At 38.3% G+C, this 134,510-nt stretch overlaps 10 protein-coding genes and 1 long non-coding RNA gene across 14 annotated transcripts; 5 read left to right on the forward strand and 6 right to left on the reverse strand.

The window, feature by feature from the left end:
* Positions 1–19,496: 19,496 nt before the first annotated feature.
* Positions 19,497–21,954, forward strand: LOC121764756 (pectin acetylesterase 8-like). Its single transcript, XM_042160776.1, has 13 exons — positions 19,497–19,732; positions 19,823–19,931; positions 20,014–20,096; positions 20,174–20,300; positions 20,376–20,455; positions 20,530–20,616; positions 20,693–20,817; positions 20,898–20,958; positions 21,064–21,117; positions 21,200–21,277; positions 21,373–21,478; positions 21,568–21,713; positions 21,812–21,954. The coding sequence occupies exons 2-13, from the start codon at positions 19,823–19,825 to the stop codon at positions 21,923–21,925; spliced, it is 1,170 nt and encodes a 389-aa protein (XP_042016710.1). The 5' UTR covers positions 19,497–19,732; the 3' UTR covers positions 21,926–21,954.
* Positions 21,955–40,501: 18,547 nt separating this feature from the next.
* Positions 40,502–41,850, reverse strand: LOC121766060 (transcription factor TCP20-like). The gene has a single exon (XM_042162393.1). It carries the CDS (start codon positions 41,610–41,612, stop codon positions 40,737–40,739), a length of 876 nt encoding a protein of 291 aa, XP_042018327.1. The 5' UTR covers positions 41,613–41,850; the 3' UTR covers positions 40,502–40,736.
* Positions 41,851–45,682: 3,832 nt separating this feature from the next.
* LOC121765829 (probable metal-nicotianamine transporter YSL6) lies at positions 45,683–49,534 on the reverse strand. Its single transcript, XM_042162081.1, has 7 exons — positions 49,053–49,534; positions 48,675–48,847; positions 48,323–48,420; positions 48,098–48,235; positions 47,753–47,942; positions 47,411–47,534; positions 45,683–46,986 (listed from the first exon to the last, which is right to left on the reverse strand). Exons 1-7 carry the CDS (start codon positions 49,405–49,407, stop codon positions 46,052–46,054), a joined length of 2,013 nt encoding a protein of 670 aa, XP_042018015.1. The 5' UTR covers positions 49,408–49,534; the 3' UTR covers positions 45,683–46,051.
* Positions 49,535–51,108: 1,574 nt separating this feature from the next.
* Positions 51,109–60,263, reverse strand: LOC121765185. Of its 3 annotated transcripts, none has more exons than XR_006042751.1 (5): positions 59,934–60,263; positions 59,739–59,800; positions 59,177–59,286; positions 54,531–54,744; positions 51,109–51,693 (listed from the first exon to the last, which is right to left on the reverse strand). It is a non-coding gene; the product is annotated as an uncharacterized LOC121765185 (long non-coding RNA). The 3 variants fall into 3 exon arrangements; XR_006042750.1 differs by lacking the exon at positions 51,109–51,693 and adding an exon at positions 57,986–58,106 and having other exon boundaries at positions 54,474–54,744; XR_006042749.1 differs by lacking the exon at positions 51,109–51,693 and having other exon boundaries at positions 54,474–54,744.
* Positions 54,753–58,975, forward strand: LOC121765184 (protein LAZY 1-like). Of its 2 annotated transcripts, XM_042161238.1 has the most exons (5): positions 54,753–55,831; positions 55,920–55,986; positions 56,344–57,080; positions 58,321–58,540; positions 58,639–58,975. In XM_042161238.1, exons 1-5 carry the CDS (start codon positions 55,826–55,828, stop codon positions 58,656–58,658), a joined length of 1,050 nt encoding a protein of 349 aa, XP_042017172.1. In that variant the 5' UTR covers positions 54,753–55,825; the 3' UTR covers positions 58,659–58,975. The 2 variants fall into 2 exon arrangements, with proteins under 2 accessions (XP_042017172.1, XP_042017171.1); XM_042161237.1 differs by having other exon boundaries at positions 58,321–58,975.
* A 21,581-nt stretch (positions 60,264–81,844) lies between the features above and the next one.
* LOC121764826 (probable WRKY transcription factor 75) lies at positions 81,845–83,046 on the forward strand. Its single transcript, XM_042160857.1, has 2 exons — positions 81,845–82,183; positions 82,795–83,046. The coding sequence occupies exons 1-2, from the start codon at positions 81,888–81,890 to the stop codon at positions 82,970–82,972; spliced, it is 474 nt and encodes a 157-aa protein (XP_042016791.1). The 5' UTR covers positions 81,845–81,887; the 3' UTR covers positions 82,973–83,046.
* Positions 83,047–84,419: 1,373 nt separating this feature from the next.
* LOC121764063 (zinc finger MYM-type protein 1-like) lies at positions 84,420–86,357 on the forward strand. The gene is made up of 3 exons (XM_042160153.1): positions 84,420–85,000; positions 85,085–85,703; positions 85,779–86,357. Exons 1-3 carry the CDS (start codon positions 84,420–84,422, stop codon positions 86,355–86,357), a joined length of 1,779 nt encoding a protein of 592 aa, XP_042016087.1.
* A 2,244-nt stretch (positions 86,358–88,601) lies between these two features.
* Positions 88,602–90,276, reverse strand: LOC121764064. Its single transcript, XM_042160154.1, has 6 exons — positions 90,125–90,276; positions 89,713–89,722; positions 89,615–89,630; positions 89,352–89,367; positions 89,124–89,186; positions 88,602–89,038 (listed from the first exon to the last, which is right to left on the reverse strand). The coding sequence occupies exons 1-6, from the start codon at positions 90,274–90,276 to the stop codon at positions 88,873–88,875; spliced, it is 423 nt and encodes a 140-aa protein (XP_042016088.1). The 3' UTR covers positions 88,602–88,872.
* An 11,330-nt stretch (positions 90,277–101,606) lies between these two features.
* Positions 101,607–102,750, reverse strand: LOC121764065. The gene is made up of 4 exons (XM_042160155.1): positions 102,621–102,750; positions 102,396–102,575; positions 101,945–102,114; positions 101,607–101,846 (listed from the first exon to the last, which is right to left on the reverse strand). The coding sequence occupies exons 1-4, from the start codon at positions 102,748–102,750 to the stop codon at positions 101,607–101,609; spliced, it is 720 nt and encodes a 239-aa protein (XP_042016089.1).
* A 6,455-nt stretch (positions 102,751–109,205) lies between these two features.
* LOC121764873 ((2Z,6Z)-farnesyl diphosphate synthase CPT6, chloroplastic-like) lies at positions 109,206–111,143 on the forward strand. Its single transcript, XM_042160895.1, has 3 exons — positions 109,206–109,572; positions 110,451–110,521; positions 110,653–111,143. The coding sequence occupies exons 1-3, from the start codon at positions 109,243–109,245 to the stop codon at positions 111,101–111,103; spliced, it is 852 nt and encodes a 283-aa protein (XP_042016829.1). The 5' UTR covers positions 109,206–109,242; the 3' UTR covers positions 111,104–111,143.
* Positions 111,144–129,954: 18,811 nt separating this feature from the next.
* Positions 129,955–132,375, reverse strand: LOC121766028 (nuclear transport factor 2B-like). The gene is made up of 2 exons (XM_042162358.1): positions 131,982–132,375; positions 129,955–130,230 (listed from the first exon to the last, which is right to left on the reverse strand). Exons 1-2 carry the CDS (start codon positions 132,276–132,278, stop codon positions 130,156–130,158), a joined length of 372 nt encoding a protein of 123 aa, XP_042018292.1. The 5' UTR covers positions 132,279–132,375; the 3' UTR covers positions 129,955–130,155.
* Between the last annotated feature and the right edge of the window lie 2,135 nt (positions 132,376–134,510).

Below are 134,510 nucleotides of genomic sequence, written 5' to 3' on the forward strand. Positions count from 1 at the left end.
ACACCATCTGGCTTACCTCAATTTATTCCTGGTTGCTGAAGGTGATAAAGCCGGTGGAGAATCAATCCCCATGCTTCTGAGAGTTCCTCGAATTGTTGATCCATATTATGCGTTTCGTAAGGAAGACGGAGTCCAGAAGAGGAGGAATTAATATCACCCAGCCGGGTGAATTTGTGGAGTTAATATTCCACCCGGCCGGGTGAGGTCCAGAAGGCATTGCGAAGTCCAGCAAGGGTCAAATTTCTGTCACCCGGCCGGGTGATTTTTCAGTTTCAAAATCCACCCGGCCGGGTGTTTCAAATTTAATTGCAAGTTGGCAGTTACTGTAGCAGTTGGGCTTGAAAGAAGAAAAGTGGGCCGACGGTTTAGGGAAAAGGGGGATGTTTTTGCGGACGAAAATTGGAGAAGGAAGAAAGGAAAGAGAGGAGGAAACCACGATCCAAATCTCCATTTGGGAGATCATCCATCATCCTAGAGTTGGAGAACACCATGGAGTTCACGGTTCACGGTTCACGGTTCTTTTGGTGTAATTCATTTTAGTATGTTTGGATAGATCTCCTTTGTTGCCCCGAATATGTCGTAGGGTGAATTGTGGATACTTTGATGATTTTTACGGTTTAATTTATGCGTGATTCTTGTTTATGAATTGTTTAACCATTCTACTAATCTTGAGACGTCTAGATAGGTAGAATTTTGTAGCCATTATTCTATTGCCTCTTTAGCATAGATTTTGGTCGTTACTCATATGCAAGGAACTCGAGATTTGATACTTGTTCAGAGAGATAATCTCGAGTGGATCGATAGTTTTCATCTATAATTTGGTTTAGTGTCTGCTGCGCTTCCACGTGGGCATTAAGTTAAAATGAGCTAATTATCGTGTTTGACAATTGAAGAAACTAATCTAAAGCTTGCTACGCGACCTAGTAGTGGTGATAGGTTAGTGAGTAGAACTTGGGAGACATGTTCAGCTTATCCTAGGTGTACAATTCTCTTGAAGTGTTCAGCGGATAGGGAGCGTAAAACAAACTTAATCCTCTTAAGCATAGTCTTGATCGTAATAATCCATCGAAGTATCCCAATTCGTATGCCCGAGACATATAGGAGCAATGCTTTCTTCTTATTTTATTTTCTAAAGTTTGTATTTTGTTTATCGTTGTGTGATTTATCATCTCTTTTTCATTTTTTTATTTTATCAATCTCGAATTAAATAACCTACGTCTCCCTGTGGTTCGACACTCTTTTACTACAACTACATCTGTACTCTTGCAGATAGGTTGTAATTTTAGAGCTAATTTAATTAACTTGTGTGATATTAATCCATTGATATAAAAGCTCGAAAAATACACATCAGAAATATTGAATGGATTGAACTAGGCATGCACAAGGGTCGGGAACCGCCGGTTCCGGGCCCGAACCGGCGGGTCAAGGGTCGAGAAATCCATGAACCTGAACCGGCCCGCCTAGCTCCCGGCGGTTCCGGTTCCGGTTCAAAAAACCGGCGGTTTACGCGGCGGTTCAAAACCGCCGGTTTTCGGCTTGAACCGCCGGTTTCGGGCCGGTTCGCCGATTTTTTTTTTTTTTGCATTTTTCAACTTTTCAATTTTAATCAAATTACATTACACTTTTCAAGTTTGTTTTTGTATGAAATGTGAGTAAATAAAATTGAAAAAAATACGGCTAAAGTTGCAATTTTATTGAAATTGCATGTTTACAAATTACACGTTACAAGTTACAACAATTACAAATTGAAAACATATGGCGGTCTTGAAGTCTTAAACAAAATTTAAATACAAATGAGACTACTAGTGAAGAACTAATTACAAATGACAAGAAACGACGTTGAAGTTCTTAAACGTATAAGTGTATTATATATATACTCTTAACCGGCGAAGAAGATCTTTCTACATAACTAAATTAAGGAATCCAAGCCCCTTGGCCTAGCGGTAAAGGGTGCTGGATACCGCGTCCATCCTGGAGGTCTCGAGTTCGAACCCTGGGTGGCGTAATTTGTCTTTCCTCCTTGTTATAGGAGTTGATTTGTAATTTCCTCCTTGTTATAGGAGTTGATTTGTAATTTCCTCCTTCATATATATGATATAAATATATGAAGTTAATTTTTTTAAAAAAAATAAAAAATAAAAAATTAAGGACACCTTTAGCAATTCAACTTTAAATGTTGAGGTTCGTCTAACAATCAACAATTATAGTAGAATTGTCAAAAGTTTCTCTCATTTAGCCGTATAGAGAAATATACTTCATCGACTAGAGTATATACAAATACAATTATGTAATTGTATTTGCATTATTTTAAAGTAGGAATTAATGGGAAAAAAAGAAATAAAAGAAAAAGGACTTGAGCTCAATTAAATTAAAAATTTAAGTTGAGGTGCCTACGTATCCCAATTGCTCATTTGCATTAGGGAATCAAAGTCCACGTAGTTCTCTTACCTTACTTACCTATTTGGCTTGGCCGGCGGCGGTTGACGGTTGGCCTAATCTTCATCCCCGGTGAATTCATCTTGTGATCCCTCTTGACGATCATTCCAATCATTTTCTTATTCTCGGACGTCAGCTTTGGCCCAATCATCGAGTAACATCACGGCTTCTATATTTTTCGCCGAGAGCTTACTTCTTGATTCATCCAAAACGCGCGAGCCAACACTAAAAGCGGACTCGACGGCGACGGTGGAAGCCGGAACAGAAAAAATCTCCTTGGCCATTGAAGCAAGGATGGGAAAATCTTTCTCGTGGGTTCCCCACCAATCGAGGAAGTCGATTTGGGCGGGAGGAGTAGGACCTTCATCAACAAAGGAAAAGAGTGATTCAAAATATAAATCTAATTCACTGACCATACCTGAGGACCTTCCGCCGGTGCTGTAGTTGTATAGGTCGGCTAGTTGGGATTGCGCGTCGGGGTCATCATAATCGGCTTGAAATGCAAAGCCATAGTTATGTTGTGGAGGAGGGGGTCTTCTGACTTGGTGAGTGGTGTTATACTTGGTTTCATATTCGGTGTAGAGAGAGCGCAAGTTATACTCGAGGTTTTGTTGCACAACTGACCGGTCCGGGAGGTTTATTTGAAAGGTTTCTGAGAGGTCGACTCCAAATTCGTCACTGGTATCCGATTGGATTGCTTGAAGGGGACCAAGATCAATTGAACTCAAATTGTTATAATAAAAATCTAAAATTCTAGAGGTACCTGCTAATTTCCATTTTGGATCCAATACCTTTGCAATCAAAAACACGTTAGGAATCTCACTGAAATACTTGAGCCATTTTTCAATCATATAATACAAAACGCACATTAACTCGGGAGAAGAGGAAGCATTTTTCATTGCAGTTTTAAAACCAAGGGATATGTACATGCAATGCTCCAAAACACGAACAGCAGTGCAATAATAAACACCCGACAATTCAACAGTAGCATTTTTGAAATATTTGAACAATTTAAATAAAGCCAAACTGTTATCCCAACAACTATGCGAAAGATATAAATCACGGTAGGGGTTAGTTCTATAAAAATCACATAAAGCATCTTTATGTGTCAAAGTAGAATTCAGACAATCATATGTCGAATTCCATCTATGAGACACATCCATAGTAAAATTCGTGTACCTGACATTCTTTTGATGGTAATATTTCTTCCATGCTTTGCCAATAGCTGGTTTTTGATGAATTAATCTAACTGCATATCTAATAGGAGAAACATGCTTTTGCCATAATTCAAGCACATCCTGTACACATAAATTTAAAATATGGCAAATGCATCTTTGATGAAAATACTTACCTCCAATTACCGGTGTACAAGCCGCAATCAAATCGGCAATACTTGCGGTGTTGGCAGTTGCATTATCAAAACCAATATAAAATATCTTGTTGCATAACTGAAACTCATTCAACACTTGTATAATCAAAGAAGCAATTTCGGGTGCAGTGTGTGGACTTTCAAATTCTCTAAAACCAATTAAACGCTTGTTCAAAGTCCAACTGTTGTCCACAAAGTGAACCGTAATACCCATGTATGAATGACGGTTAAAACAATCCGTCCAAACATCTGAGCAAATGTTCACCCTGTGGCCCATGTTAACTAAATAACGTGATAATTCTACCTTTTTCTCCAAGCACTGCCGAACGGTAGATCGTTGCACAGTCATTCTACCTATTCTTTTGATTGCTATATTCACCCACTTTGCATAGTAACCTCAAAACTTTTGTCATCAAAAACATTAAAGGGCATATGCTTCATAGCCGCCCATCTAGTCATTGTATCATCAAAATTCTTTTTATCATATTTAAATAGAGGCGCACCTGACGAACCTGAGCCGGCGGGTTGGAAGTTTAGTTGGCTTTGGGTAGAGGCAGTGCCACATTCTACCGGATGCTTTGCCACTAAATGGCGACGGAGGGTGCCATATCCACCACCGGCGGACCATTTGTACACTTTATCGCAATAGTTGCAGTAAACATGAAAGTCCGAAGTCTCTTCTTGAGAGTTCGGATCGTGAGGACTTGGAATCACCACCGGGACCTTCTTGTAGTGTTTGATAAAAATGTCCGATTTCAAAGCTTTTGCCGTGTTAGTGGGTGCAGGGGGAGGCATCTCCTCATTTCCGCCGGTGCTAGAAGGAATACGAGAATGCGATCTATCCTCGATGTTGTCTGAGTCCGACGATATAGTAACGTCGAACTCCTCATCTTGTTGGGAACGACCTCCCCTACCCCCACCTTGTTGCATTTCAGCAAGTAGCATGGCAGTCCTATGATCTTCTTCCATCTACAAATATTATGTACGTAGAAGTTAAAAGTATGAACGCAAAAAAAAATTAATGAAATTTTGTGCATGTGAATTGGAAAACAAAATTTTCATTACTTACTTGCATGCGTTCGGCTGCCAATCGGGAAACCTCTTCCATAACATCTCGACGACTAGGTCGTCGAGATTTTGAGGGACGCGTAGTGCTTTGATCTTGGGCTATTCCCTTGCCCCGATCACCACGTCCCGATCCACCACGAGAAGAAGACATATTGAATATATTGATAAATGAAAAGTAATATGGAATTGGAATGAAATATGTATGAAGTATAAAAGAAGTGGTAAATTATGAGCACAACAAATATAGTAGTGAGTAGAAAGTGTAGAATTAAACTTGCGCAATTAGAGAGAATGAGGAGATAATAGAGAAATGGAGATTGAGAATGAAATTCTGAAAATTCAAGGAATGGGGCAAGGAATAATGAAGGAGAAGTGGGGTATTTATAGGAGTAAAATTGGATGAAAAAAAAAAATTTTGAAATTTTGAAATCTGCCGTGAACCGCCGGTTTACCGCCGAAACCGGCGGATTCGCCACGGTTTGCGTCAGAAACCCGCTTGTTTCTGACCGAAAACCGGCGGTTTATGACCGGTTTTGCAGGCCTAAACACTGACCCTACGACCTAGCCTCTGAAAAGTTGCCGGAACCGTCGGAAACCGGCTCCCAAACCGCCGGTTTACCCCGACAAACTGCCGGTTTACCCCTCAACCCGGCGGTTTACCCCGCAAATCGCCGGTTCCAACGGCTATCCTAAACCCCTACGCGAACCCTACGAACCCCTAACCTACGAAACACTGTTCGATCCTTTGAACCGGCGGTTCGAACCGGCGGTTCACGGTTCAATATATTGTCAAACCTGAACCGGCCCTTCCGACCCTTCAACCCGCCTGCCGGTTCAAACCGCCGGTTCGGGCCCGGTTCCGGTTCATGAACCGGAACCGGGCCCGGAACCGGCGGTTTGAACCGGCGGGCCGGGCCGGTTTGTGCATGCCTAGATTGAACTAGGATGTTTGGATCTGGTACCTTGGAGTATAGTAGAGTAGATCTGAGTTTATTTACGTTAATTGAAGATGTGATCATGTCTGATTTAACTTTCGTAGTTATAGATCTGATTATCGATTTAAGATTTCTGCATTATTATGATTAGGTCAGTTTATCTACGTGTGTAGTCGTCTTCTTCCTGTTTAACTCAGTGTCATGCGTTAGTTTGTAGGTAGTTGCTTGAGCTAGTTCGTTATGATTGAAATCTCTGCAAATCCGATTTACTCTGTTTTCGATTTTGTTGTATGAGGAAGATGAGTTTGTTAGTAAAGTTTCACTTTATCGTACATTTCGCAGAACTCTGACACTAGCTCACTTTTATTCTGTTTGGCTATTTCAGGAAACCAGAGTATAAGTTCCTTAGTTAGAATGGGTTGATCAGTTCAGTTTAGTTAGTCTCTCAGTTTGTTCTAACCATTAGTAATCGCAACTTAGCCCACTTTTAAAGTGTGGCAGCAGCCATCCCCAACTTGTCCGCAACAAATGTAGAACACATCCTCTATGTGAGTTTCGATCATTACTTCCTTTTACTAAGTAATAGTATTGTGGGTTAAGGTTTTGAAAGTCTTCGAGTTTCTCCGATCGCGCACTCAACAAAGCCAGAGTAGGTTGAAACACACCAAGTTGATCAGCTAGGTTGTCCACTGGATCCGCTCAAGGTACACGCGGAGGTAACATAAGATCTTATCCACTGGATCCGATTGGTATTCCAACTTGATCAATCTGCAGCTACAAAATCATATGTTAATTGGCGCGCAAGATAAGTAACAACGAAAATATCCAACAAGAGGGAGAACACAAGAAGTAGATACACCTGAAGCTTTCATATACTAAACATAATTCTCTTAAACTCCGTGCCGTAAAGTTCCGCCTCAATTATGAGGGAACGAATGGAGTATTATGACCACGTGTACGACCCTTGGTCCATGAAACAATCTTCATTATAACCCTCTTAATTACTCGATAACAAACTAAAATAGTAAATATAATTATTAAAATTTAGACTAATCTTAATTTAATGATATATTTATTATAAGTATTAGAGATTTTTTAAGTCAACAGATCATTTTGCATAAACTATCTGATATTTTTTGTTTTAATAAATATGTGCTTTTACTTTGTTTCATTTTATTCTTTACACAATTAAATTTCTACCGAATATGTCTCAAATCTTGTTGATATGACTTGAGCGAATTCTTTTCGAACAACTGGTTTATTTCAGTAGATATTCAACACGGGACAAAATGGAAGAGTCACGAATCAAACACTATAAAAATCTTGTATCAATAAATAGATAAAGTGATAATCCTCGAATAAAATCATGCTCCATGACTTCATCAATCTTACAAAACAAATTTTTTTAATTATTTTATAGTGTTCCTCATAATTTATGCACATTTATTTATTATTGTAGAACCCTTTTTTTAATCCACACTTTCTGCAATTATTTACTCCACAATTGTACTGTATGACCTATCGATCATATCACATTTCACCTAATAAACATATGATTCTCTCTCTTTATAGTATCTTTTATCAATTGACATTAAATCTCGCGCAGTGCATCATTTTTTTCTGACATAGAGTATAATATTTTATTTTAATAATTGATCTTTAACGAAATAATGTAACGAATTAAATACTATATTAAAATTAATTATTTTGCATCCGTTTTTATTGTTTTTTATAGTACACATAAACAAGTATAGTAACGTACGAGAAAAAATAAAAGAGGGAACATCTTTTTTTGGTTCACGAACTTTGTCAAACTCTTATTTTAGCGTTTTGAACTTTGAAAAGATAATTTGAGGTCCGTCAACTATGAGTTAATATTAATCGAAGTACTTTTTTACTATTTTCAAGTTTTTTCGTATGAAAATACCCTCAATACCTTGAAGGGTATATATTTTTAATAAACTTATCACGTACTCAATTTTTTTTATATAAATTTTTAATAAACTTATCACATACTTATATTTTTTTAATAAATATCTTTACTATATATTTTTGACAAATTTTTAAATATAATTTGACATTCAATATTATCACTTAATTTTGTGACATGCAAGAAAAGTTTCCTTTTTAACATTTTATAATTAAATAATTTTAAAATATTTTTAAAATATGGATTCTCATAAAAATAAAAGTCACAGTCGGATACTTGAATATAGATATATTGATATTATTTAATTTTTAAATAATATATCAACTTATTGGAATGTCAAATTAAGTGATAATATTGAATGTCAAATTATATTTAAAATTTGTCAAAAATATATAGTAAGATATTTATAAAAAAATATGAGTATGTGATAAGTTTATTAAATATATATATATATATATATATATATATATATATATATATATATATAGGGGTGCGTTAAAATGACAACACATTTTAAAGTGACACTGTGACATCACGTATCTTGCAATATTATAAATACTACACTACAATAGTATAAACGCTACACAACAATCTATAGATTGTTGTCTAGCGTATTGGATATTGCAGCCCGAGAAAATTTGCCCTTGAGCGTTTTTTTATTGACACATGGCAGCTGATTATTCGTCCACTTGTACAAATGATTGACTAGGAATGGTGGTATGGTGTCACTTTAAGAGGTGTTGTCATTTTAACACTAATCTATATATATGCTTTAAGGTGTTGAGGGTATTTTCGTCCGAAAAAACTTGGAAATAATCAAAAAGTACTTTGATTGATATTAACTCACAATTGACGGACCTCAAATGATATTTTCAGAGTTCACAGACCTAAAATGATAGTTTGGTAAAGTTGGTAAAAAAAAATGTTTCTCTCGTAATAAAAACCCAAAACTGATAAGAAGTTAAGTCATAGTGAATTCATTAAATGTAAATTAGGAGAGTCCTATTTTCACCAATATACACAAATTTATTTTGTTAAATCAATCACCATCCGCATATATTCTGACTATTTACACGTTATCCACAATAATATTCACAAAATAAAGTATAATTGTAAAGGTTCTACAAATTCAATTCGTTTGGAGGTGTTTCTAAAGCATCCGAAATAATAAAATAAAAAAACAAAGTAAACACTGAAATTAGAAAATGAAGAGGGATAAACATTGGCTATATTTAGTAGGATTTATAATGGGGATAAAGCGGCGGCCCCAATAAATTAAGCTATGTGAATCTTGCCTAATCTCTAAAGAGATGACCAAGACTTTTTATTCAATTCGTAAAGATATTTCTGTTTTTAATGATATTGGCCTTTTAATACCTGTATTATAGATATAAGAATTAAAGCCGACATAATCCATTGTGTTTTTTCTATCCTTCTTATTGCGACATTTTTAATAGTTAATTTATATAAACTCTATAGCACGGCAAATAATACTGATACTAAATACAATTGATTGTTATTTGCAAAGTCGTTGTGCAGGACAAGAGTTATGGAATTTATGCTAATTATTTAAGTAATTAGTGTTTTGTTTTTTTATGTAGTTGATTTGATCAAGACAAATATTTTTATGGTTTGAAGGAGAGGAGAGTATTAGATGATCATGATCAACATAGCATTTTTTTATATCTCTTGATTCATGGGCTTCGTTTTACTTCACATATTGAGTTTCTTGTGGGCCGGCTAACCAGATAGGTGATCATATATCATACTATTAAAAGAGAATATTTAACATTATTTGTTTCATTTTAATTTGATTTCAATACATTTTTAAATATATTATTTGACGTTTTTAATTTTATAAAATTCATAAAAATCAAATTTCTAATTTGTTTGTTTTCTCTATGACTTCACATAAATGAATGAAATAACAAAATAAAAAAAATGAATATATCAAGCTTGATTTTAATACAAAAATTTAAATTAAAAATATCTATAATATTTTTTAATATATTAGAATAAAGAAACGATTATTAAAGACACTTATATAAAGGATGTAGCATATCATTTTGTGTAATAAAAATCGAATGTATGTAATTCCCATTATTAGTTTAATTACAATCTGACTAAAACATGTAATTTTGATAGTTTTGTGATATTATAAGTTTAAAATCGAGTCAGATGTCTAGAAAATATTATATTCCCTCCGTCTCTAAAGAATATGCACTTTGGGCTCAACACGTGTTTTAATGCAAAATTGGTAAAATAAGAGAGATGTAGAGAGAGAAAGTAAATAAAGTATTGTTAGTGGAAAATGGGTCTCACCTCATTAGAGAGAAAATAGTTCCAAAATTAGAAAGTGCACATTAGAGCATCTCCAATAACCGGCGTCACCACCGCGACGCCGATTTTTCGCCGACGCCGGTTTGACGCCGAACCATTGGAACCGGCGTCGGCGAAATCGGCGTCAAAATCGGCGTCGCCATGCCGATTCCCGCGCAGACGCCGGTTCCGACGCCGATCCTCACGGGCGCCATTGTGCGTCCCGGATCGGCGCCAAACCGGTGTCGGATTAAAATTTTTTTTTTTTTTTCAAAAACACTATATATACGCGCGTTGAACCTCATTTTCATTCGCACCACTTGTTTTAACGAGTATTCTCTCTACCTTACTTTCTGTTCAAGATCAATTTAAGAAATGAGTAATGCCGGTGGTAGTGGTGGGGATGCGGATGAGTACAAGCGTATGATGAACGAAGAGCTAGATGCCTATACGAGCCGTGAGGTTGATCGATGGATGCAGAGTTATATGCAGCCGGCGGCACCTCGCCCACGACCAGTTGTCCACCGTCGACAAGTGGTGCATCGTGATCATGAAGTTGCACATCAGCGCCTGTTCACAGATTACTTCGCAGAGGAGCCGCGTTTTGACGCCAACCATTTCAGGCGTCGTTTTAGGATGAGGCGGGACTTATTTATGCGTATTGTTAACGCATTGGAGCAGCGATATCTGTATTTCCGCTTCAGGCACGATGCGGCTGGCAGACCCGGCCACACCCCTATTCAAAAGTGCACTGCGGCAATCAGGCAGTTGGCCTACGGCACCGCGGCAGACATGTGGGACGAATACCTCCACATCGGTGAGACGACTGCCATCGAATGTATGAAGTATTTCTGCCAGGGCGTGATCCAAGTATTCGGTGATCAGTATCTCCGAAAGCCTACCCCCGAAGATTGCCGGAATCTGCTGCGGATGCACGGGGATCAGCACGGGTTCCCGGGAATGCTAGGCAGCATAGATTGTATGCATTGGGAATGGAAGAACTGTCCCGCTGCCTGGAAGGGGTTTTACACGACCGGCTACAAGGGAAAAAATCCCACGATGATCCTCGAGGCCGTGGCTGATTACCGGTTGTGGATTTGGCATGCGTATTTTGGGATAGCCGGTTCGAACAACGACCTAAACGTCCTCAACTCGTCGCCCCTTTTCAACGAGCAGTGCCAGGGCGTCGGTCCGGCCATCAGTTTTATCGCCAACGGCAACCAGCATGATATGGGCTACTACTTGGCGGATGGGATATACCCTAGGTGGCCCGTCTTTGTGAAGACGATCCGGTGCGCATCAGATCCGAAGAAGGCCTACTTTGCGACGCGGCAGGAGTCGGCGCGAAAGGACGTGGAGCGCGCATTTGGTGTGCTTCAAGCTCGATGGGCTGCAGTTAAGGGACCAACGCGTTTGTGGCATGTCGACTGCATTGCTGATATAATGTACGCCTGTATTATCATGCACAACATGATCGTCGAAGATGAAGGTGTACAACTGACTGATTGGGCCACCGACGATAATGAAGCAGGTCCAAGCCACGGCGTCACCACCGCCAACGTACGAGGTGGGGTACCGCACGATGAAGAAGCCTTCCTCCAAGCACATGCCGACATGCGTCAGACGGAGGCTCATATTCGACTGCAAAAGGATTTAGTTGAAGAGTTGTGGGCGCGGAGGATTGAAAGGCGTTAGTTTTTATGCAAATTTATGTAATTTTTTAAATGTAATTTTTTTAATTATTGTACTTTTTTAAAAAAATTAATGTACTTTTTAAATTTTAATATTATTATTCAAATTTTCCGTATTTGTCTCGTAAATTAAATTCCGTATGTTGATACGAGTGTAAATTAAATTATATAATTGTTATTAGTGATGTGGATAGGTAGTGTGAAGGCTATGTGAGGGCTATTTGATGTCCAGTTGATGTGGCAAGCTGATGTGGCAGGAGAATTGTAGTGCTGATGATGTGGCAGTGTGAAGGCTATTTGAGGGCTATTTGACGTCCTAACCTATTGGAGATGCTCTAAGGGTAATTTTGTCCAATCATGATTTTAACACAGATACAATTTAGGCTACGTTTTGGTTGTTATATTTCACTAAGATAAAATATTTATAACGGCCCATTGTTTAGTATACAAAATAAATTAATCACTAGGTCGTGTTTATCTTCTTAAGCTTGCACCCTTTTTCATATTTTGCTAGAATAATTAAACCAAGGAGGAGGGTATGTTTTGATAGAAATTCATGGGTTCCATCCTAAAACTAATTGGTAATAGGAGGAGTGGTTCATTAAAATTATATAGTGATTTTAAGTCTATATGAACACCGATATGGGTTAGTTGTAATATATTATTTTAGTTTCAATTGCCAACACCCTCCCTCAAACCCTTCAAGGTGAACCTTGGAGGAGTTGGACTTTTTTCTGATCGATTGGAAGACTTGTCCAATTTTATTCAAATCGACTGGACCACTGGCCAAAATTTTATGCCCAGATATACAGCTGGGTCAATCAATTTTTTCGGTTTCAGTCCAAATAATGTTGGATCAGTTAAATTTGACCTATAATGGACGACCCGCTCTGATACCATGATAGAAATCCATGGGTTTCATCTAAATCCAATTGGTGATAGGATGAGTGACCCATTAGAATTACATAGTGGTTTCAAGTCCATGTGAACACCGATATGAGATAGTTGTAATATATTATTTTAGTTTCAATTGCCAACATGTTTATGTATCTTTATTCAAAACCAAAGGAAGATATTACCTCATAATCCTCAATTATTTCAAGTCAGAATCAATTTGAAGCAACCTAACATTTTCTTGCAAAAATTACTTCAATTATTTCAAGCAATCGGAATCAACCTAACATTCCCTCTCAAAAGTTACTTCAATTATTTCAAGCAATTTGAATCAACCCAACATTCTCTCTCAAAAGTTACTTCAATTATTTCAAGCCATTTGAATCAACCTAATATTCTCTCTCAAAAATTACTTCAATTATTTCAAGCCATTGGAATCAACCTAACATTCTCTCTCAAAAGTTACTTCAATTATTTCAAGCCACCTGAATCAACCTAACATTCTCTCTCAAAAGTTACTTCACTTATTTCAAGTCATTGGAATCAACCTTACATTCTCTCTCAAAAGTTACTTCAATTATTTCAAGCCATTTGAATCAACCTAACATTCTCTCAAAAGTTACTTCAATTATTTCAAGCCGTTTGAATCAACCTAACTTCCTCTCTAAAAAATTATTGTATTCAATTCGTTGCTAATGCATGCCTTCTTGCAAGCAGCCTCTATGTTCCATTCACTGAAGTTGCTAATGCAACTCAAAGACGAGCAGGTTTATATTTATAAGTAATTTTTTAGTCCGTGAATAAATGACTTACTTTGTATGTGATTATATACACATAATTCCATTTCAGTGTGTATGGACGGCTCACCGGCTGGCTAGTATTACTCGGCTGGGTCAGGAGACGGGGCCAAGAATTGGCTCCTCTATTTGCAAAGCTATGAGTTATGGAGAAAATATGTGGTTTCCTCTATTTGCAAAGCTATGAGTTATGGAGAAAAGCTGTGGTTTCCTCTATTTGCAAAGCTATGAGTTATGGAGAAAAGCTGTGGTTTTCTCTCTTTGCAAAGCTATGAGTTATGCAGAAAAGCCGTGGTTTCCTCTATTTGCAAAGCTATGAGTTATGGAGAAAAGTTGTGGTTTCCTCTATTTGCAAAGTTATGAGTTATGGAGAAAAGCTATTAATTAAGTGTGGGAATATTGAAATATTCATTCTTGTTGTAATAGTATAAGAATAAATCATAATGGAGACTGTTTATTATTTTTACGTAAAAGAGAAGGCTTGTTGCCTTGGGACTTTGCAAGCATACGGGCCTGAACCAGTCTGAGGGTGGTCAACTTACGAGCCAAGACCCGTCTGAGGGTGGGATATCGACTAGTTCGTGGGCCACGAGGGACTTGAGGGTGGGAAATCGACTTGGTCGTGGGCCACGAGGGGTCTGAGGGTGGGATATCGGCTAGGTCGTGGGCCACGAGGGGCAGAGGAGGAGGCTAGTTCAGACGTGACCACGAGGGGCTGGAAGAGGCTGGTTCGCTTGCCAATGTATCTCGAACTCCAATGTGTGTGTGTGTGCGCGCGCGCGCGTGTATGAGTGTGTGTGTAAAAAAAAAAATTCTGTGACCTAAAAATTAGATTTGTGCTTCTTTTAAGTATCTCAAGTTCTCAACTCAAAAGAATATCATCATATATATTTGAAAAAATATTAAGTACTACATTTAAGTCCTCATTTTTTTTTCTTTTATACTCCTTAATCAATTGAGGACATATTAGATCTAATTAGGAGCTTCTTGTACCATAATCATGTTCCTGTAGGAGGAATTCAGAACAATACTCCTCTTCATCCACTTTTATTAGTTAAATCTTGTGCTCAAATTAAATATCTCACTTACAATGAGACAGATGGAGTATAATATTGTATCTTATTAATAGTAGTAGTATTTGGTTGACTAGATACGATCCGATACCTCATCTCGGGATAATGTTAGTAAGACTTGTCGTGACTCGTGAGTATTAATTTTCGTCAACAAATAGTCTCGAGCTAATTCAATTTTAGATAATATCGAGACAAACAAATCTTGAATAATATTTATAAACTAAGATTATTTCTACTTAACACAATCTCAAGATTAAATTGCTGGCTGAATTTGTCCAACCAAAATAAGACTAATAAAACCATATCATTTCCTATATCCAATCAAAAACCACAAATAATTAAAGTAAATTTGTCATCGAACAAACAATTGGGTGAATATGCTAAAAATGTGTGCCTTTTTACATAAAAGAGGTTAAAGGTTAGGGATTTAAGTCGTACGAAGCTATGACACCGTTAATTGATTACCACTTAAGATAATTACCTAATAGTTAAGCCCATTTTTCCAAATAAAAATCAACATCCATTCGTTGATTAAAATCCCATAACTAAATGGGATTAAATTTTTTATTAATAAATGTGAGTTGTAGGATGGTGATGGAGACATAAGTGTAACAAGAATGTGACATTCAATACACTTACATATATAGGTTGGTATCCAATAATTAAACTTTGTTAAGCTACGATATTTCCATTTGTTTAAATTTGAAACAAGCTTTCACCCATATTTAAAAGTTACACAAATTAATCCACCCACGACTCTCTCAAGTCTGAGCCTCCAATTAAAAGATGATATGTTATCAACTTTTAATAGGGGTAATTTTGTCCAATCATGATTTTAACACATACAATTTAGGCTACGTTTTGGTTGTTATATTTCACTAAGATAAAATATTTATAACGGCCCATTGTTTAGTATACAAAATAAATTAATCACTAGGTCGTGTTATCTTCTTAAGCTTGCACCCTTTTTCATATTTTGCTAGAATAATTAAGCCAAGGAGGAGGGTATATATGATTTGATAGAAATTCATGGGTTCCATCCTAAAACTAATTGGTGATAGGAAGAGTGGCCCATTAGAATTATATAGTGATTTTAAGTCTATATGAACACCGATGTAGGATAGTTGTAATATATTATTTTAGTTTCAATTGCTAACATCCTCTCTCAAACCCTTCGAGGTGAACCTTGGAAGGGTTGGACTTTTTTTTCTGATCGATTGGACGACTTGTCCAATTTTTTTCCAAATGAAGATGATTGTTATTTTCTATAGTATAAACATAAGGTGTAAAATGATTTCATTGCTATCACTCCATAGAATCTCTATAAATTCAAGACTCACTAATTATATTGAAAAAACACTCAAGTGAAAGATTAGCGAGCTAGTACAACAAGAGGTCCAAATCACTCAATCGAGACGAGACGTCTGACGAATAATTATGAAAATAAACACCCAACGCCCAACAAACGGACACACTAAGCACTACTTAGACCACCAACTTACCTCAACTCATTTGATAACAACTACACACCACTTAATACCAACTAGACAAAGAAAAACACACTTATCAAACAAGCCTAACAACCAAAAGGTCAATGAAGAGAATATAGAGAAAGCATATATGGGAATGGGATAAAAAAAACAAGGCATCCATGGAATGGGCATTAGTGACTCTTTGTCCCATTCATCTTCTCCACTCTTAGGCCTACTTTTTTTCCTTTTCTTTTCCTTTTTGTTTTTTTTTCTACTCCATGTTTTCTCTGTAGTTGTTAGACCGACAAATATGTTCACAAATAAGTGCTTAAATTTGATATAGTATACAAAAAGAGCATTAGTTATAAGAGCCATTAGCACAAAATTAATCACACATTTTATTAACACAAATATAATTAAGTAGTTGAATCAATATTACCACACGAATGTATAGAATACTATTAATATTTCACAGGTTTCAATTGGAAGAATCACTAGAAAAAAACGGAGTTGACTTTAAGGATTTACCGACATACGTACATTTATTGTTACCATTAATTGATTACCACGTAAAGCATAGCTGCCTAATAGTTAGGCCCATATTTCCAAATAAAAATCAACATCCACAAAAGAATATAGGCCCAAATCAGTATTAATGACATTAGTATTTTAATAGCATTTTTTTACCATTTGTTACAAAGTAAACACGCAATCAATTTTCATTTCTGAATATATATGGGTGAATATATATCGGTGACACCATTAATTGATTACCACGTAAAGCATAGTTGCCTAATAGTTAAGCCCATATTTCCAAATAAAAATCAACATCCACAAAAGAAGATAGGCCCAAATCAGTATTAATGACATCAGTAGTATTTTTTACCATTTTTTACAAAGTAAACACGCAATAAATTTTCATTTACTGTGTCAAATAAAGGAGAGAACACCAATAATTCAATAAACAATACAATAAAAATTGGATGAAAGTAGAAAAAGGTGAAGAAATGGATTTGAATTGAGGTCCCTTGTATCTTATATAGTAAATACAGAGTTATGATGTACTATGGTGAAATAAATCTTGATCAAGAAAATTTGGGTATAGGTAAAAGGGTTGGCCAATAAAGCACTAAACCAGTTGTTTTTACATTTTTTGCTTTAAATTTTTTGTAAGGAATTAATGCAGAATTTCTTTTTAATTGATGATGAATTTTGATGTACGATTAATCTTTGAAATACCCATATTTCTCCACAGTGTATGAAAATATAATTATATAGGGAGGCTTTTTAATATTTTTATGTTAAAGAGTACACTTTAAATTATGTCACTTAAAAAGGAGATTTGTACTTCTTTTAAGTATCTCAAGTTCTCAACTCAAAAGAATATCATCATATACCTTTGAAAAACTATTAAGTACTACATTTAAGTCCACAATTTTTTTTCCTTTTATACTCCTCAATCAATTGAGGACATATTTGATCTAACTAGGAGCTTCTTGCAACATAATCATGTTCCTCTAGGAGGAAATCAAAACAATACTCCACTTTATCCACTTTTATTATTACTTCAATTATTTCAAGCCATTAGAATCAACCTAACATTCTCTCTCAAAAGTTACTTCAATTATTTCAAGCCATTTGAATCAACCTAACATTCTCTCTCAAAAGTTACTTCAATTATTTCAAGTCATTGAAATCAACCTTACATTCTCTCTCAAAAGTTACTTCAATTATTTCAAGCAGTTTGAATCAACCTAACTTCCTCTCTAAAAAATTATTGTATTCAATTCGTTGCTAATGCATGCCTTCTTGCAAGCAGCCTCTATGTTCCATTCACTGAAGTTGCTAATGCAACTCAAAGACGAGCAGATTTATATTTATAAGTAATTTTTTTCGTCCGTGAATAAATGACTTACTTTGTATGTGATTATATACACATAATTCCATTTCAGTGTGTATGGACGGCTCACCGGCTGGCTACTATTACTCGGCCGGGTCAGGAGACGGGGCCAAGAATTGGCTCCTCTATTTGCAAAGCTATGAGTTATGGAGAAAAGCTGTGGTTTCCTCTATTTGCAAAGCTATGAGTTATGGAGAAAAACTGTGGTTTCCTCTATTTGCAAAGCTATGAGTTATGGAGAAAAGTTGTGGTTTCCTCTACTTGCAAAGTTATGAGTTATGGAGAAAAGCTGTGGTTTCCTCGATATGCAAAGCTATGAGTTATGGAGAAAAGCTGTGGTTTCCTCGATATGCAAAGCTATGAGTTATGGAGAAAAGCTGTGGTTTTCTCTCTTTGCAAAGCTATGAGTTATGGAGAAAAGCTGTGGTTTTCTCTCTTTGCAAAGCTATGAGTTATGCAGAATAGCCGTGGTTTCCTCTATTTGCAAAGCTATGAGTTATGGAGAAAAGTTGTGGTTTCCTCTATTTGCAAAGCTATGAGTTATGGAGAAAAGCTGTAAATTAAGTGTGGGAATATTGAAATATTAATTCTTGTTGTAATAGTATAAGAATAAATCATAATGGAGACTGTTTATTATTTTTACGTAAAAGAGTACACTTAAAATTCTGTGACCTAAAAATTAGATTTGTGCTTCTTTTAAGTATCTCAAGTTCTCAACTCAAAAGAATATCAACATATACCTTTGAAAAAATATTAAGTACTACATTTAAGTCCTCAATTTTTTTTTTCTTTTATACTCCTTAATCAATTGAGGACATATTAGATCTAATTAGGAGCTTCTTGTACCATAATCATGTTCCTGTAGGAGGAAATCAGAACAATACTCCTCTTTATCCACTTTTATTAGTTAAATCTTGTGCTCAAATTAAATATCTCACTTACAATGAGACAGATGGAGTATAATATTGTATCTTATTAATAGTAGTAGTATTTGGTTGACTAGATACGATCCGATACCTTATCTCGGGATAATGTTACGTAAGATATGTCGTGACTCGTGAGTATTAATTTTCGTCAACAAATAGTCTCGAGCTAATTCAATTTTAGATAATATCGAGACAAACTAATCTTGAATAAAATTTATATACTAAGATTATTTCTACTTAACACTATCTCGAGATTAAATTGCGGGCAGAATTTGTCCAACCAAAACAAGGATAATAAAATCATATAATTTCCTATATCTAATAAAAAACCACAAATAATTAAAGTAAATTTGTCATCGAACAAACAATTGGGTGAATATGCTAAAAATGTGTGCCCTTTTATATAAAAGAGGTTAAAGGTTAGGGATTTAAGTCGTACGAAGCTATGACACCGTTAATTGATTACCATTTAAGATAATTACCTAATTGTTAAGCCCATATTTCCAAATAAAAATCAACATCCATTCGTTGATTAAAATCCTATAACTAAAGGGGATTAAATTTTTTATTAATAAATGTGAGTTGCAGGATGGTGATGGAGACAAAAGTGTAACAAGAATGGGACATATATCAGATTTATAATCATCCATCCCATACAATTACATATATAGGTTGGTATCCAATAATTAAACTTTGATAAGCTACGATATTTCCATTTGTTTAAATTTGAAACAAGCTTTCACCCCTATTTAAAAGTCACACAAATTAATCCACCCACGACCCTCTCTCAAGTATTATTATTTATATGCCCATAATTTTGGAGAATTACTCGTCATTCTCACTCACTCTTTAGAATCACCAAGTTCTAACCATTCTCTCAACCTCACCAAGTCCTACTAACCATTCTCTCAACCTCCAAAAGGTGATAGTTTTCAAAATTTCATATACTTTTCCATTCACTAAATTCATCAATTTACAAAGTAATTAATGCTAATTTTTTGTCACTCTCTAGATGTGGAAGCTTCACTGCATGATCATTTGCTTAATGGCTGCATGCCTTCTTGCAAGCAGCTTCAATGTTTCATTCACTGAAGTTGCTAACGCAACTCAAAGACGAGCAGGTTTATATTTATAAGTAATTTTTTCGTCCGTGAATAAATGACTTACTTTGTATGTGATTATATACACATAATTCCATTTCAGTGTGTATGGACGGCTCACCGGCTGGCTATTATTACTCTGCCGGGTCAGGAGACGGGGCCAAGAATTGGCTCCTCTTTCTCATGGTTATAATTGATTTAAACTATTTTTTTCTTGAAATATCTTAATTTTAGGTTATGTCTGACTTTCTTTAATTATATAGGGAGGTGGATGGTGTGATAACGTTGATGATTGCCAAAGCAAACTGAATCAATCTTTAGGCAGTAGCAAATTCATGCCATCTAAAACATTCTCAGAAGTTCTTAGCCCAAACAGCCAAATCAACCCGGGTATATTTATATATATAGAGAGAAGCATTAATTAATTAATTTGTTTTAATAATATTTAACATGTATCATTTTCAGATTTCTATAATTGGAATAGGATTTTCGTGGCCTATTGTGACCAATCATCATTCCTCGGTGACACCGAGTTTGATGGCCAAGTAAGTTAGTAACTCAAAACTTTGAAATAACTTAATTTATCTATTTATTAACATGACCCGTCATGTTGTACCAGGGACCGAGACTTCAATTTCGAGGATCCAGGATTTTTGATGCGGTTGTTGACGACCTTTTGGCTAAAGGGATGGGCGTCGGAGAGAATGTAGATTCATTTCTTTAATCAATTTAATATTATATAATATTTGAGATGCATCTAATTATAGTGTATTTATTTGCAGGCTATTCTTTCCGGTATATCGGCAGGGGGGCTTGCGACTATCTTACATTGTGACGGCTTTCGAGCACGTCTCCCCGATGTGGGCAGAGTGAAATGCCTCTCGGATGGGGGATTTTTCTTTCGAGGGTAAGAATCTCAAATTAATTACTTTTTGGTGATTTTTCTACCGCTACTTGATTTGGCCTCTTTTTTGTGTTATGTGACAGAGAGAATGTCCTTAATGCCGACTACAGAGAGAAATATTTTGCCTCCGTAATTACGCTCCATGTATGTATCACTTCTTTGTAAATATATGAATTTTTTTCAAAACAATTTGACATATTTGATTCATAAACATCAATCTCTTATTTATCGAATACTCCACTATTGTAGAATATATCCAGCCTCCTTCCCGTGACATGCACTGAGAGAATAGATCCGAGTTTGGTAAGTGACTTATATGATTAGCATTATATTAAATTAAAAGTTAATATTGACAAATATTTGGTAGTAATTAATTATTTTGCAGTGTTTCTTCCCCGAAAATCTAGTCAGAGACATTCAAACTCCAATCTTTATATTGGATAGTGCATTTGATGCATATCAGGTATGCAACTAAGTAGAATAATTTCTATAAACAGTAGTAATAATTTTGATAAATATAATGCGAATTTCATACTTATTAGTACCTATTTGTTTTAGGTGAGATTCCGTTTGGTACCTCCAAGTTCTTATGACCGCATAAGATGGGATTTGTGCTTGGGGAATATCAGTACTTGTACAAGTACGGATAAACAATTAATAACTGGTACACTAATCTATATTTTTTGTTCTACAAGCTTGAAGTAATATTTTTTATTAGACAAAACTATTTAAATAATTGAGTTTTGGAAACAGATTTTGGGGGCGCATTTTTAAAAGCTGTTAGAGAGATCTCAAATAATCCAACAATAGGCATGTTTATACATGCATGCCTCATTCACACTGTCTTAATTGATGGACGTTTTTGGACCCCCAATTCAACGATCAAATTGGGAAATTTGGTGAGTTTAATAGTAGTGCTCCACTTTATAATTCTTTTACTATTAATTAATGTTTGAGAAAATGTTAATTTTACTTCTTTCCTTTCCAATATTTGCAGAGCATACAAGAGGCCTTTGCAAATTGGTACTTTGACAGAGAACCAGTTACACTTATTACTACTGCTAATTTTTTAGAGATATGTACTAAGAAAAAAAATGTTATGATCCAATGAATTATGCAATATGCTCAGTTTTCTATAAATCAGGAGTACTGTTTTTGAAACTCATGTTTTCTCTGTAGTTGTTAAACCGACAAATATGTTCACAAATAAGTACTTAAATTTGATATAGTATACAAAAAAGAGCATTAGTTATAAGAGCCATTAGCACAAAATTAATCACACATTTTATTAACACAAATATAATTAAGTAGTGTTGAATCAATATTACCACACGAATGTATAGAATACTATTAATATTTCACAGTTTTCAATTGGAAGAATCACTTGAAAAAACGGAGTTGACTTTATGGATTTACCGACATACGTACATTTATTGTTGATTACCGATGTAACCTCCGTTGGTAAATCTCCGACAGTTATACACTAAATTTACTATTAATTTTACCAACGGTATTAATAATATTTCATAGGTTTCAACTGGGATAATTAAAGTGAAGGAATTAAACGCATGCATCCAATTAATTAACCATCTATAACTTTCTTGAATATTTTTATAAGAAGTCAATTAACTTAACATTTGACATCAACACTTTCACCATGATTCATATCCTAATTTTTCTGATTATCAGTGGAGTGATTTCTGGTGAACTCCAACAAATTAATGGTAACATAATTTCACCATGCTACAACGTTGTCACATATAATGTTTGCCGGGACTCAATTTTCAGTGCCTTTTGTTATGATGTGACTTATGATCCAGTATTCGATGGTTGTTGTCGTTTTTATACACAAGTTGCTCAAGATTGCATACCTCAAATGGCTTCGGATGCAAAAGCATTGAATTTTTGCGGCCAAGAAGCTTATCTAATTGATGAAAGAGCTACTAAACTTTATGAATTTTGTCTACATAATCAGTAATTCACAATTTGGTGAACCAATAATCATATAAGAATGTTTTCTTTATTCCCAAATAATTTCCATCTTTACGTTATTATAAATTAAGTGTGGGAATATTGAAATATTCATTCTTGTTGTAATAATATAAGAATAAATCATAATGGGGGCTGTTTATTATTTTGTGTTAAAGAGTACACTTTAAATTCTGTGACCTAAAAATGAGATTTGTACTTCTTTTAAGTATCTCAAGTTCTCAACTCAAAAGAATATCATCGTATACCTTTGAAAAACTATTAAGTACTACATTTAAGTCCTCAATTTTTTTTTTCTTTTATACTCCTCAATATATTTGATCTAATTAGGAGCTTCTTGCACCATAATCATGTTCCTCTAGGAGGAAATCAAAACAATACTCCACTTTATCCACTTTTATTAGTTAAATCTGGTGCTCGAATTAAATATCTCACTTATAATGAGACAGAGAGACTATAATATTGTATCTTATTAATAGTAGTAGTATTTGGTTGACTAGATACGATCCGATACCTCATCTCGGGATAATGTTAGTAAGATTTGTCGTGACTCGTGTCGTGACTCGTGTCGTGACTCGTGACTATTAATTTTCGTCAACAAATAGTCTCGAGCTAATTCAGTTTTAGATAATATCGAGACAAGTTAATCTTGAATAAAATTTATAAACTAAGATTATTTCTACTTAACACTTCTCGAGATTAAATTGCGGACTGAATTTGTCCAACCAAGACAAGGATAATAAAACCATATCATTTCCTATATCCAATCAAAAACCACAAATAATTAAAGTAAATTTGTCATCGAACAAACAGTTGGGTGAATATGCTAAAAATGTGTGCCCTTTTATATAAAAGAGATTAAAGGTTAGGGATTTAAGTCGTACGAAGCTATGACACCGTTAATTGATTACCACGTAAGGTAATTGCCTAATAGTTAAGCCCAAATTTCCAATTAAAAATCAACATCCATTCGTTGATTAAAATCCCATAACTAAAGGGGATTAAATTTTTTATTAATAAATGTGAGTTGCAGGATGGTGATGGAGACATAAGTGTAACAAGAATGTGACATATATCAGATTTATAACCATCCATCCAATACACTTACATATATAGGTTGGTATCCAATAATTAAACTTTGATAAACTACGATATTTCAATTTGTTTAAATTTGAAACAAGCTTTCACCCACATTTAAAAGTCACACAAATTAACCCACCCACGACTCTCTCAAGTCTGAGCCTCCAATTAAAAGATGATACGTTATCAACTTTTAATAAGGGTAATTTTGTCCAATCATGATTTTAACACAAATACAATTTAGGCTACGTTTTGGTTGCTATATTTCACTAAGATAAAATATTTATAACGGCCCATTGTTTAGTATACAAAATAAATTAATCACTAGGTCGTGTTATCTTCTTAAGCTTGCACCCTTTTTCATGTTTTGCTAGAATAATTAAACCAAGGAAGAGGGTATGTTTTGATAGAAATCCATGGTTCCATCCTAAAATCAATTGGTGATAGGAGGAGTGGCCCATTAAAATTATATAGTGATTTCAAGTCTATATGAACACCGATGTCGGATAGTTGTAATGTATTATTTTAGTTTCAATTGCCAACACCCTCCCTCAAACCCTCAATGTGAACCTAGGAGGAGTTGGGCTTTTTTCTGATCGATTGGAAGACTTGTCCAATTTTATGATGATTGGTTGGACCACTGGCCCAAATTTTAAGCCCAGATATACTGCTGGGTCAATCAATTTTTTCGGTTTCAGTCCAGATATACTGCTGGATCAGTTAAATTTAACCCACAATCGGCGACCCGCTCTGATACTATGTTAGAAATCCATGGGTTTCATCTTAAAACCAATTGGTGATAGGCTGAGTGGCCCATTAGAACTACATAGTGGTTTCAAGTCTATTTGAACACCGATATGAGATAGTTGTAATATACTCCCTCCGTCCCCGATTAAGAGTCACTCTTTTCCATTTTGGACTGTCCCTCATTAAGAGTCACTCTTCCTACTTACTATATTTGGACATCAAAAATACTCTAATTACACCAAAAAATCAAAGAGATCTCACATTTCACTACCTAACTCCATTTATTACACCACACATTCAAACACTTCCTTAAAACCCGTGCCCGGTCAAAGAGTGACTCCTAATTGGGGACAGAGGGAGTATTATTTTAGTTTCAATTGTCAACATGTTTATGTATCTTTATTCAAAACCAAAGGAAGATATTATCTCATAACCCACAATTATTTCAAGTCAGAATCAATTTGAAGCAACCTAACATTTTCTTGCAAAAATTACTTCAATTATATCACGCCATTGGAATCAACCTAACATTCCCTCTCAAAAGTCACTTCAATTATTTCAAGCCATTTGAATCAACCTAACATTCTCTCTCAAAAGTTACTTCAATTATTTCAAGCCATTGGAATCAACCTAACATTCTCTCTCAAAAGTTACTTCAATTATTTCAAGCCATTTGAATGAACCTGACTTTATCTCTAAAAAATTACTACTACTTAAATAGTTCCTCTATGGCAATATCAGAAACATAACATTCTCCACTTCACTCACTTTTCAAACACAGCAGCAAAATACCGAAGGCGTTCCTCCCATTCTTCTTATTCACGAAATCATATAAGAATGCTTTCTTTATTTCCAAATAATTTCCATCTTTATTCCCAATTAAGTGATAAACTAAGTACACACTAGTCCATTCCACCATTATTCAATAGTATATTATTGTATTCAATTCGTTGGATAAAGTAAAGAATCGTCACAACGATCAAGATTCATGTCAAGCACTATCAACCACATCCTTTTTAGTTATGAACTCCTTTTTTATTCATATGGATTTTTAACTAAATATGAATGAATATTAACTCATACTTAGATAGTTCGAAATAAATTAAATATTTGTGTACAAGAAATGAGTAGTGGATAATGCTGGAAATTATTGTCGTATTAGCTTAATTATGAGCACTGATATTCGACAAAAACAAGAAGACGAATTGATCCCAAAAAAACAGTTATCGGTCACACTCAAAACCCCATTAATAAGCTAACAAGAATCTATTTACAAACGAAAGCCTCGTGAAGATCTTTACCAAAATAGTGACAATTAGTAACTTCCATAAAACCATAATTAATTATTTTTGTTTTCCAAAGAGTTGCGGCTGTGATTTACCTGTCATAATCAAGGCCAACGTAATCCTATTGGCCATAAAAATGACTTGTGGTCAGGAATTAAATTAAGAAATAAAAATATTTTTGCTTATTGGGGCCCCTTTATCTTCACTTTCCGATTTATTGAAAATGCTAAGGCCAATTTAATAATCTCTTTTGATGTTTTCTTCATTTTGAGAAATATGTGAATGGATTAGTCATTGGTTTCTGTTGGCAATTGAAACATAAAATGAACATAAAAAATATCTCACATCGGTGTACACAAAGAGCTTAATTCACTATATAAGTCTCATGGGCCTCTCCTCCTATCACCAATTGGTTTTAGGATGTAACCCATGGATTTCTATCATGGTATCAGAGCGGGTCGCCGACTGTGGGTCAAATTTAATTGACCCAGCAGTATATCTGGGCCGAAACCGAAAAAATGACTGACCCAGCAGTATATCTGGACTTAAAAATTTGGGCCAGTGGTCCAACCGATCGAAAAAAAAATTGGGCCGATTGTCCAATCGATCATAAAAAAGTCCAACTCCTCCAAGATTCACCTTGAAGGGTTTGAGGGAAGGTGTTGGCAATTGAAACATAAAATGAACATAAAAAATATCCAACATCGGTGTACACAAAGAGCTTAATCCACTATATAAGTCTCATGGGCGTCTCCTCCTGTCACCAATTGGTTTTAGGATAGAACCCATGGATTTCTTTCAGTTTCCTCTATTTGCAAAGCTATGAGTTATAGAGAAAAGCTGTGGTTTCCTCTATTTGCAAAGCTATGAGTTATGGAGAAAAGCTGTGGTTTCCTCTATTTGCAAAGCTCTTGGAGGGTTTGAGGGAGGGTGTTGGCAATTGAAACATAAAATGAACATAAAAAATATCTCACATCGGTGTACACAAAGAGCTTAATCCACTATATAAGTCTCATGGGTCTCTTCTCCTATCACCAATTGGTTTTAGGATGGAACCCATGGATTTCTATCAGTTTCCTCTATTTGCAAAGCTATGAGTTATGGAGAAAAATTGTGGTTTCCTCTATTTGCAAAGCTATGAGTTATGGAGAAAAATTGTGGTTTCCTCTATTTGCAAAACTATGAGTTATGGAGAAAAGCTGTGGTTTCCTCTATTTGCAAAACTATGAGTTATGGAGAAAAGACGTGGTTTCCTCTATTTGCAAAGTTATGAGTTATGGAGAAAAGCTGTATATTTTTCAATTTGATATAATTATGACACAATCAGTATCATTATTTATATGCCCATAATTTTGTATTTGTGTTTTGATTGCTCCAATTTTCATCATACATACCTTTAAATGACAATTTCTCTCACTCTATAGATGTGGAAGCTTATCATTTCCTTGATGATGGTTGCATGCCTTCTTGCAAGCAGCCTCGATGTTCCATTAAGTGAAGTCTCCAATCCAACTCAAAAACAAAATAGTGATACATGCTACCAAGTTTTCATAAATAATCATTGCCTGGAGTCAATTTTCGATGCCTTTTGTTATGATGAGACTTATGATCCAGTAGGCGATGGTTGTTGTTTTTATTATATACAAATTGCTAAAGATTGCATACCTAAAATGGCTTCAGATGCAAAAGCATTGAATCTAATTGGGCTATAAGCCCATTATCTAATGCAAAATCTAATCTAGTGCATTTAACACCTATAGCTATAAGAATGACTGCACAGGTAAAATATGTTCAGATTGTTAGAAAACATATAATTTGATAGCCCAGATAGAGTAAAGATTATATTAGCAATCTTGGTTTAATAATATAGGTCAAAATAAGTCAAAAGTGATGTTTGGTTTAAAGAATTATCTAAGATCGTGTCGTATGAATGATATTCGGTTGAGTAGATACGACCCGATACTTCAATCTCGAGACAAGCTAAGATTATTTCTTTATAACACTTTCTCGAGATTAAATAGTAGGCTGAATCCATGTAAGTATGTAACTTTTAAACTAAATCATATCTCATATCCAACCAAATACCACAAATGGATACAGTGTGGACTAGGAACTAATAAATAGGTCATCGAACAAGCAATTGAGTGACTATTGGTGACATATGTTGTATCACCTAAAATAATAAGGAAACAAAAAATAATTTTCAACAATGTTTCCCCTTTTTTAAGAAAGAAATTATTGGTTTCACGGATTGTATTTGTAATAAACTTTGGCACCGTTAATTTATAAACACGTAAGGCATATTTGCAAATAAAAATCAACATCCATAAAAGAACATTGACCCAAATCACATTAATATTTTAAATGTTATTTTCCACAAAATGCCCGATAAAATGTTCACTTCATGTTATGTTACGAAACACGTGAAATGTAATTTTTTAAATATGTAAATCAATTAAAAGAAATAAGGATGTGTCACATGCAAATAGTTTATTCATTTGTTGAAAAGTGGATTTAGAAATTTAGAATAAGGCTCTAAATCTATTAAAATAGTGTTTAACGATTAAATAGCTTGGATTTGTGGGGTCAGATCGGTCCTAACTCTTGCAATCAATTGTTGTGATGAAATGGCAAATATTGAAAGGGGAATTGAATTATGTGGAGCTATAGTTTACAATTATAGCTTAAGCTGAGTTTTAGCTACTTGGTCACGTTTCTAATTAACACATTCCATAATGGTGTAATTAATATAATCTCAAGAATTTTCTGGACAATTCTACAATATATTGAACTATGTATTTATTAAATTAATTAGGTATGGTCTACTTAATGTAATTTGTAGTACTACCTTTTATAGTTTTACCACAAATTTTTTTTTTGTATATTTAAAAAATATTGTATACAGTATAGATCAATGTAAATTACTCCCATTTTATGCTTATTTTTTGTACTCCATATAATTGGGCTATGGAGGAAATCAAGGTAGCCCAGTCATTTTTAAATAAATTATAAAAATTTTACCAAACCACACCCATTTTATGCTTATTTTTTGTACTCCATATATAATTGGGTTATAGGCCCATTATCTAATGCAATTAATATCTAATCTAGCGCATTTAACACCCATAAGAATTACTACAAGAGAAAATATTTTCTGATTGAATTATCAAACATATAGCCCAGTTAGAGTAAAGATTATAGTAGCAATCTTGGTTTGACAAACAAGGTCAAAATATGTCAAGGTGATGTTTGGTTTAATGAATTATTTAAGATCGTGTCTTATGAATGGTATTCGGTTGTGTAGATACGACCCGATACTTCATCTCGGGAAAATGTTACGTAAGATTTATTATAACTCACGAGTATTAATTTTTATTCGTGACAAAATTATACTATCAACTAATCTTGAGCCAATTCAATCTCATGACAAGTTTAGATTGTTTTTACATTAAACTTTCTCGAGATTAAATAGCAGACTGAACCCATCCAACTAAATGAAGAATAATATTAAAACCAAATCATATCCTATATCCAACCAAATACCACAAATGGATAAAGTGTGGACTAGGACTCTGATAAACTTGTCATCGAAAAAAATGGGATATTGGCCGCTAATATGATGAAACTTTCAAAAAGTTAGGTTTTTATCACGAACTTTGAAATTGGCAAATAATATCATGAACTTTACCTTGAGTTTGTTATTTCCCACCAATGAAAAATTATGGCTATATTAATGGATTGAAGAACAAATTTGGAGGGTGTGCTTCAAGAAAACTATTCTCAAAGATTGAAAAACTTGAAGCTCTCGAAGTTGTTGTCGAGAAATTACGAAAAAAATTATATCATGATATTTTTTTTTGGAATTTTTCATTAGTGGGAAATAACAAACCCGGGGTAAAGTTCGTGATATTATTTGCCAATTGTAAAGTTCGTATGAAAAAATTCAATTTTTTTAAAGTTCCATGATATTATATGTCAATTTCCTAAAAAAAATTGAGTGAATGTTGGTGACATATGTCGTATCACCTAAAAAAATAATGAAACAAAAAATCATCTTCAACAATGTTTCCCCTTTTGTGAGAAAGAGATAATTGGTGTCATTGATTGTATTTGTAATAAGCTTTGACACCGTTAGTTTCTTAACAAGTTAGCCATGTTTCTCATTTAATTAGGGGTAATGATCTATGGCAAACACCTCTTAACCATATAACTAGAGAACAAATCATAGCCACAAGATCAAAAAAATCAAGGGCTAATATTAATTTTCGAATTTAATGAGATATTAGCTACCTCAATCACAAATTTACTCCATAATAACAAGTCAGGGGTATTTTGGTCATTGCACAGCGAATTAAATCCAATTTCGAAAATTGAATTCAAACCGTGTCGCGTCTTCTTCTCTTCTTCTCTCTTCTCCTCTTCTCGTCGCAGTTGGCGGTGTCGCAGAAGAGAGTTTTGGTGGCGACAATGGCGGTTGCCGAAACCGTCTTCGCTCTCATCGGTAGCTCAGCCGCGCAGGAAGGTCCCGCACCGGCGCTGGCTTTCGTCGCTCGCCGTCGCCGTCGCCGTAGCTTCCTTCGTCGTCGGCGCGGCGCTCAGGACCTGAGTTTTTATTTTCCTTTCTAGGCAATGGTGGAGTGTGTATGTAATATATATTGATTTGCGGTGTTTGGGGGTTTGGATCAGTTGAATTGCTGATTCTTTTCGGTTTGTAATATTCATTCGACATTTTTATGTGTGACTTCTAACAATGTGTATCACACTATTAGATATTCATACTGTGCATTTGATGCTAATTAGGATAAGTAGTATAAAATTGCCATTTTCTCCAAATCATATTGCCCGTAAGTTCTTACCAATTTTGATGTTATTATTATATTGATTTCATTACTTATTTTGTTGTTGTTGTTGTTTATACTATAAACTGCATTTATACTAATTTTTTAGCTTGAGCATTTAGTATTACTTAAAAAACTGAATCGTTGTAATAGTGATGTTGTTTTAAATAATAGTGAAGTAAAATCATATTAAGAGTGATGTGTTTTGTAAACAAGAGTGAAGTAAAATCATGCTAAGAGTGATGTGTTTTGTAAACAACATTGAAGTAAAATTATGCTAAGAGTGATGTGCTTTGTAAACAAGAGTGAAGTAAAATCATACTAAGAGTGATGTGTTTTGTAAACAAGAGTGAAGTAAAATGAGAATAAGAGTGATGTGTTTTGTAAACAAGAGTGAAGTAAAATCAGAATAAGAGTGATGTGTTTTGTAAACAAGAGTGGTGTGTTTTGTTAATAAGAGTGAAGTAAAATCAGAATAAGAGTGCTGTGTTTTGTAAACAAGACTGAAGTAAAATTAGAATAAGAGTGATGTGTTTTGTTAACAAGAGTGAAGTAAAATCAGAATAAGAGTGATGTGTTTTGTAAACAAGAGTGATGTGTTTTGTTAATAAGAGTGAAGTAAAATCAGAATAAGAGTGAAGTAAAATCAGAATAAGAGTGATGTGTTTTGTTAACAAGAGTGAAGTAAAATCAGAATAAGAGTGATGTGTTTTGTAAACAACAGTGAAGTAAAATCATGCTAAGAGTGATGTGTTTTGTTAACAAGAGTGAAGTAAAATCATGCTAATAGTGATGTGTTTTGTTAACAAGAGTGAAGTAAAATCATACTAATAGTGATGTGTTGTGTTAACAACAACACAACACATAATTCCGATTCATAGCTTCAGCAAACTACATTTCATCGATTCATAGCTTCAGCAAACTACATTTCATCAAAGTTCTCGAGTCCAAACTCATATTAGAAAAAGAAAAATACAAGTAAACCCTATTTTATTCCATTTTAGTAAGTACTATAGGTGAAATCAATGTAGCAATAATATTTTAACACATTTATTTGAATTTAAAATTAAGTGATCCACGGTGTGTGTTCAAGTACGTGGTTGACCATTTTGTTCGACGACAACCTCATCATTCCGCCATGGCTTCAACCTCCAGCATTCCCCGATTCCGCTCCTCATCTCTCCACTCTTATCTCCACCAGCCACGCTTCCTCAAATTCTCTTCTCATTTTCAGGAGAATGATCCCCTCAGTCACAGGATTTTCTGCGGAAACAATTCCGATCCCTCCGCCGCAAAAATGGGGGTTTCTCGACGACTCCACCTCCGCTCCGCCGCCGCCGTGTTCTTCACCTCCCTCGCCGCACTTGGTCGCAGATTTGGATGGAGATTCGAAGCAGATTTGATCGCAGAGAATGGAAGGAAAGCCGCACTTGGTCACATATTTGGAAGGAGATTCGAAGCATATTTGATCGCAGAGAATGGAAGGAAAACCGCGTAATTTGAGTGCATATTTAAATTTCATAATGTAATTTCCAAAAATACCCTTGGCCTATTTTGTATTATTAAAATAAATAATATTTATTCTATTAAAATGTGTGGTTGAGATTTGTTCTCTAGTTATACACTTAAGATTAGTTATATCTTGATCACTAACCTATTTACCCATATTTACCCATAATTAATAAAAAATGCATGTAGAATTAATATTCTACTATTAAATACTAACGATTAAATTTGCAATCAATTTTTGTGATGTGGCAAATATTGAGAGGGGGATTGAATTATCTGGAACTATAGTTTGCAATTATATCTTAAGGTGAGTTTTAGCTACTTAGTCACGTTTCTAATTGATACATTCCACAATGGTGCAATCAATATAATCTCAAGAATTGTCTGGACAGTTCTACAACGTATAGAATTATGTATATTTATTAAATTATGTATGGTTTGTTTAGTGTAATTTGTACCTTTTAGGTCCCTTTTGGTAGCTATGTTACGATTGGATAAGAGGATTAATCCGGATTTATTTGTGCATTTGGTAGCTATGTTAGCCCATGTTCTGTATCCGGCCTGCACAAAGCCCATTAAAAAATCTATGTTTCAGTCACATATGTAACCACCCATTTTGGCATGTTACATATCAAGGATACCTAGTTAATTTTGCAAAATACATTTTTTTCCATAATTTAAAATTTTCTAACCCTAATCCAAAACTAACGCCTCTTCCTCACTTCACAAAAAATACGCCTCACTTCATAAAAATTGCAACAAGAAGTTCTTCCACAATTCTCTCATTCTGCCTCCCTCCCTCCATTCTTTCCAGCGACTCAAACATCCGGCGACTTCATTTCTTCCCGCGACTCCATTTCTCTCGCAACTCTATTTCTGATTCAAGGTTAGGTTTTTTGCAAGTATTCTTCAAGATTTATCTGATAGTATTATATTATATCAGAAATCAATGAAAATTATTCATTTATTATGGGTGATAATCAAATTTTACGATCAAATTGCTTAATCAATTAAAAGTACTTTAAATTAGTGTTAGACATAAATATTTATTTATACATATTTGATGATAAACTGAATAATTTATAAAACAATAATGTATATATGGTGAAATATAAACGAAATATTTAAGCCATAGACGCATTTCGATGTCGAATTTTTTTTTCTAATTAAAATATGAGAAGCAATAGCTAAAGAAGATTCTGCATAAACATTTGGAAAAATCTCAAATGGCCCCATATATATCTGATTTGAAATATGATTTGGAATTCTTATTTCGAAATATACATAAATTCATTGAAAACTTGACACAAGAGGTCCAAATTAATATACAAAGAACTCGTCGAAATCCATTTAAATAAGATATTTCAATAAAATCCGAATTTTGTCCCACTAATAGAAATTAATATTAGATATTTCAATCTTACTTACGAGTGACAACGTTATGCCAAGTTGGGAGTAGATATTTTTTAATTCCATATTTTTTTTGGTTTGATCACAGGTGTAGCGAATCTATCTTTGGGGGACTAATTTTGTTTCGATCGGATTTGCGGACCAGGGTTTGAATTCGTGACCTCAAGATCACCGCAGCTCCGCTTTGTTAACTGCGCTATGACCTGTTGGTAATGTGAGTTCATTTTCTTGAATGCATTCTTTTAATAAACAAAGGTAAATGTGAGTTTAGGTATATGGTTGATGGTTATCATCAAACCTTAATTACGTAAAACAGATAGAATTTGTGTTTTTACTCATATAAAGCCCAGACCCACCAATTATAGACTAAGTCATTAATAAAAATAACTTATTGATATGCATAGCATAGCCTTTAATTCGATTACGAAAATAATAATTTTCTAACAATTTATTCATCAAATCATCAAAAATATTAATTTGTCACGTGTGTGCAGTAATTTGTGAGCACTACTATAAGAGCATCTCCAATGCCGGCGTCAAAATCACGACGCCGATTTTTCGGCGACGCCGGTTCTGACGCCGAACCATTGGAACCGGCGTCGGCGAAATCGGCGTGGCCATGCCGATTCGCGCGATGACGCCGGTTCCGACGCCGATCCTCACGGCGCCATTGTGGGTCCCGGATCGGCGTCAAACCGGCGTCAGATTTTATTTTTTATTTTTTTTCTTTTGAAAACACTATATATACGCGCTTTGAACGTCATTTTCATTCGCACCACTTGTTTTAACGAGTACTCTCTCTCTACCTTACTTTCTGTACAAGATCAATTTAAGAAATGAGTAATGCCGGTGGTAGTGGTGGGGATGCGGATGAGTACGAGCGTATGATGAACGAAGAGCTAGATGCCTATACGAGCCGTGAGGTTGATCGATGGATGCAGAGTTATATGCAGCCGGCGGCACCTCGCCCACGACCAGTTGTCCACCGTCGACAAGTGGTTGATCGTGATCATGAAGCTGCACATCAGCGCCTGTTCACAGATTACTTCGCAGAGGAGCCGCGTTTTAACGCCAACCATTTCAGGCGTCGTTTTAGGATGAGGCGGGACTTGTTTATGCGTATTGTAAACGCTTTGGAGCAGAGATATCTGTATTTCCGCTTCAGGCACGATGCGGCTGGCAGACCCGGCCACACCCCTATTCAAAAGTGCACTGCGGCAATCAGGCAGTTGGCCTACGGCACCGCGGCAGACATGTGGGACGAATACCTCCACATCGGTGAGACGACTGCCATTGAATGTATGAAGTATTTCTGTCAGGGCGTAGTCGAAGTATTCGGTGATCAGTATCTCCGAAAGCCTACCCCCGAAGATTGCCGGAATCTGCTGCGGATGCACGGGGATCAGCATGGGTTCCCGGGAATGTTAGGCAGCATAGATTGTATGCATTGGGAGTGGAAGAACTGCCCCGCTGCCTGGAAGGGGTTTTACACGACCGGCTACAAGGGAAAAAATCCCACGATGATCCTTGAGGCCGTAGCTGATTACCGGTTGTGGATTTGACATGCGTATTTTGGGATAGCCGGTTCGAACAACGACCTAAATGTCCTCAACTCGTCGCCCCTTTTCAACGAGCAGTGCCAGGGCGTCGGTCCGGCCATCAGTTTTGTCGCCAACGGCAACCAGCATGATATGGGCTACAACTTGGCGGATGGGATATACCCTAGGTGGCCCGTCTTTGTGAAGACGATCCGGTGCGCATCAGATGCGAAGAAGGCCTACTTTGCGACGCGGCAGGAGTCGGCGCGAAAGGACGTGGAGCGCGCATTTGGTGTGCTTCAGGCTCGATGGGCTGCAGTTAAGGGACCAACGCGTTTGTGGAATGTCGACTGCATTGCTGATATACTGTACGCCTGTATTATCATGCACAACATGATTGTCAAAGATGAAGGTGTACAACTGACTGATTGGGCCAACGACGATAATGAGGCCGGTCCAAGCCACAACGTCGCCACCGCCAACGTACGAGGTGGGGTACCTCACGATGAAGAAGCCCTCCTCCAAGCACATGCCGACATGCGTCAGATGGAGGCTCATATTCGACTCCAAAAGGATTTAGTTGAAGAGTTGTGGGCGCGGAGGATTGCAAGGCGTTAGTTTTTATGTAAATTTATGTAATTTTTTTAAATGTAATTTTTTTAAATGTATTTTTTTTAAAATTATTGTACTTTTTGAAATTTTAATAGTATTATTCAATTTAAATGTATTTGTCTCGTAAATTAAATTCCGTATGTTGATACGATTGTAAATTAAATTATATAATTGTTATTAGTGATGTGGATATGTAGTGTGAAGGCTATGTGAGGGCTATTTGATGTCCAGTTGATGTGGCAAGCTGATGTGGCAGGAGAATTGTAGTGCTGATGATGTGGCAGTGTGAAGGCTATGTGAGGGCTATGTGACGTCCAGTCTTACTGGAGATGCTCTTATTGTGAGACGGACTAAAAAGAAAGAAGGCATATTCTTGTGGATAGGGGGAGTAGTTATTTATAAATATTTAAACTGTGAAGGTCTTACTTTAACAAGAATGATCTTAATCCCTTCTCTTTTCTCAAATAAAAAAAGAAAAGAAAAATCCCATTGTATAAAAGATAAAGTGACATGCCCCATGCATCAGTTACAATGGAATTATAAAATTTGTATATTGAAAAACATACTTTAACTAATTTATATGTTAAAAGGTTTATATGAAATAAAGTTATTTGCCACTGATTCACATTACATTTATAAATAACTTCATCTTTTATATTGTAGATTGTGTGGTAGATTTTAAATCATAAGAGATCACTAGTCTATTTCTTGCAAAATAGTAGGAGTAAGAGTATAAGAAGGTTCACAACACAAAAAAACTTGTTTATTATTGAATGTCATAATATCCGTCTTATGTTACACTTATCTTAGCTAACTAATTATATTGGTGCAGTCTTGAACTTTAAATAACATTAAAGACTGCACTAACATCACCAGTCTAACTTTAAATATTTAAATTGAATAGAAGTTATTTCCTTTATTTTTTAGTCTTTATTTTCTAATTGTGTGTGTGTGTTTTTTTTTATAATTTAGCAACTTCATTATAAATAGAAGAAAGTGATCGACTGATAGTCAATTTCCAACTGTCATCGACCGAATTACCTATTCCACAATTCCTACTCCGCTTTTAACCGGCCACGTCCTATAGCAAGGACGGTCCTGAGTGAAGTATGATTAAGTAATTCGATTGCATCCACTTATAATATGTATATTGCTTGAATCTTGAGATAAAGAATCCAATCTTTAGACCTTTTCCATTGAATTTAGCACGATTTCAACACCGAACCAAATCATCTTGATTAGAAAGTTTAAATTTATTCACTATAAAGCTCAATTTCAGCTTTGTTAAGAGCATCCACAATAGTGGACGAGCCAGCGGACGAGCAACCGGCGAGCCGCTCGTCCGTCGCGCTCGTCCACTTTTCGACTGGCGAACGGTCGACGGACGACCCCTCGTCCGTCGGGTAAGGTGCTCGTCCGTCGCGCTATCAGTCGGCTCGTCCGCTATTGTGGGCACCCGGCGGATGAGCGCACGGACGAGAGCATTTTTCCATTTTTTTTATAAAAACTCTATATATCCGGCTCATTTCGGTTCATTTTCATTCGCACCACTTGTATTAACGAGTTTCTCTTCTTTCACTCTACATTTCTCGACATCCCGAAATGGCTAGTGGTAGTGGTAGTGGTGCGGATGGTAGTGGTAGTGGTGCGGGTGGCAGTGATTGGGATAGTGAAGCATCGCGGCAAATCCGCGAACAGATACGGGCCTATACGTCCGCTGAGATTAATCGCTTGATGAGGGAGTCCATGCAGCAGCAGCAGCCGGCAGTACCTCGCCCCATCCAACATCGAGTTGTAGTACACCGCGACCACGTCGCTGCACACCAACGGTTGTTTGATGACGATTTCACTGAGAAGCCGCGGTTTGGGGAAAACTTCTTCCGGCGGTGTTTTAGGATGCACCGGGATCTATTTATGCGTATCGTGAACGCTTTAGAGCGTCGGTACAAGTGCTTCCGATTCAGGGAGGATGCGAGTGGCTGACCCGGTCACTCGCCTATATAAAAGTGCACTGCTGCAATTAGGTAGTTGGCTTACGGAAGCGCGACCGTCATGTTCGATGAGTACCTCCACATCGGCGAGACGACTGCCCGCGACTGTCTTAAGTATTTTTGTCAGGGCGTCATTCAAATATTCGGGAAGAGGTACCTGCGGAAGCTTACCCCCCAAGACTGCCAGGATTTAATGGATATGCACGGGACGGTGCATGGGTTTCCCGAGATGTTGGGCAGTATAGATTGCATGCATTGGGAGTGGAATAACTGCCCCACCGCCTGGAAGAGGCACTACACGACCGACTTCAAAGGCAAGAATCCCACGATGATCCTCGAAGCCGTAGCTGACTACCGGCTGTGGATTTGACATGCATATTTTGGGGTATCCGGGTCGAACAACGACATTAACGTCCTCTAGTCGTCACCCCTTTTCAACGAGCAGTGCATGGGTATCGGTTCGGCCATCAGTTTTGTCACCAATGGCAACCATATGGGCTACTATTTGGCGGATGAGATATACCCTAGGTGGCCCGTCTTTGTGAAGACGATCAAATGTCCAATCGAAGAAAAGAAGGTCTACTTTGCGAGCCGACAGGAGGCAGCGCGCAAGGATGTAGAGCGGACATTTGGTGTGCTCAGACTCGATGGGCGGCGGTGAAGGGTCCAACCCGTTTGTGGTATGGCGACTGCATTGCTGATATCATGTACGCGTGTATTATCATGCACAATATGATCGTCGAACAAGAAGGTCCAGAACTGACTGATTGGACCAATGAAGATGCCGTCGGGCCAAGCCCACGGCGTGGCCACCGCCAGTGTACGAATGGGGATACCTCATGATGAGGCCGCCCGGCTCCAAGCACATGCCGACATGCGCCAACAAGAAGCTCATATTCGACTTCAGAAGGATACAATTGAAGAGTTATTGACGCGGAGGGGTGCACGTTGATATTAATGTATTTTCTTGAAATTGTTTTTTGTTTTTTTATTAATTGTACTTTTTTTAATGTTTTTAATTTAATGAAATTATGATTGCATTTTCCCCGTAATAGTGTCGAATTTTGAATTCCGTATTTAAATTCCGTATATAAAATGTGAATTTGTTTGTTGGGAAGTCCTAGTGCTTGTCTTAGTGCTAATCCACTATTGTGCAGTGGGAAGTCATAGTGATGTGACAGTGGGATGGGAAGTGCTAGTGACGTGGCAGAAGATGTTTTTGAGAAGTCCTAGCGCTAGTCTGTGGAGAAGTCCTTGCTACTATGAATGCTATGAGAATATGATTTAATAGTTAGGTAGACTTTCTGCAACTAGAGTTGACGTCGCAAGACTTTTAGTCAAATCAACATCCCAAAGAAGTCCCCTTCTCCTTTTTATGCATAAAACATTTACTATTGATTGACATAATTAAAAGTTTAAAACTGAAAATAGAAAAGAAAACTCAATGCAGATTCAATATGGAGAGCTACCGCATATTTTAAAGATAATACCTTGGCATTTATTGATGCAATGGAGAGGACTAGTCATTTATAGCAAATGCACTCCATTAAAATCTGTTACATTCAAATTAATAGACATCTGAAAGATGTGTGCCCATATCTATTGGGAAAAAACATGAACTCAAGAAACAAATCATAACTTCTTTTCCACAAATAACAATGATACCCACATCCTTCCCCTGATTTCTCTGTTTCAAACAGACCATTTTTTTATTGTTTTCTTCTTTCTATTTTTGGGTTTTGGGCAGTTTGAATTTCACACATGCTTCTATTCTTGGATAAATTTGTTCATCTAGAGATATATGTGAAAAACTGCAAAACACAACAGACCTAATGGATCATCAAAACATCACTCTTACTACTAGTTAACAAGAAAGCTTTCACTCTGGTGCCATTCAGAGAGATGGATATGGCGCCGTTGAAAGAGAAAATAAGCGCAAAAAACACAAGCTTGCCTTTTTCCAGAATCAACTCGGTTGAGACTATCGTGTGGATCAAGCCTACCTGAACGAATGAAAGCAACAGCTAATACTTCTACACTGGGTTTAATCAGAGTCAATTGCTGGAAGCAAGCTGTTAAAGGTTCTACTTGGGTCCAAAAACACAGTAATTTGAAGAAAATGAATCGGATCATTCGTTATGTCCATCATCCCAGTCGAGCATTTTCCAAGAACGATGAGCAACATGTTGGCAGATCATATATGTCATACAATTAGCTTAAGATTCACTACTAATATCCCAGAAAATTATAAACATTTTGTGTGGAATTAGGCACTCTTCACTCTTTTGCACCAATTTAGACATGTTGTTTACTACCCACAAACTTCTCATCATACAATAATGTATTGAACCAGCAAAGCACCTAAATTTGCAGCCTAATTCAAATAACACCATCCTCACAAAACTTACACACAAGATCCAAGAGAACAAACCTGAAGTGCAAGATGAGTGGGGAGACACGAAACTGCCTCAGCATGAGTCTTCTTGAACTGAAAAGCTAGGGCGGATTTGCAGAAACATGGCAACACTCTTGTGCTATGGTTTCACTTCCCTATATGTGAAAGAAAGATGCCTTGAACCAGCCAAGAAAAAAACCTCAAAAACCCAAACTAATTGATGCCTTAACATTCTAAAACAGAACCAATTCTGTAACAACATCTAAAACCTCAGTACTTTACACACATAGGATCAAGAACAACAAATTGGATGTATTGCAGAGAAGAAGAAGAGCCAGAAACTACAATAAATCGGCATCTATCTGAGGGTAGGATGAACATATCTATCATTCTTGAGATTTTTTACACTAATGCAACAAAACAAAAATTTAAAGAAAAAAGAAAAACCAATCACCCTCAACAATCCATTCCCAAAAAAACAAAGCAACCATTTTTCAGTATTAAAGTTTTAGTTTTTTCAGATAAATCTACTGTCCTGATTCTTGAGAGTCATCATCCTTCGGCGACAGAGGTTGCTGCTGCTGCTGGTGATGATTTAGATGGTGGTGGGCGACACGCGCCGCCGGCGCCATCTGCTGATAAAACTGCCCGAACGCTTGAGAATTCAGCACTCCGATATTTCCATCTTGTGACAATCCAAGCTCCAATCCGGGCAGCTGCTGACCGTTGCCCCCGCTCAAAATTGAGGTGAAACTCATGGGCCCCATATTCCCCCCGGGTAGCTCAAATCCGGCGAAACCCATTTTCTGTAGATAGCTAGGATTCTCCGCCGCCGCCATTGACGGACCAGACGACGACGACGACGACGAGGATGAGGATGTGTGAAACCCGAACCCCGGGGGCGGCCACAATCCCGCGCTCGGCCTCCCCAAATTGGCCCCAATCACAGGCCAGGGGCTCCGGCTCCCGCCCAAATTGACGCCCAATTCTTCTATTTTCTGGTGGAGGCTCGACGAAATCGAGGTGGGCTGGTTGGAAATCGCGGCGCCGGCAGCGGCCAGGGCGGATGCGGGAATGGTGCCGGTCCCCGTGGCGGCGATGATGGAGGGCTCGGCCTGCTGCAGCAGCCACTGGATGGTCTCGCCGTCGGATTTGTGCCCTAATTCTCTGGTCAATTGGAAGATTCTGGCGGCGCATAGGGCCGGCATCCGAATTCGGCGGCCGCGGCCCTCGACTTTGGTGTGGCGATCCTTGTTGGAGCTCCGCTTGGGACCCAGAGCGTGCTTCTTCGAGTCGTCCTTCTCCACTACTACAACCTGCAAATTATTCACCTCTCTGTTTTCTCCGTTGTTGCTGTTGTTGTTCACCATCTCCTGCGGCAGCTGAGAGCTCTTCGGGTCCATTAAGAAACGATTTTTATTCTCACCCTTATTGTTTTATCGCAGCAGAGAGAAGACTTGTGCGAGATTTCAAGATTCGAGCATCGTTTTGGTTGAAAATTTTGGAGTGTGTGAGGAGTTGATTGATTGAAGAAGGTGGGAAAACTTGAAGGAGAAAAGGGGGAAATAGAAACAGGGGAAGGAAGCTGTGTGAGTTTTTTTTTTTTTTGAGTGGTGGATTTATTCAAGGTTTAATTTTTATTTAATGTATTTTTTTGCTTTATTGCAAAAGGTAAAGGGATGTGAAGGACAAAAGGTAAAATGTTGAAATCCCAAGGCAGAAATGGCATCTCTGTTTGAAATAAAAATAAAACTGGATCCTGCATATACAGTGCCACTTTTGCACTGTTCACTTATTCCTATTCAGGGTTTTGGCTGAGAACATTTTTTCTCTTCAACTCGTACAAATCAGCCTAAACTTATAAGTTTGCAAGATTATTTTATATATAGAACTGTCATTATTGATTGCATCAAGAGTGAATCACAAAATCAATAAATATAGTTTTGAAGAAGCATTCATTTCATTAGGATTTAATTTTTTTTTATTGCTAGAAAAAATGAATGCTAATGATAAACTAAAGAATCTACACTGGGATAATCAATTCGGACACATAGCAAATTTATAAGATTTATTTTATGTAACAATGATAGATTAGAGAGTTAATCTTTTTGTACATGCAATAATCGACAATGGCGTAGATGCGTTTTTATAATGTCGTAGATGTAATTTATATAATGAAGTTGATAAATTTTTATGATGTTGTAGATTTTTTGAATTTTTTATGTCACTTGTTACTTTTGATAATAATTGATAGTTATTAAATATATCAAAAACTTAAATTTTATATTACTCTATTAATTTAAATTATTTTTTCATATATATTTGGACGAAGAACTTGCACGAAAAAATGTAGTAATTCATATATATTTATGTTGACATGTAGTATAATGATCTTCATTGTGATATGATGATCCACGTAAATGTATATAATGACCCAACTACAATGTATATAACGACCAAAGTTCAATAATATAATGTTGAAAAATGTGTGTATTTAAATTGTATACATGTTTATGTAATAATACTTGTTAGCCGGACAATTTTACTCTTGTGATGCCTTGTTCGTGTATATGTGGTAAACACGTAAGAAATTATATTTATCCCATATATTTCTTGATCTAATGAATCATATTGGACTTTATAGTGCTGATATAAGATTTGGATTAATGCATTGTCATATATTCTAACCCTGCCATATACACTTATATTCAAATACTTATGATCTAAATGCTAACAATGACCGATTATCACTGAATTTGGTGACCTAATGACTTAAAATAAAATAATAATGTTATGTGGAATTTATTTTATTAAAAATTGGTAAGAATGTCATCAATATATATGGTAGTTATTAACTACCTTAATCTCTCAATCTTTATATAATACTACTAGTTATTTAATGTTACTATGGAATATCCTTATTTTATTAAAATGTTCCATATAATCAATATTTATTTTCTACTACACGATTTTGTGCATTCACATCTATATTGATAACACGAGTTTCGTTCATTCTCATCTATACTGAAAACTACACATGTAGTGTTCTTCTCATTTACTGACAGATGAATTTTCATGTATTAATGTGTTGATATTTTTAATAAAACATATTGATATGTGATATTGAGGAATATGTATACACAAACAAATATCATTAGTAACTTATTGATATATCTTCGGATGTGAGTTTCGTTTTCTTTAGTTCTGTCGTTTCACAGGCAGCCCACTTTTGCAGTGACAAACATTTTCTCAAGTCTTGACGTTCTTGAAAGTCTTCTTGCTTGATGACCATTAATTCTGTTAAAATATTTGCATTTGTTCTTCCGTTGAGACTTGCAGAAGGTACAAAATTTTTAATCTGTTAAAATATGTCGTAATGTATATTGTTTCTTCAAATTCGCCGTTGCGGAATTTGAATGAAAAATTAGAACTTGCGGAAGATTTTGGAAGAAAAATGAGAAGGAATTGAACAAGGAGATAATATTGAGGTGTGAATGAAGTGAAGGTGTTTATAGAAGGGTAGGGGATGAGATAAAAAGTGATTAAAAAATAAAAATAAAAATAAAAATATGATAGTTATTGTTTTCAACGGTAAACATGTAAAAAATTTAAAGTGAAAACTAAAATTCGGGTATTTTTTAGCCCATTTGCATGGACAACATGTGTGCAGTACTACTGACCGAGAATTGCGCGTGTTTTGTACGCGTACATGGCATGCACATTTAGTAAACGGCACGCGCTAACGTATGACGGCAACATGGATGCGTACATCATGCAGTGGAGTGCCATAACTCCCTCAGTTGTTATTTCCCCATAAATTGTAAGGGGAAATAGGAAATGGGTTACAAAACAAGTACTACTCCTATAAACTACTCCGTAAATCTTATCTTTATATTTAACGATGCCATCAACACAACATATGTGCACTGTGGACTAGTTTGGAGAGTGATGCATAGTTAAAAAATTATTTAGGTGCCGATGTTCAAATTTATTGATAAAGGACAAAAAAAGAAAATGATCATAGAGACAACAAATGTTATGATTTAGTTTTGAAATAATTTAAATATTCCATAAAAGAGAAGTTAGCTAGTTCCAATGATTGAACAACCCCACCACCAACTTTTGAGTTAAATAATTACATGGGAGTGGAGATGTCAATTTCATTTTAAGGAAAAAGGCTATCGTAAATCACACAGATCTCTTGTTTATAGATAGGGGTATCACATTAATCCACGCCAACAATCATGGCCATAAGGCTAAGATTGAGAAAGAAAATGGCTGGAGGAATATAATCTAATCTAATCATATGAAGTGTGAGGAGCCCCATGACATGGGAATATATAATTTATTTGGTGCTATAGAGTATATTGTTTTCAATTTTTTCCTAATATCAATAAGGGAGCTAGCTATGTTTGTAGGTCATTGCATTGCTTGAGACATGTGCCTCCCATAAAAATGACATAGCACTCCAATTATTACTACTACCATTTAAAATATTCCACTTGGGTGGTATTTTTATTATTGAATTTGGCTGTTCACATTTTATAAAATAAATGAAAATCCAATAGGATCTAACCAAATGAATTTTTTTATCCAAAAGTGAAACCCGTGAATTTGAATGCAACTGAGCCTAAAAATGCATCTAAAAATCCTGCATTTGTCACATTTTTATTCACATTAATGATTAGGAAAGGCAGAGAGTACAATGAAATTGAATGGCTGTTTTTCTTTTTTGCCAAGGTAGATTGCCTAATAATGTACAGACAGATAATCGATGTAGACAGATTCCATTTATAAGAGTCAAAAATATTCTTGGCATGTGATTGATTTCAGTGCCTTTTATCCCTTTAATTTCTTCCATTCAATTCCATGCGCAATGAAAAAATGGACAGCATCGTGACTTTTACATAAACTTTATCAAATGTATACAAATCACTTAAATTTCAAAGAATGAACCATGCGACATAGAAAAAATATTATACATACAACATATAGTAAAAAGCAAGAATAAAGGAAAAGGCCAAAAAGAAAAAGAGAGAGGGGAGGGGGGCATTCTCCTATGAATCAGGGAAAATAACCTACAAAAATTCATCAAATCTAATTTTTCAATATTACTAATTCCATAACAACATTACAATTTACAAAAGACAATGTGTTCGAACGAGCGATACCACACTCGGTGTATTTCATCACGTGTAGCATCGATTAACCCGTCGCTCACTAGAGATTCCCTACGACTAATCATGAATAATTTATGCTACAACATCCCATCCCTAACAAAATATATGGATATTACAAAAACTATTGATGGGGGAAAATAAGAACCATGAACATATCTCTCATTCAATCAACAATCAGATAATAGTGGTACAACATATTCCACTAGCTTTATTCACATTTTTACCCTGGAATAAAATAGCATAGGTACAAAAACCAGCAGAGTTCTCAAGATTTGGGATAATGCAGCCAAAGGTGGGAAAAAAGGGGTTCACAGATCAATGAGATAGAAAATTCGAAAGATTTTCACTCAACTTCCACAGATTCAATAAATCATTCTTTACTATTCTAATATCCCAAGTGTCTAACTTCTGTTCTGCATATGAACTTACAGTGACCACATGTAGTAATAAAAATGTAGACAAATCCATCGTCCCGATGATGAATGCAATAAGATCATTCCTAAATATCATGAAAATTAAACTGCAGAAACAGATGTTGAAAGGTCAATAGCTTCCATTTGCAGGTAAGGGATCGAGAGAGTACACGAACATATTGCGTATTTACAGGCCAAGATTTTTCTGTTTACGAAACAAAGGATTTGAAACGAACACAACTTACTCGTTCAGCTACTTCCAGACGGCTTGAAGTACATGCAGATGGGTGGATCAACCTTGAAGATTGAGAGAATGGCAGAAGGGATTGTCCATATCCCATCACCACAGATTAAGCCAGAGGCGACGGCACCTGCATAATCTTCAGCCTCCTTTCTATTTATGCGCTCCCATATGAACAATATCACAGTACCAATAAACATGTCGATTGCAAAGTAAGCTCCTATGTAAAATGGCACTGCCATTGCCATTGGGATGGGAATGTATTGGGAAATATTTTTCGGGGTTAGATCTCTCAAAAGGTTTATAGCCAGGGCAGCTACAAAGAAACCAGTACAGATGGCTAGACAATGCTGAGGAAGTTCAGAGAAGCCCTCAACCCCCAAAATGGCCATTTCCCTGTAAATAACAGCATATGGTGCTTTGTACGGACTATCGGGCGATCCAATGTCAAAGGCAGTCCAATACATCCAAAACGTGAGGGGTGCAATCACACAGCCCATGGCTGTTCCAACTATTTGGCTCACAAACATAGACTTAGCTGATGACTTTGTAAGATAACCAGTTTTAAAATCTTGCATCAAATCAGCAGCTGTGGAGACAATGGACATCATAACCCCGCAAGCTGCCAAACCAGCCAAAACCCCACCATTGCTTCCCACAATTGAGGCAATAATGAAAAGACCAATTTTACCATATGTGGAAGCCAGGCTCCAGTCTGTTAGTCCAGTACCATATGAGTTGCAGAAGGCAAGGGCTGGGGCTATTATGTATGAACAAAGGACTAAATACCACTTCAGAGGTGGAAAGATTAGTGGCATTGTAGACATAGATACTGCCACCAAGCAAACATATCCAGCAGCAGCAACCCAAAACGGTATTCTGTCTCTAAGGAAAATTTCATCACGTTTCTTTTCTTCCAATAGCAGCTTGGAAGTGTTGCTATCTGTCAAATTCAAAGTAACAGAAACAATATAAGAGAATGGAATGGAACATCAACATTTCTACCTGAATTGCAGTTAGATGTGACCATTACCATGAAACTAACGTTGATCTACTTATGCAGCAGTACACAACACAAAGGAGCTATGACATAACAATGAAAACATTTAAAAAAAATTAATTTCCTTTCCATCCATTCCTTTGTTTTTGTCCAGACTAGATTCAAGGTAAACTACATGTTAAAGAGCATAATTATCTAGTGAACTTCAATGAGTTTGTGGCATATCATTATGGATCATGAAATTTCCAGTTCTTGAGGGATACAGTATTTCAAATGGGAAGCAAAATAATTTGTGGACAACTCATGCAGATCCATCAATAAACAGCATAAACAATTAGTCAGACCAAATTTGGATAAATAAATCTACCTATAACTTCAGTAATGGTAGGAAGACTTTGGCGTTTGGTACTCATCTCCTTTATAGTTACATATATGATCTTGATCAAATTGTAGATCCCATCTCCAAGAATAAGGGAAATGGCCACGAACACCTGTGCAGAAAATAGGTTATATAGGAACCAGTCTAAATTCATGCGGAGAATATACTCCAGGGTCCAGAAAGGACACTTTATCGCTACTTTTTCTACACAGTCTCTCTCTCTCTCTCTCTTAAAATTGTAAGGTTGGATAGAAGAACGCCACACAAAATTGCAATAGGAAAATTGCTTAAATGTGCGTAAATAATTGAAAAACACATTTTAGTACATACCTTGTATCCATAGAGACCTTTAAAATCATTGCTTCCAAGACCCGCTGGATACCAATCACCTGCTTTCGAAGAAACAAATGGCCAAAGAAAACCCCATGATATGATGGCTCCAAGAAGAACAGAACAATTGACTAAGTGAGGGCAAATTAGTCCACATCCAACATAAGTAGGGCTGAAGTCAAAATAAAACCTGCAGGAAATCCCAATATTCATATATACGGAGTATGACATTAAGCAAAATCAGTAATCTAGAATAAATCATCAAACAAAAGTATCTCACTGAAAGTACGTGTTGATGCAGCAGACAGATTTTCTATAAGATGTTGCAAGAGAAAAGGAGCTTACGTATTGTTGAACAGTGCCAAACCAAAGGTGGGGAAGTTATCAAATCCGCATGAATCCCCAATGCCACTAAAGAACCATTTAAAGAAGCTCCAACAGAAACTTATGCTTAAATATTTCCCCAGACTATTTACCTGCTTTCTGGGAAAAATAATGAAATAATTGGTCAGACGGAAGTATGGATGTCAAAGTCCAAAGAGCCTACAGAAAAACAGGGTAGGCACATACTTGGCTAGTTCAGCTCCGGTGTGTGTATGGAAGCTATTAATCAACATAGCTGTGGCAGTTCCACTCGGATAGGTGAGCTTATAATCCAAGACCATAACCTACATTCATTCAAATACAAAAAGTTTTAAGAACGGTTATATTTTAAGACTTTAAACAAACTGTGATGTTATCATACTATTTCTTGTTCCTTCAACAAGCATTAGCAAGCCTATGTCAGCGTTACACAACATCATGGCTACGCCAAAGTTACAATCTCAGAAGTAGATGCCAGTGTTAACTAGCACGGTTCGAATTGTTACCATCTTCCATATCAACTCATTCTTGCATCAGTCAGACTGTGTCAAAAGGTTACCTTTCGAAGAGGAACGAGACTGAACAGCCCCAGAAAACTAACAACAAAGATGAAGCCCATCATCCAAAACAACCCAGGGTTCTTCACATCTTCAGCACGATTACCCGGATAATCTTCACCAATCAATTTATATGTTTTCTCATCCATAGACAGCAAGTAAGATCCAAACCCCCCTGCCAACAGTAGCCATGGCAGTCCTCAACCCATCCAATAACACAATTACACAACACAGAGAAAAATTCCCCTAACTGTTAGCATTGATTCATCAACAATTCTGAAACTATAAACTCCTAAACAATCACATAACTATTCCGTAACTCGCAGCTATATTTGGAAGTGATTTTTTTATAAATTAAGTAAAAAAAGAGGAAAATTTACCACTGAAGGCGAGTCCATAGCAAGCCACAACGCAAGTTTGAATAACGGTATTCTCTTGGCGGGTAAATGGCTTGGTGGAGAATCCCAATTTGGTCAAAAATCCGGTCCAGGATTTGACGGAGAAGAAGCCGAGCAAACCGGCGGCGACGTTGAGCGACGGGATGATCCCGACGGTGAGATTGAGCTTGTGCGTGATTATGCAGAAGAGAGCGCCCAAGACGGCGCTCACCACGAGTCCTCTGATGGTAATCTGCTCCTTCCAGTCGGGAATTGGCTCGTCCAAATCGAGCGGGGCAGCCTCATCCTGCTGTAGCAGAGGCTCGGAAATCTCCGCCGCCGCTGCCGCCGTTCCCATTATTAACTCAAAATTCCAGAATCGAGAGTGAAGAAATGGGTGTGTTGTGTTTGGTAGTTGAGAAAGGGAGGAAGGGAAAGGGGTTGGTTACATTACATATATCACTATCTCAGTATCGTTTCTCGTCGTTTTTCTCCATTTGATTGGGATGCGGGGACTTTCTCTCCAGTTTGCACGCTGCGGTTTTCTTCGATAGTTTGCTTTTCCATATTTTTTTCACAAAATTTGAGTATATATCATTTATCCTTGAAAATATATGCATCAAAATAAGAGAAAAAAAATGATAATTAAAGTAGTATTAGAGCTTCCGCAATAGAGGCGAGCGCACCGGTTCGCCGATTTTTGGCGCTCGCCAGTCCGCTCGCCGAACTGTTGCAGCCGGCGACTGCCAAATCGGCGATAATTTCGGCGAGCGCACGCCGATTCCCGGGCGCTCGCCGATCGGCTCGCCCTTATTGCAGCCTCCCGATCGGCGAGCGACCGGCGAGCGCAATTTTATTTATTTTTTTCAACTGACCCCGAGTAGAAGAGTTTTTTCACGCCGTGCTCGTGAGTATGCGAGAGGATTTGAATCCCGGCACCGCACGGCACAGGTGGGGGGCTCTGACGCGGGCTCAGATGCCACAGATTTGGGGGTCCCAAATAGCGGCGACGACGGCGAGGAGTGAGGCGGCGACGGAGGCGGGGCGCTCGTGCGTGGATTATGAGTTTTTTTTAATAGATAACTAGACTCACATTATTATTAGTGTTTAATGAGTTATACTGATTAGAAATAATGGTATAAATTGTAAATACATCTATGTATATGAATTGGTGACAACTTTTCATAAATATAAATATCATATTTTATGAGATGAACGAAAATAAAAAGTGTATATATTTTTTTAGGATGGATAAGAGTAAAAGTAGGATTCAAATTCTAATAAATTTTTTAACCCACTTTTTATTATATTTTTAAAATCTATATTGGGTCGAAGATTGATATTTAACCGGACAGAGAAAATATTAAAAGGCCTTTTAAAATTTGATAAAGGAAAATGTCATTGATTGAGATATTGCAGCAACGAGTTAGGGGTGACTGTAGGATGGCTACTGCAGGGAATGTAGATGATTCCATTAAACAAATTGAGAGAAGAAATTTTGGAGTTTATCGAACTTATTTATTGATTTATTATTGACGTAGACTGCCATATTGCTATATATGGATTTGGCCCATAACTCTGGGAATATTCACCCATTTTTTAGGATAAGAGCTTCGCCGTTATTACACCTATGAAGTACGTTTAAATTTCTAAAAGTAGAAGTGTAACAATTCTCCACAATAATTAATGCAGAATCTCTGTGCATATAAGTGCACACAATGATAATTGTATTTAGGGATATTAACTTCTAATATTATGAAATATTGAAAAAAATTTATTTTTTATGAATTTTTAATTTTGACAAATAATGTTATGAACTTTATCCGTAATTGTTATTTTCCATGGGCGACGGATTTCGTCTACTTTAAAACTCAGCAGCCATGTCATTTTAATGGAGCTGGAATTGGTCATTGTGGAAAATAACAACCACAGATCAAGGTTTAAGGTAGTTTTCATGAGACAGTTCTAAATTGACAGAAAGTTGAAACTATAGTGGGCCTAACAAAGTTTTAAGGTAGTTTCAACCCAGTTTGAACCAGAACCAAAATCAAAATCATTATTTTTTACTGGGTTTTCACTAATTTCATTCAAAATGAACAATTATTTATTTTGATAAGTATTTTTTGTATTTAATAAATCAACAATATGAAAATTAAATATAGAATAAGAAGTAATAAATGAAAAGAGTAAAAGTAAATTACTTCTTGTGTTGTCGTAGTACCTCTAATCATGATCGTCCCAACATATGAGATCTTGAGCTCTTACTCCTCCTACCTCACCCAATCATAAAGCAACATGGGAGCTTTCATGTTTCTTACGGACATGTTGCTGAGGTGAATCTTCATATGCATAGTTAGCCCGTAACGCCAACTTTATATTGAAATTTGTAGATCACTACACTAGAGTGGGAGGGCGTGTCTACCTCTCCATTTCAGCTGATCCCAGGCAATGCGACCTTCACACATCCCCCCTTCATTCCCATCTAGCCCTTGTCTTCACCCCCTAATTGATCCACGGTCCTTGGATATCGTCGAACATATGTGTGTGCCTCACTTGCTCGACAAATACACGTGAAGTGGGAATTGCAAAGACACCCTTAGATGCATTGACAGCCAATTGAGAACATCGATTTGAGATTGAGCACCTGCATCTTCAAACATGGCATAATATTCCAAATCTATATATCTAATTAGGTAGCCCTCTATCTCACAGTTATGCTATTCTGAATGTTATTAGGTTTATTTCTAATATATTTAAGTCGTTTTACGATCATAAAATACTATTATACTCGGATGTGATTTTTTCATACAAACAAAAGTATAATAATAAACCCATGATATATCAACAGTTTTGTTTTTGCCATAATTTTCAAATAGTAGTCATAGGTGGCGTTCAGTTCATTAAGCAATATTATAATGACATACTACAATATAAGATAAGTCAAAATTATATTTGTCTGGAATTAAAGTAGTTGGGGTGAAGGTGAGCTGATTAATCATGAAATACAATACAATCTTAACATTGTGGGGATGTGCCACACAATACATTGTCACGAACTGAACTTTTGAGAAAAAGACAACCTAACAAGAGATAATAATAGATATAACTTTTAGTCACGAGTAATCTTGTCAACTGAAGGACGCCTTATTATACTCATAGCTAAGCCCGACTTTCTTGCTGGTATTTCTAATGCATCATTTTACATGTTAGTACAAAGAGTCCAAAGAAAACAGACATTGCCTTTTCTCCGGTTTCCTATCTATCTCGATCTATACTCTTTTGAGGAGTTGAGTAGCGGTGGTCGTAGTTTTGGCAGCTCAATATAATTAAGAATCACTTCACATGAAGAAAAAGTGGGGAGTTCATAATATTTATTGAAAAAAGAGTAAAATGAAATCCATGTACAGAAACAGAATCAGCCTTTAGAATATTGTGTAAAAGGAGAAGGCTTAAGTTGAAGATCAATCAATGGGCTTTGACCAATTTTAAAATTTTGGTCTTGCAATTCTTGTCATATAAAGCCAGCAGCAATCAGTTATATTCACTTTATGAGAAAGTGAAAGAGAGAGACACAACACGAGTTAAACCAATGAATCCAAATATCAGAAACTGGTAAGATTTTCTAGACCGAGACTAGGGAATGTCTATCCTCTTTTGTGAAGAAAAGTCTGAATTGTTTTAAGTAAAAGTTTCAGTTGTACTAAAAAGTCTAAATTTTTGCGTACCTTGTTGACAGATCACAGATGCATACATCTCATTCCCTCTATCCTCGAACAAATGCTATCTTACCATCAAAAATAATAAAACCCCAAAACTGATAACTTTCTTCTTACCCTCAATTACTTACTGCATTACTAAAGGATTTCCATATAGGACAAGGATAAAATGGAAAGTTCGACATTAATTTTCCAAAAATTTTGAAATAGAGCAGTTATTATTATTTTCAAAATTCAAATACAACACTTGTTATAGGGATGGAGCGTGTTCGTAGCTAGCGGTACTTGTATAACTAGGTGTAGCACCGTGTGATAAAGCAATCTGGTCAGCTTAGACACTGCGACTCCTTATAAGTTCGACAAAAGAAGACGACCACTAAACGCAACAAAAATAGGCTAAATTAGTGGTTAACTGCATGGAACTCTTCATGGGCCTCAGTCCAAAAGAGATATTAAGTGCATCATAATCTAATAAAATATCCATACTAGCAACACAATGTGGGAGCTACAGCCACTCTCTTATTATCTCTATAAAGTTCTAGTGAGCACACGGTGGAGGCTAGTGTTCGTATCGATTTGTTCATCACCCCATAGTTCCCTACTCGTACTCATTCTTGTCCAACCAAAAAGGCAACATTTTCTGTTTGTTAGCCTTTTGTAGCTTAGCTCAAAACGAGGACCCCCTGCCTTATTATTTTAGCTAATATTTGTCTCACCAGTTCCATAACTGCAATAATGCACTTATAACACGTATACTAGACAGAAACACGTTGAGCAACAACATGAATCGACTTTCTTTTGCTTACCCGTGGAGTCGCTATCCAGCTATAATATAACAAGTTGCTATTGCCGCTACTGCTCCATACTAGATGGAACCTGCATGGTGGTAATAACTAATAATAATATAAGCTAGGGAGCCATAACTAAATCATAGTCGAAGGTAAATAGTTGACTCCCACTTATATGACATTCCACGTGGAACCGATGTGGGATTCGTATTAGGTGGCATATTCTCGACTACTCTACATGTCATACACCTGGCTTGTTAACTAGGATTACCCTGAGCAGGGGAAGGGGGTGCATAGCGTCTATTAGCAGGCACAACATGACTAGAAATGGTCGACACTTGAATGGACGAGGTATAGCAAACCTGTCATGATATGTAGTTCATACGAGCACAACAATCGCTCATGTGTTTGTGTTTGTGTGTGAGTGTGTGTGTGTGTGAGAGAGAGAGAGAGAGAGAGAGCGAGAGAGAGAGCATTTAGCCAGATATTTCACAATGATATCACAACATGATATGACTACCCAACTTCCTGATAAACAATTAATATTTGTAAGATAGCATTCACAGTAAGGTGTCAAAGTATGGACAAGCAAAACAGTCCAAAAGCATCAGCACTCAGTAATGGGATAAAATCAAATTGCCATGATCCAAGCTTCAGAGATTGCCATTTAAAATAAGGTAAAGCACATAATATGCCACTCTGATTCGGTATAGATCTGATAACTGAGATAAACTATAGAAAGAAAAAAGGAATATAGAGTGGTTAACATCATATCCTAGGGGCAGACTAGGGCATTTAGTTTGAGAACTCTGATAGAGCACTAGTAGCAAGCAAGACATCCCGTCAGCTGAGGAAACCTTCTATAATTAAACTCTACAGATAACAATTCTCAAGTAGTAATTTAATATAAGGAAGTCAGATAAAATTTCATGAAAGGAATCAGAGAGAAGGAAATAGCAACAAATAAGGATATGTACCTTTATACATTGAGCAGTGGCGGTGCATGGTTGTGGTTAGCAGCCGAAAAATATTTTTTCATGTAACATAACAGTAATTTAAAATGCACATGGCTGTCTACTGTGACACACTCTCTTCAGCACGTAATTGCAAAAATGACTTATTAATTAAACCAGACTCTTCAGCACTATCCATGTGGCCAAGGATTTCTACTAGATGCTTCTGTTCCTGTCCCTGCACAAACAAGTGTTTCTAATTTATATGAGAAGTGTTGATACAAGGAAGACTATTGAGTTTCGGTGCACATTTACAATCTATTGTCTATGTAAAAGTATAAAATTAATTTGGGTTCCACAAAAAACAATCAGAAGGGCGAGCCCGGATCCAAACACACTTACAAATATACCACATAATGAGTCTGAATCCAAGTAGGATACCATCTTAGCGACGATCTCACACAAGTTTTTCTGCAATCTAGAATCCAAATTGGTGATACTTGCACCATCCCGTAACATAACATCTCAATGTCTCAGCCGAAGATGAGGAAATAGCTCAAGAAGTTGGACAAAAATATCTGATTGCATTACATCACCCAAAAAAAATTTAAGGGAAAGGTGCTAATAAGTAAAACAAAGAGCTCAATAAAAATATTTCATCGTTGATTGCGAAGCCAAATTCTCAGTGAGCATGAGTCCTTTACATGGCCCAAGTGTAGAAATATCTATCAACTACTTTTGGTATGGGTATCTAATCCTCCTGTGTAGCCCTACCAACTACAACTTCAGAATGAAGTGATTGGCAAAGAGTATGCGATAAGCAATTCCCCACAGCCAATCCTATTATTCATATGGCTATTGGACCATGGATGTGCATTTAGGTAAATACACAATATAAATCAAATCACCATGATAACAAACCATAGTCACGTACAAAAATTACTATTTAAATTGACATTATTAGTTGCCATGCCACCAACTCTGATAAATTACATATGCTCGTGGAAAATATAGCATCAACTTGTGGGTCTTGAGGCCCATTATACAATGTTGACAGAGGATATCCAACCATACATAGTCTTGGAATCTTCCCAATGTTCCCTCTCTGCTGAAACCAACTTAGAATCCTTCTAGGAATTCTACACTTCCCATTTAAAACTAGATGACGAAAAGGAACTCAATATGTCCCTCTATAAAACGTCTTCTAAATATCCTCTTTAAAAAAAGATTCATCAATTCAGTATCCACAGCCTTTTCCAATCTCGAGTTCCTTTTCTGAGATAACCATCTCTGGTCCAGCTTTCACAGGAAAGCTCAATATGACGGTAAGTACTGGAGTCCTAGTTCTTGATGGAATGACAAGAAGGAAGAAGCCTAGAATGATATAATATTAACTTTTGTCATTTGTTACAGTTCCTGAGTTGGATGCATCGTAAGTTGACTCAGAACAGTATGGAGCCAATGAAGAATTCCATAATAGGTAACTTAAGCAGCATCCGATATTCATAGAGAATAAACAAATGCAGAATAGATTATAGGACATCAAATCTTCTTTCTTTCATGCTCTTTGAATTTAACTATGATTCAAGAATATAAGAATTAGTGTTTAAATGTAAATCATTCCGAACAGACTCAATTTGCCTCAACATGCCAACAGCTCGAGCTGAATAACTTGCATATATGTGTTATAATAAGGAAACTCCTAGCCTTGAAACACTGGTTGGAAATGTTATCTAGTAGCCTGTTTCCATTTAACACAAGTGACACCCATGCAACAGAATGCAATAGTAAAAGATTGGTTTTACTAACAGGACTGTCATTTTTATTGTGATTTCAGGAAACCCTTGTGCCTGTTTTTCAGTGCAGACATTTTCTGACGAGAAAAGCTATCATGTAGAACCACCCAAGAATTTGTCTCACTCAAAAAACAACTTTCACAAGTCTTCAAACAGGTCTGAATCTGATGAAGTTGAGCGGCTGTTCCAAGAGGAACTGTTTGAGCCCTTTGAATTTCTTGCAATTGGCACCTTCGGCATTGAATTACAAGGTACAGATCCCCCAACACCAAATCTGCCAATGCCTTCCGAAGACTTGACCGATTATCGGATACAGATAACCGAAAATGATCTCCAGCTAATAAACTATGAGCTAGAGAAGTTTCTTGAAGCTGAGGATAAAGAGTTAGCTAATGAGACATCTGGACGAAGTAGTCAAGCAAGCATAATAACCCTCAGCAATAAGCTGATAGAGGGAGAAGATTCTGATGGTCAGACTTTCTTCACAGATTTTCCTCTCCAAAGTTATCTCTTAGCCAATTCAATTGAAGTTGTGCAGACAAATAATGAGACAGGAAAAGAAAAGACATCCCTTGAAGATCTCTTTAGGAGGAATAATATAGCCCACAATGATCCAGCAAGGGAGTTCAAAGGAGCAGAACAGCGCTCGAGGAAAAGAAATGTCACTTGTTTCATGAAAAAATTGGTAAAGAAGTTCCATTGTTCATCCAGCAGCTCAACAGCTACTTCTAAGGATGGAGATACTGTGCCCATCCCAAGGAAGAAAAAGCTCTCTAAGGTTAGCTTACCCCTGCTACATCAGCCTAGAGATAGTAGTACTAAATATCAACTTCTCTTTTCTGTTACTGTTTTCACCACTTATACCATAAACTATTACTCCCTCTGTCCCATTTGAAATGAAACGTTTTCCTTTTTGAGTTCTCCCATTAGAAATGAAACATTTCCTAAAATGGAAACAAAGGTCACCACAAAAAAACATGCTAATTTATTAGAACAGCAGTTTGTCAAGTTGCATATAATTTTTCCTTCCTTTTTTTCTTATTTCAAATATGAATAGAATCATTTCAAAGTTCCTCAACTTAAATAATCTTAGTATTTTCCAAATTAATCTGAGATGATTTGATATGCTTAGGTTACACTCATGCCTCTGAAATTGCTGGTACCTTTCCTGTTAAACTAATTTACTTATTCTTGTTTGAATTAAGCAGAATAATTTACTATGATGATTGGATACAAAACAAGCTCTCATTATGTCGTTATATTTCAATATTTTATACTCTGACGCATCAAATGTCTGTTGGTGGATCAGTATTCTTGCACATATAGTTGAATTTAACACTCCCTCCGCTCCACTGTAATTAAGTCACTTCTTTTCCGCACTCGTTTTGGAAAAATGATAATAAATAGTTAAAGTGGAGAGAGTAAAGTAAGGGAGAATAATGTAGATAAGACTCTCTCTACATTATTCTCTATCTTACTTCACTTTCTCCCCACTTTAACTATTTATCATTATTTTCCCAAAATGAGTGCAAAAAAGAAGTGACTCAATTAGAGTGGAATGGAGATAGTACTATTTCATAGCACAATCATTGCAGTAAAGGGGGTATATAAATGTAAAACAACAATTTTCATGCTGTATATAACTGAAGGTTTGTTGTGCATAAGCACATCTGAGGCACTTACAAGCATCGGAGAGCCGGAACACCTTACATACTGCTTAAACAATACATAGCAGAAGATATTCTGCATTAAAAAATACTAACATGCAACATGTTGATTAAACATCCAGCACAAAAGTTGGTTCCTGTGGATTTTAGGTAATCATCTGTAAGTCTATATTTGCAGCTACTACAAAAACCAGCAGTTGATTTAAGTAATCTTTATGATGATAAATTAAACATGTGCACCACATTTACTTGCTCAGGCTGAGGACTCAATTGAGAAATAAATGAAATTTCAGAGCATAAGTTTTTAAATTTTATAGTAGATTAAGTTTCCACTACTGGATTTGGATGCAGGTTCTTAAAATGCTGCAAAGGAAAGTTCACCCTGAGGATATGACTGATAAACACATTCCCTATAAAGATGTCTTTAAGACCGAAGAAGATGATGGAAATAAGATGGTTGGTCCAGCTCCTAGCAAAACGAAGGAAAACAGTATGAAATTATCTTTGGATGATATCTGCAAAGGTTCTTCAACAACTAAAGGAGGGCACTGGATTAAGACAGATTCTGATTGTAAGTTAAAATGTGAAATAACATGCATTCTGTTCTTGATTACATACACTTGTCTTAATCATTTTTTCTTTTCCTGTCTCGGGTATCTAAATTACAAGATTTGGTCCTGGAGTTGTAGCGGCCGAAACAATGAAAGCAAGGCAGGCATCCTAGTTTAATTCGACTTCCATGGGTGGAGTTTGCTCGGGTATGTGTGTCAGTGTGTTTGTGAATTTATCCAGTGGTGAAGTCAGAACTGAATGGGTTAGCAAGAAATAAACTAGGAGTTTCTCCTAGCCAGTGTGATCTACTGTGAAGTGCTATGGTAGCGGATGGTAATGCTATTTGTATGATTGTATCTCGTTCTTCTTTACAAGTAAAACCCAGTTATCGAAAACAATGCAATGTTTGTACTAAAAGCTATTATGTTCAATGCATTGAGTGCTTGTATGACTATTACATTGCACAGAAAGCTTATAATAGTATAATATTTGAGGTCCCCGTAACTTTTCTCAGTTGAATGTCAACGGTTTCAAACAGGTTCCCATTTGATATGAGGCTATCATCAAGGAAATTAACACGCATACAACTTTGTCCTAGATGCAATTACTTGCACATTTACAGACTACTGTACAGAATTAGATCTCCATCTCGTACCTCAACTACAGAAGCATTAGTTGATTCAAAAGGGAAGACACATAATCAAATAGGCAGGGATTCTCTCCTTAATGCTCCACTCAGACTGATCTACTAGAGGCGCCAACTCTCTGAAGATGCATAACAAGAATCAAAAGACATGACCAAATTACAGAGTGAAAAATGGACACACCGATTAAAAGGTCACATTTTTGCAACACAAGACACGAGAAATCAATGATAACAAATTCATAACAACTCAAGATCTCCGTTAAATTATTGGCCTATCCTGGACAACTAGTAGGAGAATATTAATTGAATGCAAAATAAATCTTTCCTGTAGGCACGTATGCACAAAGCACACACCAAGTGTTTTCATTTAGAACTTGTACAAATTCGTGTGATATTGAATTTATTGAATGAAAAAAGGAGGTAAAACATAATAAACCCCTTATATTAGCATGAAAACCAAACTAACATCAAGAAATCACAAAATTATGCCTATATCAATCACTAGTTAGAAGTTGAAACAAAATCCGGAAACACATTTCACTAGCATAGCAAATACAAGGAAATTCCGTACTCATTTCGAAGCAGTGGTAATCGCATGCAATTCTGCGCTCTCCAATTCTTTTCGAATTTAAGCTGCAATTGAAAGCACAAAACAATGCGAATAAAATAAAATTAGAAGCAGGTGATAATTCACAGAATTGAAATGCTAATATTATGCCATGAGTTTGATCTTCCATAAATTCAAGCAAAAAGAATGTAGATAAACCGGAAGCAAAGCGGAGACGAGAACGCAGTTGACGATCTGTTAATCGGCGGTTTCGAAGCAAGTAGAGACGGTGAGGAAGACCGTAGGTTCGCTATCAGAGAGGTGCAAAAATTTGACAACTGATTTTCAGCTGGTGGATTGCCGAAAGAGAAATACAGAGTATTATGTTTTGTCTAGTGCTCAACTTAACTCAAAATCATACGGAGTAATTACTAATTACCGATCAAAAACAGAAGAAATTTATACGGAAATTAAGAAAAAAAAATGCAAATTTTGTTTAAGAATCATATGTAAATTGAAAACTGAGTAATTCGATTAGAATAACGACACTAGGAAAAGACAATCGAATGAAAAACATCTCTACTTTACCAGGCTATATATAGCTCAACCACCTGGCAGCCCATTTAGAAGAGCAACATTTATGTATTATTATTATTATTATTATTATTATTATTATTATTATTATTATTATATACTAATAGACATTTGAAAAATTCTAAAATTTTAATGCATAATAGATAAAATTAAAAAGAAAAAGTTAAGATCATATATAAAAAAAAAGTTTTCAAAAATAAAAATAGAATTGATCTATTCTTAAGGAATATCTCAAAAAATAAATGTGGTCTATTTTTAAAGAAGATTATTGAGGCGGTTTGGTGGGTAAAGAAAAGTACGCAGAAAGTGGCAATCATGAAAATTGACTTCAGGAGGCATATGATACAATAAGATGAAATTTCTCGAATGAGATTCTTATTCGCATGGGATTTGGCGACAAGTGGACTAGAATAGATATGCCCATCGTTTGAAAATCGGTGGTTTCGGTTTCGGTTCCGAATCGCCGGTTTTCTGGCGGTTTTTTACGGTTCCAAACCGTCGATTTTCGGCGGTTTTTCGCGGTTCCGGCTAGATTTCACGGTTTTCCGACGGTTTTTCACGGTTCCGGTTTGGAACCGTCCAGAACCGGCGGTTCCGGCACGGTTTCGGTTCGTAAAATTTGGAATCGGAACCTGCCCGCGGTTCAAAATATGACGGTTCCGGTTCAAGAAAAAAGTCACGGTTCCGCGATTAACAGCCGGAACCAAAAACCTTGGGCATCTCTAGACTAGATGGGTGATGGAATGTGTGACCACTTCTTCTATATCAATTCTTATTAATGATCATCCACCTCATCCTTTCAGTCAAAGAGAGTACTACGACAAAGGGATCCTCTTTCGCCATTTCTCTTCATCTTGGTGGCGGAAACATTCAACCGGCGGGTTAATTTTTTTGTGTTCTAGGACACATTAGGCATTCCATCTTAATACTGCGTTTTTTTTAGCTTCCCAGTTTGTGAGAAACGCATGACCGTCATGCGTCTTTGGTTGATGAAACACATCACTTTTATGCATTTTAATGGAAGATGCATGAAAGACATGTGTCTTTTATTTTTTTTTAATTTTTTATTGAAAGACGCATGACCCTCATGCATCTCTAGGTAAAACGCATGAGTGTCATGCGTCTCTTGTTCAAACAAAATCAGAGAAACAGTGGCAGAACCATTCTGCGCGAGAGAAAGAGAGAAAAGGGGCAGCAACGATTTTGAGCGATTTTCTTCCGATTCTCGACGATTTCAATCGATTTTCCAGTATATTACGGTTAGTTTTCCTCAATCTTTCAATATTCCTCCCTTAGTCATTGTTTATTGCATATTTTGTGTAGGTTTTTGGTCATTTTGTAAATTAGGGTTTATGAAGAAATTGTTCAATTAGTCCGATGATTTGCTATTTTGTTAATTGTAACTGATTTTTATTGATGATATGAAAGCAATCGATTCTATATATTTGTGAAATTCATCTAATTATTGAAGTTGTGAATTCATCCAATTAGTTAAAGACGATTGTTGAAAAAGAGGGGCTTTGATGTTGTTGTTTTCTTGTGAAATTATGGGTTGTAAGAATTATACAATTGTCATTTACTTTTAGAGTGCTTGTGAAATTTAAGGTTTTTGTAGGAATTATGCTAAAAAAATATTGTTCGGGTGCTTGTTTGAGTACAAATTGAGGGATTGAAATTGATTGATTGGTTGTGTTATGTATACTATTGTGTTGCATTAACTTGAATATGATGTTTGTAATTATTGTTTTGTGAATATGTTGTTAGATTAAAAGGCAACTTCAAGTTCTAGAGGGCAGTTGTTATATGGACCTGAATATTCATCAGTGCTATATCTTCAGAAAAAACACATATCACATAAGCTACTGACAGATGGCACAACACATCTTTTCAAAGTTCGTCGAACGGAAAGTAAGATATGGGATGTGGATATTCATGTCAATGTGAGGCATTGGCTTAACATCTTTGGTTTCCAAGGCGTGATGGATTGTGGGAAGTCCATGAAGGTCGACAACGAGCTTATCACTGCTTTGGTTGAGCGTTGAAACCTCTCCCCCGAGGTGGATCATAACAAATACCCAATTGTGGAAGTTGAACTATTTACCACCCCAATACAAACTCACAAATATTTGCATGATTTTTGCATAAGAAAATATAACAAATACAAAAATTAGGAACATTTTTTTCCTATAAACCATAATATAGTAAATTAGGGAAAACCAACATAATCTAACAATATTATGCAATAATTAAGAATAAAAGATAAACTTACCGAAATATAATGAGAAAATGGAAGAAATCATCGGAAAAATGGAAGAAATCGCCAAAAAATAGAAGAAAATCGCGCTGCCCCCCTTTTCTCTTCACTTCGCGCAGAATGGTATTCTGCTTCTGGAACCCGCATTATGTTTGAAAGAGAGACGCATGACCCTTATGCGTTTTAGGGAAAGACGCATGGGGGATAAAATTAATTTTTTTTAAAATGCATAACTATTATGCGTCGTTGGGTAAAACGGATGATTCTAATGCGTTTCATTAACGGAAGACGCATGAGATCATGCGTCTCTCATAAACTGGGAAGCTAAAAAAAGTCCAGTATTAAGATGCAATGGTTAATGTGTCCTAGAACACAAGAAGAATTACCCCTTCAACCGGCTTGTGAAGAAAGGAAGAGAATGTGGGATTCTTGAAGGTATCAGCATTGGGAGGGATGAGATCCCACTCACACATCACCAGTTTGCGGATGATACAATCATATTTACCCCCAACAAATAAGAATATCCTGGAGAGTTATAAAAAGTTACTCCAGTGCTTCGCATTGATGACTGGGCTAAGGATTAACTATGGAAAATCTGTCCTAATACCTTTGGGATGTGAGAATCAACTTATTGAAGAACTCTTAGCTACAATAAAATGTGGGCTTGCAAAATTACCAGTTACCTATCTTGGTATTCTGTTGCTCACTAACCCGAGAAAGATCCTCACCTGGAAGCCCATCATTGAGAAGGTGGAAAAGAGGCTTGCAATGTGGAAAGCAAATACTTTGTCCAAAGCAGGAAGACTGGTCCTTATCAAGTCAGTTCTCAATAATCTTCCGATTTATTACCTAAGCCTCTTCAAACTCCCAAAGAACGTGGCCAAACGCATTATTCAAATGCAGAGGAGATTTTTTTGGGGCAAAGGGACAACATCAAAGGGGAGTAACTTGATTGCTTGGGATGTTATTCAGAGGCCTATTATTCAAGGCGGGCTCGGGGTTGGAGACTGAAACGGTGGTGTTCAGGGCGCTTAGGTGTCGTTCAAGTAAGGATACATCCTACTGGTCAGGATAGAGATCCTAATTAAACATAGGCCCTGGTTTCAAAAATTCCTCAACCCACTCCTACTGATCAGTATAGTGGTGGTAAGGGTCGAATCCCACAGAGATGATGCGTTAAAACTATTGTGGTGATATTCTGGATGGTTTGGTTAGCTACTACGCTCGGGTTGAGTCTCTACCTAGGCAAGAACTTAAAGGTAATTTCCTACTGACTAGAATGGGGAAAGTAGTGTAGAGGTGCAGCTGTGTACGTGGAAATGGGGAGACATTTTTGTAACAGAAAATATTTGGAAGGTACGGGATTCTATTTTGGGCTAGACAGAATATTCAGAGGGTAGTGGTAGTCATGGTGACTAGGCCGACAGATCTGCAGGTTATAACTAAAAGTAAAGGACAAAAAGCAAAAAGCATCTAAAAAGCAAAGTGGTCCCCAACATTAGACTTGGACTTCATCTTCTTCAACAACACAAACTAAAATCAGAAAGTATTCCAGATTAAACACGGAAACACAGTTTATCAATTCGCGAACACAGATCCACAAATAAGAACACCAAATCTGAAATCAAAACACAGAAACTGCAACTCCGCGTACTGGTCAACAGGTAGCGAAACGCACTCAAACTAAACTTCACATGCAGCGATTCACTCACGATCGAACAGTTCCACGTTTAACTAAGGAAATTGCGACGAAAACAAGGAAAGAAAAGATTCAGCACTTAAAACACCAAGGAACCTTTTTTCTAAGCTAACTAGGCGGAATAAGAAGGAAAAGAAATCAACACCATAACTGAACGGAAATCAACTTCTTAGCATTAACACGTTCGGATCTTCAACAAGTACTTCAAAAGCAGAAAATATCCAAAAGCAAGCAAAGAATCCAACGTAAGGAAAGCAAGTAAATTAAACTACGAAAGCGAATAAAAGTGTTTTGCCACTCCGGGCGATGAAATCTCTAAGCTACGGTCTTGCTGGCTGGAACGGACGATTTGGAACTCCGGGAACATCTAGATCTTCAAGTGACCATGCAGTGGCGAGGAACGAGATTCTGGACTGGGCTGAAAGACTAAACTCCGAGAGAACTCTCCTAAAAGTGATGATGATGAACGATCTTCCCTTCTTTCTCTCCAAGTGGCTTCCTTTTATAGGGAGGCTTACCCTTGATTTTTAGGGTAAGACCTTGCGGTGAAATGACTTCTTTGCCCTTAATTGTGATTGAGCAGTCCCAGCTATCCTCCTTCTCCATCTCTAGCCATTTTTGCATATATACTGGTCAGTACGTAATCGTCCTGACGCCCTTTTCACTTGAAGTGTCTGAAACTCTGCCTACTGGCTGGAACGCTTACCCTGTACGCTTAAGCAACTAGTTTTGCAGATATAATTCAATTATGCACATCATACTGACCCGTAACCTAGGCCTAGAATACGACTTATCAAACTGCTCACACTTACCACATGCTTGTCCTCAAGCGTGAAGAACAAATAAAAAGGAATAAGTCGAATTCTAGCCTGGTTACTCCCCTGACCGACTCTACCTAAACTAGACTCTATACTACAACGAAGCAAAGAAAAACACTTGGTCAAACACAGAAAAAAAAAACAACAAACACACAAACACAAATAAAACTAAAACACAAAGATTGGGCTATATTTTCAACCATCCCTTACCTCGGGATCTGGTGCAATCCGGCCTTAGATAGCCTTGAACTTCTGCCACCCCCCATTCATTCCTGGTCAGTATATCCGCTTGTCAAGATCGCCCAAACTCTCGGCCAAACACTAGATTCACTCGGTCTCTCATACCTCACCAGGAATGTTAGGACCGCATTCTCTCAATATGCTCAACCACACTTGCTTCGGACTTAGATCTCACGTGCAGCTACTGAAGGGCTTAAAGGCTTGTAATGGGGCTATTGGGTTGCAGTGTTTTGGGGTAGATGTTCCTAAGGCTCTAAGTCTTCAAAATTTCTATTTTATTGATGTGGGGGGGAACTGTGTGCATTAGGCTTCTGATCAGTTGCTTCTTAGCTGGCGCTTCTGGCTTGGGTTTCCAACTGGTTAGTATCATCTTGTGGCTTTGCCACCCTTATTCCTTCTCTTTTTTTTAATTCTTCTCTCTTTTATTTTCCCTTTGTGGCTTCGCCACCCTTATACCTTCTTCTTCTCCCCCTTTTTTCTTTTTGTGTGGAACTGGGGTAACTCCCTGATCGATTTTCTTCCAAACTTTCTTGCCCAGCTGGAGTCTGCTCTCTTTCACATCTTTCTGGCCAGTAAGCTTCATTCGCCTCATGCCTCGCACACACACAGCCCCAGTGGCTAGGGGTATTTATCTGGGTAAAAGAGTTAGAAAAAAGGTTCTAAGGTGGTTTTTATTATTATTATTATTATTATTTTTAACGGAGGGGGTTTCCTACTGCCTTCAGTGTTTGCTACCCGTGGTCACTTCATCCTAGGCGAATTGTGGCAGCCTCTCCTTCTTTTCAATATTTGTGGAAAGTGGTTCCACTTTAAGCTTATAACTCACATTTGAAGAGGGCTTTCGCGTTTGGCTCTAAGTATGGGCTTTTCTCTCATACTCACATCATCTATCCTGACTAGGAGGTACTAGGGAGGGTGGTTTCGGTTTTCCAGCATGTCTTATTTCCCTCAGTTCCCTTCACCGTCAGCTCAAGACGGTTGAGTTTTAAGCCCAATCAACACACAAATTAAAAAAACAAAACTTAACAGGACACTAACACAAGCACGAACACAAAAACTACACATATACACATATACACATATACACATACTCATCATACTGGTCATTGCGTCCCCCCTCCCACTTCACAAGTGTCTGCCCTCAGATAAGGCTGTGAAGTGGAAAAGGTAATGACCAGTATGATGGACACATAGACAAACATACAGAAACAACAAATTAAAACTAAAACTTCTCACACTTAGACTATGGAATAGGCTAAGTGGGAGAGTTTGAAAACCTAAACAGACCAACAAAACACACATATATATAAAACTCCTCACACTTAGGCCGTGCAACGGACTAAGTGTGAGTCAACATGCGTACGAAACAAGAAAAAGAAAAACAAAAACATGCTACACAGAAACAAACACAGAAGTTTACCTATCACAACAAAAACTAACACCAACAATTATGAAAAAAACTTAAAAACAAACAGAAAGCTAAAAATAAAACTAACTTGTCAGGGTGGGGGGTGGTCTAGCGAAGTCTCCTGCTCCTCCGTGGGGCAGGTGGTGTAGGCTGCTTTTCTAGGGGTTCCTCTTCCGTTCCAGTGTGATCCTCATTTTCCTTCGCCGGTTCCTCGGCCTCTGCCGGCACCTCGGCGTTCTCTTCCTCGGGCTCTTCTATCATTGTCTCTGGTGGGTGGGTCTCATCGTCCTGGCCTCCATGGCCGCTTGTTCCTGTAGTTGGTTCCTTCTTCCGGCTGGTCACTTCCTTCAACAACTCATCTATCACGGATGCCATTCGGTCCATCTCCGTGATCAATCAATGGTTCTCCTCTCCTAAAGTAGTCACTAACGTCCCCATAGCATCTTGCCTCTGAGCCAATGTCCTCTGCTCTGCAGACCCTTCCAACATCCGTTCCACTACTCCCGCTAGCTTAACCATCTCTGCCTTCAACTGCTTATTCTCATCTCTAACTTCGTCCATTGCCTTCTCCATTCTGGCTTGACGCTGTTCCTGGTCTGATGCCAATCCGATCATTTCTGCCCTTATCTGTCTGCTTTCCTCCGCTATTTCCTCCACAGCTTTTTCCATCCCCTCTTGCCTTTGGTCGTGTGCCGGTGCTTCATGAGCTACTGCTAACCGAGCAGTGGATATAGCTTCCTCTCCCATCGCATAGAAGTGTGGCACGCCTTGCCTCATGTATACCGACGAACAGGGGGGTATCAAACAATCCTGGGGCGTCCACCATCGTCAAGGGGGTTAAGTCTTCGTCCTCCGAAATGGTGATGTTGTTTCTCACAAAGATTCCCAATATATGGCAGATATATTCCGTGCTGGGTGGGTAGCGATGAGGTGACATGTGTATGCAGTCCAGAACCCTAAGTGCAACTTCCTGCCTTTCTTGGCACACCACATAAGATACAGCTCCGTCATCGATGTCCGGACTGCCGAATTGGACTGTCCTAAAAGGTTGTAATCCAAGAAGAGTTGAACCAGGCGTAGATTAGGATCGTTGAGATGGATAGATCGGGAGATAGTGGACTGAAATTGTCCTGCCCCGGGGTGAGTAAGTTCTTCCCAAGCTACCTGGGGCTCGAATTCCACATGCCTGCGGGGAATCCCCCGCTCCCTATCTCTCCACTCGGGCACTATGGCCTCCTCCAAACTGCATATTCCTAGCCGAACAGTCCATTCAATCAAATTCATCCTAATCTCACCTCCAAATACTCTGAAACTGATACACTCTACATCCAAATCCGTTGTGACCTTGAATCGAAAGGTCGCGAAAAATTCTTTGGCCAAATCGACCGGAACATTCAAATTCTCATTTCTTAACAGCCATTCAAAACCCAACTCATGCACAAGGGCGAGAAACGATTCCCGAACCTTCAATTCATCTAAAGAGGGGAGATGAATTACCTTTCCACACTTAACCTTCTTGCCTTTTGCGTTCTTGGTGCGATAGATGGATTGGAGCTCCTTGGAGTCAAAAAATTTCATCCCCTCCACCACGTCATCTGTAAGCTCCACCGTCCAACGCTTATATCGGAGTGGTTCTGCAGGTGGATGCAATAATTCCCGATGATCGTTAGGGAGTTGCTGCTCCTTGTACTCCTCATCTTCCATGGTCGTATCGCTATCGGATTCAGATTCTTCACTGATCTCATATTCACTGTCACTCTGTGTTTGCCGGTTTGATGGGGTCCTCGGGTCAGCCTCCGTGATCACTATGCATGTGTTCACGGTACGCGGTTTTTTGGTACTCGGCTTGTTCTTCACAACGGCTTTTCCTTTCCTTTTTCTTTCTATCTGGTACATGGCTTCCTCCTCATGTTGAAATAAGGCCTCGTCCTTCTCAGATCCAGCAGACCTTCCTGACTCTGATGTGAGGTTCGGTTCCCCAGCCATTCCTTCCGTTGTCGTGCCCGGTTCGTTCTGTACTGGAGACACCCCTGTGTCTTCCTGATCAGTAGCTTGAACAGGTTCACCTTCAGCCTTTTTCGGAGTGGCTCGCTCTTCCTCGCTTGCGATCTCTATGGGGTCCTCCGCCGTGTTCGGTTTTGCCCTGCTGGAGGCCCACTTACCCAAACAACGTTGCGACACCCTCTGCGGCTTGGGCGAGTTTGCCTTGGGGTCTGCTTTCACCACCAGTTTTCGCCTGACCGGAATCGGCTTTACAACCTGAGGTGCCACTGGGGTGGGTGCTTCTACTTCTGGCTCTGCTGTCTCTGTTCCTGTGTCCTGGACTTCCGTAGACGCAGTACCTTCCTCTCTTACTTGTATTCTATCATCCCCGGCTTTCACTTGGGGGTCTACTGGTTCTTTTTCTTTACTCAGTACTTCTCCTTCCCCTCCTACCAACTGGAAAGGTCGGCCTTCCGATATGTTTCCTGATGTGGCTTTCTCTCTGTTTCCTACTGCCCCCAATGCGAGGTCTAGACCCTCAGCCATTGGTGCAGTGTCCTCTTCTCTCCGGTTGACCCTGTTCAGAATATAGTCAAATTCTTCGTCTGTCATGAGGCCTTGTTTTCTGGCCGATTCATTCAAATCTATTTCCGGCCTTCTCACTTCTTGAAATACCGGCTCCGCTTCGGGCGTTTTCTCTGTTCCTTCGCTCCCCTCCGGAGTTGTCTTGCCTTGACTCGACTTTTTCTTACGCTCCTCAGAGTCGGAGTCGTAATGTGCGGCGATAGCGTCGAGTTCTGCCGAATCCGGTACTGAAACTGCTGCATGACTGACCGGCGCAGGCGGAGCTTCGCTGGATGTGGTTCCGACGCCCCCCGTTTGGCCGAAACTGGTCAGAGCCGTCGTCCAGTCCCTAGTTGGGTCCTGTTGGCGAAGAAATGCCATCATGGCATCCAAGGAAACCATGGGCGATGGCTGAGCGACGGGTGCTGGTGGGGTTGGCTGTGGTCGTGCCTCTGGGGTTTCTCGGCGGCTGGGTTTGGTTTTCTTGGCGAATGCTTTCTTACCCATGAGCGGAAATTACGATCTGGAAATTAGGGTTGGGAGTCGGCGGAGATGAAAAAGGAATTTTTCAAGAGAGAGTGTAATTGCAAAATGAGGGTTTGTGAGGGGAAAAAGTAAAGCGGTATGGTTATGTAGGAGAGAGAATGCAGTTCCAGGTGGTTGTAACCGGTTATCAGGGGTAGCCGGTCGCGACGTTTCAGACGGGAAGGGCGGTTGAGGTTTCTGGCCTCTGATTGGTCCGTGCGTCTTTTCCCTCTGCTCACGCGCCATTTTTCCTACTGTCACCCTGCAAAAGCTGCACAAGCTTTAATTCAAATTTTCGTCCTCTCCATAATTTCTCCGATACTTACCTAAAAAAGAAACTAATTCAAATGGGCACTTAAATAAAATTTTGAAATAGCACCAGATAAGTAATCCCTCGGTCAATGTGCACTTCAAATTAAAATTAAGGCCCGAAAATATTTTTGGATTTTTAGGAATTATCTAGCGTGCAAAGATTAATTACGTATTTACAATATTTACAACTTCCTTAGGCAATTTGGAATTCAACTTGGCCAGTATATGCAAACTATTTTCAAAGGGAAACTGGCCGCGCGGAACTCCAAATTCCTATCTTACTGATCAGTATGAAACCGATGTAAGTGGCTGTAGTGGAATTTCATCCACCACATCCACCTCGCTATTATCCCTGAATATTTTCAACCTATGCCCATTTACTATGAAAGGTTCAGAGTTAGAGAAACTCCCTGAAATTTCTACTGCCCCATTAGATCGGAGCGCAGTTATGATGTAAGGTCCTGTCCACTTGGACTTGAGTTTCCCTGGCATAAGCTTCAATCTTGACTGGAAGAGTAGTACTTTCTGGCCAACATGGAGCTCCTTAGTTCTCAGATTTCGATCATGCCATAATTTAGTTCGTTCTTTGTACCACATGGCGGAGTCGAATGACTCCAATCCAAGTTCCTCAATCTCCTGCAGTTGCAGCTTCCTTTCCTCTTCACAGGCTGTAGCGTCCATATTCATTTTCTGTACTGCCCAGTATGCTCGATGCTCGATTCCAACTGGTAAATGGCACATCTTTCCAAAAACAATCCGGTAAGGGGACATGCCTATGGGGGTCTTGTAGACTGTTCGATATGCCCAGAGAGCATCCTCTAACCTTACACTCCAATCCTTCCTAGAAGTGTTCACCGTCTTCTCCAAAATTTTCTTTATCTCGTGGTTAGAGATTTCTGCTTGACCATTTGCTTGCGGATGGTAAGGGCTGGATAGTCTATGGTGCACACCGTATTTCTTCATCAAGGCTTCAATTGTGCGATTACAGAAGTGTGTACCTTGATCGGATATGATCGCCCTGGGTACACCGAATCGGCTGAAGATATGACTCTTTAAGAACTTGGCCACTTCCTTGGCTTCACACGTGCCTGTGGCCTTGGCTTCTACCCATTTGGAGACGTAGTCTACAGCAACTAGGATATACAGATTCCCATAGGATGAAGGAAAAGGCCCCATGAAATCCATTCCCCATATGTCGAATAGCTCGTAAACTATTACGGGTACCTGCGGCATTTCATCCCGGGCAGATATTCCACTGGTCCGTTGGCAACGCTCACAACTTCTGCAAAACTCGTACGCATCTTTGTTGAGGGTTGGCCAATAAAAGCCGCTATCCAAAATCTTCCTTGTCGTCGTCTTGGACCCGAAATGTCATCCGCATGCTAATGAATGACAGTGGGTTAAAACATCCCGCTGCTCCCAGTCAGGAATGCACCTCCTTATCACTTGATCGGACCCTACCCTCCACAAATAGGGGTCGTCCCAAAAGTAGTATTTCGCTTCACTCTTGATCTTCATTCTTTGGGCATTGGTAACACTCGGCACTTCTGGAAGCTCTCCAGTCACTAGGTAGTTGGCCAGGTCCGCATACCATGGTTCCTGCCCTACCTTCTCTTTTCCTTTTGCTGTATCATTCGGACCAGTAAGCTTGAACACTTATTCCCAATCAATTCTTCTGGGCGCAAAAATCAACTTACACAAATGTTCCTTTGGAAATTTATCGTGCACTTCGTCACCGTTTCCATCTTGCACTATTCTGCTCAAATGGTCTGCCACCTTGTTCTCGACTCCTCGCTTATCTTCTACCTCCCAGTTGAATTCTTGTAACAAGAGTACCCATCGGATCAAGCGTGGTTTGGATTCCTTCTTGGCAATCAGATACTTAATCGCCGCATGGTCAGTATACACTATGACTTTGGATCCCAACAAATATGGCCTGAACTTCTCGAAAGAATACACCACTGCCAGCATCTCCTTTTCAGTGGTATCGTAATTCCGCTGGGCTTGATTTAAAGTCTTGGACGCATAAAAAATTACGTACCTCTTCCCGTCGATCTTCTGACCCAGCACGGCTCCTACCGCAAAATCGATGGCGTCGCACATTACTTCGAAAGGATGGTTCCAGTCAGGAGCCCTTATGATAGGTGCGGATATCAACTTTTCCTTGAGAAGGTTGAAAGCAGCCTTGCATTGCTCATCAAAGACGAATTCCACGTCATTCTGAAGTAATCTAGTAAGTGGCTGGGCGATCTTGGAGAAATCCTTGATAAATCTTCGATAAAATCCGGCGTGCCCCAGAAAACCCCTTATTCCCTTCTGACCAGTAGGGTATGGTAATTTGGATATAACATCTACCTTGGCTCGATCCACTTGGATACCTCTTTCTGAGACCACGTGTCCTAAAACTATCCCTTCGGCGACCATAAAATGGCACTTTTCAAAGTTCAAAACCAAACTCTTTGCTTGACATCTTTCCAAAACTATATCCAAATGGTGAAGGCAAGAGTCGAACGAGTCTCCGTAAACCGTGAAATCGTCCATGAATATCTCTATGCAATCCTCAATCAAATCGGAAAATATGCTCATCATACATCGTTGAAACGTACCTGGAGCGTTGCACAGGCCGAAAGGCATGCGACGGTATGCATAGGTTCCAAACGGGCAAGTGAAAGTGGTCTTGTCCTGGTCCTCAGGATCTACGTAAATTTGGAAATACCCGCTGTACCCATCTAGAAAGCAGAAAAACTTCTTCCCAGCTAATCTCTCCAACATTTGGTCGATGAACGACAGGGGAAAATGGTCCTTCCTGGTCGCATTGTTCAGCTTACGGTAATCGATGCACATTCGCCAACCCGTGACTAGCCTCGTTGGGATCAGTTCATTCCTCTAATTCTGAACTACTTGGATGCCCGACTTCTTTGGGACCATGTGGATCGGGCTGACCCACTCACTATCCGGTACTGAATAGATAATCCCTAGCGACAACAACTTCAAGATCTCCTTCAATATCTCTTCTCGCATGTTAGGGTTTACCTTCCTTTGAGCATCTCGATGTTCCTTCGCTCCTTCCTCCAACCTAATGTGGTGCATGCAGACATCGGGGCTAATTCCCACTAAATCTGTAAGACTCCAACCAATCGCCTTCTTGTTCTTGCTCAGCACGGTCAGTAGCCTAGCCTCTTGTTCCTTCGTAAGGCTGCTACTGATGATCACTGGATATGAGTTCTCATCTCCGAGGAAGGCATACTTCAAATTTGGTGGTAACTTCTTCAGCTCAACTTGAGGTGAAAGTGTGTCTTCGGGTAGAGGTTTTTTCTCAATCTCTCCTTCTTTTTCTAAATCTCTCTCCGATGGTTCTTCTATACTGGCTGGTAGCTGAACCCCTGCGGCTCCAATGAACTCTGATTTCTGACAGAATTCCTTGATTGCTGCTTCTATTTCCTCATCGGTTAACCCTTGGCTACTGATCAGATCGCACCATGCAGCAGCTTCGATGTCAGCCTGCTCATAAACATCTAACGCTTGGAGTTTCTCCTGCAATAGTTCGGTCTCAAGAAAATCTTGAACAAGGGGGTCAATCACATCCACATAACACAAATTTTCAGAATCAATCGGTTTCTTCATGGCTTCATTGATATCAAAAGTGAATTTCTCTCCATGAAAATCAATGCAAATTGTCCCCTCGGCCATGTCCACTATTGTCTTAGCCGTTCTCAAAAATGGCCTTCCTAACAACTCTCCACTAAATTCCCTAGCTTCATGCTCACTCATTTTGATCACATAAAAATCAGCAGGATAGGTAAAATCATGCACTCTTACTAACACGTTTTCTAAAACTCCTTCAGGACTTATGCACGACCTATCAGCCAGTTGGATCAACACCCTAGTATTCGACAATCTAACTCCCTTCAATTGGTTATAGGTAGACAATGGCATGACATTTATGGATGCCCCCAAATCACACATTGCATGTTTGACCTTCACATCTCCTATAGCTATAGGCAGAGTGAACATACCTGGATCGGCTCTCTTGGGTGACAACTTCTCTTGCACTATTGCTGACGCTATCCCTTCCACCATAATCTTGCCATCCTTCTGGGCTCTCCAGGCTATGAAGTCCTTTATGAATTTCCCAAGAGGGGGTAGCTTCACGGCTTGGAGGAATGGTATGGTGACATCCAACTTCCCAAAAATCGACAAGTAGTCAACCGGGTTTTCTTTCTTCCTCTTTGTAACAAATCGGAATGGGAATGGTTTCTCCCCTTTTTTCTCCTCTACTGGTTCCTCAGCAACCTTCTTGGAGTTTTTCTTAGGTAGTTCCTGGGTCTGAGCCTCCATTCTGGGCTCTACCTCTTGAGGAGGTTCCTTCCTGGTCAGTAGGGTGTCGGGTTCACCTCGTACACTTGGTGTATCATCCAAGAAGAATGGATCTTTCATCCGAGGCATAGTTCTCCCTAATTCTTCCGCTGAAATGGTATCACCTCCTATCTTCGTTCCATTGGATCCTCCACCAGGTTGTTTCGGTTGAGGCGCGTCATAAGTGGTTCCTGACCTCAACGTAACCTTACTCACATTTACCTTTTCGGGCATTTGGACTGTAGATGGGAGTTTCCCTGCATTTCCCTTCAAATCACCCACCGAACTGGCCAGTTGAGCTAACTGCCTATTCATCATATCCATGTTCGCCTTATGTTCCTTCTGGGCGTTTTGCATCCCCTGCACGACCTCATTATGGGATTGCAATTCTCCTTTGATGCTCTGTTGTGACGCTAGCATTTCACCCATCATGTCCTCAACGGATCTCCTTGACGCTTGACCTGTTCGAGTTTTGGAAATGACTTGGCCCTTGGTGTTGATAGTTCTGGGAGTTTTGCTGGCCTTGATTAGGCGGGTATTGGTTATACTCGGCAGGAGGGGTGTACTGATCTTGAGGATATTGATTCTGGTGCTGGCCTTGGAATTGATTTTGGTTCTGATGGTTTTGGGGTCCTGGGTTTGGCTGATTTTGGAAGTTTTGGAAGTTTCTCTGGTGGGGTGGCACATAGACAGGGTTCGGGTTCTGGTTTTGTGGGTTTTGGTTTTGGGAATGTTGGTTCTTCCTGACCAGTTGGGCTGGTAGTCTGGGTTTGCTGGTCCACGGTTAGGGTTTTGGTTCGGATGAGGGTTATACTGGTTCTGACCTTGGTTCTGATTTTGGTTCCCGTCACCCTATCGGAAGTTTGGATGATCCCTCCATGGTGCATCCCGTTGCCTACCTTGAATCCAATGCCCACTAGAATTGAAGTATCCCGCAGAATTAACTTGCTCCATATTCCCGAAATCATTAGGCTGATCATAGTTCGGTCCTTGATTTCCCTGCTCTGCACCCTTGTAATACCCAGCTGGGGGAGGTGGTGGAGTGCTCTTCTCGATCGCACTCAGAAGCGACTTCTTCAGCTCATCCATTTTCTGTTCCAGTGTATTTTCCTGATCAGTAACCGAGGCAACGGCAGCCCGCTCTCGGTTGTATCCTTCCCTTGAATGGTCATACTCTTTCTTTGCATTCAATAGCTTCCTTAGGACTCTCTTTGCTTCGCTAACCCGTAATTGCGTGAAGCTTCCTCCTGACGATGAATTTGCCAGGTCCTTGGTTACTGCGTTCATGCCTTCGTAGAAAGTATGATGTACTTCAATGTCCGCCATGCGATGGTTGGGACATGATTCCAAAAGACCCATGTATCTTGCCCAATAATCACTCAAGGGCTCATCATACCCTTGCTTCACATTAGTCATTTCCCTCTTCAGCGCGCTTGTCTTGGATGACGGAAAAAACTCGCCCAGAAATGCTGACTTGAAATCGGCCCAAGTCTCAATAGAGTTGGGGGGCAGACACATGAACAAGGTGTTAGCTTCCCCCTTGAGCACAAATGGCAAAGCCTTCAGCCTATAATCATCCTCAGTTGCTCCTGCTCGTCTCCTCTGCGCCCTACAAATTTTGCAAAACTCATGAAGAAACTCATACGGCCCTTCGTAGCTCTTCCCGCAGTACGTAGGCAGGATCGCGATCACATGAGGCTTCACATCGCAGGCGGTTTACCCTGGAGTAACGACTATGGCTTGCGGGGGTTCTCCTTCAGTATGCGCGTTCAGCGTCCCGATCTCCGGGTCCTCATCTCCCTGGTTGGCCATTTCCCTTGGGTTGCCTTCCAACCGTGGTATCTCTTCTGGTATCGGTCCCTCTATGGTGCCCTTCTCTTCGTCACTACTCGTGCCTAGGTCAGACAAGGTGGTTGACAGGCCAGAACGAGTGGTTACGAGTATAGATCCTCGCTGAAGTATCTTCGGTCTCCCCTGGTCAGGAGCCGAACAGCTTCTCATAAACTGAAATGAAAAGAAAAGAAAAAGAAGATTATGCACAATATATACGCCAAAGTATCACACACAAAAGTAACTAGTAACGCCATCCATCCCCGGCAACGGCGCCATTTGAAACGGTGGTGTTTAGGGCGCTTAGGTGTCGTTCAAGTAAGGATACATCCTACTGGTCAGGATAGAGATCCTAATTAAACCTAGGCCCTGGTTTCAAAAATTCTTCAACCCACTGCTACTGATCAGTATAGTGGTGGTAAGGGTCGAATCCCACAGAGATGGTGCGTTAAAACTATTGTGGTGATATTCTGGATGGTTTGGTTAGCTACCACGCTCGGGTTGAGTCTCTACCTAGGCAAGAACTTAAAGGTAATTTCCTACTGACTAGAATGGGGAAAGTAGTGTAGAGGTGCAGCTGTGTACGTGGAAATGGGGAGACATTTTTGTAACAGAAAATATTTGGAAGGTACGGGATTCTATTTTGGGCTAGACAAAATATTCAGAGGGTAGTGGTAGTCATGGTGACTAGGCCGACAGATCTGCAGGTTATAACTAAAAGTAAAGGACAAAAAGCAAAAAGCATCTAAAAAACAAAGTGGTCCCCAACATTAGACTTGGACATCATCTTCTTCAACAACACAAACTAAAATCAGAAAATATTCCAGATTCAACACGGAAACACAGTTTATCAATTCGCGAACACAGATCCACAAATAAGAACACCAAATCTGAAATCAAAACACAGAAACTGCAACTCCGCGTACTGGTCAACAGGAAGCGAAACGCACTCAAACTAAACTTCACATGCAGCGATTCACTCACGAACGAACAGTTCCAAGTTTAACTAAGGAAATTGTGACGGAAACAAGGAAAGAAAAGATTCAGCACTTAAAACACCAAAGAACCTTTTTTCTAAGCTAACTAGGCGGAATAGGAAGGAAAAGAAATCAACACCATAACTGAACGGAAATCAACTTCTTAGCATTAACACGTTCGGATCTTCAACAAGTACTTCAAAAGCAGAAAATATCCAAAAGCAAGTAAAGAATCCAACGTAAGGAAAGCAAGTAAATTAAACTACGAAAGCGAATAAAAGTGTTTTGCCACTCCGGGCGATGAAATCTCTAAGCTACGGTCTTGCTGGCTGGAACGGACGATTTGGAACTCCGGGAACATCTAGATCTTCAAGTGACCATGCAGTGGCGAGGAACGATATTCTGGACTGGGCTGAAAGACTAAACTCCGAGAGAACTCTCCTAAAAGTGATGATGATGAACGATCTTCCCTTCTTTCTCTCCAAGTGGCTTCCTTTTATAGGGAGGCTTACCCTTGATTTTTAGGGTAAGACCTTGCGGTGAAATGACTTATTTGCCCTTAATTGTGATTGAGCAGTCCCAGCTCTCCTCCTTCTCCATCTCGAGCCATTTTTGCATGTATACTGGTCAGTACGTAATCGTCCTGACGCCATTTTCACTTGAAGTGTCTGAAACTCTGCCTACTGGCTGGAACGCTTACCCTGCACGCTTAAGCAACTAGTTTTGCAGATATAATTCAATTATGCACATCATACTGACCCGTAACCTAGGCCTAGAATACGACTTATCAGAGACATTCTGATCAGAAATGCTGCGCTACTTTTTTAAATGGTGGTGGAAATTCTCAGATAGTCAGAACCCCCTGGAAGAAAGTTGTCAGCTCCATCCATAACACTAGGCATTTTGGAAGAAAGTTGTCAGCTCCATCCATAACACTAGGCATTTTGGAGATCTTCAACAGATTGGAGGTAGAAGCGTCTCAAGCACTTGGGGCCAAATTATAAACTTCTCGGGCTTTAAAAACGAAGTGCAGGAAGTGGCAAAGAGAGGAATCCAAATCAAAGTGGGCAACGGAAGGAGCACTAGATTTTGGCTTGACAACTGGATTAGGTTTAATGTCTTAGAAGATCTCTTCCCCAAGGCTCTTCAACATTTCTACCCAACAACATGACTTTGTTGGTGATATGGGTGGTTGGGAAAATGGTAGATGGATTTGGAAGTTCACGTGGAGAAGGAAGTTGCTTGTCCGGGAGGAGGAATTGGTTGAGCGTTTGCACCTTGCCGTGGATCACAACTCCTTGAGTGAGAGAGAAAGTGATACGAGGATTTGGACTTTCCATAAGTCAAACTTTTTCTCTGTCTCAGATTTTTGTTTGCATGTTTTTCATATCTTGGGAAGAGAAAGCAACCAATTTCAGCATGGGAGACTTGTCTGGAGAAATGTCGCTCCGCCATGTGCACAACTTTTAATTTGGTTTATTCTACATGGCATACTTAATACCAAGGATAGGCTATTCAAGCTTGGCTTCCCAGATGTTGAAGATAATCTTTGTGTCTTTTGCAAAGAGCATCGGGAAACGGTTTCCCACATCATCTTTGGATGCAAATATTCAAATAGGTTGTGGTATTTCTGTTGTAGCTGCTGGAACATTTCCTTATGCTTGCCGGTGGATCCTGTTTTATGCTTTCTCTCTTGGTTGAACACACCCTTTCTCAAGTTTGATAAGAAGATCTGAACCTCGCTATTTTATGTTGTCTCTTGGTCCATTTGGTGGCTAAGAAATAAGGTGATTTTTGAAAAGGCGGAGCCAAATTGGGATGTGGAGAAAAAACTTATCTTATGAAGATTGGGATCATGAACTAAAGCTTGGTGTCCGGGATTTCTATTTCTACCAAGTCAAATGAGCGAGGAGCTACCCAAAGTTAGACGATGGACAGGAAAAATTGTTGGAGTCTTGAGCGTTGCTTTTGTTGGCTCCTTTTGTCCGTTCTTGTTAGACTAGGTGTTTTGCTGGGTTTTTTTTTTGTCTTGGACTTGGTTTGTTCTTTTGTCTTGCTCTTGCTCACCCCTATTAAATGTGGTTTGAGCCTTTGTTTTATTGAAAAAAAAGGAAGATGGAAGTACTTATAATCCAAGGCAATATATCAAAAAAACATTGGCTGTGTTCTGGTCAGCGACCAATGTTTGCAATTTGTTTTGTTAATCATCTACTCCAAGTTATGTAATTTCGTTTACACTTTTTAATCTTTTCTATTAGGCAGTTTCTTTTATTCCCTACATTTATTTTTTTCATCATAATTCATATTTTTAATGATTTGGTATTAGTTTGGATTTTTCATTATTTTGTTTAGTGGTTATATTATACTCGCCATTAGGAGCCCCCGTTTATCATTTTAATCCTTATGTGATTAGAGTCTTAGTTCATTTCTACTTTAAAGGATAGGTAGACGGTAGACCTCTCATTCCACAGACTCATTCTACTCATATTTTACATTCACATATTATTATAAAACTAATAAAAATGGGTTTCATGTTCAATTATTTTTTCTTATCACTTTTATTTATATTTCTTAAATCTCATCTCAGTTTTAAATGAGACTCCTAACGGCTAATACTGAATGTAGAAAGTATAAAATGTTAATTCAAATTTTCTATAAAACGAGTGGTATCCACTATATTTTCTGTAAAACAAGTGGTAACAAGACTAAATGAGTAGTAAAACTCGAACCCAAGTCAAAAATATTAGATCCAACACAATCAAACTAAAATTAGAAACGCCATGTTCAAACATATAGTAATAAAATTAAAAACACCATATTCAAACATATACTACTATATGCATGATTCTTTATCATACCAAGTGAGAGAGAAAAGAAAAGACAAATAAAAATTCTCTCCCTCTATGCATCAGTATCTCAATGTAAATCAGATAATTGTGGTAATTGACACGATTAAGCCGCCACAAACTTTTTTCATGTATCTAGACTATACTCTGTTATTTTATGTATGCAACTTTTTCTTACCATTATTTTGTTGGACTTATCTCACGTGGTCGACTCCAACGACGTTTCAAATTACGCTGTGCCGCAGCCTCGACCTTTGTTTGCATAATCAACACCGCCTTCGTTTGTGTTTAACTTCTAATCCTTCTAAATTAATTGTATAATATAATTTTTTTTTCATTTTCTACATTATATCACTGTTACTGTAGTACTCCCTCCGTCCCGCTTCAGTCCCAGTTACATTATTCTCTCTCTTACTTTACTATTTTTCCATTTTAACTATTTATTATCATTTTTATAAAATGAGTGCTCAAAAGTAATTGAGACTGCTAAAACGGGACAGATGGAATAGTATTTTTTTGTTAGCGTCATGAAATGTCCCATTATTTCAAGATTCAAAATATCTATCACTACATGACCCATCAAATTTTGGGATACTAACGCCTAAAATCACGAACTATAATCCAATTCTGGTATTTTTTTTTACTAATTTTAAAAGTGGTAAAAAATACCACAAACTTTATATTTCTTGCATTAGTCAATTGCCATATCCAAACTGGCGTAGGTCCATTTTTATCCTATTTGGCACAACTAAATAAACATGAATTAATATTTGGCTTTTTATCATTCTTGCCACAAACTTTAAAAGTGATAATAAAATATCATAGACATTTCACGACAGTCCATGTAGAATATGTTTTCGTCGAAAATATCTTATTCGAGTCGAGAAATAATACACAGAATGTAAATTTAAGATAGTTTAGACCACTTTTGAAAAACTCACATGAAATATCAAAATTGAGCCAAGATTTGTGATTTTAGGAACCAAATCATAACATTCACTTACTCATCACTCACATTTCTTCAGAAAATTAATACTAGTACTCTTATGAGTTGTTTGATTTGAAAGATTATATCTTATGATTAAATATGGTTCATGAGATTGAATCTCAGAACTTAATTCTAGATGGACAATCATGTAATAACTAGGCATAACCACTCCCCTTCAACTAAAATAATCTTACAACTTCCTAGATGCATGATTATCATAGTATGATAATTAGTCATGACAACCGAACATCACCTTATAGAAGCGAGTCCCATGTGCTGTGCTCTTTCTCCTAAACACTTTGGGGGTGTTCGGTTTGCAAGATTGTAACCCGAGATTAAATTTGTAGTGTGCTTGGTTCATAAGATTCAATCCCAGAACTCAATCGTAGATGGATAATCATGAGATAATTAATTATAGTTAACCCCCGATAACTAGAATAATCACACAACTCAATCCTAGATAGGACAATTAATGCGGACGATAACATAAGGTGTTAGGGGAATGATGATATAATTAAATTGGTAGACGATACATACCAATCCATCATAACTGCAGTGAGACACCCACCTATATATTACATTCACGTACAGTACTACAACTACTATACTTCTACTATATTCCATGCTCCTATATATTTCAAGCCGCCCTATTTTCCCATATATTACATTCACGTACAGTACTACAACTACTATATTCTACTATATTCCATGCTCCTATATATTAGGTGGAAAACCACGCTTCTAAACTCTTTCCAAATTCATCTGATCCATCTCTGAACATGGAGGGTTTCCATATGGGATCTAAGATACAGAATTATAGTGTTGATTTTAGTGCATCTCAGTCGAGATCCCACGTGGCTGAGAAACCTAACACGGCAGCAGGGAGGTTCTTGTCTGAGGAAAACAACGGCGATGGGATGAACATATCTGCGAAGAAGATGAAGAAGAAGGGTGAGAAGAAATCCAGGAAGCCAAGATTTGCGTTTCAGACAAGAAGCCAGGTTGATATTCTTGATGATGGTTATCGTTGGCGGAAGTACGGCCAGAAAGCAGTAAAAAACAACAAATTTCCTAGGTATATATTTCTTCTTCTTTTTTTAATAGTTGTCATGAAAATAAGTTTTCTACTCTAATTAGTAAAATTAGTGATTTTAACAGTATAGATGCTGCTTAAATTAAGGTAAGGATTTGATTTTTTTGGCTTGTTTAGAGTTTGGAAAGGGAATTGTCTGGATTGTTCATCAAAACATGCAACAAAGCTAATGCCTTTAGTAGTATTATTTGAAAGGCATTGCACTGGACGTAGATGGTCGTGGCAGTTTATTGTAAAATTAAAAGATAGAAATATTCGTCCTTCGTGAAATTCAAATAATTCAGTCCAATGTGATGTACTGTATTACCGTAAATGGTTGTTCGCAAACGCACACTACACATAGCCGTTTATATTGTGAGAAGTGAGAACGGAGAAATATTATCACACGGCAGTGCATCTTCATGTTGGATGAATGTAATGGCATGTTCAAATCTCATGAGAGCTGAAAATTTAATTTATTTAGTTATGCTCTGATTGCTATTCATGTCAATGTGAATATAGTGATTTTAAGTGTTTACCGTAACTCAACCCTATGATGGAAAGGGAAGAAAGTGAGGCATTATAAAAGTGAGAAATTTTGTTATTGATGGCAGAAGTTACTACCGATGCAGTCGTGAGGGGTGCAGCGTGAAGAAGCAAGTGCAAAGACTATCGAGAGACGAGAGCATCGTTGTCACCACATATGAAGGGAACCACAATCATCCGGTGGAAAAACCTAGCGACAATTTCGAACAAATTCTCAGCCAGATGCAGATTTATCCTCCTCTTTGAATTATTCTTGTAAAACTCTAATTATAGTATACATATATATCATATGATAAGATCCTAGAAACAGGGGCGGACACACGTACAAAGAGGTTAGGGCTGAAGCCCTTACCCAATTTTTTTTTCTACTTTCAAAATTTTAAAAAATTATGTTAAGCCCTTACCAAATAATGCTACTAAAGAACAAATTATTTTGGATGAATAACTGTATGGGGCTGAAAATTAAAGAAAGGAAAAGTTAAAATTTACAGAAGAAATATAACAATGGCGTTGGAGATTGGAGAAGCATAAGGAAGAAGAAGAAGAATGTTTTCATACATAAATTAATATAAAAGTAAAAGTCACATGGACCCCACTTTAAATGCTTTGACCGGTTCGTAACTTATTAAAAAAGATTGTACTCTAAAAGTGTTGTTACTTTTTAAAGTGAAACACGTTTTTGTTATTAAATTTTAGTAAAAGGAGTTTACATTTTAATTGGCACACACGTTTTTTAGATTTTAAAAATTTAAAAAGAGAAACAGAAGGGTTTTTTCATTTTGAAGTTTGCAGCGGTGCGGCGATACAGAAACAACGCCATTTTGTAAAAGTGGGGTTTGAGTCTTTGAAACTTTAGAGAAATTAATATTCAAATTCTACACAAATTGTGAGGTAAGGAGTTTATTAAAGTTGTTAATTTTATATTCTATTTCTTGTTTTTGTAAAATTTTGATAGAATAGTTGCAAGCTAAAAAAGTTATAACAATGATTAGTTGCAAGCTAATATTTGTGATTGTAGTATAGAATACAGTTTATATTAGTGAGTGTTGATAGTATCTTTATATCTTATGGAGTTATGTATATAAACTAATATTGTACTTCTCTCGTTATTGCTTAGATTGACCGTAGAGGATGGAACGCTTCTTTAAAAAAAAGCGTCGGGATGAATTTTCTTCTCCAAGTGAACCCATTGTTGAAGCAATGGAAAATTAGCCCCGAAGAGAAGTTGAGTTGAACTTGAATGATATTGTTGGTGATCCGGGAAAATCCGGGAAAACGCAAGCTAATTGAAGAGTTCGATGTTTCAATTCGATATATAGTACGAAGAGAGTACTTGAATAAGAGCCCTTGACAACCAATTGGACATAAGTATGAAAAAAAGAAATATGGTAATCAAGAAAGAAGTTTTCGAGATATTTGGTTTAAAAAGTATACATGGTTAGAGTATAGTGTATCAAAGGATGCAACTTTTTGCTTTTGGTGCTACCTTTTCAAGAAATCAGATAAAGGGGGTCGACAATCAGATGATGCTTTTACAAAGACAGGTTGTAGCAACTGGAAAAATGCATTAGAAAGATTCAATTATCATGTTGGAGGCGTGAATAGTTGTCATAATAATGCTAGAATTCAGTTCGAAGCTTTTCAAGATCAAAGAAACAATGTGGCAAGTATATTACGGTCAAATACCCGTGAGATGGAAGTTGCATATCGCATTCGGTTGACAGTCTCATTGAATGTGACTCGGTTTCTCTTAAAGCAAGGATTATCTTTTCGTGGACATGATGAGTCAAGTAGTTCTTCAAATCGAGGTAATTTTATTGAGTTGCTTCTATGGTTTAGTGAACTTAACGATGATGTATCCAAAACTTTGTTTGCAAATGCTCATTCTAACAATCAAATTAATTCACCACGAATTCAAAAGGAATTAGCAAACGCTTGTGCTTCAGAGGTCACACTTGCTATAGTTAATGATATTGGAGATAAAGTTTTCACTCTTTTGGTTGATGAGGCTCGAGACGTTTCAGTGAATGAGCAGATGGGAGTTGTTTTAAGATATGTGAATAATGAAGGATATGTGATTGAGCGATTTATTGGAATCGTGCATGTAACTAACACTTCCTCTCATAATTTGAAATGTGCTATTGATGATTTATTGGTGAAGCATAATTTATCTCTATCTAAAGTGAGAGAGCAAGGATACGATGGAGCTTCTAACACGAGGGGCGAGTTTAATGGGTTGAAATCCTTAATATTGCAAGACAATCCATATGCCGTGTATATTCATTGTTTCTCTCATTAACTCCAATTAATTATTGTTGCGGTTGCCAAGGGTATTATAGTTGTGAATGACGTTTTTAGCTATGTCTCCATGATTGTGAATATGGTCGGGGTATCTTGTAAGAGAAAAGACCAGCTTAGGCAGTTACAACATGACAGATTAGTTGAACAACTTAATGATGGAGAAGTCATAAGTGGAAGAGGTAAAAATCAAGAAACTAGTTTGGTAAGGCCTGGAGACACTCGTTGGGGCTCACATTACTTTACATTGCTTCGCCTATGCTCTATGTGGTCTTCGGTTGAGAAAGTGTTGGAAGTTGTACGTGACGATGCTACTCTCCGTGATAACAGAAGTACCACTGAAGGATTAATTGAAAGGATGGATAACTATGAGTTTGTTTTCACTTTGCATTTGATGAAACATTTATTGAGAATAACCAATGAATTATCCATTGCCTTGCAAAAGAAAGATCAAAATATTATTCAAGTCATATCATTGATTCAAAGTGTGAAACATCAGTTGCAAAGTTTTAGAGAGTATGGATGGGAAGACATACATGATCAAGCAACAAAGTTTTGTGAATTGCATAATATTTCACAAGTTGATATGGATGAAATTATACCACGCCGTGGTTATAAGAAGTATGGAGCAGAGTTCATCACGAATTTGCAACATTATCGTGTAGAGATTTTTAATCAGGTACTATAATATTCCTATTCATGTCTTCTATATATATTTTATCATAATTTATGTTATTGTGGTTGCAATATCAAGGTGGTTGATTTAACTATACAAGAGATGGATAATCGATTTTCTGAAGCTAGCACCGAGTTGCTAGGATGCATTTCATGTCATGATCCAATAAATTCTTTCTCTCGATTCAATGATGATCAAGTAATCTGTCTTGCTACATTATATCACGAGGACTTCTCTGCAAATGATTGTTCACGTCTTCCACTTCAACTTAGTAATTTTATTGCTAATGTACGATGTGATCCTCAATTTGCTGCCTTAAGCAACTTAGGAGATGTTGCTACGGAAATGGTCAAAAGTGGTAAGCATTTGGTTTTTCCGTTGGTTTATCAGATTATTGAGTTGACATTGGTTTTAGCAACATATCGGATTATTGAGTTGACATTGGTTTTACCTATTGCTACTGCTTCTGTTGAGAGAGCATTTTCTGCAATGAAGACTATCAAGACCGACTTGCCGAATCGGATGGGAGATGAGTGGATGAATGATAGTTTAATTGTGTACATTGAGAAGGACCTGTTTTCAACAATTGATAACAAAAAAATCTTGCAACGTTTTCAATCGATGAGAACACGTAGAATTCAATTGCCACCGCTTTAGACGTAAAACCGCAACTATGACATGTTATTTTTATTACTACGTATTAAATATATATATATATATATATATATATATATATATATATATATATAGGGGAGCGTTATTCTCCTTTTCACATCTTAGATCCTTTTTCCTTCTTAATATTACGCATTAGATCTAAGGCATCAACGGATCAGATTGATTCTATAAAACTGGTTCCGTGTTGCATTATAGAAGGTGGTTGTATGCATTACAGGGTTATTATTGACATTTGACGGAAATGTAACTGCCACATTTTGGTATCTGCGAATAATGCACCACATGGTCACGAGTAATGCATATAATTGACTATATAATGCACAATATGTGAACTGCAATGCATACGAATAAGATGTACCATGTTATGATGTTTGGACACACGTTTCTTTTTTCCCCTAAGGGTTTAATAAGCTTAGGGGCTAGGGTATAGTACGTAGACACGTATGTAATCTTCACATGGTAACGGGTAATGGATATAATTGACTATATAATGCACAATTTGTGAACTGCAATGCATACGAACAAGATGTGTTGTGTTATGATGTTTGACACACGTTTCTTGTTTCCCCTAAGGGTTTAATAAGCTTAGGGGCTAGGGTATAGTACGTACGCATTAATAACAAATTATAAAACGATACGAATAATTCACCAAATTGTCACGAGTAATGGATGTTATTAACTATATAATGCACAATATGTGAACTGCAATGCATAGGAATAAGATGTACCATGTTATGATGTTTGACACACGTTTCTTGTTTCCCCTAAGGGTTTAATAAGCTTAGGGGCTAGGGTATAGTACGTAGACATTACTAACAAATTGTTGTTATTGGAATATACGTATGTGCATTATTTGGTTTAGGTAGTGCATTATGTAGCTGTTAATTGTCATTATCTCAGTATATTATGCATTATTAGAGGTATTGTGTATATGGGTTAATCAACGGATTGAAGATTACATACGTGCATTTAGTAATGTCTACGTACTATACCCTAGCCCCTAAGCTTATTATACCCTTAGGGGAAACAAGAAACGTGTGTCAAACATCATAACATGGTACATCTTATTCGTATGCATTGCAGTTCACATATTGTGCATTATATAGTTAATAACATCCATTACTCCTGACAATTTGGTGAATTATTCGTATCGTTTTATAATTTGTTATTAATGCGTACGTACTATACCCTAGCCCCTAAGCTTATTAAACCCTTAGGGGAAACAAGAAACGTGTGTCAAACATCATAACACAGCACATCTTGTTCGTATGCATTGCAGTTCACAAATTGTGCATTATATAGTCAAATATATCCATTACTCGTTACCATGTGAAGATTACATACATGTCTACGTACTATACCCTAGCCCCTAAGCTTATTAAACCCTTAGGGGAAACAAGAAACGTGTGTCAAACATCATAACACAACACATCTTGTTCGTATGCATTGCAGTTCACATATTGTGCATTATATAGACAATTCTATGCATTACTCGTGACCATGTGGTGCATTATTCGTAGCGGTTTACAACCATTATTAGATTACTATTGTACCCTCATAATGCACAAAATAGGATAAATAATGCAACACGGGATTAATTACCCAATGTTGATCTTGACCGTCTATTTCTCTAATCTAATGGCTGATATTAAGAAGGAAAAAGGAGGAAATATAGGAAAAGGAAATGAATACATCCCTATATATATATATATATATATATATATTATGTTTGACCGTGAAAAAATATATAGTGAAGTCCAGCCCTTACAGTCAATTTTTTCTGTGTCCGCCCCTGCCTTGAAGCATATTTTATGTAGATTAACTATTTGTTATGAGTCAAATATATATTTCAACCAGAAATAGCCCTCTCTCTCATATAGTTCTTGTACTAGCTAGCTGGGAATGCTCACTTCTGTTATGAAGACATTCTTGATTGATTATTAGATAATTAGTTAAGAATTTTATTTTATATTTAGAGGGGGTAAATACAGCCATGAGTATTACTTTGCTATATGAACGTTTGATGCGACTGGGTAAAATTCCATGGGCGGAAGCGGAAATCATTCTTATTTGAAGATAAATGCAGGATGTTCTTGCATCATTAATTATGATTCGAAGATAATAAAAAGCATGCATATGTGGACTTGTACTTGGTATACTTTGATTTGTCCATACATAAATCATTAATTTCTTTTCATACTTTTCTAGAGGAGCAATGCATTTTTATATTATGGTTAGAAAAGTATTCTCAACTTTATGTAAGACTTTCAACACAGGCGCTCGTGTTGGGTCAAAATTTGTGTTGCCACAATAAATATGAGTAACTCAGTAATTATTCGTAAAACTACTGAGGCAAAATATGAAAAAAAAGGATCAAAGAGTGGCTAAAGATCAAAAGAAGAATGATGATCATCCTTGCATGACACCGTTCACCATGAGAATCCAACTCCTGCTGCCTGCTTAACGCATCAATAATTCTTTTCAAATTCAGACCATCTCAAAAAGCTCCGATTTTGGTAGTTCTGCAGATGAATTCGTCATCATTGTCAGCTTGCCAATAGTCAATCATCAAATCCGATTTAAAACCAATGCCAGTGTACACAACCATAACACCGATAAACACAACTACAAGCCAGTGACGATCACCAAGAGCCGTGACAATCCTGAGATGCATGAACATAGATAGGTACAAGGCCAAGATAAAAGCACTTATATTGATCAAGTCTGTTCAAAGTCACAGTAACACACCAAAACTCTACCAAATTGGAAAAAAGGTTGCATTTCTCAACAGCATATCTCCACTTCCTCTGCCTGAGATTCAACACAAAAGCTAACTTAATCGTGATGCCAAGATGGGAGCTGCAATATATTACCACCATATATCAGTTTTTTCTTCAGTAAAAGCCCCTTAAAAATGTATCACAGTGGATAATCCTACCTTAGGAAAAAGCTACATTAAGAAAAGGAGGCAAGAACCAGATCAAAGGTTTCTCTGAAACAGAAGAAATCCATTATACGTGCATTTAAGATTTATTGGGATTTCACATGAAATGAATCAACATAAAAATAATCAAGATTTCACATGAAATGAATCAACATAAAAATAATCAAGATTTCACATGAAACTACATGGAAACATATGAAAAAACATCAAACACATGTCTTTGCTAGGCATAAACTGAACCTAGTGCTTAGTCTTTCTTGGGTATATCTTTCTCTGATATTTCTTTGGGTTTTGCCTTCTTCTCTATTTCCCTGCAATAAGAGATTAAGATCAAAACAAAGTTCGCTTCGGCTTAGAACACAACAGCTAGTAGCATACTCAGCTCCATGTTACCAAATTGCAACTGAAATTGACAAAAAGACTAACCAAATTCTAACACTTCTATTCCAGAATATCAATCAGTATTTCAACACAATTGCTTAATATGGACATAAAGGAATACAAAATTGTGATAATCAGCATCAAATTCCCGAAAAATTAGCCCTTAGATTGTTCAGAAAAATCAATTAGCATCTCATTGCATCAATAAAAAATATTAATAACCAAATAAAAATATCAGAATTGATATATATTCTTCATTCAACTTAATACCCGATAAAAATCAGAAATTTCTTCATTCACACAACACAGATTACGCTATATAGAGATCAAAATAGCAACGGGGGCTCCAGCTCTCAAACACAAACCAATTCTCAAAATAACGAAAAATAATTCGTAGAAAATAAAGCAAGTATGCGATGCGCACTTAGCGGCGGAGGAGGATTCCTCCTCGAGCCAATTTCGGATTTGGCGGACGTTGCGACGGAAGATGGTGGCGGACTGCTTCACATCGCTCCGCAGCAGCAACACGACAGCGCTCACTCCGGCCACAGTCAGTATGAAATTCGTCAACGCCATTTCTTCTTTACGATTCGATTAATTCCACTGAATGGTGATCACAAAAAGATTGAAGCGTGTCGTTGTATCATAAATCAATTCGATTTCAAGGGTTTTGCAGAAGTGAAAATTTGGAAGCGGAAATGAAGTTTGGATGGAATCATTTTGGGCCTGGCCCATTATATAATGGGCTACTTTCTGTTGGGTCACCAAGCCTTATTTATTTAGCTCTTTCTAATGGATCATCATTATCTTTTTCTTTTATCTTGTGTTGATGGATCCTCGTGTTTGATTTTTCTTGAGTTGATGGAATGGATCCTCATGTTTGATTTCTTTCAATTTAAGACATTGTAAAAGTGGAAATAAAGGCATACTATGCAAAAATAATGATTTAAAATCGGCAAAAAATAATCAATTCCATGAGTGATTGGCATGATTAACTAAAATAAACCCTCAATTAAAATACTAGCTAGTCATTGTGTCAGCAGGAGGTGGATATCTTGGTAATTACTAAAAAAAATACTAAAAACTATAAATCCTACAGGCGACGAATATATAATTCAATATTCACACGCTGCCACATAATAAAAAACTTATATTTCAAGGACATAAAAATTGAGACACAATTATTAGTGTATGAAAAAATTTAAAAATAATCACAACTTAGGATTCAAAAATTGTTGAGGATAAATTATCTTAATTTTTTATTTTTTTAGGACGCTTCTATTTGTGTCATATAGTTTAGTTGAGACACCAATAATAAGAACACTTTATTCTTCGTTGTATTGACATATTTTCAAAAGAGACGTTTGTTCTTTGTATTCGTAGGATTCCATAAGTACAGATGCATTTTAATCTTTGTTAACCAAAATATGAAACTGAATTTCAAGTAATATGTGTATTCTAATTCTGGTAACTATACTAATCATTTCACTCACTCAAAATTGAGTATTAGACATTCTACTTATTAGAGCATCTCCAATGGGCGGATGTCCCACTCGGACATCCACTAGGACTTCCTAAAAACACCTCCTGCCACGTCACTAGGACTTCCCATCCCACTGTCATGTCACTAGGACATCCCCTTCACAGTCCGCCCTTCCCATCGCCCTTCCCACTAGGACTTCCCGCAATAAAAAAAATCACAAATTCACAAATATACGTAACGAAATTATAATTTTGACATGGAATACGGGAAAATTGCAAATGCTTCATTAAAAAAAATTACATAAAAAAAGAAAAAAAATTACATAATAAAAAAGAAAAAATTACATAATAAAATTTTTGACTCGGCTCACTCCTCGTCGTCCGTGCCGCCCCCGTCGTCCCCGCCGCTAATCTCGGCACCATAATCTCCAATGGGTGGCATGCCAAAATCGCGCCGACATCCATCGATGACATCCTTCAACATCCTTTTGTACACAGGATCTGTCGTGCTATGCCACCTATGCATGGTCCGGACCAAGCTAGTCGTTATCTGCGCGCGGGCGAGACGGTCGTACTCTTCTGGGGGAGCAGGGGCCTCCGATTGGACCTCGAACGACCCGCTGCTGCTTCCCCTAGCCTTCCGCTGCGCAGTCTTTTGCCCAATCGGGCGACGACGCCGGCGGGAGTCTGATTGAGGTAGCGGGGACACTTCCTCGGCTTCTGGGAGCTCGTGCTAACCAACACTGCTGCTGTATTCACCGGAAGCATTGATCTTCGTCCGCTTCTGCCAGCCCGATTCGACACCCCCATAAAACTTTTGGGAATCCTTCACCACGAGATAGGACTCCAACTGGTCGAAATCTTTGAACTTCAAAGATCTGTCGGGGTACTACGCCAGGGTTCTTCACATCCTCCTCGGACATACCGCTGGTTGCCTGGCGGAGATTGTTTTGGTAGAGGCCGGCAAATCGACTAAGCTTAGGCCTCAACCGCTCCCACTATTTTCGGCATTGTTCGGGAACGCGACTCTTCGCCCCAGCCGGTTTGTGTGTGAGGTAGGCTTCAGCGACGCGATGTCACAGTCTGTCAATATGCTGGTTAGCACCCACATAGGGATCCTCGACTATTGAAACCCAAGCCTTCGAAAGCGCGACGTTTTCCCACACGCTCCAGACCGTCCGCTTTCCCGTCTCCTCATCATCCTCCTCCTCAGCCACCGTTCGCGAGGAAGAGCCTGTGGCTTTCCCCTTGCCCTTGCCCCTGCCACGGCCCTTGCCCCTGCCCCTTGTCGCTGTCCCCACATCATCGAGAGTCTCCCTGATTGGAGATAGCCCCAACTCCTCAAAAGAGAAAGTTTCCACGCCGGTGAACTTAGTCTCCGGAACAAAACTGGATGGGGTATCAGTAGACAGCATATCGATAACCGGGCGATAGACATCGTCCGCTAGTGGTTCAGGGCCCCTGCCACCCCTCCACCAGGCATGGTCTGCATCATCCCCGGCATCATCCCCGGCATCATCCCACCCATCCCCATCATATTTGGGGTCATGCCCCCCATCCCCATCCCCATCCCCATCCTCATCATATTTGGGGTCATGCCCCCCATCACCGCTGCCCTGGGCATCATACCACCCATCCCACCCATCCAATTGTACATACCGAAGTAAGGGGACATCATACCACCCATCCCACCCATACCACCCATCCTACCCATTCCACCCATCCCCGACATTGCCGGAACCATTGTCGCATTTCCGCTAGAGTTTCCCTCCAGTTCGGCGGGAAACGTCGGAGTCAGCGACTCGCTCGTGCCGAGGGAGGTTCTGTCGTTCTCCATTAAGTAGAAATGAAATTTGTAGTAAAAGAAGAGAGAAACTTGTTAACACAAGTGGTGTGAATGAAATGACGGGCAACGAGCGGTATATATAGAGTTTAAAAAAAAAATTAATACCGGACGTCCGACCCACACGACAATGGCGGACGTCCGCCCGCCCGTCGCCCGCACGTCCGAGGACATCCGACGTCCTTACGAGACGTCCGTATCCTACCTTCCATGCCACAATGGCGGACGTCCCGGTCGCCCGTCGCGGATGTCCGACCGGACGTCCGCCATTGGAGATGCTCTTAACTCGGAACAAACTTCAATTTCATAAATAATTTATACTCTTACGATCATATCAATGAGCTCTTCCACATAGTAGTATTGATCTTGAAATTTAGGTAGCATTACAATTCAATAAAATTAATCAAAATACACGTTACATAAACATATGAGGTTTCTCGAAAGAATTTAGGTAGATTTACACTATAGAATCTTCTCAACAGGGAAGAATGAATAGGAATAGGAGAAGAAAAAAAGAGATGATATGTTTCTTTAGAATCTCGAGGGAGAAAAAGGAAGAAAAAAAGGTTCAATAAGTGAGATATATATACTATAAATCAATAATCACAGAATATATATCTTATCTTACAACAATAGGAAACATGCATTCAAACTTTATAATGTCCAGTACATGTCTCAAAAAGCAAACCGCATCTCATATATTTTTGTATCCTTTCATCAATGAAAACTATCATACTTCTTCGATGTCACGTGTATTTCTTGTCGTGCCACTAATTTTAAATTTGTACTCCATCTTTTTTTTTTTGTGTCACTTTGATTCCGTATGAATTTGAAAATAGTATATAGAAAATAAATTGAAAAATGTTAGAATCGTGCTTGGTTTTTGACTAATAATAAATGTTACAAGACATTTAATTTTGTGAAATTAAATGCAATAACGTCGATCTACGTTCCGAGTAAATGACCGTAGTATATTCATTTTCTCAAATCCGATTCCCGGTGAGTGAGAAATAATATATTAAAGTTGGTCACAATAAAACTAGAAATGAGCTATGTGAAAATACTAAGGGATTAATTAACTAGGTGTTAATTATCCTACATTGGGGATGATAAACTTCTTTGATGAAGTATTTAATCAGATGAATTATCATGTGTAATAATTATCGTGGAATAAGACGGGTGACAGAGCCCACACGCGCGCACCGCCGCCACGCACCGTGACCCGTGTCCCGTGCCCGGGGCACGGGTGCCTTGTGCCTTGGCAATTGGTCTTTGGGTGGCCTTTGGACTGTTCTTTGGAGCTAGTCGTTGAGCGTGGTTCGTGTCCCGCTTGTTCTTTTTTAGACCAACCCAAACTCCACGCACCCCGACGCATAACGGGAGTCAAAAGGTCCCCGCTGGAACCCGACTCACAACGAGAGTCAAAAGGTCCTCGCGCACACATAATGGCTGTTGACTTCATCAATGCCCTGCAGGTGGACTTGGCCTATAAATAGGCATGCATCCATTGCATTCTACACACAACATACTCAAGCATTTTGCATACACGCTCTCTCCCTCTCTGCATAAACTTCCCGTCGAAGCTCTGCCCCCGCCTCACTCCTGTTCGCCGGAGCTCTGCTGCTAGCGGTGCTGCTACTTCAGAGACGAAGCCGTTTTATCTTTGGGGACGACATGCCAAACCGTGAGCACTACCGGGGCGTATCTCGTCTTGCGGAAAGAGGACTCCGCGACTCGGCTTACCGCTTTCCACAAGTTTCCGTGTAATTTTGTTCAGTTATTTTTCATGTAATTTCCTTTATTTTCCATTGTAATTTCGCCCGGCAAGACTTATATCTCATTCCACAACAAAAAAATTAATCAATTATGATTCTTACTTCTATATTACTTATAATAACATGCATATGAGTGCGACAAGTAGAATGTAAGGTCTATTTTTAAAAAATAATAAAATTAAAATGAGACATTTAATAAGAGACATCCTAAAATAGAAAAAAAGGGACGAGAGACGAAGGGAGTAAGTTTTTTATTATATACAATTAGGATTCAAAATTTATTTTCAGTATATTTTTTTTTCTTTGGTGAAAATAGTGAAATCGGTGAGTAGAATTAACACCAGCATTTTTCAAAAGAAAATATTTCGTTATATACCCATTAATATTATTTCAACAAAGAATATATCCTGAAAATGAAGTTCTTCTTATCCATTCACTTGATACCACAATAGTACTATACTGTATATTGATCTGATAGATTTTGATGTCATGCAGATTTAGGAGTGAGAGATATTTCAGTTTTGTGTTTCTTTTTTAAAGACAAATTAATACTTCTATTTAATAGTATCAAACAATATATATGAAGAATTATTAATGCTGGAATGATTCAGTGGAATAGATATTGTATATATAATCCGAATATATTTATTTCTGTAAAATTAACGACATAGTTTACTGATGAACCAACATTATTTTTTGTTGTTAAAAGATGATATAGAATGGCATATATATTTCCAGATGTGGTGCAATCACAATGTTTTGAAAGTCGTGCAGAAGTAAAATGACAAATTTGGTAAAAAATATATGTATGATGCAATTAAAATATTAAGATGATACTTATTTTCAAAACCAATAAATTACTGAAATGAAGGTTTCAACCATAAAAAAAACATACTAACAATTACTTACTTGATTTGTTTTGTGCCACATTGATACGATCATATCCATATCCCAATTATTTAGTTGCATATTTGATTTACCATATCTTTTCCATATTTGTTTAGATATTTGTTTCTTGTTCATTAAGTTAGTAGCATTATAAATAGGAGTTATTGTTATCACTTTATTAATTCAATGAATATATTATTTTCCACAAACTTGTCTTGAGTAACAAGAATATCATATTTCGTTTCCCAATTGTTGTTCGTCGGAGAACGTCCGAAAATCAGCAATCCGTGGTCTATCTTTCGAGAACGTCGAAGGTTCGATCACCTTATCTCTCCGAGAAGTTAGCCATCCGGCCTCGTTACGGAGAACGTCCGTAACAACTGGTGCTTTCATCCAGAGCTCATCCTCCATCTTCGTTCATCCCTATTTCTCCAAATAAATCACAAATATTTCTTACCGCGCTTGCGGCTGAGAGTGACAACTGTGTATCTCATCGATCAATCGAAACCGCTTTCACTTCCGCGGCAGAGCGTCGAGATCTTTGCAACTACACTGGAGATACTGTATATCTCATCATGTCACGCAACTACACCGGAGTCGGACGAAGGGATCAAATCTGCATGCCGCCGAGTACAGATTACATTCGAGACATAGTGATACCTCCGTTAAAAGGCTCGACGCCACAAGAATTGATCGGCGATCCGTCGCATCGCTTGTCGGCGAACAACCGCCACCGCGATGGCCAACCGCGGCGGCCACTGCGCGATAATCCAAAGGCCAGAAATCCGTCGTGCGACGTTACAGGAACAACCGCGATTTCCTCCACCGGTTTGGAGAAGATCTTAGCGCGATTTGACAGAATGGAACGCAGGCTGGAGAAGTTGGAAGTGCCCGACAATGATCCACACTATTTCTCGGATGAAATTGATGACGAAGGGTATCACTCCCCGTGCGACGCTTGGGCGGCAGACGACGATGTCCACCGGCCTTTCATCCACGGACGACGAGACCGTGGTGGGGATATCTGTCATCGACGAGGCGCTGCCCGCGCATTACATTGGCGCGACGACCGTCTTCCGCAGCAGAACGTTCATCGGGCGCCGTACCGCGATCGCCCCGAGCCTCGCCACCGCACGTGCTGGGACGGGCCGCAGGATCGATACCTGGGGATGGACGAGTCCGAACAACAACACTATGTGGACTTCTATTCCGGATCGAGGCATCGCCGGACTTCTTGGGATCAGCCCTCCCGAACATCTGGTTGTCGTGTGGGAGAGATTCGCGCTCCTCCGCTGCCGAAACCACCGCCACAGCCGGTACCAGAGCCAGAACTGTTCTATGGCCCGACGCATCGTGGGACATCGGACACTCCCGCATCAAAACACACGACGCGCCCCTCTTTCGGCCCTCGGGGCTTTCTTCACGCTGATTCAGACGTGCCGTCACGATTCCCACCTAGCGCGTATACTGGCCAGCAGCGAGAGCAGTCCCAAACCCGGAACCGGCACCTGCACCCCACGTTCCCAAGCCCCCGTACCCCCGCACATCCACAGCACGTGCTCGACCAACAACCACAGCCAAGTCGCCACCGCGCTGCACCGCCCCCGCCGCTGCACATGGATCAGCAACGATCGTCATCCTGCGGCCATCCTACGACTCACCTCCGTCAAGCTACGGCCTACCTCGAATTGCCCACTACTGTGAAGCAGCCCCTGCTCCAACGCCCGCCCTCCTGCCTGCGTTCCCCGAGCCTCCACTCCGCTACGAAGCTTGTTTCTTGTGAAGAGAAATACTTGGAGAGTGATGCAAAAGTGTTGAATCAAGTTGACTTGCGGCTCAATGAAAAGAAATTAGTAGATGATGAAGTACGAGCTATAGAGGTGGATAAAATTGATGACGATGATGGTCTTCATGATTCAAGTAAAAAGAATGAGGAAGAGGCATATGTAGAGGAGGACGATTCCATAGAGGAAGTGCTGAAGGTCATCTCCTCATTCCCTGTTGTTCAAGTGCAATCCAAATCTATTGTTGAGAATTGTTGGGGCAAGAAAGGAGATAATGCTTACGCCGGTTTGTGCATAATTGTTGGTGTCTATGTGGATTTGAGTATTAGTGATGTTACAAGTATGAATCATCGATCAACATCGCCCGATACCGATGCAAGGTTGATCCCTCCGCGCAATGACATGTTGGATTCGAACATTCTTGGAGGCGTGAACAAGCTTTTCGATTTGGCAAGGAATTTTTCCAAAAAAATCGGGTCTCCTTTGTTGATTTTTGACAAAGGTGATAAATGGAGATATTCAGTTGTTCGATATGTGTTTGATCCAGGAGGAGACGCCTCGCCAAAGCTTTGGCTTTCAACTCTCATAAGTGGTTCGTGGTTCCCACCTTGAGGACAAGGTGTATTTCAACCGTGGGGGAGTTGATACGATCATATCCATATCCCAATTATTTAGTTGCATATTTGATTTACCATATCTTTTCCATATTTGTTTAGATATTTGTTTCTTGTTCATTAAGTTAGTAGCATTATAAATAGGAGTTATTGTTATCACTTTATTAATTCAATGAATATATTATTTTCCACAAACTTGTCTTGAGTAACAAGAATATCATATTTCGTTTCCCAATTGTTGTTCGTCGGAGAACGTCCGAAAATCAGCAATCCGTGGTCTATCTTTCGAGAACGTCGAAGGTTCGATCACCTTATCTCTCCGAGAAGTTAGCAATCCGGCCTCGTTACGGAGAACGTCCGTAACACACATCTATGCTATTCTACTTAAACAAAGACTTTTCTATCTAGTTAATGATTAAAGAATCATTTGACGAGCTTTCAAAATAGATTAAACCAAACATCATTTAACTTTTCGAAATATTCTTCAATTAATCAAAATTTAATTGATTAGTTAGGAGATTTGATGTGGACCATTTAGTCTCCAAAAGGAAGCTAGTGAACTTACCTTTCAATTGAAAAAAGATCTATGAGCAAAAGCCATCAAAACTTGAAATTCACTTCACGTCCATATATGCGCATTGGTGATTTAATTAAGCATTCATATCATAAAGAGTAGAGTCACTTCTTTTTGGTACGAATATTAAAAAAAGATACTAAACATATTAAGTGAAGAGATAATAAAGTAAGAAATAGAGAAAAGTAGAGAGAATATAGTGAGTGGAGGAAAAGGTGTTATATTTTTTTTTACTAAATAGGGAAATAATGACTCTATTATGATGGAACGTCCCCAAATATAAAAATGACTCAACTACTATGGAATGAAGGGAGTACTTAACAATGACAACGTGTATTTCACTTTGCGTCCATGCATATTGGGGATTTAATTATATGAGTATTATATTCATGACATTCACGTCCATGCACATTGGTGATTTAATTATATATACTTGTAATTAATATAGTAATTAGTTATTTTAGTTTTTAAGAGCGATTTAAGTTGATAAGATATTACTTAAGTTAAGATAAGATATTATTTCGCATCTTAAATTAATTATTTTTTCGATATTTTTAATAGAAGATCCTATATAGTATATATATCAGCAAGTTCAAAATAAAGTGTATTATTCTTCTTACTTTTTTACTAGTGCATGCCAGAGATATTTTTTTCCAAGCTCAGGGTTTTTCTCAAGTACAACAAGAACATAATCTCAAGTAATAGGTATATCTAACTAAATTTGTTAACATATATAAGAAAAAAAATCATCTTTAAAATCTTTGATTGTAGATCTCACACAATTTCCAGAGGATATATAAAAGTAATTTCTAGAACTCTATCTTTAATGATTTCAAAAGTATGGAACTTCATGAATAACTAGGTATACCTTTGATCGAAGACAAAAAATAAATTTATTTAAATAAGTTGTCCACATCTAGATTTTCGTTCACTTTCTCGATTTTTTTTTAATATCGTGTTATTTATAAACAAAATTTACATCATAGATTTGATTTTCATAATTATAGAGATTTATGATAATTGATTAATCTTAACTGAAAATACTAGTAGCATAAGAGTACATTCATTATACAAGACATGACATGAGGGAAAACCGAAAATCATAAATCAAATGTAGCACTGCTCCATAAAAAATCATTTCCCTAGAATTTATTCCCCATATCAAATAAAAATATATATAGAAGCAGATCGATTCGACAAATAATTGGACCGTGCAACTTTTAGATAAGATAATCATTAACAATTTGTTTAAAAGGGCTATCCTCCTATAAGTTCATTAATTATCTGTCTAATTACAAGTGGCTGGCTACTTTTAATATTTTTATAGTAAGTGTTTAAGTAAAAGTTTGTTTTATTTGCTTGCTAAGATGCTAATATTCTTAATCTATATTGATATCAACTCTAGCCACGTTTTCATCAAGTAACTCAATATAGACCATGCTCTTATCCAAGTCTCATTATCACTTTCAGAAACATAGTAAGTATAGAGTTTTGTCGATAATCTATTCAATTTAAGATTTTGAAAATAATTCATTAGTGTACATATGTGAACGGCCTCGTATAATAATTATGCAAATCACAATTTCCATTTTGGCATATCCCTTATCAATTGTCTTAATTCACTTTTTTAAAGTTTTGAAAATAATTCATTAGGGTACATATATGAACGGCCTCGTATAATAATTATGCATTACACTTTCCATTTTGGTATGTCCCTTATCAATTGTCTTACTTCACTTTTATTATATTTTTGATAATAGACACATGCTCCACTAATTCAATTCCACTTACGTTTTATTACTTCATAAAATTAATTTAAAGTAGGACCCACATATCACTAGCTTTCTTATACATTTCTTAAAACTTGTGTGTCGGATCAAAGTGAGACACATATTAAAGGACATAGAGAGTAGTAGAAAAAAATCTTCTTCCAAAAATCTCATCGATTCAAAAATCTCATCGAAAAAAAATTCTGCGTCCGCCCTGAATATGACAGGTATTGAAAAGCAACAACATGCAACATCCTCATGCATATAAATACCCTACAAAATATCATTTGCTTCCCACAAAACATATCCATATCCATATTTTCCCACTTCTTCGGATTCATCAAATAAATCCCAATTAAGGCGATGGATTCCAACCGTGCCAAGCGGCGGAGCTTCTCCAAATCAAATCTAATCAAGTCGCTCTACCGCGCCGCGAAGCCTTCCACCGGCGCGGCCAATTCCTCGCCGGCTCCAAGTCCATACGAATTCGGTGTCGCAAATCCAGCCGTCGGGTTCATCATCGTCAACCAGGAGCAGGCTTATCCGCAGCCGGCACCTAAAGTCTCGTTCGTCGTGGCGGAGAGAAATCGCGGCCGGACGGAGAATTTCTATGCCGCTGCGGCCGACGAAGGCGTCGACGCGAAGGCGGCCAAGTATATATCCACCGTGCAGGAGAGGTTCCGGCTTGAACGTGTTAATTCGGAGCGCAAAAATTACCAAGATATTCTTGTCTAATTAAAATAGAGTATAGTATTTTTTATTTTGTTTGAGACAAATTTATCTATGTGGCTGTGTAATGTGTTTATTAGTATGACTTTATGTTATTATTGGTAGCTGGGTAAGCCACTAATCCTCCTTGCTTTCATAATCAATTTACCTTACGAATTTATGATATATATATATATATATAAAGACGGTTAGATTGACGTCACGTGTCATTTAATAATGCAGATAAACATAATCCATGATTTCTACACAGTTACATGCATTTAGATAAACATAATCTATGATTTCTACACAGTTACAACATTGTACAAACACAAAATGCATCATTTCAGCCTATTGACTGCCTATTCAAAACACTAGCATGGTATGTGCATTCATGTGTAATCACTGAATGCATCATTCATGCACAAAGGCAGCCTATCCAAAAAACACAAAAGCTTCGTCTATACCTTCATAATCCTAATGACTGAGCAATCATCTCCAATTCCTTATTGCTCCCTTGGTCCTGCAGGTAAGCAATTGCTTGCATAGCCAGCTCCACTGGAACTTCTAGATCCGTTAGAAGTTGATTAGTTCTCCTTAAATGTGTTTTCCCTATGTGGGGCAGCTTGTAGCTGTTATGACCCTGGACTTTCATGATTTCCATGAAACAGCCTTGAACACTTAGGAAAACATTGTCCAAAGTCTGTGGCTGTAAGTCATTGAATGATTGCACCACTGCATTGACTAAATCATCCACATTTTTGCATGCAGTCTGAGTTTGCAGTGATTGTATTGCTCTAAACCAACCCAAATCATTGACATTAGTGTCAGGAGAGTTGGTGGTTGTTGCACAAGTGATATTGAGAAACCACTTTGTTGTGCAGCTTCTTTGAAAGCTGGATCATTGTCTTTGATGTGTGGTCTTGCATTGTCTTGTTGTATCTTGAGAACTTTAGTTGCCCCATCAGACCACTTGGCTATAATGGCAGGTAATATATGTTCCCAACAAGGTGCCATGCATTAAATCATCATTTGCACAAATTACAAAGCTTCATTACTAGTGTATCATGAGTATGTAGATACACTAGTTTGTAATGGCTGATGTGCACACATTAATTGCATTACAGAGATGCAAACATTACCTCATTTCCACAACATTACAAAGCTTCATTACTAGTGTATCATGAGTATGTAGGTACACTAGTTTGTAATGGCTGATGTGCACAAATTAATTGCATTAAAGAGATGCAAGCATTACCTTGTTGATCAAGCAGTCCCTGGTCACATCTTTTGTGATACTCTCTATGGGTTTTGTCTCCAAGTGCCTGCCATTCTGTTCTTGCTTGACCTTTTGGCTGTAACTTGTTGGTAAATGGAAAAATTCCAATTTTTCCATCAAACAAGACTTCACCATTAACACCAAACAAAAGCCTACAAACTGCACACATGAACATAATTTTTTATATGAACTGCTTATTTTTACATGTTCTATGAGGTTCTTCCTCTCCTGGAGCAAGATAGAATCTTTGAGCTCCTTTTGTCATGTAGAACCACTTTTCATCAATGTGTATGGTGTTGTACATGTTCCTGAACTTGATCTTGTTCAAGATCATGTCTAGTTTTAAAGATTCAACTGTGAATCTCAGTCTCAACAACTTGTTTGCAGCTGTTAAGCTGGGCTTAATGGCTGATGTGTGTGTCCTAATTAGGCCTGCCTTAACCCACCTCCAAACAGTGGCTTTTGAACAACCCAAACCGGCTGCCACACTTAAGAGGTTGCATACTCTTGAGTACCTCAACATCAAGATGCAGTTTTTTGGGGTAAGTTCTCACTTTTTTAGACTTACCAATTGCATTGATTGTCCTCGTTGTTGTGTTTCTTTGCAGCATTCCACCACCGTGTACAGGTTTGACGGGAGATTTTGAATTTGAGTTGTGCTTCCTTAAGTGTGCCGCTAGGAGGAACAATGCCAATGCACCTTCCAATGATCAATTGAACCACTTGGTTCTTGAATTCTGAGGAGTACTCTTGATGCCCCATTATGAGCATTCAAGGCAGTGGTTGAGCAGTGGCTGGATACACAACATTCAAGGCAGATTTTGGATGGAGAGCATTCAAGGCAGTGGCTGGATAGAGAGCATTTACTCCATTTGGTGTAATGACAGTGGTTGGATAGAGATTTGGTAGCAGTGAAGTATTAATACATTGGCTGAAAAGTGGCGCCACCTTTAAAGTTAATGGAAAGTGGCGCCAGTATTTTGGTGAATTGTTTGTAATGTGTTTGGCTGTGAATTTTGAAAAGTTACATAATCAATTTTGAGTTAATAAAAGAGCAACTTTCTATCTACGGTCTGTTTTAAATATTCAAATGTTACAGATTTCATTTTGCACATTGTAGGTCCATCTCTTTTTTATCTACAGAATTTAAATATTGAATGTGAATAATTAACAAATAAATAAATCATTTAAAAAAAGAATTATTGTTTCAAGTTTAATTAATAATTCAAATCCAAAATTGAAATTCAAATCTAAAAAGTCCACCTACTTCATCTACTTTATTATCTACCCACTTAATCCACTAAACATCCCTTTCTTAGACTCCGTGCCGAAAAGTTCCGCCTCAACTATGGCGAAACGGAGGGAGTATTTCTTAAAACCAGTATGGTCAAAACGTGACCAAATTTAAGTGATTTACTTCTAAATAGTCGGTAATTTGTATGGACTTCAGAAATTACACAAAAATACTTTAAGAATAAGATATAGATCAACATTTTAATGTGCTTCATGTTTCCAATACTAGGCACGTCACAGAAGAATAGCTCTTAATTTCAAGGCTACTAGGAATTGGACCATCGCCGCTCCTCTATATATATGCTGTTGAGATTGCATTTTTCAGTATTTTTTGTAAGGTCAAAAGACAAAAAGGATCTAGTTAATAGATAAACCTTCTTTAAATAAAATGGTACTAATAAAATTTACAACATTAATATTGTAAATTCTTAGAGTAGAGAAACTTGGAAATTCATTTTTTTCAAAAAATGATAAAATCAAAACAACATTACTTTCAATTAGTCCCTCCATCTTTTTTCATAATTAAAAACATAGTAATATAGAAATTTGTTGTATTAAAATTGCAATAAAATAAAATGTCCAATCTAAAAATACTCAGAATCATTATTAAGAGTTTATTAGAGCCCTTTTAACTGCTATACCAATAGTGTAATACATGCGCCGCCTCTAATAGTTAATTAATTAATTACCAAATAAGTAACGAGTAATGATCTAGTTGTCCTTAATTCAAAGCCAATAAATATATTTCCGATCTCAAATAGTTTAGTAGGGTTTGATCTAATTTAATTTATTGTCTCGATAAATAAACCATCGTTAAACTAAAACACAGATTAAAAAAATAAAGTACGACTAAAAAAGTAAAAACAAAGACATCACTTCAGTTCTCTAGAGTAATTCAAGCGTCAATATTTTCATCTCCTCCCAAACATTCCTTGCATTCAAAGGGTAGAAGCACTGCAGCAAAACGAACCGTAGAGAGACCAAACGCAGGGTGCTTTTCATCTCCACAACGTGCAATGCCTAGGGCGTGTTTGGCGGGTGCCACAGTTTCAGTGGATGCGGTGAAAGATGCAGTTGAAGAAGCGATGATGCCCAAACACGTCGCTATAATCATGGATGGAAATGGAAAGTGGGCTAGAGATAGAAAGTTGGCTGTTGGAGATGGCCTCAGAGCCGGCTGCAGAATCTCACAACCCTCATTTCCAACTGTTGTGACCTCAGAATCAAGACTCTAACAATCTTCGCATTTTCCAACGACTCTAGACGATCCCAAGTCAGTATTCGTCATTTTCTCTTTTCTTTTTCGTCTTTATACTACCTCGTACATCCCCTAAAAATAGATACTTTAGAGACCACATATGTTTTTATGCGAAATTCATAAAATATGAGTACGAAAGAAAAACAAATAGTAGGAGTAGTTGAAATATTGTTACATGATAATAAAATCTACATTATTGTAGTGTAAATATTGATGTAAAATAAACTTATGGAGTAATTGAGATATGAGTCATATGACTTGAGAGACATGTTATAATTAATTGAATACAAGCATGTACTATATATGTTCCATAATAGTAGTAGTACTAATTTTCATCCTGTTACAGATGGAAGTGGACTTAATGATGAGTTCTACAGAAAATTACATACGAACAGATGTCAAGGAGCTTAAAACAAGGTAATAATATATCTACAAACCATATCTTTTACAGAGCCAAAAGAAATTTGTTGAGGATCCAAATTTTAGTACATTAAATAGACATTCCATGGTATAACACCGTAAAAAATTAAAATATTAACAATTTTGATAATTAAATTATAGGTATTAAAATGACTACAAACCACTAATGAGGACCCTTAGATTTAGGAGCAGATTCAATCTTAGTCTGGCACGGGGCAGACTTGCTTGCTTATGTATCGCAAATTGCTTGATTATCTCTAATTTCGTATCACAGATTGCTTAGAGTCATATGCCGAGTTGCTTGTCTATGTACCACATATTGCTTGCCTATGTATAGCAGATTGCTTGTCTAGATTGGCATTTTAATTATGGTGTCACCATAGTGCTCTGATTTCGTACACAGATTGCTTGGAACCATATGCCGAGTTGCTTGCCTATGTATCGCAGATCGCATGCTACGTTGTTGTCAAGTTGTCACTTTAAGACTAGTGTCACTCTAACGCACCCTTTATCTAAAATTATATTATGTGAATTATGTGAACACAGTTAATTGAATGTGCATGGGATGCCCGTGACGAGAGCCATAGTAAGAAGATTTTAAGAGGGTCTCTCCAACTTTGTTCAAGGGAGTGTTGCAAGAAGAGTTGTCGACGCCTGGAGTTGTCCTTGTTGCGAAGACTACAATCCTGGTCACACAAGATACAGAAAGCATAGAGAAGTCAAGGACATAAAGTTAAGGACGTTTTTTAATGCAATAAAGGACGCAAATTTGTTTTTCTAAATATACCACCAATGCTACAAAAAACGTCCTTATTGTTGGTGTCCCAATTAAAATTAGAGGACACAAGTGGAAGCGTCTTAAAAAATAAAAGATTAAATTAATTTATCCTTAATTTACGAAACACATTCTTTTGCATCATAAATTGTTTTTTTTATAAAATTTTCCAGCGCAAGTAATTGCGTCTCGATTTTTGTATCTAAAAAATAAGCTTTTCGAGTGACTTATCATTAAAAATGATATCGTTTAAATGATTGTTTTTTTGCTACATCTGCATTTCCAAATTCAAACTAACACGTCATCTTCAATTTGGAGCAAATTAATTGTGTGATATAAAAAGGAGTAAAGTTCATGTATTCAAATTTTTTTTATAAAAAAAAACAAAATTTGGAGGCAAAAATAGAAAAGAATGAAAGTTAACAGATTATTATGGTTTAAGATGACAGGAAATTATCAGAGTCTAACTGGTTGCATGTTAAAAAGAAAAGATTGATTTTTCCGGAATGCACATAATCGCTCATCAAAGTGAAGAAAATAAATAATTTAGAGCTTGGGACATTTTCTTTCGAAATATCTTCCATGCATGGGCGGAGCCAGTATTTCAATTCAACGGTGACAAAAATATATATAAGAAAAAAATTTAAAAATTTAAGGTGGGACATTTATAAAGGAAATAAAAAAAATTAAAAATTATATAACAAAATAGTAGTATATGAAATATATTGAGGGGCAAATGAACTTTCTTTTACACAGTTAGGCCATCCACAACGATGTTGCTATACAGTTCCTTAAATTACTATTTGTAGACCCCACTGTACTTTTTACTCCATTCCTTAACTAAGGAACAGAACCTGCAACCCTAAGTTCCTTAACTGTTACTTAAATTACTATTCATTCAATTTCATTTTTTATTTTTATTTCCAACCCAATTCAATTAAAACAAACACACTTCATTAAAAAACACACAACATAAAAAAAATTACAACTTAAAATTTAAAAAAATAAAAAACACACAATTAAAATCCTAAAAAATTAAACGTTGCATAATTTAAAATACAAATTTAAAGAAAATAAAAAAACTACTCCGCCGGCGAATCATCCCCCGAAGGCGGCGGAGGTGCAATAGGAGGCGGAAGGCCAAGTTGTGCTGCCATATGCACAATTCCGTTCCACCAGGCTTGGTATTGGGCGGGCGAGAAGCGGGAACTGTCCGCCATTGTGGCAGTCATGTACATGGCCATAAGGGAGTTCGTTCCTCCCTCGAGCCCTATCCCGAGCCCACCTGGCTTGATTCGCCTCGACCCTTCCTCGCTCTAGCCGCCTTCGCCGCCTTGGTCCCTTGCGACCGACGGCGCCCATGGCTGGATACCGCGCGCGGCATCGCTGGTCGTGCCCGCAAACTCCTGCGGTGCACTCTCTTGTGCGCCGCTGCCCTCACCGGTGTCACCAGACGAGTATTGGCCACTCGTCGTGTGCTTCGTGCGCTTTGAGGTTGGGCCCGAGCTGGATCGGACACCGCCGGCCCACCTTTCCTCGTCCTTGACCACCTGCCAAACATCAACATATTTGAATTGTTTACCGGTGTCCTGGTTGTAGACGCGCAAAGCCGCCCTCAGAATGTCGGCTCCCGAAGCTCTGCTTTGGTAGTGCGCCGCTTCGGTCGAGTAGATGCCACAGAAAATTTTTGGACTTGTTTGTCGACTCGGCCAAAGTGAGAGTGGAGCATCTTATATGTGCGCTTCCGGGACCCTTTCGGCTTAATCTAGGGGTAGATCTCGGTAACCTTTTCCCAGAAGCACTTGTTGGGTTGTTGATTCCCGACGACGGGATCGTACGAGACGGTGATCCAGGCATTGTACACTGCCATCGTTTCGTTGTTGTTGTACGGATGCCGGCCTAGATCCTCCTCCTCCTCGTCACCCGCCTCCGACTCCACCCTGGAGCTTCGCCCGCCTCGGCCTCCTCCCCCGCCTCGGCCTACTCCCAGGGTGAGTTCAACGGGGAAATCCTCCCGAATCTGGGATAATCCCTGCGAATACCGCGGGACGGAGGGACGAGCGTATGCATCCACGTCAAAAGTGGGTGGTTGGTACCCACCCGGCGTCGCCGAACCCTGGGTGCTCGGCATCGACGAACCGGAACACCCAGTATGTTGTACATGGTCTCCCAATCGTTAAACGTGTTGAGATCCCACCCGCCGAAGCCGCCACCCCCAGAGTTGTCGTCGCCGGACATTTTGTGATGAGATGTTAGATGAAAATTGGAGAGGAAATGAAGTTGATTTAGGAAGAATAGATGTGTAGTTGTGCGTGAAATGAGGATGAATTATGAGTATTTATAGAGTAAAAAATTTTTAAAAAAAGAAAAAACGGATATAAACTGTAATATTATCGTTTACAATTTTTTTTTTAAATTCGAATTTAAAAAAAAAAGATTTATTGCGTCATCGTGACGACGCCCACTCGCGGGCCGGCGAGTGGGCGCCACGCATGGCGCAGGGGTGCGCCACGTCGCCATGGCGCGTGGCGTGACAGCCCGTCCCTGCGTGATGCGAGACACTCAGGGACGGGTTACGAGACAAGATGGGAACGGTTCTGGGGCGGGACGGTGTGCCGCAACGCGTCTTGCGGGCGTTTCGTCCGTCCGGCACGGAACGCGGGACGATTCCGTACCGCGTTGTGGATGCTCTTAGTAAACACCGTTAAATTAAAATCATATAAAGTTTTCACGTTAGGTTAAAATGCAACATAATTAACTACTCTATTCACAAAATTAATGGTGATAGAAACGAGTTTGGTAGTACTATTTTAAATTGTAGTCACCATTTCTTCTTCTGCAAAACAAGTTTCATATTTCAAATTAGAGTGTACTAGTGTGTATCTACACTAGAGCCGCCAAATTGGCTTCCCTACAAACTACTAAAATTGCTAAAAACACATGTATATAATGTACCTTTAAGTACATCCCTATAAAGAAAAAAGTAGCAATATTTAAGAAGTAGAAGGTTTAACTAAATATTGGTATAGCATAAAGAAAAAAGCCAAGTACTCAAACAAGAGATAGCTAGATTAATAGATATGATACCTTTGGTGTTATTTCACAATTCAATGTCTTCACTGAAGCCTTGCCGTGCTACAAAAACAACAACCGGAGAGTGGCCCAACGGTGCTCGTGAGAATGAGGTGATCCGATTGCGCGGATATCTGAATCAAGAATTCATGCCGAAACACGTGGCTCTTATAATGGACGGAAATGGAAGGTGGGCGAAGAAGAGAGGGCTTGCAGTTCAAGATGGTCATAAAAGTGGTCGCATCAATTTGAAATACCTAACTTACAACTGCTCCAACCTTGGAATAAAGATGCTCACTGCCTATGCTTTCTCCACTGAAAATTGGAATCGCTCTAGAGTAAGTCCATTTCTATAGTAATTTCAATTTTTAGACCCCACACTAAGAATAAGAAAACGATTTTTTTTTGGTAAGAAACCCTATTTCGGATTCCAACATAAATTATTTTTGTGTCCAACGTAAGAATTGGATAAAGGATTTTGTAGTATATACACAAACGCCGGAAAAGATTTTTATATGGCGCAGATTCCAGATGCACCCTTTATGGTTAGGTTGGACTGACCCTCCATTTAAAGGCTAGATATATTATTGGGCCAGTAATTTTTTTCATTTCATCTCAAATATTTTATTGGGTTAATTGAAGTTCCAACTCGTAATAAGCGCCAATCTACTTTGATAGCATGACAAAAACCATATGGGGTTTCATTTTATATTCCGTCTGTTCCATAGAAATAAGCTAAATTTTCTTTTTCATTCGTCTCATAAAAATATACTATATCTATCTATGAATTTTTTTTCTCCTTCTTACTTTATCATCTATCAGTTCCACCATCCGCTACATTATTTCAATTTTTCGAGTTTAGTTTTGTAGTTTGAATTTTGGTTTTTCGGAATTTTGGGATATATTTATGCAGTTTCAGTTTTTCAGTTCGGATATGTTTTTACGGTTCGATTTTGGTTTATATATTGGGTCCGGATTTTAAGATAATTCAGTTCGACTCAGTTTTTTTTTCACAATATTTTGGTTTTTCAATTTGGTTTGATATTTCCAAAAAGCCGAATCGTAAACTGAATAGTCACCCTAATTTCAAACCACTTTTTCCTCTATATCTCTTCCTTACTTTATCAATTTTGCATTAAAATTCTGCTTATCTACAACCATTTTTGTGGAGAGAGGTAGTTTGCATCTACAACTAATTAAAACTCGTTTCCTACAGATGGAAATTGCATTCTTGATGACAACTTTCGAAGAGTTCATACAATCACTCGTGGAAGACCTCATGACAAGGTAAGTCAAATTCACTATTTTGTATCCCCACAACGAGAGATTTCAAAAAAAGGAACTCAATTCACATGTCTTTCTAAATTTGGGATTAAATTCGCCGAAATTCTCAGTCTTGATTTCATTTTTTCCAACAGACATGATATTCGATTTTCTGCAATCGGGGAGAAATCAAGGCTGCCGGAGTCTCTACAGTCTGCAATATCTAAAGCTGAGGAGATGAGTCGTACTAACAAAGGGCTGCATTTTGTAATGGCAATGAGCTACAGCGGGCGGAACGACGTCGTAGAGGCAGCCAAAATCATAGCGAAGAAAGTAGAACGTGGGACTCTACAAACAAGCGAGATCGACGAAGCAATGTTGGAACAAGAATTGATGACCAACATCGGACAGTTCCCTAACCCTGATATGTTGATAAGGACAAGCGGTGAACTCAGACTTAGCAACTTCCTTATGTGGCAGTTGGCCTATTCACAATTCTATTTTTCTGATAAATTATTTCCTGATTTTGGTGAAGAAGATCTCCTCGAAGCGCTTGCTTCTTACCAGTATAGGGTCAGTGCAGGTTTTGAATCCGACTGGAAATAATAGCGTTTCATCTTTTATATATGATTATATTATATCACAACTCTCTCAATAATAATAACTACTATAATAATGTTTTGATTACCTTTGTCTATTCAAGTAATCTTATTTGCAAAAATTACAAAACTTATTGAAATTGGATACTATGTAATTCTAAAATAAAACACTTAATAGTAAACTTGAAAATTTTAAAATATAGCGGAGGGATTATATCACTTTGCCACTATCCCAAAAATAAGGTTTTGGACTATTTAATTTCCACGTATAGTTCTTCGTCCATAATTATGTTACAAATCCACAAATACATAATGCTAGAATAAATGAAAACTGCATGATTCCTGATCTTCTCATTATATATCTAGATTTTCAAACATAACACACGCATCATAGATCCAAAAACCTCACAATTAGTACCCCTCATTCTCACTATAAATGAAACGTTTTTCTTTTTAGATTGTCCCATTAAAAGTAACATTTCTAAAAATGAAAACAACATCCTCTCTACTTTTTCAGCTCTCTTACTTTACTCTCTCTTCATTAACTCACAAAACAACACTACATAAAATTCCATGTCGAAATCCAAATGTTTCATATTTATGGAATGAAGGGAGTGTAAAATTTCAAAAGAAATAAAAAAAACGATAGAACGAAAAAGATAATTGAAAGATAAAATTGACCAACTACAAGTTACGGAAATTTTTGATAGTATCACAGAAAATATTGACTAATAACAAGAATTCGCTCCAGAAGTAAATTCGTTAAATATTAAATTAAGTGAAATCGCTGATCCTAACATATACTCATGTTTTGACGAACATAATAAAATTGAATTCTAATAATACTATTTGAACATATCTTAATAAGATGTCAAAACAGTCCCATATAATATCGACATATGTTCAATTATTGAATTATCATTATGAATTAAAATAGTTAAGGATGTGTTAAATATATATAATTATTTATTTTGGAAACAATAGTGCTTTTAATAATAGTAAAATATGAATATATCTTTAAATTTGTGTGATGAATTAAAATATATAAATGTCAAACCAAATAATAATTCATGGAACACGTGTCGTATTACACCATTGCACGTTTCTTGGTATGTAAGAAAGCTGAATTAAGCATTTACATTGTCCAAAATTCCCCAACTTTCCCAAGTTCTTTTAGTTTCTAAAATGTGGATGTGATAAGCTTCCACCTAATAATTGTCGAGAAAAAACAAATGTAGGAAAAGTGCCATTTTATGTGTACCATAATTGTATCAAAAAAGTTATTTATCGCTAGCTTTAATTCACATAAAGGAATTCCATTATCTACACAAAACATATACTTTCCTCCTTTTTTAAATCACACCGTCACCTTTTCCCCTTCAAGATTAGCATCATTCCACACCTTCTTCATTAAGAAATATCACTCACCTCACTAACTCATCTATTCCCCTACATATTTCCAAGAACCATTGCCAAATCCCAAACAAACCACAACAAGACATTTTCCCCCTATATTCACTAGTACCAAGATTGTTCTGACTCGATTCAGCCCTAAGTCGATTCGATTTGTGCTAGTATGATTGTGGATTGGGGGCCGGTGGTGGTGGCTGTGGCGATGTTCATCCTCCTCTCTCCGGGGCTGCTCTTCCAGCTACCGGCAAGGACGAGGGTGATCGAGTTCGGCAACATGTACACTAGTGGAATCTCCATCTTGATTCATGCCATCTTGTATTTTTGTATCTACACTATTGTGGTTGTTGCAATTGGAGTTCATATACATGCTGGCTGACAATTTTTCTCTTTAAAGTTTATTTCTATGTTGTTTCATGTTTTCCTCTTCTCTTTTGGGGGTGGGTATAGTATACCATGAGAATTCTTGATGTTGTTGATCAAAGAATGGAGAGCAACCAAGGATTTTTACATTTTTCCAATTATGAATGTTATTGTTATGTAAATTTCTAGCATCATTATAGTTGCTAATGATGATTGATAAATGATAATGGATCTTCTATTTCAACATAAACACATGATCAACGCATATAGCAGCCTTTTTTTTTTAGATTAAAAGTAAAATGCTCGAGCCACAAAATGACAAGTCAAGTAACAGAAGCAAGGACAAACGCAACATCCCTTACCCTCCAAGACCAACAAAACAAGACAAGACCTCTCCAACGGTCGACAACAAGACAGCCAAAGATGGGTACTACCAGACAGACAAGCAAACGAGGAACACATACAAACATCAAACATCACAACATACGAAGCAATTCAAACCGAGCCACGGGATAACAAGACAGACAGCAAGCCAAAATCCATTCCATCAATCACAATACAAAGCTAACAGAAATAAGAAACAAAGCAACAACAAGAAGACACTAAGAACAAAGTAGAGATGGATTAGCCTAGCCGGTGTAGATGTGGACATGGACGGCTAGGATTAAAAGGGCGTAAAAAGCGAAGAAGATGAGGGTGTGGAGCATGATAGCTTTGCCGTTGGTTTTGGTGCTACCAAACTCAATCTGCTTGGTGTTTCCGGGGAGCTGGAAGAGAAGCCCCGGCTGCAGAAATACGAAGAGTACAACTCCCACAAGCACAGGCCCCCAGTCCGCCATTGCTGTAGAGAATGAGATGGTAGAGCAAAAAGGAGCAAGAATTGTAGATGAATAAATAGAGTTTATCTTCAAAAAGAAAGTGAGGGATTCTCTCAAGATGCGCCCTTCACATTCTCGAATCAATTGTTTTACTATAGCTTAATCTTTTTGGTTGTTCAATTTGAGATTCGAAAGAAAATACTTGGATGCACTAAAAATGCTAGTTGATGAATTGAATAAATAGAAGTGGTGTTTGTATAAATCTTTTTGTGTTGTAATGTAGTAATCAATATGTTAGTAGATGTCACTACATACCAAATTCTACCCAAATTTATCATGAAAATTAACAAAGAAAAAAAAGTAGTGGAAAGACTTGATAAACAAAGAGAAAAAGTTGAAATAGCATTTGTTTTTCTAATATTCGTGTTACTTTTATGGGATTCTCACATCTCGAAGAAGTGATCCACTTTCACAGTACACACTTTTCGATATTCCTCTTCAATCTTTCTTCTTGCATAAAATCTTTATACCTTTGTGTTGAATTTGGTGGACCAAATTGATTGGGCTGATATTACTTCAGGCCCAGTCTGAATATGAGCAGCCCATTTTCCTTATGAGACCCGCTATTTACTTAGAGTATCCGCAACGCATCTCTTAACCGTCTCTTATCTCGTCTCTCCGAGACGAGACGGTTAAGAGACGTGTTGCAGCGTCTCGTCTCGTCCCTCCGAGACGGCTGGCGCGCCAGCGCCACGTGGCTTGCCCTGGCGCTAGGCGTGACGCCCACTCGCTGGCCCGCGAGTGGGCGTCGTCACGCTGACGCAATAAATCATTTTTTTTAAAAAAACGATTTTAATTAAAAAAATTAAAAAAATTAAAAAACGGTAATATGACCATTCAACGGTTACTTTTTAAATTTTTTATTATTTTTTCTTTTTTTATTGTATAAATACTCCTCTTTCATTATCATTACACACACAAACACACATCTATTCATCTCAAATCATCTCTCTTTCCTCTCTAATTTTCATCTCAAATCATCTCTTTTATTCTTCTCCCAAATTTAATCCATTCATAGATTCATTTGAGCAAATGCGTCAAATAATGGAAGAATCGCTAGAAGAAGATCAACGTAGGGAGGCGAAGGAAGCCGCGCTGCCCCAAAGGCGATCCTGGACTTACAACTCTTTCTTCTGCTTCTTTGAGTTTTAAATTATGTATTTTTTAAATTATGTCTTTTTTATTTATTTTTTTAGGAATTTAATTATGTATTTTTTTTAGGATTTTAAGTTGTAATTTTATTTTATTAAATGAATTTGTTGGAAATAAAAATAAAAAATGAAATTGAATGAATAGTTAAGGGATGAGATGGTTAACAGACGGTTAAGAGATGGAGGGTTGCAGGTGTTGTCTCTTAGTTAAGAGATGGAGTGAAAAGTACAGTGGGCCCATGAATAGTTAAGAGATGAGACGGTTAAGAGACAGCGTTGCGGATGGCCTTATCTGTCCCGATGTCCACCGTGTGGCTGCTCCACGTGGATCTCCAATGCTAGCCATTGATCTTAGGGATGTGCTTGTTTTGTGAGAGTAAGTCATGCCAACCGTTTCCTCTCCTCTCATTATTCATTTCACTCTCTCTCTCCTTTCTGTGATGAGCTCTCCCTTCTCTCTTCTTTCTCTCACTTCATCAGAGATGGTTTCCTCTGTTCATCTCCTCAGATCTTTGGTTTCTACCATTGAATCTATGTTTTAGTTAGTTTAATCGGTGAAGATCTTGAGTGTGGTTACTCTCTCGGTTTCCTGCTGAGTTCTGGAGTTGGATCTGACCTAGGGTTTCAGATTTGGACCTGGCTGATGTGTAGTGTGAGGAATCTTGTGTAGACTTGGTGAGATCCGTGTGAGTAGTGAAGGTTTGTGTGTGAGGAGGTCGGTGCTGGCGGTAGTCGGTGACGCGGTAGAGCTGGACACCGTAGTTCGACGGTTCTCTTCGCCTTGTGACTCTTGGTAGAAGCTGTGGGGAGGTTTTTGGCATGGTGTAGTTGCTGTTGTGACCTAAGCCACATCCTGTTATTTCTGACCTTGTGTTGTCTGTTCTGTGTTAGATCCTTCGGGATCATTGTTTGGGTTACTAACGTGTTTACTTAGTGTGCAGGCATTAATTGGAGGAGCTTGACGGTTCAAGTCTGGTGAAGGACTTGAACATAGCTAGGGTTCCGATTAGGGTTTCTTGTACTTAGTTGTTCAATGTAATCTTGTTTTCCCTTTTTTTGTAGCTGGCTTGTGTTCCTCTAGGTCTAGCCAACTCAGTAAGCGGTGTAACAACAAAAGAGGTTCTAGTAATAGTGTCATGGTGGCCTGATCCCTAAAGTGGTATCAGAGCCACAGGGGGATCACAGTGGCATGCTTAGGTCGCTAAAAATTAAAGGAGGTGGGCTCGTCAGAGGAAAGCTCATCCTCCGGTGTAGGCTCTGAGGTAAGTCGGGTGTTCCTGATCTAGGACCCCGCTCTGGTATATTGGTTGAACCCTAAAACTTTTATTGTTTTCTAGTTTTAGGTGTGGGTAGTTGTTTCTGGTAGATACCGCTTGTCGCGGTCTAGGATTCATTGCTCTTGTTTGATTGCATGATCTTGATGGTTTACAGTTCCTCTCATGCTTCCTCATTTTAGTTGCTGCTTTCTGCTTGCTTGGTATCCAAAGTGTGCATTCCAGAAAAGCTTCTTGTGTCTAAGTGTGAATTACCTATCCACCCTGTGCCTTTAACTGCCTTGAGTGACCCCCTGCGCCCTCATACATTGGGTGATTGTAAACTGGGAAATCCTCCTATCGGGGTACACGTGACAGATAGGGAGGAACACTCTCTGACTGGATTTCTGAGTCTGGAATCATTTTGGATGTGTGTGCCTGTGTGTGTGTGCTTGCTGTAATCTGCATTTGTGATCTTCCTGCATGAAAAATCCCTGCATATCTGTTCTTGGTGGACTCTTTGACTGTTCTGTGTTTAAGTTCACCTTTTGTGAAAGCAGGGTTGATTGTTGTGCCTTATGTGTGTTGGGTTCTTTGGTGTGTGTAAAACTTCTTTTCAAAATGTCTCAACCTGTGGGCATAGTCCCTTTTAATGGGAAAAATGATTTTGTTACTTGGAAACAAAAGGTAAAATGTATTTTGATTCAGCATAAAGTTTTCAATGCTGTAAAGGGGATTATCCCTGATACTGAGTCTGCTGAGAAAGTGGCTGAAATGAATGAATTAGTCAGGTCAACTATAATCTTAAATCTTTCTGACTCTGTGATTAGAAAGGTTGGGTCTGTGGAATCTGCCTCAGGTTGGGTCTGTGGAATCTGCCTCTGAGATGTGGAAAATGCTAGATACCCTTTTCACTGAAACCTTCATGTCCTCTAGGATGTACCTTTCAAAAGACATTGATGATAACATTGACCGTTTTCAGAAACTTGTCCAATATATTAAAAGATCCGGGGACAAAAATATTGATGAGTATACTAGCATTGCTCTCATAAATGCCATCCATGATACTTATGGTGATGTTAAGGCTGCCATTAAGTATGGTAGGGATGATGCCCCTCTAGACCTCATTATTATTTCTTTAAAATCAAAGGAATTCGAAATTAAAGAAAATAACAACTCCAAATCTTCTCAAACTAAGGCTTTGAATGTAAGAGGGAGGTCTCAATCTAGAGGGAATGGCAGCAATTCTAATGGAAATGGTAAGAAGCAAGGCAAAGGCAGATCTAGGTCTAAAAGCAAAGACCCTAAAGCTAAAAGGAAATGTTTTAATTGTGGAGAAGTTGGCCATTATAAGGCTAAATGTACTAAACCTAAGAAAGGTAAGAAACTCAATAATAACAACCAGCTTGAGTCTGTTGCTAATTTGGCCAAAGATGATGCTTCTGATGAAGTGTGTTTTATGAATCATGATGTGTTTTCTGTTAACTCTGCCTCTGAGTGCTTCTTTACCAAGTATGACTGGCTAATTGATTCAGGATGCACCTACCACATAAGTCCTTTCAAAGACTCCTTCACTTTTCTCAAACCTGTTGAAAATGCTTTTGTGTCAATGGCCAATGACAAGAAGTGTAAAATTATTGGAATTGGCTATGTGTTTGAAGTTTGAGAATGGTTACCTGCTGACTTTAAATAATGTGAGATATGTGCCTAATCTGAGCTATAATTTGCTTTCATGTTCCTGTCTTGAAACTTATGGTTTTGAGGGTAAATGGGGGCAGAGAATTATGAGGATCATGAAGGGTGTGTTATGCCTGTTTAAAGCTGTTAAGAAATGTAATCTGTATGTGTGTACTGCTAAGCCTCTGACTAATTATGATCACAGTGTAAATCTGGTTAAAATGGATAAAACTCTATTGTGGCATAATAGACTTGGGCATATGAGTCAAAAGGGGTTAAAACTTTTGAAAAATTCTGAGATTTTGAGTGAGTTGGATTTCAAAAATGAACTTCCCTTTTGTGAAACTTGTGTGTTGGGAAAGCAACATAGAGTTTATTTCCCTATCCCAGTGACTGAAAATATCAGTCACTCTGTCTTAGAGTACCTTCATATGGATGTTTGGGGCTCTGCCTCTATCACTACCCACTCTGGGGCAGTATATATCTTGTCCATTGTGGATGATTTTTCAAGAAAAGTTTAGTGTTTTCTTTTAAAACATAAGTCTGATGTCTTTCAAACTGGAGAGTTTTAATTGAAAGTCAAACTGGAAATAGAATCAAGGCTATTAGGACAGATAATGGCCTTGAGTTTTGTAATGCTCAAATGGATTATTTGTGTCAAAAGCAGGGGATTAAGAGGCATATGACTACTCCTTACACCCCTCAGCAAAATGGTGTTGCTAAGAGGATGAATAGGACTTTGCTTGAAAAAGTAAGATGTCTTTTATCCAAAAGTGGTTTGTCAAAGAAATTTTAGGGTGAAGATCTGTACACTGCCTGCTATTTGATAAATAGGTCTTCTTATGTCCTCTTAAAGGGCAAGTGTCCTGAGTATGTTGTTTCTATTAGAAAACCCAATCTGTCACACCTAAGGGTGTTTGGGTGTAGTGCTTTCATTCACTCTAAGAATGATAATCTTGATCCAGGGTCTAAAAATGGGATTTTCCTTGGGTATCCAGAGGGTGTTAAGGGGTATAGAGTCTAGGTTAGGGTGGTTATCAGTAGGGATGTCATCTTCAATGAAGAAGACTTCTCTTGTAAGGTGTCCTCTAGTTCCCCTACTTCTCCAGCCTCAGATGGTGAACCTCTTAGTGAGGTGGAGCCTTCTAAGGAGGGACCCTCAAGTGTGTGGAGTCTCAGGGCAATGGTGCTTCCACTGAGGTGGAGCAGGTGTGGAACTCCTCCCCTATAAACCCTGATACTATCTCCCCGGACCCTCAAGATACCCAAATCCCTGAACCTACTATTGACAATGAGCCACAATCCAATAATAATCCAGATTTACATGACTATCAGTTAACTAGCGACAGAGTTAGAAGGGTTGTGAACCCTCCTAACAGGTTTGTTGGTCAATGTATAAACTTAATTGCTTTAGCTTTCAATGTGTTTGAATCTAATGGTACTGAGCCTCAATCTTATAAGCAGGCTCAGAAATCTAAGTTCTGAGATATGTGGTTTAAAGCCATGAAAGAAGAAATTCATTCTTTATTTGTCAATAAGACTTGGATCCTTGTGCCTTTGCCTCCTGGTGCCTCTGTAGTTGATTGCAGGTGGCTGTTTAAGTTGAAAGATGAAATAGATGGGCTTAGGTACAAGGCAAGGTTGGTTGCCAAAGGTTTTACTCAGCAAGAGGCGATTGATTATACTGAAATTTTTGCTCGTGGTTAAGTTTACTACTGTGATTTTTGCTCATGTGGTTAAGTTTACTACGGTGAGAATGATGCTTGCTTTGTCTGCTCACTTTAATTGAGAATTGAAACAGATGGATGTTAAAACCACTTTCCTTCATGGTGATTTAGATAAGCCTATTTATATGAAACAGCCTGAAGGTTTGTTGATCCTAATTTTCCTAATCATGTGTGTTTGCTTAAGAAAGCTCTGTATGGTCTGAAACAGTCTCCTAGGCAGTGGAATATCAAGTTTAATACTTGCATGCAAAAGTTAGGCTTTGTGAGAAGTACCTTTGATGCTTGTCTGTATGTTAAAAACTTGGATAAAACTCCTGTGTTGTTGCTATTGTATGTTGATGATATGCTCATCGTGGGTCCCTACATTAAGTCTATTAAGCATGTGCAATCTGCTTTATGTGAAAATTTTGACATGAAAGATCTTGGTGATGCAAAAAAAATTTTGGGAATCAATATCCTCAGGGATAGGAAATCCTCAACCCTTGTGCTCCACCAGGAACCTTATGTGCAAACAATCCTTGAAAAGTTTAATATGCTTGGTGCTAAACTTGCTTCTGTTCCTTTGGCTGCACATTTTATGCTGAGTAAGGACCTTTGTCCTAAAACTGAATCCAAAATCAACTCTATGAAGAAGATTCCTTATGCTAATGCTATAGGATCTGTTATGTATCTCATGGTTAGTACTAGGCCTGATATTGCATATGTTGTTTCTTGCTTGAGTAGATACATGTCTAATCCAGGCCCTGTACATTAGGAAGCTCTTAAATGGTTGCTTAGATACTTGAAAAATACCGCTAAATATGGTCTATGTTTCTCTAAGTGTGAACCTGGTGTTGAGCTCTGTGGTTTTGTGGACTCCAACTATGCTAATGACAAAGATAAGAGGAAGTCTACCACTTCCTATGTGTTTATAGTTTGCAGGTCCTACATCAGTTGGAAATCCCAACTCCAACATATTGTAGCCTTATCAACTACAGAGTCAGAATATATAGCCATTACAGAGGTTATGAAGGAAGCATTTTGGTTAAAGGGGGTTCTCTCTAGACCTGCCCAAGGTTTACCGAACCGCCGGTTACGGTTCCGAACCGAAACCGTGAGAATTTACCCAAACCGAAACCGTTGATTTTTGAACCGTGGTTCGGTTCAGGTTCAAAAATTTTCGAACCAAGGCCGTGCCGGAACCGCCGGTTCCGGGTGGTTCCAAATTGGAACCGCAAAAAATCGTCGGAAAACCGTGAAACCAAGCCGGAACCGCAAAAAACCGAGGGTTTGGAACCATTAAAAATCGTAAAAAACCATCGGAAAACCACCGATTTGGAACCGGAACCGTAACCGCGAAACACCCTCGCGGTTCAGTTCCGGTTCGACAATTTCCAAAACCGGAACAGGCAGTTCCGGAACCGTGGGCACCTTTAGTTCTCTCTGAACTCAAGTTTCTTAAAACATCTCCTATGTTATATTCAGATAGTCAGTCTGCCATTCAGTTGTGTAAAAACCCTGTTTTCCATGATAGAACTAAGTATATAGATGTTAGGTTCCATTTCATTAGAGATGTTGTGGATAAAAATGAAGTTTTGTTACACAAAGTGCATACTGATTCTAATCCTGCAGACATGGGTACAAAGTGTCTTTCTGTGGATAAATTGCTCTCATGCATCAAAAGGTTGCATTTTGATTTTGGATGAGCATGTGCATGTCATGGGGTGATAAGTCCTTATAGACTAATTGGCTGTGGCCATCTAGTCTCTAAAGGCAGATAAAGACCTAAATTATCTTGAGGTGCAAACCTCTTGCATTATTAGGCAACCTGGTAGTCCATTACTAATGAACCTTGGTTCTCTGGTGTTCTGGATTACCTTGTAGACTAAGGCTCTTCCCATGTGCTCTCAATGTGGTCCAAGGTGGAGAATGTTGAATTTGGTAGACCAAATTGATTGGGCTGATATTAATTCAGGCCCAGTCTGAATATGAGCAGCCCATTTTCCTTATGAGGCCCGCTACTTACTTACTTGTCCCGATGGCCGTCGCGTGGCTGCTCCACGCGGATCTCCAATGCTAGTCGTTGATCTTAGGGTTGTGCTTGTTTAATGAGAGTAAGTCAAGCCAGCCGTTTCGTTTCCTCTCATTATTCACTTCACTCTCTCTCTCTCCCTTCTGTGATGAGCTCTCCCTTCTCTCTTCTTTCTCTCACTTCATCAGAGATGGTTTCCTCCGTTCATCTCCTCAGATCTTTGGTTTCTACCATTGAATCTATGTTTTAGTTAGTTCAATCGGTGAAGATCTTGAGTGTGGTTACTCTCTCGGTTTCCTGCTGAGTTCTGGAGTTGGATCTGACCTAGGGTTTCAGATCTGGACCTGGCTGATGTGTAGTGTGAGGAATCTTGTGTAGTCTTGGTGAGATCCGTGTGAGTAGTGAAGGTTTGTGTGTGAGGAGGTCGGTGCTGGCAGTAGTCGGTGACGCGGTAGAGCTGGACACCGAAGTTCGACGGTTCTCTTCGCCTTGTGACTCTTGGTAGAAGCTGTGGGGAGGTTCTTGGCCTGGTGTAGTCGCTGTTGTGGCCTGAGCCACATCATGTTGTTTCTGACCTTGTGTTGTCTGTTCTGTGTTAGATCCTTCGGGATCATTGTTTGGGTTACTAACGTGTTTACTTAGTGTGCAGGCATTAATCGGAGGAGCTTGACTGTGTTGGGGTACAAACCCATCCCACATCGGATGAGTAGGGGAAGTTGGAAGGTGTATATAATTCCTGTCCAACCCCAATTAGTTTGAGGCCTTTTGGGAGTGACCCAAAAACAAATCCGTGCGGGCTTGACCCAAAGCGGACAATATCAAACTAATGTTGCAGTCGACGATCCTAACAAGTGGTATCAGAGCCCAGGTGGCTATGGGTTGTGCCTGGATGAGCCCCGGTTAGGGTCGGGCCCTGAAGGACTCAAAGTTAGAGTCGGGGCCCAGGATGACCCAGGGGCCAGGGCTGGAACGACCCATGTTCGTGTCGACTGCGTTCCCGATGTGGTCTCGGTTTGAGGGGAGGTTTGTTGGGGTACAAACCCATCCCACATCGGATGAGTAGGGAAGTTGGAAGGTGTATATAATTCCTGTCCAACCCCAATTAGTTTGAGGCCTTTTGGGAGTGACCCAAAGCAGTGGTACAAGAAGTTTGATGGATTCATGATGGAGATTGGCTATAAAAGATGCTACGCTGACCATTGTTGTTACTACAAGAGGTTTGACAAGAGCTATCTTATTCTGTTATTATATGTTGATGATATGTTGATCGCAAGAGGTGATCAAAAGGAGATGGATAAGTTGAAAAGGCAATTGTCTGAACGATTCTCCATGAAAGATCTTGGAGAGGCTAATCAAATTTTGGGCATGAGAATCGAGCGTGACAAGGCGGCAGGAAAATTGTATCTTTCGCAAGCTGCTTACATTGGTAAGGTTTTGGAAAGATTCAACATGGATAATTCGAAGCCAGTAAGTGTGCCTTTGGGCAGTCACTTTAAGCTGTCGAAGAAGGAGTCGCCGAGTACAAAAGAAGAACGTGCTGAAATGAAGAAAATTCCTTATGCTTCAGCAATTGGCAGTATTATGTATGCAATGGTGTGTACGAGGCCTGATATTGCACAAGCAGTGGGAGTAGTGAGCCGGTTCATGGGTGATCCGGGCAAGCAACATTGGGAAGCAGTTAAATGGATCCTTCGATACTTGAGAGGTACTACAGAAAGCGTCTTATGTTTCAATGGCAAGAATGTCGAGCTGTCAGGTTATGTGGATGCAGACTTGGCGTCCAATGATCTTGATGGGAGAAGAAGCACAACCGGGTATGTATTTACTTATGGTGGTACTGCTATTTCATGGACTTCTAAGTTGCAGAAGACTGTTGCTTTGTCTACTACGGAGGCTGAATATGTAGCTGCGACAGAGGCAAGCAAGGAGATGGTGTGGTTGCAGAGTTTCTTAGATGAACTTGGGAAGGAGAACAAGAGTAGCATACTCTACAGTGATAGTCAGAGTGCTATTTTCTTGGCGAAGAATCCAGCGTTTCATTCTAGGACAAAGCATGTGGAGTTGAAATATCATTACATCCGACACCTAGTGGAGATGAAAATCCTGCAACTTGTGAAGATACTTGGAAGTGAGAATCCTGCAGACATGTTTACTAAGGTGGTGACCTTAGAGAAATTGAAGCTATGCATAGCTTCAATTGGCCTTGGAACTTGAAGAGAAGGTTAGGCGATGCTAAGCGGATGAAGGGATGAGGTCACGAGGAAATGGTTGTTTAGGAGTTGTTAGTCTCCAAGTGGGAGATTGTTAATTATGGAGCCTAAAATATCTCCTACCATATTTAGGATTTGTTTCCTTGAAGTATATTTCCTTGTAATAGATTTATTCCTTAAAAGATATTTCCTTATGGAATATGTTTCCTAGTTTAACTAGAATTAAGGCTCTCTAGTTGCTTATAAATAGAGGTGCTCCCTCATTGTTAAAGTATGCTTATCCTGAAATTATATAGTGAAATCCCTGGCTTGGCATCGCCCCCAGACGTAGATACACATTGTATCGAACTGGGTAAACAACTTCTTGTGTTCATTCTCTTTCATATTCGTGATTGCCTGTGTTTATTTCCCAACAACTAGTATCAAAGCCTAGGGTTTAAGAGTCAGAAATCACGATGGGGATCGACGAGAAAATTGCTATAGAGAAGTTCGATGGATCTGATTTCGGATTTTGGAAGATGCAGATTGAGGATTACCTGTACGGTAAAGATCTCTGGAAGCCTTTAAAAACCAAACCCGAAAAGATGGAACATGAGGAGTGGGAGCTGCTGGACAGAAAAGCGATGAGCGCGATTAGGCTATCGTTGTCCAAGGATGTGGCTTATCACACGACTGCAGCAAAGTCGACAAAGGAGATGATAAAGATCTTGGAGGACATGTATCAGAAACCATCAACGGCAAACAAGGTACATCTGATTAGACGATTGTTTAATTTTAGAATGCAAGAGGGAAAGCTGGTGCAACAACATCTCAACGAGTTCAACATGATTACTTCGCAACTGAACTCGGTTAATATAAAATTCGATGATGAAATTCGTGCCCTGATTTTGCTATCGTCTCTGCCTGAGAGTTGGGCTGGCACAGTGACAACAGTTACTGCTGCAGAGACAAAACTAACAGTTGACAGAGTAAGAGATCTGATGATTGGAGAGGAAGTTCGCCGGAGAGAATCAGGATCTTCTACTTCGGGATCAGCACTGAATACAGAACAGAGAGGCAGATCGAAGGGAAAGCAAAATCGTGGAAGATCAAATTCCAGAGGAAGGAGTTAATCCAATAAGGATTTGGATAAAGTTAAATGCTGGAATTGTGATGAGTTTGGGCATTTTAGAAATCAGTGTGAGGCACCGAAGAAGTATAAGAATAAGGATCAGAAGGACAAGAAGACAGCAAACGCTACCATGTCTGATGACGATGGCGAGGCGTTGGTCTTGAGCGTCAGTAGTCCGATGGAATCGTGGGTATTGGATTCTGGGGCGTCGTTTCACTCCTGCAGCAATGTGGAGATAATGGAAGACTACGTTTCTGGCGATTTTGGGAAGGTACATCTGGCTGATGACAAGCCCTTAGATATCGTGGGAAAGGGAAACGTGAAGGTAGTGACGTCCAATGGATCTGTAATAAAACTGAATGGAGTCAGACACATTCCTGGATTGCAGAGAAGTTTGATTTCGATTGGGCAGCTTGATGCAGAAGGGTACACCGTGACGTTTGGCTGCAACAATTGGAAGATTACCAAGGGAGCTATGATAGTAGCTCGAGGTAAGAAGGAGGGTACGTTGTATACCACAACTAACTCCAAAGATTGCATTGATATTGCAAGTGAGGCAAATAATGCAGATTTGTGGCACTGTCGTCTTGGCCACATGAGCGAGAAAGGGATGAAGATAATGTGCTCAAGAGGTTTACTGCCTGGCTTGAAAACTGTTGAAGTTGGCCTGTGCGAGGATTGCGTGTTTGGGAAACAGAAAAGGGTGAGTTTCTCAAGAGGAGGCAGAAAATTGAAGACACAGAAGTTGGAGATGGTCCACACTGATCTATGGGGACCAGCACCTGTGAAGTCCCTAGGAGGCTCTGAATATTATATGACTTTCATCGACGACTCTACTCGAAAGCTATGGGTTTATTTTCTGAAGAGTAAATCCGATGCGTTTGACGCTTTCAGGAAATGGAAAGCCCTTGTTGAAACTGAAACCGGGATGAAGGTGAAGTGTCTAAGATCCGATAATGGAGGAGAATATGAACTTGCAAAGTTCAAGGAATTCTGCGCCGAGAATGGAATCCGCATGGAGAAAACTGTGAAAGGAACTCCACAGCAGAATGGAATCGCAGAGCGCATGAACAGAACGTTGAATGAGCGAGCAAGATGCATGAGGTTGAAAAGTGGATTGCCAAAGAGTTTTTGGGCAGATGCAGTCAACACAGCTGCATTCCTAATTAATAGAGGTCCATCAGTTCCCTTGGAGTTTCGGATACCCGAGGAGGTTTGGACAGGAAAAGAGGTAAATCTATCTTTCCTACGCATCTTTGGTTGTGTTGCTTATGCTCATGTTAGTTCCGTTGAGAGAAGTAAGTTGGATGCTAAATCTATTAAGTGTACGTTCATTGGTTATGGAGGCGATGAGTTCGGTTATAGACTCTGGGATGAGCAGAACCGTAAGGTTATTCGCAGTAGAGATGTCATCTTCAATGAACAGGTATTGTACAAGGATAGATTGGAGGCGTCAAGTCCCAGCAGTTCTGAGCCACAAGTGGTCGAGCTAGACATCTCAAACTCAAGTGGGAGCAAGGAGAGTCAGAATGCTGAAGAGGTGCTTGAAGAAGAACCAAGCACTCCACCACCGACTATTCCGCTGCCTAAATCGACTAGAGAGCGACGTGCACCTGATAGGTACTCGCCCTCTAATTTCTATTTGTTACTTACTGATGGTGGTGAGCCCGAGTGTTATGCAGAGGCAGGAGAAGGCCCTGATAAACGAAGGTGGAAAATTGCCATGGATGACGAGTTTGTCTCTCTTCTCCTAAATGGCACATGGGAGCTTGTGGAACTTCCTAAAGGGAAAAAGGCATTGCATTGCAAGTGGGTCTATCGAATCAAAGGTGAAGCTGATGGTAGCAAGCGCTACAAGGCTAGGCTGGTTGTCAAGGGATTTGAGCAACGATACGGTATTGATTATACAGATGTGTTCACTCCTGTTGTGAAACTAACTACTATTCGTTTAGTGTTGAGTATGGTAGTTGCAGAAAATCTATTGTTACATCAGATGGATGTAAAGACGGCATTCCTTCATGGTGATTTGGAGGATGAGTTGTACATGACACAGCCTGAAGGATTCATAGTAAAAGGAATGGAAAACCTTGTATGCAAGTTGAAGAAGAGCTTGTATGGTTTAAAGCAAGCTCCAAAGCAGTGGTATCAGAGCCCAGGTGGCTATGGGTTGTGCCTGGATGAGCCCCGGTTAGGGTCGGGCCCTGAAGGACTCAAAGTTAGAGTCGGGGCCCAGGATGACCCAGGGGCCAGGGCTGGAACGACCCATGTTCGTGTCGACTGCGTTCCCGATGTGGTCTCGGTTTGAGGGGAGGTTTGTTGGGGTACAAACCCATCCCACATCGGATGAGTAGGGGAAGTTGGAAGGTGTATATAATTCCTGTCCAACCCCAATTAGTTTGAGGCCTTTTGGGAGTGACCCAAAGCGGACAATATCAAACTAATGTTGCAGTCGACGATCCTAACAGACTGTTCAAGTCTGGTGAAAGACTTGAACATAGCTAGGGTTCCGATTAGGGTTTCTTGTACTTAGTTGTTCACTGTAATCTTGTTTTCCCTTTTTTGTAGATGGCTTGTGTTCCTCTGAGAGCCAACTCAGTAAGCGGTGTAACAGCAAAAGAGGTCCTAGTAATAGTGTCATGGTGGTATGATCCCTACACTTTGCAGCAACATAACTCTCTAAAACTAAATTTAAAAATGACAGATTTTCTGTAATGAGAGGCACTGCACTGTTCGCATGTCTGTGTCCGGGGCTAGTTTTGCAGCTTCCCGGTAAGAATAAACCGGTTGAATTCCTTAACATGAGCTTGCTTCTTGTTTTGTTCCTCGTTACGCTCGACATTCATATAATCATATCTATGCCCAGCCCAGCCCAGTTTTACTTGTGACAATGAGCAAACCTCATTTCCCTTTTCAATGATGTCTCAGAATAAGAACAATCTTTGATTTTTTTTTTCTTGGTTTGTCTGAACTTGTTTTTGTGCACCTTATTTTGTAAACTAGAGGACAGCAGAGAATGTGAGAGTGAGTAATTATCTGGATATTTTATTTTGTTGTTTTGGCTAATTTTTTATTTTATTTTATTTTAATTGATCATGATTCATACCACTACCTTTCTTTCTGTCTCTTGATTGGTTAATTTTCTCCCTCCCCTTCGAAGCATTTTACTTATTGCATTTCATATTGATGTAACATGTAGTACTATTGTTTGTAGAATCCATCAAATGGATCATAAATGAGAGGATAATAGATTATAAAGATCCCAATTCATTTTCATAAAATCCTTCATTTCCCGAACCCATTTTTAGTGGGAAAAATACCAATGTTTCGACTCAAATATTTTTTGAATCGATAAATAAATCATCAAATCAGAACAAAAGCATATGAATTTGGATGTCCATATGAATTCAATTTCCAATCACAAATCAAGAAAGAAGACCATAAAATAACATTTCTATAGATCAAACAAGAACTAATTGACATCAACTACATCTTGGAATCCAATTATAAAAATAAAAATAAAAATAAAAAGCAACATTGAAGAATAATATATGAAGAGGATTAGCCCATATAGACATGGATTCCAATAGCTAACAAGAAAATGCAAATAAGAGCAAAGTAAATAAGGGCATGGACAAGAATGGAAACTCCACTTGTCTGAAAATTCCCAAACTCCACGAAACGGTTACGGCCCGGTACCTGAATCAGCAGGCCCGGTGAGAGCAACACAAACAGCACCACCGCCACGAATACCGGGCCCCAATCCGACATCTTTTGGGCTTCTCTTCAATTGCAACTATTATACACTTGATTTAGGATGAATGTATAAAACAGAGAACAATCTGAGAGAGAGGAATGATGACTAATTGAAGATAGGTTATGAAAATGAAGGCAAGCTATACGAATGAGATTTACACCACACTTTTATGACTTGATTTCAGTGTATTTAAATAATTTTGAATAGAAGAGCAAGTGATATTTGGTTGCTTGGCAATTCAAAATTCTGATATGCTACTTTTGTCAGCAAATAACCTCCAACGGTACACAAATTGCCACTTTTGGGAAATGTGTGGTATGGGTTTGAGAGTGTACTGTTTTGTCTTTTAAGAGATTAATAATCCAATTTTGAGGTTTTACATGTCATCTATCCATCTGAGTTAATATTATTTAGTTTTCGATTTGGGAAAGTTTTAACATTAATTTTCAATATTTCTATTTGTGAGCGATTTCAAAATTTTAAAAGTCACAAAGTGTTTTCCAACAAATGTGAAGCCAAAGTGGCGCAAACATGTATTGATGACTATGGCTAAAACGACAATATTAGGCGGACCTCCAATTTGTCCATGTCAAAAGATAATTAAATTTTTTTTAATGTGGGAGGTATTAGTGTCTCCTCTCCTTGCTCCTTGTCTCCGATTTGTTCAAGGGTACTAAGCTCGAACCCAGATGTTCTGCCAAAGGGTTGAGTGGTTCAACAGAGGATGGAGGCGGCGTCTTAAGCTATCAAATGGAGTGGAGATGAAGATGGTGGTCTTCTAGATAAGTTGGTTTTGTTGGAGAGAATCGTTTCATTTTGTATGTTGCCAGATAATTTCGATTCAGAAGCATTGAGACAATAAAATGATTTAGATAAAGTTGAAGCAGGGGAAGGTGGAATTGAGAAAGAAATAAAGCTAGGTGAAAGAGAGATGAAGCTGGAATTGACGTTGGACCACAATGCTTAGTGAGAAGACGATGGAGTTACTAGAGATAGTGACAGGAGCAAGGAAAGGTGGAATGAGATGTGTGTGATGATAGGAATTGCGTGGGGGAGGTGGTGAAGAGGGTGTTAGGTGGCGACGGAGCACGCAGTGGCAGTGGCAGTGGCAGTGGCAAATAATTCATCACTTTTTCTCTGCCAACAAACATATTCATTTTTTATAAAGGAAAATTTTCACATCACAATCGTTTCATGTAAACACCGCCCACACTTAGTATGGAGAATGAAATGTGGTGCATGAACTAAATGTAAAGTTCTGGCACATGCTAGGGAAGGAGAGGAGGGAGGGGGGGGGGGTGAAGTCATGGTAATGGAACGCAACGCATCTCAACTGGGAATCAGTCTCAAATATCCACAAATAACTGGTCAAGAATACACAAACACCCAAGCAAATGAAGCTAAATCCTTACTTTTGGAATAGCAGCACTTTTTTTTTACTTTGGAACACACCGATCAGAGGGAAACCAAGTTCAGTTGAGACCCTGTTTGTGTTCGGTTTGCAATACCAAGCTTCAGGCATAGTTCAAGCGGAAAATATCGTTTAGCACGTAGAAGCTTCCTTGAGGAGTTGGCATCAGGTGGAACATCTGCACAACAGCACACAAGGAGCGAAATTGAGATGATAATTTTCAGGGGTAACCAACACAAGAGTGCTGTCATATGTAAATCTTGAAAAACAGTTGCTGTCTATTAAGGGAGATGAATCCAACGAAAATGAGTCTCATCATCTGTCTAGGTACAGGTAATATGAATTCGATTTTTCAATTTCTTACTATACAGAAAGCCTTCTTAATCACATGAAGAAAAGCTAGACAAACTACTTATCTCTAGAGGTTAACACTATCGCTAGCCTGACATAACTTTATAATTTTGTGAGAAGGAGTAAATAAAAGCTGTGATATCAACTTCGTGAGTGATGAAATCACCAGTACAATTTCTGGATTCTGGTCTTACATTCTTCACACATTGCCAGAGCATATCCATGTGAATAACATAGATAACATTACATTCGCAAAGAAAAATATGCATCATGGAACTGAAAACCTTTCTTAAACATGCGATTCAACATTCCGTTTGGTGGAATATAAAAAGAAGATAGCAAGCATAAAAAGAAGAAAAAATGAACAAAAAAGAACTAGAAGACGGCTGAACTCAATTAAGAAACGTATTAATCACACATGCAAAACCAAACAGGATCTCAAGTCTCCACATCCAGTTAAATTGTAACTACACAAGAATTTCAAAGATTCATTTCCTATAATCAACTCATCAGCCAAACATGAGCAATCAGGAATTGGGATAAAATCAAAACCCTAGACCTTGCTCCACACCAAGTGGGACGCTGGCCACAAACAATGAAATAATCGAGTTCACATGCACTTTACTTCATCGTGTATATGTAATTTCAGATGTATCTACACAACTACATGGCTAGCCAAATACTCAACATAACGATCAAGGCTGGCATAGTGCACAAGTAAACAAACACCTATAAAACCATGAAAACACAGTTCCAGTCTTCCAGACATTACTGCTTGCAATGCCTGAATTTGAGATTACTATCATGTGTGCAGTATTTAAGATTCTCAAAGGGACAAAAACAATGGTCAACCTGAAACCTCTATGGTTATATATCAAACAGCATTCAGCGCTTAACTGGAATTTAGAGCACTCAGCATTTTCAGCATCTGGTTCAATAAACATGCAAGAAACCAGAAAGGATGAAGTTGCATTCAAACTGCAATAACCTTCTTCTTAATGTATAAACAAACAGGCAGAAACTTGAAAACTAAAAGACAAGCAGAAAACAACTATCTCTCATTGATATACCACAACAATATCACGGAGAATTTCTAGATATTTCCGGCTTCAAACCTTAAATGCACATGGTACACTCAGCAATTGAATTCTAGTATATGAAATTTCCTTTTGAGCTTGCTATTCAATCTATGTATAGAAGACAATCTCTTCAGCATTTCTAGGTGCATGATCTCGAGCTTGCGTGGCAAACAAAATTTACAAGACAATCAATTCCTTTTACTTCCTAGTTCCTATATAAAAGGCACTAAATCTCAATCAAGTATTGCACACGTCAATTCCACTGTTTTCACGCCACAGATGACCAAGGATCAAGTGCAATCATATCTCTATTTGCGTAATTACTTCATCTCGTGGATAAAATATCTATCTCCAAAATTTCCATCGGATAAGGCACACTCAACAAATTAACTAAAATCGCAACAATCAGAATACAATTTCAACCACACTCGTACCAAAATTTCCACAAATCAAATCAATCGCGAAAGCCTAGCAATAGCAACGGAATCGGAGGAAATACCTGACTGAACTTGAGGACGTGCTGCTCGCCGGCGAGCTGGAGGTTTCCAGAGACGAAGACGACCATTCCACCGGCGGGGCCGGAGGGCTGGCAATCGACGGTGGAAATCTGATGCTGGCACTGCTGGAAGGGCAGACCAGTGAGCTTGGCGACGATGTTGGCGGATCCCATGATCTTCTGGCCCTCGAAGGTGAGCATGGAGCCGTCCTGGTAGAGGTTGGCGAGGCCGGACCGATTGGAATCGAAGGTGGAGTAGTAGTGCTCCACGAATGCCTTGGAGACAGAGTCTGGATCCATCGGATCGGCGGTGGGTGGAAATGGAATGCCCTCTTTTCCCTCTCTGTTTTTTCAAGTCTTCTTTACGCAAGTCAATTACTCACACACACACACACACAGATGGGTTGAACTATTTTTTCATTTTTCTTAATATAATAAAACAGGAAATAAGGTTTTACTGAATATTGTGTACTGAAAAATAATGCACTTTTTCAAATTCTAATTATTAGATGGACTGATTTTTGGGCCTTGACGCGATACTAAACAGAAATGGGCCGAAGGAAAATATGTTGGCTTAATGAAACAATGTGTTGTGTTGTGTTGTGTTTTGAATCTTGATTGTCGGTGTTTCAATTCCATAGTTGAATGGTACATTTATTCGACCCATTAAAAACGAATGGGCAAACACTTCACCATTAGTCGTTCAAGTACAGGCAATGGTTCTAACATTTTCATATAGGGTAAAGGTCAATTTTTGTTCTAAACATATGGACGAAATATGAATTTGATCCAAAACATTCACTTTTTGAAAAATAGGTCCATAACATATGAAATTCTTGTCGTTTACGTTCATTTTTTACGGTGCCATCAATTTTTGACGGTCAACCGTCGATTAGCACAATTTTGAACCGATTAGGCTTATTTTAATTACTATATATATATATATATACAATGTCAACTACATATACAATTCATGTCAACTATGTATACAATCCATGTCAATTACATATATAATTCATGTCAACTACATACGTATAATGTCAACTACATATATCTACATATATTATATGTAAAACGTTGTTGTTGACATAAATAATATAGGTCGTTAACATGAAAATATTTGTTGTTGACATTAATTATTTGTAAAATGTTGATGTTGACATAATAGTTGACATAAATAACGTTTGTTGTTGACATCGTAGTTGACATAATGTCTCTGTAGTTGACATCGCGCGAAAATGACAATTATGCCTCATAGTTGACATCGCGCGAAAATTGTGAATAAGTGGCTGAAAATGCATCTTAGTTCTCCCTCTCTATATTTGAAAACACAAACAGGTTTTCACTTCGAAATTTTCATCTCTTTCTTCTCTTTCTTCCCCAAAAACACCATAAAACAACAAGTACCTACCATAAAAAACCATTACACACCTTCAACATAATAAACGACAAACTAGTCCTTGATATTCATAATCATGATCAAATACGTCCTGAAAATTTTACAATTGAAATCAAGACCATTGCCGAATGATGTCAGAAAACAAGTTTCTATGGCATTGGCACAGTCAAAATCACCGTTGATTTCTGGAAAATTGAACGACGAAGCTCCACAGTCGGAAGAACTAGGGTTTGTCGTCCTCCTCCTTGCATCGTCTTCTTTCTCAAGGACTTCGTCGTCGGGCTCAACTTCTAGAATTGGAGAAAGCTCGAAATCTGCGTCGGCATTAGGGTTCGCCGACGGACCTTGTTCCATTTGCTTCGGATGAGGAGAATGGTGTCCGACAGGATCGGGCTCCGACAGCCCTTCACTTTCACCTTGATTTTCAGGCGGATGGTGGCTGGACATCCTCTTTCTAGAATATGCCGCCTTGACGTTCACAAGTCCGTCGATGGAGCGGAACTTAGGGTATGACGAGTTCCAACTCATGGCCAACAAGAGATACTCGGCGGCAGCGGCGGAAGTGTTCTTGGTCAGATTCGGAGCTAGGGTTTTTTGTGTAGAACGGCGAGAAAAGAGAAAGAGAGAAGAGAGAGTTGGAGAGTTGGGAGGGAGTCGATTAGTTTCTAAGTGTTTGGAGTGTTGTGGGGAAAATGAATGATCTTACAATTAAAAATGCATAAGGAATTGAAAAGGAATTAAAATCCATTTAATTAGCAAAATAATTAGAAAATAATTACATGCCTAATAATCTAAGATTAAGCCTAATCGGGTCAAAATTGTGCTAATCGACGGTTGACCGTCAAAAATTGACGGCACTGTCAAAAATGGACGTAAACGACACGAATTTCATATGTTATGGATCTGTTTTACAAAAAGTGAATGTTTTGGATCAAATTCGTATTTCGGTCATATGTTTAGGACCAAAATTGACCTTTACTCTTTCATATATGTTGCGACTTTTTCACTTTGTAGCTTTAAAGTATGGAAACAACTATTTTAAAATTATGCTCGTGCACCTCAAAAAATAAATATCTCAACAAATGTATGAAGAAGATAAATTACAGTACTAGATCTAGTTAGAGATTGTTAAG

This window comes from Salvia splendens, chromosome 14, assembly GCF_004379255.2.
Source record: "Salvia splendens isolate huo1 chromosome 14, SspV2, whole genome shotgun sequence".
In the NCBI taxonomy this organism is placed as follows: domain Eukaryota; kingdom Viridiplantae; phylum Streptophyta; class Magnoliopsida; order Lamiales; family Lamiaceae; genus Salvia; species Salvia splendens.

Excerpts from the sequence above, each read along its gene's own strand:
- LOC121764756 (XM_042160776.1), top strand. The coding sequence starts at position 19,823 with ATGTGGAAGCTTCACTGCATGATCATTTGCTTAATGGCTGCATGCCTT. Across the intron at positions 20,097-20,173 it reads ATTGGCTCCTCTTTCTCATG|GGAGGTGGATGGTGTGATAA; the intron begins GTTATAATTGAT and ends TTAATTATATAG. Across the intron at positions 20,301-20,375 it reads AAACAGCCAAATCAACCCGG|ATTTCTATAATTGGAATAGG; the intron begins GTATATTTATAT and ends TATCATTTTCAG.
- LOC121766060 (XM_042162393.1), bottom strand. The coding sequence starts at position 41,612 with ATGGACCCGAAGAGCTCTCAGCTGCCGCAGGAGATGGTGAACAACAAC.
- LOC121765829 (XM_042162081.1), bottom strand. The coding sequence starts at position 49,407 with ATGGGAACGGCGGCAGCGGCGGCGGAGATTTCCGAGCCTCTGCTACAG. Across the intron at positions 48,236-48,322 it reads ACCGGAGCTGAACTAGCCAA|AAAGCAGGTAAATAGTCTGG; the intron begins GTATGTGCCTAC and ends TATTTTTCCCAG. Across the intron at positions 47,943-48,097 it reads TTGGCACTGTTCAACAATAC|GTTTTATTTTGACTTCAGCC; the intron begins GTAAGCTCCTTT and ends GATTTCCTGCAG.
- LOC121765184 (XM_042161237.1), top strand. Across the intron at positions 55,987-56,343 it reads AATGAAGAATTCCATAATAG|GAAACCCTTGTGCCTGTTTT; the intron begins GTAACTTAAGCA and ends TTGTGATTTCAG. Across the intron at positions 57,081-58,320 it reads GGAAGAAAAAGCTCTCTAAG|GTTCTTAAAATGCTGCAAAG; the intron begins GTTAGCTTACCC and ends ATTTGGATGCAG.
- LOC121764826 (XM_042160857.1), top strand. The coding sequence starts at position 81,888 with ATGGAGGGTTTCCATATGGGATCTAAGATACAGAATTATAGTGTTGAT. Across the intron at positions 82,184-82,794 it reads AAAAACAACAAATTTCCTAG|AAGTTACTACCGATGCAGTC; the intron begins GTATATATTTCT and ends TATTGATGGCAG.
- LOC121764063 (XM_042160153.1), top strand. The coding sequence starts at position 84,420 with ATGGAAGTTGCATATCGCATTCGGTTGACAGTCTCATTGAATGTGACT. Across the intron at positions 85,001-85,084 it reads CAAGACAATCCATATGCCGT|CTATGTCTCCATGATTGTGA; the intron begins GTATATTCATTG and ends TGACGTTTTTAG. Across the intron at positions 85,704-85,778 it reads GTGTAGAGATTTTTAATCAG|GTGGTTGATTTAACTATACA; the intron begins GTACTATAATAT and ends TGCAATATCAAG.
- LOC121764064 (XM_042160154.1), bottom strand. The coding sequence starts at position 90,276 with ATGGCGTTGACGAATTTCATACTGACTGTGGCCGGAGTGAGCGCTGTC. Across the intron at positions 89,039-89,123 it reads TCCAATTTGGTAGAGTTTTG|GATTGTCACGGCTCTTGGTG; the intron begins GTGTGTTACTGT and ends CATGCATCTCAG.
- LOC121764065 (XM_042160155.1), bottom strand. The coding sequence starts at position 102,750 with ATGATCTTGAACAAGATCAAGTTCAGGAACATGTACAACACCATACAC. Across the intron at positions 102,115-102,395 it reads GGGACTGCTTGATCAACAAG|CCAAGTGGTCTGATGGGGCA; the intron begins GTAATGCTTGCA and ends CTGCCATTATAG. Across the intron at positions 101,847-101,944 it reads CACTAATGTCAATGATTTGG|CCACAGACTTTGGACAATGT; the intron begins GTTGGTTTAGAG and ends AATGACTTACAG.
- LOC121764873 (XM_042160895.1), top strand. The coding sequence starts at position 109,243 with ATGATACCTTTGGTGTTATTTCACAATTCAATGTCTTCACTGAAGCCT. Across the intron at positions 109,573-110,450 it reads AAAATTGGAATCGCTCTAGA|ATGGAAATTGCATTCTTGAT; the intron begins GTAAGTCCATTT and ends CGTTTCCTACAG. Across the intron at positions 110,522-110,652 it reads GTGGAAGACCTCATGACAAG|ACATGATATTCGATTTTCTG; the intron begins GTAAGTCAAATT and ends TTTTTCCAACAG.
- LOC121766028 (XM_042162358.1), bottom strand. The coding sequence starts at position 132,278 with ATGGATCCAGACTCTGTCTCCAAGGCATTCGTGGAGCACTACTACTCC. Across the intron at positions 130,231-131,981 it reads ACGTCCTCAAGTTCAGTCAG|ATGTTCCACCTGATGCCAAC; the intron begins GTATTTCCTCCG and ends GCTGTTGTGCAG.